The sequence below is a fragment of the Capra hircus genome, chromosome 5 (genome assembly GCF_001704415.2).
Source record: "Capra hircus breed San Clemente chromosome 5, ASM170441v1, whole genome shotgun sequence".
Classification (NCBI taxonomy): domain Eukaryota; kingdom Metazoa; phylum Chordata; class Mammalia; order Artiodactyla; family Bovidae; genus Capra; species Capra hircus.
Window position 1 is genome coordinate 1,222,788 of NC_030812.1, and position 121,896 is coordinate 1,344,683.

General features: G+C 38.4%; 1 protein-coding gene across 2 annotated transcripts; it reads left to right on the forward strand.

Annotated features, from left to right (window-relative positions):
• On the forward strand, positions 36,141-107,768 carry TBC1D15 (TBC1 domain family member 15). Of its 2 annotated transcripts, XM_005679720.3 has the most exons (18): positions 36,141-36,248; positions 53,918-54,016; positions 54,588-54,662; positions 58,962-59,100; positions 64,208-64,418; positions 71,562-71,664; positions 72,795-72,845; positions 73,155-73,352; positions 74,772-74,900; positions 75,882-75,985; positions 77,531-77,625; positions 90,978-91,094; positions 96,471-96,571; positions 100,707-100,806; positions 101,633-101,730; positions 103,646-103,762; positions 105,065-105,151; positions 106,448-107,768. In XM_005679720.3, exons 1-18 carry the CDS (start codon positions 36,219-36,221, stop codon positions 106,667-106,669), a joined length of 2,076 nt encoding a protein of 691 aa, XP_005679777.1. In that variant the 5' UTR covers positions 36,141-36,218; the 3' UTR covers positions 106,670-107,768. The 2 variants fall into 2 exon arrangements, with proteins under 2 accessions (XP_005679777.1, XP_005679778.1); XM_005679721.3 differs by lacking the exon at positions 72,795-72,845 and having other exon boundaries at positions 106,448-106,754.

Here is a 121,896-nt window from a genome sequence, read left to right on the forward strand (position 1 = left end):
GATCCCCTTGAGAAGGAAATGGCAACCCACTCCAGTATTCTTGCCTGGGAAATGCAATGGACAGAGGAGCCTAGCCTGCTGCAGTCCATGAGCTCACAAAGAGTTGGACACGACTTAGTGACTAAATAACTCAAGAATCTTAAGTGGTAGCAAGCTATTTTAAGGAAACCATCATATGAAGTACTTCCTAGAAGTATAAAAAGTTCCTCGTTTTGTGTTTAATTACATATGACTATATTCTAGGAAAATTAAAAAAACAGATACTGCAGAAGTGCCACTGGGGTACCCTCTCCAAAATGGTAACTGTTGCTCTAGAGTGTATACTCTTCAGTCACCTTTTCTTTATGCATTTATATACATAACATGTTTACCTGTAGAAATACATAATTTTATGCATTTAAAATTTTTACATATTGTGTCTTACTATGCATATGTTTTGAAACTTGCTCTTTTTCCTAACAAAATGTCTAGGAGATTTTATGTCAATATATACAGATTTTCATTTTCTTCCAAATCTCTTTGGGTGTGTTTTTCCTTTTTATATAACTCCTGACTCTCCATAAAACTTTCTGCAGGGACTTCCCTGGCAGTGCAATGAGTAGGATTCCTCACTCTCAATGCAGGGGGCACGTGTTAGGTCACTGGTGTAGTCAGGGAACTGGGATCCCACATGCCACATGGCCTAAAAGAAAACAAACAAATCTTCCCCAGAGGAATCTGGCCAATTAGGTGGATTTCATTAGAATCATAGAATTTAAATGCAAGGCAGGACTTAATGTAGAATCGGGGTCTCTTTTAAGCATGTGAATCAAGAAATTAGACATCTGCCTACAATTCATTTGAACTGTTTTACTTTTGGCCTACTTCTGACTGATTAATATATAGAATTCAGGAGTTAACTTTAGCAGGTTTTTTCTTTATTCAGAATAAGTTTTTATTTGAGGAAAGAAGGAAGAAAGGGAAGGTATAGTTGATAGGAAAAAGAGGACAAACTAAAACGAGTCTTTATAGAGCTTTGAGCATTACACAACACAAGACTTCATGCTACCAAAAACTGAAAACTTGGTTAATTTGTGCCATTAATACACAATGAAAAGTGAAAATTTTTCTTCAGGTCTCCCCATCCCCCACCATCCCTCTTTAGAGGTAACTGTTGTAAACAACTTGGTACGTGTCTGTATCTAATACATAAATGTTTTAGTTTATCTTTGGCCTTTATAAATGTTCAGTTCCCTGAAAGCAATTTCTTGCTGAGTTGCTAAGTCGTGTCTGACTTTATGACCCCATAAACTGCAGCACATCAGGCTTCCCTGCCCTTCACTGTCTCCCAGAGTTCACTGAAACTCCTGTCCATTGACTCAGTGATGCCATCCAACCATCTCATTCTCTGTCACCCCCTTCTCCTACAGTCCATGGGGTCCCAAAGAGTTGGACACGACTGAAAGTGTTAGTTGCTGAGTCGAAAGCAATTTCTACCCTATGTCAAATTCTGCCCTTAATCAATTGACCAACTTTGCAAGAACAAATCAGAATCATACCATTTAAAAGAAAGTTAAATCAGTGATGACAGTTCTTGAAATAGAAGTTAAGTACCTGACTCTTAAGATGTTGTATATTTCCTTTAGGAGTAACTAGCATTCTGGGAAGAAGGCAGTGGCAACCCACTCCAGTACTCTTGTCTGGAAAATCCCATGGACGGAGGAGCCTGGTAGGCTGCAATCCATGGGGTCGTGAAGAGTCGAACACGACTGAGCGACTTCGCTTTTCACTTTCATGCATTGGAGAAGGAAATGGCAACCCAGTCCAGTGTTCTTGCCTGGAGAATACCAGGGACCGCAGAGCCTGGTGGGCTGCCATCTATGGGGTCGCACAGAGTCAGACACAACTGAAGCGACTTAGCAGCAGTAGCAGCAGCAGCATTTTGGGGAAGTCCATAAAATTATTGGTTTTGCCCCTGATGGAAATAGGACTGGGAAAAAGGGGTGAGGGAGTCCAAAGTCCTTGATACCAGTGTAACTTTTGGCATATTTTCCTGCTTGGGAAGCATTGTAATATCCCCAGCAATTACTTCATGAGTATTTCTTTACACTGTCAAGGTTGTAGCTAAGCGTGTGTGCTGAGACATAAATATGTGTGCTCCAGAAGAACAGATTTATTCATATTTGACTTTTAGTGAAAGCAATTCAGACAGCAAGTTAAGCACAAGTTTACATGGTTTTGTTAATTGTTTCCATATGGTATTTTTAAAAATTTAAAACATGTTCTCTCTTCATCATGACTGTCAATTTCATTCATTCATTGAGTGCCCAGAGCATGCACAGGGGAACCAGACTGACTTTATAGTTAGAGCTTGGCGATGGGGAACTGATTACCATTGCCCACAGTTCAGTTCAGTTCAGTTGCTCAGTCATGTCCAACTCTTTGCGACCCCATGAATTGCAGCACGCCGGGCCTCCCTGTCCATCACCAACACTCGGAGTTCACTCAAATGCACGTCCATCTAGTTGGTGATGCCATCCAACCATCTCATCCTCTGTCGTCCCCTTCTCCTCCTGCCCCCAATCCCTCTCAGCATCAGAGACTTTCCCAACGAGTCAACTCTTCGCATGAGGTGGCCAAAGTACTGGAGTTTCAGCTTTAGCATCATTCCTTCCAAAGAACACTCAGGACTGATCCCCTTGGTCTAGGATATAAATGATTTATTTGTGGATATGAGGTCAACCAAGCACATGCTAACACTCTGTTTGATCACATAGATAGGTACTGGTCAAACTTGTGAGGTGCAGTAATTAGAGTGACAGTAGTTGGTAAGTGAATTTGCGGTAAAGCGGGACAGAATTTGGGGTCTTGCAAACTACATTTTCTAGCCAGATTAAAATAGAATAAGTTTTCTAGCCTTAAGTGGCAATTAAGTCCTCAAGTTCTTGTTACTTTTCCAGATTTTGTGGTCACACTGAAGAAACATGTCTTTTGCTTGTTTACACAGTTTTTTTTTAAATCTGGAAGAAAAATGTATTTAAAAAAGCAGTTGTTTTCTTTGCCTTTGACAGATGCTCCCTTGTCAGATAGTAATCCAGGACGCAGTCCATTCCCGAGTGATAGTAAACCCCTTTGGGGAGGGTAGCGTGCTACGACGTGTATTCTTCTGGCTGTGTTGGGTCTTCACTGATGCGCATGGTACTGTGGTTGTGCACAGGCTGCTCATCGCAGGGGCTTCTCTTGGTGTGGAGCACGGGCTCTAGGGGGCATGGAATGCAGCAGTTGTGGCTCAGGCTCTGAAGTGCTGGGTCAGTAGCTGTGGCACACAGGCTTAGTTCTGTGGCATGTGGGATCACCCTGGGCCAGGGATCAAACCTGTGTCCCCTAGGATGGCTGGCAGATTCTTGACCACCAGAGAACTCCATAACATCTATTTCTAAAGGCGCTTTCAAATTTAGGAGCATGGGTTGCCTTTTTCCTTCCCGAAATTGAAGGTACAGGCCAGAAAGACAGCTTAATGAATACCAGGATTTCCTAATACTCTTTCCAGTGCCTTTTAAGAATATTTTTGATATTGTGGTGTGTTATTAAAGTTATCTATGTCTCTTCTTGATCCTCTTGGGGAGAAAACAAAGTCAAATCATTGACATTTGTTTTTAAGAAAAACTATTCCATGAACCAGTTATCAAGAAGTAACTTCTTTTCATCTGCATTAATTCATCTACACTAGTTCACAAAACGCAAATACTTTTAATAATGTAGTGACAGCTCCTCAAAACGTAAGAAGCCTGTAAAGGAAAAACTGTAAGAACAAGAGGCTTTGAGACTTCTGGCTGTCTCCTGGGTAACAAAGTTATTCCTCTTATCCAAATACTATGCAGTAAAAGCTCCTTGCTCCCCATTTTGAGGATACCGTGTTGGTAATACCCATGTTTGGTATTACGAAACCTGAAAACGTATACTTAGCTGACAAAACGGCGTTTAGTATTTCCTCTCTGTCAAAGGTCAGCAGTAGTGGCACAAGAAATTTATTAAGGATATAACCCAGGATGAGCTTTATTGAAGATTGCCAGGTATAGCATTCTTCATTCACTGAGAGCTTAATCTCTAGTATGTTGCCTTGAGGTTGCCATGTGCTAGTTCTAGTTCCTCAGCATTTGATTCACTGCTTTGCCAGAACTACAGCTGTGCCGCTTCCAAAACAATTTTTTTTAATTATTAACTGCATATAGAATTATTTACAAAATAATCAACATACATGAGCAGTTCTCATCTATGAAAGGTTTAACAAAATATGATTTTAATTTATGGGGGCGGAAAGGGGGAATTATCCTAAATACAGAACTAAAAGCTAAAGTTCAAGAGTTGTGTTGATCAAGAGCTTCATTCAATCTGGTAAGTGACTTGTCTTTTTCTGTGAACAGTCAATCTAGGAATATAGGTGAGTTTCATTAGAGAAATAAAATTTGGCAAGATTTGTGATTCAGAGTATTAAAAGCCAAGAATGCAGAAATAGCCACTTGAAAACATACCATCAAAGAATCAGAATGTTTGTGGCAGTGCTGGAAAAGGAAGTAAGGGAAGGAGCTCTAAGTTAAGCTCTGCTTTTCTTCTTTTTAAAGAAAAAAAAGCTTGCGTTTAATAATGATAGAGACATTTGAGTATGTCCCTTACCTAATAATAACTTCTACTAATAACATTTAAAGTCAATTTTAATATTGTTAGGGACGACTGAGATAAGTTCTGTGACCTTTAGTTACTAAGATTAACTAATACCTTAGTCAGCTCTTCCCCACCCCCCAATTACAGTCTTTCCCCATGATAATTAAATTACACAGAAGCTTCCAGCTACTTGGCATTTCTGCAGTGAATTCTCAATTTTTCATATGCCTCAAGTTCTGCTAATGCTGTCCTTGAATTTCCTGACCATCTTTGCTCTCTGTTCTTTTGGTGGTGGTGGTGGTGATGGCAGGGTCTTTTTGAAGCTGATTATGGCACTGCCTGTTATCTTTGGAAACACTTGAACTAGAGAACTTTAACCATGTCTCACCATTTTTGCCCTAATATTAAAAACTGGGTGGAAGTTAGTATCCCCAAATTCTTAATTTCTAATAGAAAAAGATTTTTTTAAATGTTTTTAGCTGCTTCAGTATTTCAAGGTGATTTAGCTGTTGTTGTTTCCTGGTTACTTTGCAGTTAAAAATGTACATGTCAGTTACTTATAATTAATTCAGTACATTTTAATGGTATATTCAAAGCAGATCACTACACTTACTATATTAACTGAATTTTTATGCTATTTTATTGTACACACCAAGAAATACTAAAAGGAAAGCTTGCATGTACCTGATAGCACCCCCCCACACACACACCCCAACTGAGAATTAAACAGTGAATGGACAGGAAAAGAGGCAGAAGGTAAAATAAACGAGTCATAATCACAGGTTGTCATTTACACTGATTAGCCTTGTAGATGGACATTTATCTACAGGCATACCTTGTTTTAATGAGCTTTTGCTTTATTGCACAAAGAAGTTTTTTGTTTTCTCACAAATTGGAGGTTCCTGGTGACCCTGTATTGAGGAAGTCTATCAGCATCATTTTTCTAAGAGCATTTGCTTCCTTTGTGTCTCTCACATTTTGGTAATTCATATTTCAACTTTTTTCAGTAATAGTATATTTGTTACAATGATTTGAGATCAGTGATTTATGTTACTATTGGCAATTTTTGGTGTATTTTTAAATTGTTATGTACTTTTATTTTTTAGACATAATGCTATTGCTCACTTAATAGACTGCAGTATGGAGTAAAAAGTTTTATATGCACTGGGAAACCAAAAAATTTGTATGACTCACTTTATTGCCATATTTGCTTTATTTTGATGGTCTGGAATGGGACCTGCAGTATCTCTGAGGTATGCCTGTATTTATCTAAATAAGAAATAATGAAAACTAGTTGCACTTATATTATTTGAATGTTGTGGTCGGGATTCATATCTTGATCTTATGAATGCATTGGTTAGATCTCCAAATTTCAGTTGCCTGCCTTTAATGGTCTTTGATAGTAATCTTAGAATACTAGCACATTTGAAAATTTATGCCTCATTTTTTAGGAGTTGGGAGTGTGAAATATATACAGTCAGTATAAGATCTAAAGGATATTAGTCTACTATAAAATACAAGGAAGAATCAATTATTGAAGAAGTGAAAGAACCTCATCATGAGGTTTGAGAAGAGCCTTAGAGTTAAGCTGAGGGATGGTATCTTATGACCCTGTGAGGAATATCTACAAATATTTATTCATTTTGGCTGGGCAGTGTTTTTTTGGTTTATTTCTTTTATTTTTAAAGTTTATTTATTGAAGTATAGTTGATTTACAATGTAGTGTTAGTTTCAGGTGTATAGTAAAGTGATTCAGTTATATATATACACACTCATATTTAATCTTTTTTTTTTCGTATTTAATCTTAATCTTATCTTTCTTTCCTGGATGTGTATGTTTATCTATAGGTATGAAAACAGGCATTTGAGCTACTTAAAATATTAAACATACAGAAACTGCTTTATGTATTTTTTGGTTGGGCAGTTTTCAGAGCTGCTTTTTGGGGAGTTGGGGAGCTCCCTAGTGCCTAGTGGTTAGGATTCTGGGCTTTCACTGCTGTGCCCAGGTTCAGTCCCCGGTGGAGGAACTGAGATCCCACAAGTCAATGTGGCGTGCCCTCCCACCGCCCCCCCCCCAAAAAAAGCTGCTTTTTGTCTATACTTTCTTGAATTTTCATCTTATTTCACTGTATCACAAAATTATTGCTACTTTATTTCACCTAATGAAAATTTTAATTTGGAAGTTAGAATTTTTAACCACATTTGAAAATGGTCTGGGGAAGGAACATTTGCTTTATCATGTGAAATTCTGATTTTGTGTAGTATTTTTAAGAAGGACACATGACTGATTTATTATTCTGATATCCAGGTAACTGGTGTACTTTGGAAATATTTTAATAAGATCTCTAACTATAAAGTAAGAAGACTGATTTTCTTGTATATAGAATTTAATCTTCTGTTTTGTGCATGTAAACATCTTTGGTTTAGATCTATGTGATGTTAAGCTTTAATGGCCATTTCCCCCATCATGTTATACCTAATGTGTATAGTTGTTACATGAAATCGTATATACCTTTAGGAAAACTATTATGGACAATGAATGAATATTATCAAGGATGTTTAAGCAAAACTGAGACTAAAATTTTTACTTTTTGCCTGCAATTTCATATGTAAATCCAAGAAAAAAATCTTATAAGCTGAAAGGCCTACTTTATTACAAAATATTTATGTGACACTTTATTTAAAAAGTTATTGTGGTAGGAGAAAGGAATTAGATGCCATGAATGGGTAGAACTGATAAATTTCTTTTTAGGAGGAAATCAGTTTTGGTTTCATTTGTGAGTGAGACCTGGGAAAAGAGATATGAGTGAATCACTGAGACAGATTCAGAATTTAGCAGGCACTTCATGTTTTTGCTTTCATAATAAAGAGTCAGCCATAAACCGTTCTATGCAGAGAATTTAACTGTGCTCTGAAAGGTGTACAAAATGCAGTACTATAGTTCATGTCCTCAAGGAACTTAAAAATCTAGGGCAAAATTATGTGACAGATGTGAGGGCATTCAGAGATATTAAAAATGGAGGAGGAGGTAAATTTATAGAAGATAGTAAAAGGCTTCAGAGAGTCAACTAAAAGGAGTATCCTAAAACTAATAAAGTCACTGGGTATAAAATTAGTCACAGAAAGTAAAAGCTTTCATTTAAACAAATAATAGGCAGTTCAAAGATACGATTGAAGAAAAGTCCCCTTTTAAATGCCTAGGAATAAACAGTCTGCAAGACTACAAAAAGAAAACCATTTTTTCTGAAAAGAAAGTTTGAGCACATGAAAAAGCTTATCGTATTCTTGGATAGGAAGACTTAACATCATTCATGCCAGTTCTTCGTTAATTATTGTATAATCTTAATGCAACCCCCAAGAAAACTGTCAGAATTTTCTAAAACTAGAAAGCTGATTCCAGACTTCCCATGAAAAAGAAGCAAGACTAGCCAAGAAGACTCTGAGAAAGCAATGAGGTCAGACTAGTCTTACAGAATTTTAAACTAGAGAGCACTAGTAATTAGAAGAATTTGGCACTAGCATATGGCTACTCAGATGTTTAGAACAGAATAGAAGGGTAAGAAACAGACCCAGATACGGTAATTTAGCACAAGGCAAAGATGACATTTCATTTCAGTGGGGGAGAATATGGTTTAACTCATTAAAGATATTAGGACATCTGATAGCTGTTTGGAGGATAAATAGTTGGATTCATATCTCATATTATACTAAAATAAAACCAGTTTTAAATGTAAAACTGAAATGTTTAAAGTACCTGAAGAAATCATGGGGAAAATGTTAAAAGATTTTAGTGTGGTAAAGGCTTTTCTAAATTTGATATAAAATCCAGAAACAATAAAAAAGATAGATTTTCACTATAAATTTATAACGATGATAAACCATACACTATATAAAATAATGGCAGAACCCACTGTAAAGAAAAATGACAAATATACAAAAAAATCTGCAAATCATGTCATGCTTTGCTCAATATATAAAGAACTCCTGTAACTCAATAAGAAAACGTTCACCATTCCAAAAGAAAAAAGATCCAAACTGTAAACAGTTTTCACAGGGATATGAACAACTTAAACTGGAAAAAAAAAAAAAAAAAGATCAGCTTCACTATTAAGAGAAAAACAAAATAAAACTATATCAAGAAATATTTTTTAATCTATTTGAACAAGAAAGACTTTTTAATGTTTATGAAACACTTATATCCTAGATATCGTTGGTCAGAATTGAGGAACAAGTATTATTTCTGGTAGAGGTATAAACTGAAACAACCACTGAGGATGCTGTGCTGTGCCTTCTTGGATATACTCACTCAACTACCAGTTTGCCCACCTAGTCAGAGAAGTTGAGAGATAAATACATTTCCTAGATTTTTTTTCTGTTGTGTAGCTAGGGTTCTGGAAGCTAATTAGGTTTTCTCAGTTAAATGTTCTCTGTATGATTTGAAAAGAGAAATGAGGCAAAGGCCATCTTCTGGAGGTCTTTGAATGTTGCAAAATTATGTATGATCGCAGAGATTGTAGCTCACCTGGTGAATTTGTTTTGTATCAAGGTGGGATTAATCCTGGGAAACTCAACATAGATTCCCAGACCTTGCTCCTTCAGCCCTTCCACTGAATTTGTAAGCACCAAATTCCCTGTAAAAGTATCTAGAGTGGTTTCTGTTTGCTGCATTGAAAACTGACTGATCAATTTAGTAGTATCAGTCAGAATTGTAAGGGCATTTCCTTTTGACTTAGCCTAGGAATATATCCTGGAGAAGACAATGGCACCCCACTCCAGTGCTCTTGCCTGGAAAATCCCATGGATGGAGGAGCCTGGTAGGCTGCAGTCCGTGGGGTCGCTAAGAGTCGGACACGACTGAGCGACTTCCCTTTGACTTTTCACTTTCATGCACTGGAGAAGGAAATGGCAACCCACTCCAGTATTCTTGCCTGGAGAGTCCCAGGGATGGGGGAGCCTGGTGAGCTGCCATCTATGGGGTTGCACAGAGTTGGACATGACTGAAGCGACTTAGCAGCAGCAGCAGGAATATATCCTATAGATATGCTTGTATATGAAGGAAATGAGTTTGTTCAAGGTTTTCCAATGCATTATTTATAAATCGTCATCAATGGGGGAATTGTAAAAATTATAGTTCTTGTATATATAGAGTTATGGGTAGCTAGCTATAAAAAAGAATTACAAAGCTTTGTGTGTTTAAAAGAAGCAATCAACAGGGCATCAGTTCAGTTCAGTCACTCAGCCATGTCCGACTTTTGCAACCCCATGGACTGCAGCACGCCAGGCCTCCCTGTCCATCACCAACTCCTCCTGGACCATGTCCATTGAGTTGGTGATGCCATCCAACTATCTCATCCTCTGTCCTCCCCTTCTCCCACCTTCAATCTTTCCCAGCATCAGGGTCTTTTCAAATGAGTTAGCTCTTCACATCAGGTGGCCAAAGTATCAGAGCTTCAGCTTCTGCATCAGTCCTTCCAATGAATATTCAGGACTGATTTCCTTTAGGATGGACTGGTTGGATCTCCTTGCAGTCCAAGGGACTCTCAAAAGTCTTCCCCAACACCACAGGTCAAAAGCATCAATTCTTCAGTGCTCAGCTTTCTTTATAGTCCAATTCTCACATCCATACATGACTACTGGAAAAACCATAGCTTTGACTAGACGGTGCTTTGTTGGCAAAGTAATGTCTGCTTTTTAATAAGCTGTCTAGGTTGGTCATACGCGTCTTTTAATTTCATGGCTGCAGTCACCATCTGCAGTGATTTTGGAGCCCCCAAAAATAAAGTCTGTCACTGTTTCCACTGTGTCCCCATCTATTCCCCATGAAGTGATGGGACCAGATGCCATGATCTTCGCTTTCTGAATCTTGAGTTTTAAGCCAACTTTTTCACTCTCCTCTTTCACTTCCATCAAGAGGCTCTTTAGATCCTCTTCACTTTCTGCCATAAGGGTGGTGTCATCTGCATATCTGAGCTTATTGCTGTTTCTCCCAGCAGTCTTGATTCCAGCTTGTGCTTCTTCCAGCCTAGCGTTTCTCATGATGTACTCTACATATAAGTTAAATAAGCAGGGTGACAATATACAGCCTTGATGTACTCCTTTTCCTATTTGGAACCAGTCTGTTGTTCCAGGTCCAGTTCTAACTGTTGCTTCCTGACCTGCATATAGGTTTCTCAAGAGGCAGGTCAGGTGGTTTGGTATTCCCATCTCTTGAAGAATTTTCCACAGTTTGTTGTGATCCACACAGTTGAAAATTTTGGCATAAAGCAGAAGTAGGCATTTGTCTGGAACACTTTTGCTTTTTTGATGAGCCAATGGATGTTGGCAATTTGATCTCTGGATCCTCTGCCTTTACTAAATCCAGCTTGAACATCTAGAAGTTCATGTACTATTTAAGCCTGGCTTGGAGAATTTTGAGCATTACTTTACTAGAGTGTGAGATGAGTGCAGTTGTGCGGTAGTTTGAGCATTCTTTGGCATTGCCTTTCTTTGGGATTGGAATGAAAACTGATGATTTTCAGTCCTGTGGCCACTGTTGAGTTTTCCAAGTTTGCTGGCATATTGAGTGCAGCACTTTCACAGCATCATCTTTCAGGATTTGAAATAGCTCAACTGAAATTCCATCACCTCCACTAGCTTTGTTCATAGTGATGCTTCCTAAGGCCCACTTGGCTTCGCATTCCAGGATGTCTGGCTCTAGGTGAGTGATCACGCCATCATGATTATCTGGGTCATGAAGATCTTTTCTGTGTATTCTTGCCACCTCTTCTTAATATCATCTGCTTCTGTTTAGGTCCATAACATGCCCATCTTTGCATGAAATGTTCCCTTGTTATCTCTAATTTTCTTGAAGAGATCAACAGGGTATATTATTTGAAAAAAAAAAAAAGCCAGGGGGCAGAATTATGTAAACTGTTTTTAAAAATTAGCTTTGTTGAAGTGTAATTGACACAAAATACATATTTAAAGTGTGCAATTTGACACATTTGACCTAGAAACCATGATCACATAGATAATGAATATACCCATCACCCCCACCAAAGTTCCCGTATGCATCTTTGTAATCCTTTCCCTCACATGCTTGCTGTGCAACAGATTAGTTTGAATTTTCTAGAATTTTATATAAATTGAATCAAACAGTGTGTATATACTTTTGACTGTGGCTTCTTTCACTCTGCATAATTATTTTAAGACTCATCCATGTTGTTGCGTTTATTCCCTTTTTTTTTTTCGTTAAGTAATATCCCTTTGTATGGACGTACTACGTTTTGTTTATTCATTCATTTGTGGATGGACATTTGGATTGTTCTCCATTTGTAGTTATTAAAGCTTCTATAAACATTAGTGTACAAATCTTTGTAAACATAGATGCTTTTATTACTCTTGGGAAATTACCTTGGGGTAAAATGGCTAGGTTATTTGGTAGGTGTATATTTAACTTTTCAAGAAACTGTCAAAGTGTTTTCCAAAGTAATTTTACATTCCTACCACCAGTATGAGAATTTCAGTTCCTCCACATCCTTGCCACCACTTGATATATGGTCAATTTTTAAAATATACCTTTGAATAGGTAATGACAAATGCTGTTGAATGTTTTTCATATGCTTATTTGACTTCTGTATATCTTCTTGGTTATATGTCTGTTCAAATCTTTTGCCCATATTTTATTTAGTTAGTTCTGAGAGTTCTTTATGTATTCTGGATACAAGTCATTTATCAGACACATGATTTGCAAACTCTTCCTCCTGGCTTGACTTGTCTTTTCATTATCCTTCAAAGAACAGAAGTTTTAAACTCTTCTCTGGATCGTGCTTTGGTGTAGTTCCTAAGAACTCTTTGCTTAGTTATGGTCACAAAGATTTTTCTCCAATATATTCTTCAAAAGTTTTATAATTTTAGGTTTTACATTTAGGTCTGTGATTCCTTTGGAGTTATTTTTTGAATATGGTTCAAGGTAAATATTAAAGTGTTTCGTTGGTTCACTGCATTACCATTTGTTGACAAGACTGTTATTATTTGTACCTTTGTTGAAAATCAGTTGTCCACCTAATGGGTGGTTCTACTTCTGAACATTGATTTGTCTGTCTTAATGCCAATACCACACTGGACTGATTATTGTAGTTTTAGAGTTGGTCTTAACATCAAGTAGTATTAGTCTCCAACTTTCTTCTTTTACAAAATTGTTTTTGTCCATTGTAGGTTCATTCCCTTTTTATCTTTTTTAAAAATTCTTCTTTATTTTTTTTTGAGGGGGGTCATTCAGTTTCATATGAATTTTAGAATCAGCTTATTAATTTTTATAAACTATTTTTTTTTTAATCTTGCTAGAATTCTGATTAGGATTGCAATCAATCCATAGATTGGTTTGGGAAGAGTTGCCATCCAGTAATGTTTGAGTCTTTGAATCCATAAAGGTAGTATAGCTCTCTATTTAGGTGTTCTTTTTTCCGTAAGCAACATTTTGTAATGTTTACTGTACAGGTCTTTTACCAGAGGTATTCCTAAGTATTTCATGTTTTTGATGGTATTATAAATAATGTTTTAAATTTAATTCTAATTTTTCATTGTTAACATAGAAACAAGGCCTCCCAGGTGGCTCAGTGGTAGAGAATCTCCCTGCCAAGCAGGAAATGAAGATTCAATACCTGGGTCAAAAAGGTCCCCTGGAGGAGGAAATGGCAACCCACCCCAGTATTCTTGCCTGGGAAATCGCATGGACAGAGGAGCCTGGCAGGCTACAGTCCCTGGGGGGTCGCAAATAATTGGACATGACTTAGCGACTAAACAACAACAGCTGCAATATATAGAAATATTTGGTATTTCTATATTGAACTTGCATCCTACAACTTTGCTGAGCCCACTTATTAGTTGTAATAACTTCTTTGTAGATTACATAGGATTTTTTTATATAGGTATCATATCTTCAGTGAATGAAGACAATGAGATTTCTTTCTTTCTGATTTGGATGTTTTTACTTCTTTTTCTTGTCTTCTTGCACTGCCTATGTTGAATAGAAATGGTCAGAAATGATATATTTGTCTTGTTCCTGATCCTTTTGTTGTTGAAAAAGAAAAAAAGGGTAACTGTACATATTTGCCTATATAAACCTAGAATATCTCCAAAAAGTTACATTAAAAATTGATAATATTGGTTGCTTCTGAGGAGAAAAGCTGAATTGGATGGGGAAAGAGATGAGAAGCAAACTTCTTTTATAGTTTTTTGTTTTGTTTTGTTCTTTTCTTTTTTTTTGAGAAACAAACTTCTGACTGGACACTTTTTGGTATATTTTAATGTAGGAGCCATTAGATACAAATCTTAATTTATGATGGAGTTATGATAAACCCTTCAAGAGTTGATAATATCATAAGTCAAAAACATGCATTTAAAATTCCTCACCCACTATCATAGCTTAGCCTAGCTGATCTTAAATATGTTTGGAACACTTACATTAGCCTACAGTTGGGCAAAATCCTCTAACATAAAGCCTATTTTATAGTAGTGCTGAGTAGCTCATGTGATTTATTGAATACTGTACTGAAAGTGAAAAACAGAATGATTGGGTACAGAATGGTGGTTGTAAGCTTATCAGTTATTTCCCCTTGTGAGTGTGTGCTGACTGGTAGCTGTGGCTCATCCACTGCCCAAAAGAGAATCACATATGGCTAGTCTGGGAAAAGATCACAGTGCACAATTAGTATGGTTTCCACTGAACGTGTATTGCTTTTGCACTATCATAAGGTCAAAAAATCATAAGTTGAACCATCCTAAGTTGGGGACTGTGTGTATATTGCCTATTCCAGAAAATAAGAAAACTTAGGTGTATAAACAGAGCATTTGCTAAAATATTGAATATTTTTGTAAAGAAGCATCAAGAATGGGACACAAGAGAACACAAAAATTAGCAAAAGTTTGCTGAAATATTTAAGAATCTTTAAAGAATACTTGGAAGTAGGTAGTACTTTGCACTAAACTTTGAAAGAGGAGAGACATGAATTGAGAATGAAGTAGATATTCTGAGAGGAAGATATGCATAAAGGCATGAAAATGGTAAATGGCAAACTTTAGCAAGCAAATTAATTTGATGGGGGCATTGGGCCTGGGAAGGGAAATGAGAAGAAAAAGTTAGATAAAGGAGGGCTTTGCAGAAGAATTAAGACTAACATAAATGCAGTTTCATGTGGTTCACTCCAATACCCACCCAATCCAAGGCATATATTTGCCTTCAGTTATCTCAACTGGTTGACAGATACCTTGAGTGAGTGCCTGCTCTTCACTAGATCCAGTGCGAGGTGTTGCATGTGTATTTAGCTGTGAACCAAATGGACATGTTGACTTTTCTGGTAGAGGTTTTAGTCTAGTGGGCACCTCTGGGCTTCAACAAAATGAGCAACCCCATGTTCCCCTTTGTTTCAAAGTTCTGGCTACAGATTCAGTCTGACACTCTTAAAAACCCTAACCCTTTGCCCACTGTTAAATATAACCATTTTGATAAAGATTCAAACCATTACTCAAACCCCTTGACCTTCAGTCTTCCTCCCCTTTCACACTTATCAGTACAGGATAGGAATGGAAACCAAAGACTCTGAAGCCAAATGTCTGAGTTTGAAATTTCACTTTGCATTTCCCTTTGTGATTTGAGCAGTTAACCTTCTGTTCCCCAGCTTCCTCAATTATAAAATAATGATAGTAACAGTATGTTCCTTGTAAGGTTGCTGAGAATATTAAATGAATTATTATATATAAAGTGCTTAGAATATCTATATACATTTAAGTTTTAAATATTGTAAATTATACTGTTATTAGTAGAAGATCTTGCTTGTATCATTTCACCCAAGCCTAATACTTCTCACAAACTGTGTCCCACCTTCATAGATGGTTTCATTTTTCCCATAGCATATTGAACATTCTGGCCCTTTTCCTAGAATTATAAACATGCGCAAGAGCTGCCCACCTAAAATCCATCCATAATTGTGAGCATCTCTTCTCTCCTGTTTTGTAATCAAATTTACTGAAAGTTCACATTGGCACCTCTTTTCTATTCCTTAACCTATTGCAATCTTGTACCTGACCCCATCACTCCACAAAATTGCTTTTACCAAGATCAAGCACAACTATTTTATCTACCTGCCAGTACAGGAGATGTGCACTCAATCCCCAGGTTGGGAAGATCCCCTGAAGAAGGAAATGACAATCCACTCCAGTATTCTTGCCTGGGAAATTCCATGGACAGAGGAGCCTGGTGGGCTACAGTCTGTGGGATCACAAAAGAGTTGGACACAATTGAGCAATTAAAACAACAATTCCCTCTAACATAGTATGATTTTTACTCATTCTGTTTTTATCTGTTTTCCTTGGTTAGACTGTAAAATCAGGAAGGACAGGGATTTTGCCTGTTTTGTTTACTGCTACATATCCAGCACCTAGAATAAGGCCAGAACGTCATAGGTGTTCACTAAATATGTTTTGAATGAATGAGCACTGAATTGTGGTGATCTATTAATGTCTTCTACATTAGATCAGGAGCTACTTTGAATACTGGAACTGTTTTTTTTTTTTTTTAATCTTTATTTAGCCCTATTGGCTTAGCAACTGACCCATAGGTAACAGTGAGTATAACGAATGTACTGGAGTCATCATGGTACCAATACTTTTGGTAAATGCTTCTGGATGATACTCCAGGGCCTAAAGAAGTAATTTTAAATTCTGCGACCCTAGAGCTCCAATGAGCTAATACTAGGATTTTGTAAACAATGGAGATTTAAGTTGCCTAAAGAAACTATTTAACTTACATGCAGAGTACATCATGCAAAATGCCAGGCTGGATGAATCACAAGCTGGAATCGAGACTGCAGGGAGAAACCTCAGATATACATACATGATACCACTTTAATGGCAGAAAGTGAAGAGAAACTAAAGAGCCTCTTGATGAGGGTGAAAGAGAAGAGTGAAAAATCTGGCTTAAAACTCAATATTCAGAAAACTAAGATCATGACATCCAGTTCCATCACTTCATGGCAAATAGATGGGGAAAAAGTGAAGCAGTGACAGATTTTATTTTTTTAAGTTCCAGTATCTCTGCAGATGGTGACTGCAGTCATGAAATTTAAAAATGTTTGCTCATTGGAAGGAAAGCAATGACAAACCTAGACAGGGTATTAAAAAGCAGAGACATCACTTTGCTGACAAAGGTCCACATTGTGAAAGTTATGCTTTTTCCAGCAGTCATGTACGGATGGGAGAGTTGGTCCATAAAGAAGGCTGAGTGCTGAAGAACTGATGCTTTCAAGTTGTGGTGTTGGAAAAGACTCTTGAGAGTCCCTTGGAATGCAAGGAGATCAAACCACTCAATCCTAAAGGGAATCAACCTGACTATTCATTGGCAGGACTGATGCTGAAGCTCCAGTACTTTGACCACCTGATACAAAGAGCTGACTCATTGGAAAAGACCATGATGCTGGGAAAGATTGAAGGCAGGAGGAGAAGGGTGAGACAGAGGATGAGATAGTTAGATAACAATGACTCAATGGACATGAATTTGAGAAAACTCTCTGGAGGACAGAGAAACCTGGCGTGCTACAGTCCATGGGGTTGCAAAGAGTGAACACAGCTTAGCGACTGAACAACAAAAACAAAGAAACTACGTTCTTCAGCAGCCTCCAGAGAAACAGGACATATGGGAGAGTATCTATTTATCTGTGTTCATCTATTTATTTTGAGGCCTCGTGATTACAGAGGCCAACAAGATCCACAGTCTGCCATCTGCAAGCTGGAGACCCAGGAAAGCCAGCGATGTAATTCAGTATGAGTCTGAAGGTCTGAGAACCAGGAGAGCTGATTAAATACCAGATTCAGGACAGAGGAGGAGATGAGAAGTTAAAGGACTAAGACTGGAGAAAAGAGGAATTCTTCCTTCCTCCACCATTTGGTCTATCCAGGCCACTAATGGCTTGGATGCCCAACTGCAGTGGGGGAGCGCCATCTATTAGTAGTTTACTGAGTCCATCAAAGCAAATGCTAATCTTATCCAGAAACACTCACAGACACACTCGGAAACTGTGTTTTATCCAGGCAACTGACACAGAAAATTAACCATCATGCTCTTTATCCCTTTAATTTGTGTTATTTATTAAGATTCCTGAACTTCCCTGGTGGCACAGTAGATAGAAATCTGCCTGCCAATACAGGGGCCAGGCATTGCTGCAAAGCAACAAAGCTTGCAAGCCATAACTACTGAAGCCCATGCACTTAGAGCGTGTGCTCCACAATAAAATAAGCCACTGCAACGAGAAGCCCTTGCTCCACAATAATGAGGAGCCCCTCTCGCCATAACTAGAGAGTCCTTGGTTGGCAACGAAGACCCAACGCCACCAAAAATAAATTAAAAAAAAATTTTTTTAAGCTTTTTGAAAATTCCTTGAAAATTGTTCTGTTGCTAAGGAAGTTTGAAAATGGTAGCTTTCAACCAAAGATAGAGGAGGGAAAGAAGTATGAGGAAAGGACAGAGGACGTGATTTTCAAGCCTAAATCCACATTCAGATCACTTGGGGGATTTCTATATTGATTTGGACCCTACTCCCAGAAATGCTGATCAGGGCAAGAGACTGAGCATAGACCTAGTTTTTAATTCTTCAGATGCTTTTAATGTACAGTCAGGGTTGAGAACCGCTGAAATAGGTAATCTATAAGAAATGGGGCGAGGCTGCCAGGGAAGAAGAATTATCTATTGAGAGAAGCAAAATACCCCCGATGGTTGCTTAGGTTTCTCTCCAGTAACACTGGGCCAGAGGCAGTCCCCGTCACTGATTTTCTGTGCTTATGACCAGTAATTGTATCCAGACACTGGAGGGGACATAAGAGCAAGACCAAGTACTAAACAGTTTCTTTATGGGCCACTAACAGCAACTAAAAATTAGGAAAAAATCCTTCTTCCTTGAAGTTTTCTAAAAGGTTAATTATACACCAGCTCTTTCAACCTTTAAATTATTTTCAGAGGGTAAATTAGAAAGAGGAGCATGATCCATGAGGTCATAAAGAGTCAGATACAATTTAGCGACTGAGCGCATGTATGCACACGCACACACACACACACACACACACACACACGAATTCCATTAGCAGATTGTGGCACTTTAGATTAATTTTTCTTATTAAATGGTATCTTGTTGTTCATTTTCCCCACAAACAGGCCAACTTAATCTTTGTTTTGAGCTTGCATATTGAGCAATTCCGGATAATTGTATGTAGACTGATAACCTTTATAACAGGCACAATTCAATGCATAGGAAAATTTGTTCTTGGAATCCAATTTCAATTTCATAAAGTGAAACTTAGTATCTTAAAAAGGGAGTATATGAGTTTCTTGGTGTCGTATTATTCCCAAGGGAAATTTCCAATTATTTTGTGACTCAGTGTAGACTCAGGATAAATATATGCTATAGGCACCACCTGAGGCATACTCACAAATTAACCACATTTGATTTATTAGTGGGTAAGTATGCTTAATCAAAAATGATATAATTTTGGCCATGAGTATCTTGTTTTTCTTGGTATTCTCTTTATGAAAATACATCTCAATGACAGTAAAGCTCTCTCTGTAAAGAAGGATAAGTTATAATCCAGTCCTTTGTGAAGAGTAAGCTATTTTCATAAAATACAGTAGAAATTTTTTCCCTTCAGATTAACTGGTTCTAATGAGTAAATTTGATGAAATAGTTTACCACAAGGATTGCCTTTTACATTCCAAAACAAAAGCATTAAACGAAAGTTGACTTTAACAGAAATGGATATTGCACTAATTCTTCCTCAAGTGCCTGTATTTTTTATTTTGTAATGATTTGTATTCCCTGATGTGCTTTATCTCATGCAAGTGTGAAGCGGGGTTAAATGTATTTGCTGTTGGCAATTTAGCATTAATTGTAATACGCTGTAATCCAAATTACAATCTGTCATTTCCAGTCAAATTGTGAAGCACTGTAATTGTATTTTAGAATTCCACTGCCATTGATTATAGCCACCTCATTTGTGTTTTAATATACCATGACGAATTTGTGAATGGAAATACAATCTTGTAACAAGGCAGGAAACAAGCATTGTTCTTCCTATTATAGCAGCAAGAAAATGATTTCTTAACAAATGAAAAGAGAAGGAGATGTTAAGAAGTAGAGGATTCAATTAAGGATGAAAAAGACAAAAATGACTTTAATTTTCTAGCAGTGCATAAAAATAAGTGAGCCATGGATTTTTAGAAAACACTTTTATACCAAACAGTTCAAAAATATTCTTTAAATTAACATTATTTGTAGAATCTACTCATACTAATACGGATGCTCTAGTTTTTTCATATGAATTGCCATGCAGCATTCCACAGACATTCTCTCCCTGATGATCATTCAGGTGTTTGGAGGATTTTACCACTATAAATAGTGCTGCAGGAAACATTCTTGTATATGACTCTTCATATACTTGGAGGGTTCGCCAGGAAACATACTTAGAAGTGGGGTTTCTGGGCTGCAGAGTATGCGAAGCCTCTATTTTACTTTGTGTGTATGTATGTGTGTGTGTGTATGTGTGTGTGTGTATGTGTGTGTGTGTATGTGTGTGTGTATGTGTGTGTGTGTGTGTGTGTGGTAACAACACAACATGAGATCAACCCTCTTGATAAATTTTGAAGTACATATTATTGTTGATTGTAAGTACAGTGTTGTATAACCACATCTCTAGAGTTTATTTCTCTTACTTGACCGAAAATTTTATGCCCATTGATTAATAATTCCCTGTTTATCCCCACCCCACTAGTCCTTGAAAACCATCATTCCACTCTTTGTTTCTATGCATTTGAATATTTCTGATACTCATATAAGTGGAATTGTGCAGGATTTGTTTTTCTGTGATGGCTTATTTCACTTAGAATAATGTTTTCAAGGTTCATCCATGCTGTCACATATTTCAGATTTACTTCTTTTTTAAGGTTGAATTGTATTCACTGTATGTATATGCAACATTTTCTTTATTGGCTTATCAATGGACATTTACGTTGTTTCCATATCTTCAGTTCAGTTCAGTCGCTCAGTTCTGTCCAACTCTGCGACCCCATGAATCGCAGCATGCTAGGCCTCCCTATCCATCACCAACTCCCTGAGTTCACTCAAACTCACATCCATCAAGTTGATGATGCTATCCAGCCATCTCATCCTCTGTCGTCCTCTTCTCCTCCTGCCCCCAATCCCTCCCAGCATCAGGGTCATTTCCAGTGAGTTAACTCTTCGCATGAGGTGGCCAAAGTACTGGAGTTTCAGCTTTAGCATCACTCCTTCCAAAGAACACCCAGGACTGATCTCCTTTAGAATGGACTGGTTGGATCTCCTTGCAGTCCAAGGGACTCTCAAGAGTCTTCTCCAACACCACAGTTCAAAAGCATCAATTCTTTGGCCCTCAGCTTTCTTTATAGTCCAACTCTCACATCCATACATGACCACAGGAAAAACCATAGCCTTGACTAGATGGACTTTTGTTGGCAAAGCAATGTCTCTGCTTTTGAATATGCTGTCTAGGTTGGTCATAACTTTTCTTCCAAGGAGTAAGCGTCTTTTAATTTCATGGTTGCAATCACCATCTGCAGTGATTTTGGAGCCCAGAAAAATAAAGTCTGATACTGTTTCCACTGTTTCCCCATCTATTTCCCATGAGACACCTATAAATTCAATGCACTCCCTTTCAAAATCCCAATAGCATTTTTCACAGAAATAGAAAAAAAAATCCTAAAATTTTTATGTAACCACAAGAGAACCCAAATAGAGAAATTCTGAGAAAGCAGAACAAAGCTAGAACCTTTACACTTCCTGATTACAACCTATAGTCTATGGCCATACCATCCTGAATATTCCTGATCTCATCTGATTGCAAACTATAATACAAAACTATAGACAGAAAGACAGTGTAGAATTGGCATAAAAACTGACATGTAGACAAATGGAATAGAATCAGAGAGCCCAGAAATAAACCCACACATACACAGTCAACTAGTATTTGACAAGTGAGCCAGGAACACTCAATGGGAAAATGATAGTCTATTTAATAAATGATATTGGGAAAACAGGGTAATTATATGCAAAAGCATGAAACTGAGCCCCTACTTTATACCACTCACAGAAATTAGCTTGACATGGATTAAATGTGTAAAGACAAGACCTGAAACTATAAAACTAGTAGAAGAAGACAGGGAAAATTCTCCTTGTTATTGGTCTTGGCAAGAATTTTTTTGGTATGGTTCCAAGAACACAAGCAACAAAAGCAAGAATAAACAAGTGGAATGACATCAAACTAAAAAGCTTCTGCATAGCAAAGGAAACAATGAACACAATTCCCAACCTATGGCATAGGATAAAATATTTGTAAGTTATTTATTTCATATTTCATATCTGAAACTCCAGTACTTTGGCCACCTCATGCAAAGAGTTGACTCATTGGAAAAGACTCTGATGCTGGGAGGGATTGGGGGCAGGAGGAGAAGAGGACAACAGAGGATGAGATGGCTGGATGGCATCACTGACTCAATGGACTTGAATCTGAGTGAACTCTGAGAGTTGGTGATGGACAGCGAGGCCTGGGGTGCTGTGATTCATGGGGTCGCAAAGAGTCGGATGCGACTGAACTGAACTGAGTACCTAATATAGCAATACGTGAACTGTGAATTTCCAGATGTTCAGGCTGGTTTTAGAAAAGGCAGAGGAACCAAAGATCAAATTGCCAGCATCCACTGAATCATGGAAAAAGCAAGAGAGTTCCAGAAAAACATCTATTTCTGCTTTATTGACTATGCCAAAGCCTTTGACTGTGGATCACAATAAACTGTGGAAAATTCTTCAAGAGATGGGAACACCAAACTACCTGACCTGCCTCTTGAGAAACCTATATGCAGGTCAGGAAGCAACAGTTAGAACTGGACATGGAACAACAGACTGGTTCCAAATAGGAAAAGGAGTACATCAAGGCTGTATATTGTCACCCTGCTTATTTAACTTATACGCAGAGTACATCAAGAGAAACGCTGGGCTGGAAGAAGCACAAGCTGGAATCAAGATTTCTGGGAGAAATATCAATAACCTCAGATATGCAGATGACACCACCCTTATGGCAGAAAGTGAAGAGGAATTAAAGAGCCTCTTGATGAAAGTGAAAGAGGAGAGTGAAAGAGTTGGCTTAAAGCTCAACATTCAGAAAACGAAGATCATGGCATCTGGTCCCATCACTTCATGGCAAATAGATGGGGAAACAGTGGAAACAGTGTCAGACTTTATTTTTGGGGGCTCCAAAATCACTGCAGATGGTGACTGCAGCCATGAAATTAAAAGACGCTGACTCCTTGGAAGGAAAGTTATGACCAACCTAGACAGCATATTCAAAAGCAGAGACATTACTTTGCCAACAAAGGTTGTCTAGTCAAAGCTATTGTTTTTCCAGTAGTCATGTTTGGGTGTGAGAGTTGGACACAACTTTCAGTGAAGAAAGCTGAGCACCGAAGAACTGATGCTTTTGAACTGTGGTGTTGGAGAAGACTCTTGAGAGCCCCTTGGATCCAACCAGTCCATCCTAGAGGAAATCAGTCTTGAATATTCATTGGAAGCACTGATGCTGAAGCTGAAGCTACAATACTTTGGCTACCTGGGGGAAGAACTGATTCATTTGAAAAGATCCTGATGCTGGGAAAGATTGAAGGCGGGAGGAGAAGGGGATGACAGAGGATGAGATGGTTGAATGACATTGCTGACTCAATGGACATGAGTTTGAGTAAACTCCAGGAGTTGGCGATGGACAGGGAAGCCTGGCATGCTGCAGTCCATGGCGTCGCAAAGAGTTGGACATGACTGAGCGACTGAACTGAATTGACAACAAGGAATCCATTTTCAATACAGAACAAGAACTTTCTAACAATGAGGGGGAAAAAATAAACTGGTTTTTAAAATTTTAGACAATACAAATTGCTCAAAGTAGAAAGTAATATTCCTCTGATGCTCTCAGGAGTTTGGTGTTTGGTTTAGAATCTGCACAGCAGACACTTAGGGCCTTTTGTCTGTTCTCGTCCATGCCTTAACAGGTAAGGAAACCAAATAGTTCACTTAAGTAGTGGGCTCTGAAGCATTCTTAAATTCCAGTAACAGGATTAGTGGGCAGGACTCCTGAATCTATCAGCTAATGAAATCATGTGCCATGTATACTGTATGTCTTTTCTTCATGTTAATATGGACTCAGTTACGCTTGCACATGCTATTTGTAGGGAACGTTTGTAATAATGCCTTTCCAGCTTTTGTAGAGAAATGCATCCCCCAAACTGTGGATGGAGTAGTAGACTGTAGCAACTGTTATTTTCAAGAGTTCAGTTTATGCAAATATCTGAATGTGCTAGTTTTGTTTTCCATTAGCTTCATCAGAGTACAAAAGATAAATGCTGTAGATTCATACCAATATAATTTAAATGATGATTATATTGATATTCCTTTTTCTCCCCAAATAGCTTATAAATTTTCTGTTTTCCTCCTCGAATTATAGTTTTTTTTTTTAAAAAATAACATTTAAAAACATAAATCTCCATGACACATTAAAGGAGAGAACAATGTAAGTGGGTAAGCAATGAAGCTGAGAGGGAAACATTTAATATTGGGAAATACGGGCCCTGATAGGAGAAAACAAGAATACCTCCTCAGGCTTCAACAATAACTCCATTTCTCAGTAGTTAGCAATGTTATTCTTCTGAAATAAATGGAAACATTTTATGAATAATCAGCAGTTTGGGATGCTATTTTTTATTATTTGCCTAACAGGGGTCTTTCATTTCTAAGCATCATAACATCAGAGAAAAAAATATTGTATGTACAGGCTGCCACTGAGAAACAATTGACACTCAAAAACTCCTTATATATAGCCATGCCTCAGGTTTGAAGTTTTTGTTTATTAGTTTTTCAGTTGTTCTTTATTGCTTTTCTAGCTTACTTTTACAATTCTATTAGTAGAGGTTCTTTTGTCTATTAGCACTCTGATGAAGAATTGTGGAGAAGCCTTCCAGGAGAAAGATTGAAACCCTGGTTGATTCTTAAAGAATAAGGAGCCATTTCCTATTGGAAATGTATAGGTTTGGGAATGGAAAGCAAGGGCATGCCTGACTGAAGAGGGCACATTCCTTCCAGCAAAGGAAGAAATAGCATAGGGTTCAGAGAACCTAAATAGTTGGGGTCATTCGAGTATCAGGTTCTGCAGGGGATGATGGAAAATAGGCTGAAGGGTCAAGGAGGGGTCCTGAATTTCATTCCATCAATGTTGATGAAAAATTGGTGGATGATTTATGGGATTAATGACATTGTGACTTAAGAGGGGGGGGAGGAAAGATTAAGAAGATTACTGAGCCTCATTGTAGGAAAAGGATTAGAAGGGAAAATATTTTAGGCAGGGAGTAGTTGCTGTACTTATTCATGGGGGTGATGACCGTGTCCTCAGGTAATGATAGAGCTATTACTTTTCAATTGTGTCAAGGGTTAAACAAAACTTTAAATCCCAACTGTACATATGGTGTGACAGACATACAGGCTGTCTACCCAATACCCGGTTTCCCTTTTTCTTTGCTGCTTCCTAGTATTGAGAACTGTATGCTCAGGACCATACTACATTTCCAGAGCCATACTAATTTAGGAATAAGATGCAATTCTGGCCAATGATTTTACAGAAAACCTCCTGAGGTCTTTTCGTTAGCCTTAAAAAAGGAACCCAGGAAAGAAACGTTCTCCTGGTCTTTGCATGTTTTTATAGAAGGATGTGATTAATGGGGCTGCTGTAGTCATTTTGAGACTCAGTGGACAGTTTTAGGACCAAGTACCAACATTCTGGAAATGAAGAGGGAGAAATACAGCACGAGGCTGGGTCTTTGATGACCTAGTCGAAGTGATGAATTAATCAACCCTGACTATCTTTTGAATTTTTGCTTTGGGAGACAAAACAAAATCCACTTATAATACATTTTTATGACAATTAAAAAAATTTTTATTGGAGTATAGTTGATTTACAATGTTGTGTTAGTTTCAGGTACACCATGGATAGATCTACTCAATTTTAGATTCTTTTCCTGTACAGGCCATTAGAGAGTATTGAATAGACACACCACTATGTGTAAAATAGGGGCTTCCCAGGTGGCTCTAGTGGTAAAGAACCCGCCTGCCATGCAGGAGATGCAAGAGGCAGGGTTCGATCCCTGGGTCAGGAAGACCCCCTGGAGGAGCAAATGGCAACCCACTGCAGTTCTTACCTGGAGGATCCTCATGGCCAGAGGAGCCTGGCGGCTTCAGCCCGTAGGGTCGTAGAGTCGGACACGACTGAGTGACTTAGCACAGTGCACAACTAACAAGGCCCTTACTGTGTAGCACAGGAATTGTCACAATTTTGACACAAGGTAGCATAAAGTAATATGATACAGCATAATTTTTCAACGTGACTTTCAAACATTTTGCTCTGGAATCTTACGCTTTTGCCCTCACCTACCGACTCTCAGCTTCACCAGCCCTACACCCCACGTGCCTCTGGAGCTGCAGCCTCTGCCCTCAGCTTCCTGCTGGCATAGGTGGTGGGGCACCTGCCCTGGTGCAGCGTCACCCCTTTCACCTCCGGGCCCGTTACCTCTCCTCCCAAAGTACTCTGCCTCTGCAGTTACCCTGTCTGCTCCCAGCATGAGGTTCTCCCAGGCGGTGGTCCTTCTTTTCGGCAGACAGGCCTGCTCAGGAGTCTCCCATCCTGGCTCCATGGGCCTCTGACCTTCCAGCCCCTTCTCAGAGTTCCTTCTCCACACACCGTCTCATGACCTTTGTCTGCCCTTGGTGTCTCCAACTACTCACCAGGTGCTTTCTGTCTGACCCATCCTGATCTACCCTCCCCCCGCCTTTTTTATATATATTTGGATTGTTTGCTACTTGGGGCCAAACTTGGCTATCCTAATACACATTTTAAAATATATAACTGAATTTCAAATATCTAATATACATAAAAACTTAGGAAATTTGCCAAAAAAGAAAAAGTATGGGCAATTTCCATATACTTTTCACCCACTTTTTCCCAAGGATAATATTTCGTATAACTGTAGTACAATACCAAAACCAGGCAATTGACTTTGATACAATCCACAGAATTTGCTCAGATTTCACCAGTTTTACATGCACTTATTTGTCTACGTATGTGAACACTGAGTATAGTATGCAATTTTATCATGTCGATTCATGTAACTTCACTCTGATCAAGACATAGATCTGTTCCATCACCACAAAGCTTCCTTCCCTTTATAGCTACTCCCATCCTCTCTCCCTTCCTCCCTAGTCCCTAACCCCTGGAAATAATAATCTGTTTTTTAATATCCATAATTTTGCTATCTCAAGAACATTATCTAAATGAAGCCATGTAGCATTAACCATTGTGGAACTGATATTTTTTTTCATTCAGCATAATTCTCTTCATCCATTCAAACTGTTGCATGTATCAGTTTTGTTCTTCTTCAGTAACTGAGTCCTGTCCAACTCCAACACCATAGACAGCAGCATGCCAGGCTCTCTCATCCTTCACTGTCTCCCAGAGATAGTTCGCTCAAATTCTTGTTCATTGAGTTGGTGATGCTATCTCACCATCTCAGCCTCTGCTGGCCCCTTATCCTTTTGCCTTCAGTCTTTGCCAGCATCGGGGTCTTTTCCAGTGAGTCAGCTCTTCGTATCAAGTAGTCAAAGTATTGCAGCTTCAGCATCAGTTTTCCCAACGAATGTTCAGGGTAGATTTCTTTTGGGGTTGACTGGTGTGATCACCTTGGAGTCCATAGTCCATAGTCCACAGGGACTTGTGCATAGTTTTCATTTCCCTGGGATAAATGACCAAGAAACAATTGCTGGGTCATATGGTAAGTGCATTTTATAAGAAATAGACAAGTATTTTCCAAAGTGATTGTCTCACTTTATATTCTCACAAGCAATGTATTAGTGATCCAGTTTCTCCATATCCTTAAAAGGTTTGGTGTTACCCATATTTTTTATTTTAGCCATCCTAATAAGTAGGTAGTGATACTTCATTATGGCTTTACTTTGCGTTTCCCTAATGACTAATGCAGTTGAACATCTTTTAGGTGCTCATTTTGCCATCTTTATGTCTTCAGTGAAATGTGTGTTGATGTGTGTGATAGGAAGAACAATTTCCTCCCAAGCACACTATGCCACTATCCCCAGAACCTCAAGAAAATGTTACTTTGCATAGCAAAGTTACTTTGCTGATGTGATTAAAGGCAGGGACTTTGAGATGGGGAGAGTGTCAGGAATTATCTAGGTGGACTTAATTTAGTCTCATGAGTCCTTACATGGAGAACCTTTTGGGTGGAAACGTGAATAAGACAAAATAATTGACTCTGTGGTCCTACACCTTCCCATGCTTTTACTAGCAAGTTCTAATATATATTTATTCTTGTCCTTTTCATGCAACATAGTTTTCCCTAACTGCGCAAGCTTTTACAATCTTCTTTTGATTCTCATTGTTCTGAAATGTTACAATTATGTCCCTTGCTGTTAGTCTTTCTGTTACACTATGCTGGGTGCTTAGTGTGCTGATTCAGTTTGAAAATATACATCTGACATTTCTGAGAAATTTTTTGATGTTGTTTAGTAATTTCCTTTCCTCCATATTTTCTGCTTGCTGTCATTTATTTGTATTTAAGATTTCCTGTCTACTCCACTAATTTTCTTAACTTTTTCCTCTTCATAGCTTTCTCTTTTTGTTCTATTTTTCTGGGACATTTCTTCAGATTATCTTTCAATCCATTTATGGGCTTTTGAATTTATGTTAGCATATTTTTAATTTCTAAAAACTTATTTTGGTTCCTTAAATATTCCTTTACATGGCTTTTTATTCTTGTTTCATGGAAACAAAGTCTTCTCTCATCTCTTAAGGGAATGTATTACAATTAAAACATTTTCTTCTGAGCATTGCCTATTTGTCTTGAATTGCTTGTTTGTTGGTTTGTTCATTTTGGTCTCTGCCTTTCTGCTTAAAGATCTTCAAATGTGGAGTGATCCATAGTTACCTGTTCATATTTAAGAGACTGGAACCAAAAGCTGATTGGAAGTTTCAGGTATAAAGGTGGGGCCTGTTGATTTTTGTTTTTCATGGTAGAATGATGTGGTTGGGTCATTTCAGTGGAGATTCCCAACTGTCAGTACTTACAGGTCTGATTTCTTCAGCTGGCCAATTTATCCCAAGCGAACCGCAGAAATCTCTTGCCAGTCACTGAAGTCTACGCTTTCTTCATGGCACCGCCCTGTGTGCACGTGTGCATACGACTGTGTGTGTGCGCTCAGTTACTCAGGCGTGTCTGACTCTTTCTGATCTGTGGTCTGTAGCCTGCCAGGGTCCTCTGTCCATGGGATTTTCAAGGCAAGCATACTGGAATGGGGCTGCCATTTCCTCACCCAAAGGATCTTCCTGACCCAGGGATCTAACCCACTTCTCCTGTATCGGCAGGCAGATTCTTTACCCCTAAGCCACCTGGGAAGCCCACTACCTTGTGTAGTTAAGCACTAAAACAAAGTTTTTAGTCTGACTGTTATAAGAATTCAGGCAAGGTAGGGATAAATGAATGGTGACAACATTTGGGAGATCGTAATACATGATGTGTGACATGGACTAACCCATGAAAGACAAACAGGTCAGTCAAACTTAGGTGTGTGAAAATCAAACTGAACAGTTAATTAAATTCTGTAGTTTAGAGGAGAGTGATCACTTTCAGATGATAAGTGTAGCACAGCCGACTAAGACACATATCTTTAAGGAAGTTTCTAGATAGCCATAAAGTAGCTCATGACTTTGGCAAAACATTAATCTCTAAGAGCCTCAATTTCTTCAACTGAAAAACCTGGGAGATTCTCTCTAAAGTTCCACCCAGGTCCAAAGATTCTTTAAGATACTTCTTAAGATTCTTTTGCATTATATGATTATTTTGAGTGATAAGTTATAATTAGTGAATGGCTATGTAGTTTATGAGAGTGAACTTAGAAACTATAAAATTGCTCAATTCCACAAAGACAGTAATTATTTTAAGTCATAGGAAACACTGACTTTATTTACATTAAATTTATGAATGCTACTTTTTAAAAAGCTGTACACTTGTTATACATAAATTTACTATGTTTTTTTCCTTCTACTGTAGTAAACTACAAATGAAACAAATTACATTGAAATTCTGACATTCTTTCTTCCTCTTTGCATACAGACAGAGGATATCATTGAAAATGGTCTCTTTCCTCTTGAATGTGAAGTTTCAATTCAGTTCAGTCCCTCAGTTGTGTCTGACTCTTTGTGACCCCATGGACTACAAGATGCCAGGCTTCCCTGTCCATCACCAACCTCCGGAGTTTACTTAACTCATATCCATCTAGTCGGTGATGCCATCCAACCATCTCATCCTCTGTCGTCCCCTTCTCCTTCCACCTTCAATCTTTCCCAGCAGCAGGGTCTTTTCAAAAGAGTCACCTTTTCGCATCAGGTAGTTAAAGTATGGGAGTATCAGCTTCAGCATCAGTCCTTCCAATGAATATTCAGGACTGATTTCTTTAGGATGGACTGGTTGGATATCCTTGCTGTTCAAGGGACTCTCAAGAGTATTCTCCAACACCACAGTTCAAAAGCATCAATTCTTTGGCACTCAGCTTTCTTTATAGTCCAACTCTCACATCCAAACATGACTATTGGAAACATCATAGCTTTGACTACACAGACCTTTGTTGGCAAAGTAAGGTCTCTGCTTTTGAATATGCTATCTAGGTTGGTCATAACTTTTCTTCCAAGGAGCAAGCATCTTTTAATTTCATGGCTGCAGTCACCATCTGCAGTGCTTTTGGAGCCCCCCCAAATAAAGTTTGTCACTGTTTCCATTGTTTTCCCATCTATTTGCCATGAAGTGATGGGACCAGATGCCATGATCTTCGTTTTCTGAATCTTGAGCTTTAAGCCAACTTTTTCACTCTCCTTTCACTTTCATCAAGAGACTCTTTAGTTCCTCTTCACTTTCTGCCATAAGGGTGGTGTCATCTGCATATCTGAGGTTATTGATATTTCTCCCAGCAATCTTGATTCCAGCTTGTGCTTCTTCCAGTCCAGCGTTTCTCATGATGTACTCTGGATATAAGTTAAATAAGCAGGGTGACAATATGCAGCCTTGACGTACTCCTTTCCTTATTTGGAACCAGTCTGTTGTTCCATGTTGTTCTAACTGTTGCTTCCTGACCTGCATATAGATTTCTCAAGAGGCAGGTCAGGTAGTCTGGTGTTCCCATCTCTTAAAGAATTGTCCACAGTTTGTTGTGATCCACACAGTCAAAATCTTTGGCATAGTCAATAAGGCAGAAGTAAATGTTTTTCTGGAACTCTTTTGCCTTTTCAATGAGCCAATGGATGTTGGCAATTTGATCTCTGGATCCTCTGCCTTTACTAAATCCAGCTTGAACATCTGAGAGTTCACAGTTCACGTACTAAAGCACGGCTTGGAGAACTCTGAGCATTACTTTACTAGTGTGTGAGATGAGTGCAATTGTGCGGTAGTTTGAGCATTTTTTGGCATTGCCTTTCTTTAGGATTGGAATGAAAACTGACCTTTTCCAGTCTTGTGGCCACTGCTGAGTTTTCCAGATTTGCTGGCATATTGAGTGCAGCACTTTCACAGCATCACCTTTTAGGATTTGAAATAGCTCAACTGGAATTCCATCACCTCCACTAGATTTGTTTGTAGTGATGCTTCCTAAGGCCCACTTGACTTCATGTTCCTGAATGTCTGGCTCTAGGTTGGTGATCACACCATTGTGATTATCTGGGTTATGAAGATCTTTCTTGTATAGGTCTTTGTATTCTTGCCGCCTCTTCTTAGTATCTTCTGCTTCCATTAGGTCCATACAATTTCTGTCCTTTATTGTGCCCATGTTTGCATGAAATGTTCCCTTGGTATCTCTAATTTTCTTGAAGAGATCTCTAGACTTTCCCATTCTATTGTTTTCCTCTATTTCTTTGCATTGATCACTGAGGAAGGCTTTCTTTTCTCTCCTTGCTATTCTTTGGAACTCTGCATTCTAATGGGTGTATCTTTCATTTTCTCCTTTGCCTGTCACTTCTCTTTTCACAGCTATTTGTAAGACCTCCTCAGACTACCATTTTGCCTTTCTGGATTTCTTTTTCTTGGGGATGGTCTTGATCCCTGCCTCCTGTACAATGTCATGAACCTCCGTCTATAGTTCTTCACTCTGTCTATCAGATTTAATCCCTTGAATCTATTTCTCACTTTCACTGTTTAATCATAAGAGGTTTGATTTAGGATGTACCTGAATGGTAGTGGTTTTCCCTACTTTCTTCAATCTGAATTTGGCAACAAGGAGTTCACGATCTGAGCCACAGTCAGCTCCTGGTCTTGTTTTTGCTAACTGTATAGAGCTTCTCCATCTTTGACTGCAAAGAATATAATCAATCTGATTTCAGTATTGACCATCTGGTGATGTCCATGTGTAGAGTCTTCTCTTGTGTTTTTGGGAGAGGGTGTTTGCTATGACCAGTGCGTTCTCTTGCTAAAACTCTAGTACCCTTTGCTCTGCTTCATTCTGTACTCCAAGGCCAAATTTGCCTGATACTCCAGGTATTTCTTGATTTCCTATTTTTGCATTCCAGTCCCCTATAATGAAAAGGACATCTTTTGGGGTGTTAGAATGTAAAGTATAGCTGTGTCATTTCTAAATGGGGAATTAGTTGATATTAATTTGTTAAAACTTTATTTAATATCTTCCATGGGTCAGGCATTTGTGCCAGGTGCAGTGGTGACACATATAAAAAGCATTGTACCTGCTTTTCAGTAATTCATAGCCTAGTAAGGGAAGGAAGGTAGTTCATTAAACCACAAAGCATTTTCCAGCATGACACCATTAAAGTGCAGAAATGGAACCTCTTTAGTCGATCTCTGCTTGTGTGCTTAGCAGTCACTCATTTTTTTTTTTTTTTGGAAAGGTTCATGGATTTTTCTCTGAGAATTATTCTTCTGCTATTTACGTGTACTTTGACTGGATCTGTAGGTATGAATACAAATGATGAGATGGAGTAAGATGAAGACAAAAGCAAGAGAATGAATAAAGATGCCAGAATAGTTGTTTAAATGAGAGACCTGAACTGCAGGAGTGGTACTGGGAATAGGAAGGAGCGACATGATGGGGATGTTTCCCAGAAGACAAACCAAAAAGGCATACCATGATAGCAGTACTTTCCTGGAGAAACTGGATTCTGACTGCATCTCTACTTCAGCAAATGGTAGTAATCTTCAAACAAGAAAAGCAAAATTTAAGTTTTATTTAAGACCATGTTTCTCAAATTTTAGTATATACACAAATCACCTGCGGATGTGTTAAAATGCAGATTTTTATTTGGTATGTCTGGGGTGGGATGTAGGAGTCTGCATTTCTAACAAGCTCCCAGGATATGATGGTATTGCTTGTCTGCAGACTACACTTTGAGTAGTAAAGATTTAGGATTTTTTAAGGTGTGAGTGGGCCATTTAACTTAAAAGTTCCAGTAGGCAGTATATCTAGGCTCTAGATTTTAGAAAAGGGAGACTGGGACTTGAGATATTTGGGAATCATCAACATTTAGGAGGTGATATCAGAACATCAAGATAATAATACAGAATTAGCTTTTGGAAAAAAGGAAGGAAGTCCAAGGATAATCCAAGGAAGTCCAAGGTACATCGTAATTTAAGGGGCAGTCGGAGGATGAGGCTTAAGAACATGAAGTAGCAGATGAACCCAATTTTCAATGAAAAGCCTTTAATTCCCAAGTTTGTTATATAAATATCAATAATAGCTACCATTTATTGAGTACTGGATTCCGAGTACTGTACTAGGGCTTCAATTTTCTCCAAAACACAGGGCATAAGAGATATCATTAACATTTTTCTCTAACCACACCCAATTACTCCAAGCTGCTGCTGCTGCATCACTTCAGTCATGTCCAACTCTGTGCGACCCCATAGACGGCAGCCCATCGGGCTCCCTAGTCCCTGGGATTCTCCAGGCAAGAACACTGGAGTGGGTTGCCATTTCCTTCTCCAATGCATGAAGGTGAAAAGTTAAAGTGAAGTCGCTCAGTCGCATCCGACCCTTAGCAACTCCATGGACTGAAGCCGACCAGGCTCCTCCGTCCATGGGATTTTCCAGGCAAGAGTACTGGAGTTGGGTGCCATTGCCTTCTCCGCACTCCAAGCTGATGGAAAACTTAATCTGTGTCTTGATTAGGGCTCAACATCACACCTAGGATTGCATGAAGTTTCCAGCACTCTTAGAGAAGGCCCTCAAGTCTTGACTCAATGTTGGTTACTGCTAATATGCTCCTTTCCCCAGCTTGTTCATACTTTGTGGGTGAGCTATTTTGCCAACTGAATACCAAGCTTGGGCATGGGATCTTGGGCATGGGTGGTATCTCTGATGCAGTCCTCCTTGTAGTAGGACTGCATTCATTCCCATCGAAGGTCCTTCACCCATTAAGTTTACAATATTCAACTCCAGTATTCTTGCCTGGAGAATCCCAGGGACAGAGGAGCCTGGTAGGCTGCAGTCTATGGGGTCGTACAGAGTCGGACATGACTAATGCGACTTAGCAGCAGCAGCATTCCCAGAAGTAGGAACCCCCTCCTCTGTTATTACCATTGATTACCACTCACTCAACCAAACTCGAAAGCCTCTAACCTCTCTCCACTGCGGGAAGAGAGAAGTACCTCAATGCGCACAGGTGTTTTGCAAACAAAGGGAACTTTTATTCAGTCCAGGGGCAAGGGAAGTGCCGCATTGTGTGCCAGAGCGATTAGGAGTAGAATCCTACCATTCTCTGACATTTTTCTCCAACACTGAGAACAAAACAAATTATTATCCTAATATCTCAACAAATCATCTCACCACATATGCACTGTCCTGTGAGATCTTTACAGCCACTCCATAAGTAATTCTCATTTTCCATCCTGAAGCTTCAGTTCAGTTCAGTTCAGTCACTCAGGCGTGTCCGACTCTTTGCGACCCCATGAACCGCAGCACGCCAGGCCTCCCTGTCCATCACCAACTCCTGGAGTTCACTCAAACTCACGTCCATGGAGTCAGTGATGCCATCCAGCCATCTCATCCTCTGCCGTCCCCTTCTCCTCCTGCTTCCAATCCCTCCCAGCATCAGGGTCTTTTCCAATGAGTCAACTCTTTGCATGAGGTGGCCAAAGTACTGGAGTTTCAGTTTTAGCATCATTCCTTCCAAAGAACACCCAGGGCTGATCTCCTATAGAATGGTCTGGTTGGATCTTCTTGCAGTCCAAGGAACTCTCAAGAGTCTTCTCCAACACCACACTTCAAAAGCATCAATTCTTTGGCCCTCAGCTTTCTTCACAGTCCAACTCTCACATCCGTACATGACCACTGGAAAAACCATAGCCTAGATGGACCTTTGTTGGCAAAGTAATGTCTCTGCTTTTTAATATGCTATCTAGGTGGTCATAACTTTCCTTCCAAGCAGTAAGCGTCTTTTAATTTCATGGCTACAACCACCATCTGCAGTGATTTTGGAGCCCCCAAAAATAAACTCTGACACTGTTTCCACTGTTTCCCCATCTATTTGCCACGAAGTGATGGGACCAGATGCCATGATCTTCGTTTTCTGAATCTTGAGCTTTGAGCCATTTTTTTCACTCTCCTCTCTCACTTTCAAGAGGCTTTTTAGTTCCTCTTCACTTTCTCCCGTAAAGGGGGGTGTCATCTGCATATCTGAGGTTATTGATATTTCTCCCAGCAATCTTGATTCCAGCTTGTGCTTCTTCCAGTCCAGCGTTTCTCATGATGTCCTCTGCATATATGTTAAATAATGAGTTTAAAAACTTGTTTCCAGTCAACTGTGTAGGAGTTAGGAGATACTGTGCGCTGGACTCTGGAGCAACGAAGGCGTGGTATTATCGCAGTTCCTATCAAAATACCTTGTTCTTGGCCATATGTCAGTGGCAGTCACCAGACTCAACGTCAGAAACTACACGAAGGCGAAAAGTCTCTGTGTGTGCGCCTCGGATAGAGGGCTGGATTCCGTTAACTTCACTACAACCCTATTTCAATTTTACAATGATACTTTGAGGCTGAAGGTGGAAGTGACTTGCCTATGGCCACAAAGCCATAGGTTTGTTGGGTCCCAGTATGGTGTACTTTCCGTCATACGAAGCTGAAGAGGCCTGCGAACAGCTCACAGCCTCCCTCCCAGACAAACTCCAAAATATGACGATTTCAACTTCTATACTCGCCAAGGAAAATTAAACCGGTACTTGTACCAGAGACTCCACCCAAGTAGCCGCCGAGCCTCCTACTCAGCGCGCCTGCGTCAGGCTGCTCCTCCCGCCCCCGCGCTTCACTCCTCCGCCTTCCCGCCTCTCCCCGCCCCTTTCCCGCCCGGATGTCAGTCTAGCTTTGCCGGATGTTGTTGTGAGTCCGGGAGACACGTGAGGCACTGCTACGTCATCACAGGCACGCGCAGGAAACATGGCGGCGGCGGGTGTTGTGAGCGGGAAGGTAGGTAACGGCCTTGGAGGGACTCTCCAGTTTTTCTCCGGGTAGGGCTGCTTTTGCTGCTAGGAGGCCGGCTGAGGAGGGAGGCGAGGGCCTTTCTGTATCGGGAACAGCGTGTAGAGGATATAGGAGAAGATGTCTAGTTGTCAGCTGTTTTCTTGAGAATGCCGGTTCAGCCCGGGAATTAAGAGACCCGGCTCCTACTCCAAGACTAGCTAGGCCGTGGCGCTGTTTGGTCCGCTCTGCCCCAGGGCGAGAGGCTTTTACCTGTCTTGCCTTTTCTAAGAGACAGGTTGTTGCCCTATTGCGTTCTTTTTCTGGCTCGATTTTCTCTGAGTGTCGTTCTTTCTGTCACTTTTCGGACTCCAGGGATTTTTCTGTCTTCCTTTGAGGCGTCACCCTGACTCGCCTCCGCTTTCCTCTGCTTCACTCTGGTAAGGCATCTTTGTCCTCTTCGGGAGGAACTAAAAACAGGTGCTTTGCAGCTGTGCACTTAGAAGAGCGCATTGGATCCATTTTACCAGATTTCGAGTTGATTGGTGATGGTGAGCAGTAGGGATGTTTCCTCTCAGGGAGCTGGAGATTTACAGCATCCCACGCTTGTCTAGGAAGGCGTTAGTTACGGTATTTATTTCGGAAGCAAAGCTGTGATGTTCCCGTGGGAGACTCTGTGGTGCTGTTTTACGGAGTTGGTCATTGACCGCCTCGTTTTTCGTTAGGAGTTGGGATGAAGTGCGGAGGATATTTCATTGCATTCTGCCTATTCGTGTTCCAAGGCAACGTCATAATGCCTGTTAGTACTACCGTGGCATACTACGGCAACATTTCCAGTTGCGGGAGTATTTCGTAAACAGTTGGGTGGGGTAATGACTCATCTCATACCAAGGACTATTTACTTTCCGCGGAGAGCTTCGTCTGCTGTTCCTTGATGTCACTCATTTTCTTTACGCTGCCCTCTGCATACCATTTTGAATTGCGTGACAGCGTTTGTGTTTTAGTGTTGAACTACTAGCCAGAATAACACACTACTTTTACCCTGAATTGTGACCTTGCGAAACTGAGCAAGCATGACTTCTTTGTCCTTCAAGGTCTTTATCTCCAGAGTGGATGTGGTGCTAGTCATTATTTCTTGCATTGGAGTTAGGATTGTATGAAATGATATAAGCATTAATAAAGTACGTCCTTCTGCATACTGAATATTTTAAATGATGGGTAGATCATCGTTTTCGAGTTTTCTCGGTCTTTGGTTGTCTTGTCTGTTTCTGTCTTTAGGATGGGTGCTGATCTTCTCTTTGACTCATTACATACAGTAAGATTTTCTATCTGGACTGATCCAATCTAGGACTTTCCAAGAAGGGATCCTTTTTATTTGAACTACACTTCGCTCTTTCAGGTGTGGATTGATTTTGATAGAACCTTTGCGATGATGAAGCGGAGTTGTGAAATAGGACTTTTTTCACCCTTTCCTTCCAGGCACTCAGTACATTTCATAATTTGACTGCGTCTTTTACTTGACGCTACTTTATCACCGCATTTATTCTCACACGTTGCAAACTTACACCCATTCTCATCACTGCACCTAAAATTTTTTTTTTTTATGCCAAAGGCTGCCCATCTTTCAAATAATTCTGTTGTAACCAGTGAAACCTGCTTATTCCTCCCTCTTCAAGTTCAGATCCAGTTAATGGCGTCATCATTTACTTGGTTGCATGTAAAACAAACTTGGAGATGTCCATTTCTGTAACAGCATTTAATCAGTAAGATGGTAGGACTAATCAGATCCTACCAGGTTTACCTTAAAGAGATTTCTTAAATTTGCTGCATCCTCTTCATTCAGACATTTAGCCTTGAGTTCTCTGCAGGTTTTTTTTTCTTTTCTACAGTCTCTTTGCCCAAAGTCTCCTCTCTACACAAGCACTAGAGTTATTTTCTAGTGCCCGAGGCTGATTGTCTCTTGTTTAAAAAACAAACAAACAAAAGTCTTCATTATGCTATTGTCACCATTAAAATAATACTCAAGGCTGGTTAACATGGCATTAAAAATCTGTGTTTTCTGGCTTTATCTTATACTTTTCTACTTCTCAGTCTTGTTTCTTTGGGAAAAGGGGGATAGGAAAGAAAACACACACATATATTTGTGAAAGAGTGTGTATATGTGTGTCTCTGTATTGATTTATTCCCTGCCCCCACCCCAAAGGTTCAGCTAAGACCTGTCTAATTAGAAACCTAGGGCAGTGAATGTTAACCAAGACTTTTAGGAATCACGTGTGGTACTTTTAAAACTATGGATGCTGGGTCGGTCACAGCCCAATTCTATTCAGTAGAACCTTGTGGTGTTTAGATCTAGGATGTAGAGTAACTTTCCTACTGAGTCTACTTGCTTGAAAGTTTGATTCTAGGAAGTCACATGGTGAGGAAGTTAATCTCTGTCATATGGAGAAGCAGTGTAAGATAACAGCTAAGAGCATGGACTCTGGAGAGCCAAGCCAGTTTCGAAAACTAACTTCACACTTACTAGTGATGTCAGTCAAATTGCTTAATGTCTCTTTGTTTCAGTTTCCTTATCTGTAATACAGGGAGGATAATAGTGTGTGCTTCATGGGATTTTTAGGACAGATAAGGAAATGTATTAGAACAAAGCCTGGCATGTGGTGTTTAGATCCTGTGTAGGTGTTACTCATCGTCTTGATTTCCCTGCAAGTCAGTGGTTGAGTGTGGTAGAGTTTTGAAGGTTTAGAATATGGTTTTTGGTATGAGTGTGAAATTCATTTTTGAATTTCAGTTCAGTCGCTCAGTTGTGTCCGACTCTGTGACCCCATGGACTGCGCACACCTGGCTTCCCTGTCCATCACCAACTCTTGGGGCTTGCTCAAACTCATGTCCATCAAGTCCATGATGCCATCCAACCATCTCATCCTCTGTCATCCCTGTCTCCTCCTGCCTTCAATCTTGCCCAGCATCAGGGTCTTTCAGATGAGTCAGTTCTTTGCGTCAGGTGGCCAGAATATTGGAGTTTCAGCTTCAACATCAGTCCTTCCAATGCATATTCAGGACTGATCTCCTTTAGGATGGACTGGTTGGATCTCCTTGCAGTCCAAGGGACTGTGAAGAGTCTTCTCCAACACCACAGGTCAAAAGCATCAATTCTTCAGTGCCCAGCTTTCTTTATAGTCCAACTCTCACATCCATACATGACTACTGGAAAAACCATGGATTTGACTAGACAGACTTTTGTTTGCAAAGTAATGTCTCTGATTTTCAATATGCTGTCTAGATTGGTCATAACTTTTCTTCCAAGGAGCAAGCATCTTAATTTCATGGCTGCAGTCCTCATCTGCAGTGATTTTGGAGCCCAGAGAAATAAAATCAGCCACTGTTTCCCCATCTGTTTCCCATGAAGTGATGGGACCGGATGCCATGATCTAAGTTTTTTGAATGTTGAGTGTTAAGTTATAATTCTCAGTGTTTTTTTCAGAATTTGAAAAATACCTTGTTTTAGAAGTCACAGGGTGTTCTCTGGGGGTCGAATGGTTAGAACTCTGTGCTTCCTCTGCTGGGGAACTAGGATGCTGCATGGTGTGGCCAACCCCCTCCAAAGTCATGTGGTTGTGATGAATGAGAAACCATCACGGTAGGGCAGTGGTGAAGGAGACGGAGCCTGACTGCTGGAGTCCAGAACTGGGCTCCACTGCTGTGTAGCTGTGTTACTTCGGGCAAATGTCTGAACGTTCTGTGCACCAGTTTTCTCATTTGAGAAATGGGAGCTAATGATTTAAGGGGAGCTAATAATGTAGGATGGGAGCTAATGATTATTTTCCATCATGAGATTTTGGAGAGGATTAAGTGAGTTAATATTTACAAGGCATTTAGAATAGTACCTGGTATCAGATAAGTGCTTAATAAATGTTAACTGCTGTTATTGTTAAGAAAGATCTTTCAGACTGTCTTAAAGTTGTAAGGTTATTGTTTGGAAATAGTTGAATATTTGTTATTTGCTGCCATTTTATGCAAAGAGATTAAAGCTGCCCCCCAATACTAAAACACTATAGTTATGTAAAATAAATTGGAGGGAGAAAAGGCAAAAAGAAAGTAAAGAATTGACATATCACTATATAAGCTTAAGGTGCACAGCCTGATGGTTTGATTTGTATGTGTTGTGAGATGATTACCGCAGTAGGTTCAGCTAACTCTTCTTCTCATATAGATCCTTCTATATGAGGATAGATCATCTCATGTAGATTGTGTTGTGATTTTTTAGGGGAGAAATAGGGCCATTACCTGCAAAAGCTGTCCTGCTTTAGGATAATTAGTGGAATAAGTTGACTTATCATGAAGGAGGCAGGAGAAGAGAGATCATTAGAAGTATGTTTTGGCGTTTATACCCAGTGCCTATGAGGGTTGCAGTTTTCCTTTTATTCATTTATAGAATATTTATTAAACACCTGATTTTTTCCAGGGACTAGTCTAGGCATTTGGGATACATTAGATAGTCCTTACCTTGGAAATTACAGATTTTAGTTCTTCAGAAGGAAAATATTGACTAAAATCCATCCCGTTATCTTGTTTAAATAAATTCAGTGAGTTTCAGGTTTTTGAACTGGTGCTGTTAATAGTGATGTTTGTTTTCTTGAGGCTTGTAGACTAGACTCATCCTCATGAGGGCAAGGTCTGAAATATTTCATCTGTATCTGGCCATAGATGCTGTCACATAGTACGTATTCACTGAGGAGGAAAGAGCAAGAAATTAGGGGGGAAAAAATGAAGAGGGATTAGAGGAAGAGTGATGGATGGGTTCATTGAAAGTGCTCTTGTTTTGGAGTTGAAAAGTCCTGTGTTAGTATATTTGCTTTTCTCTCTAGGCCTGTGGTTTTTTACTGTGATTGTGTCAGAATTTGACTCTGTTGAAAATAGCTCGAAACAGTTGGGAAATCACCTGTTTTTTTTTTTTTTCTGAGTTCTTTTTTAAAATGGTTTTCTTAGGAAGAATTTATTTTGTAGCTTAAATTTGGCCCTTTCCAGTTCCTTTTAGATACGTTTATAGTCCTGTGAAATCCTTTGCTTAAGAAAGATTGATGTTCTTATTATCTGGTAGGTTTTCCTGGAGAATTTTCTTAGAGTGTATGTGTGTTAGTTGCTCAGTCATGTCTGACTCTTTGTGAGCCCACAAACTAGCCCGCCAAGCTTCTCTGTCCATGGCATTCCCCAGGCAAGAATATTGGAGTGGATTGCCATTTCCTTCTCCAGAGAACTTCCCAACCCAGGGATCAAACCCTGGTCTCCTGCATTGCAGGCAGATTCTTTACCGTTTGAGCAACAGGCAAGTCCTTTTCTTAGACTAGATCTTACTAAATGGTAGTGTCTTGCTGGTGTAGGATACAATGAATATGTCTTCCTTATTTTTCTGGCATTCTTTAACAAACATTTGAGTACCTTCTGTGTGCTGAGTTCTTTATTCTTGACACAGCACAGTAGGTTGCCATTTTAAGAAGTCATTTCAATTTGTGGTTTAATAAAAACATGACTTGGGGAAAGAATTTAAATATTGTTTGCTTTGATGGGTTTTAGTTGCTGAGACTAAATGAAAGGAAGGAAATCCTTTTGGAATTTGTTCACTGTTTCTTGCACAGTCTGTGGTGTGTCTGTAGTCATTGGCATGAGAGAAGCCCTTCGTTTAGTCCCCGTTATGCCTCCTGGACTGCCTTCCTCTCTGACATGGTTTGGCACACTGATGCTCTTAAGAAGCATTAGCAGTTCTGCCTGCCCTTTGTTGAGAGTTGTACCATCCTCAGTGTCTCTCTGTCTTCACTCTCAGAAAGTTGTGTGGTTTGTTACTCTTAAAACCACCTGTGTTCTACATTTCTTTGAGTTACAGTCATTACTAACATGCCCCAAATAAAACTCATTGTTTACATTCTTTCTTCTGTATTCTCTCTCTCGGTGAATAGCCACATACACTCAGTTTTGTCCTCGAGTCTTCTCCCTTCCCCTCCCGCATCTGATCAGTCATGGAGTCCTGTCATTTTGACCTTGTAATTACCATTCTAAGCCATCTGCCTTCCTCATCCCACTGCCACTGCCTTGGTGGAAGCCACCATGAAGTGCTTCCTCTGTGCATTATTGCAGCTGTTCTTTTGGCTCTGCAGCTGGTGTGTTGGTTTTGAAAAGGCAGGTCTGCCATGCATTCCATGTCATGGCATTCCATTCCATGGCATTCTGCTAGAACTTTCTAATGACTTTTAGTGGTAAATAATTGTCTTCAGGGTAAACTCCAAACTCCCAAATTCCTGAGCATGGTTTAAAAACATTGTCGTCACTGGGGGCTTTCCAGATGGCTCAGATGGTAAACAATCTGCCGGCAATGTGGGAGACCTGGGTTCGATCCCTGGGTTGGGAAGATCCCCTGGAGAAGGGAGTGGCAACCCACTCCAGTATTCTTGTCTGGAGAATTCCATGGACAGAGGATCCTGGTGGGCCACAGTCTATAGGGTTGCAAAGAGTTGGACACGACTGAGCAACTGACACACATCATCTGATCTGGTTCCTGCTCTTGTGTCGAAACTGTTAGTCACTGCTTGCTGATCCGGGTTGCAGCCATTAATGAAACTACTCTCTGCATAGAACACATATCCTCTGACAAGAACATACACCCTCTTTGAGGTATGATTGCCATTCTTCAGGTCTTGGGCTGTATGTCACGCTAGTTACAGTCTTTCTGATTTCTCGTCCTGCCTGACCCCTTTCATATAGGGTGAAAGTGTTGGTTGCTCAGTCATGTGCGACTCTCTGCCACCCCATGTACTGTAGCCCGCCAGGCTGCTCTGTCTATGGAATTCTCCAGGCGAGAATACTAGAGTGGGTAGCCATCCCCTTTAGGGTCTGCTTTGGCAACTGTTTACATATTTATTAAATCATACATTGCTTTTATCTGTTTCCCTGTCCTACCCCCAGTTAGATTGCTATGAAGGCAGTGACTGAATCTCACTTATTTTTACCCGGAAGCTTGCCCTGTGCCTGGCACAGTGCAGGCATTCACTATATAACTATTGAAGAAATGGCTGTGATTGGCATCTCATACGAGGTCCTGTGTGCACTTCGGTCACATTTTTCTGTGATCGTTGACTTACATGACATTACTTATCATGTATGTTTTTCCACCAGCACTTTTTATCTCCAAATCTAGTTGGTGCTGAGTAAATGTGAATGAGTAAAGAAGCTTAAATCAGGTTAGGGGAAATGCAGAAGATTGGATGTGTTTGAATAGGCTCTACTTGTGTCCTTTGGAAGGACTTAGTAGATGTTGTTTGCAGAGAGAAGGTATGAAAGGGTGTTCTGGGTAGAAGGAACGGAATGCACACAGCATGCAAAGGCACAAGGCTTTGAGGAACAGGGAAGTTCAGAGGGGCCCAAGCACGAAGTATTGCGGGGTGACAGATGCTGCACAGTTGTAGAAGTAAAGGGTAGAGTCAGAAGAATTTGAAGCTCAGGCGTGGTGTGGTGAGACGTACATTTTATAAAGGTCATTTTTGTTAGTTGTTATACACTATACAGTTTACAGATTATTGGAAGGTGACTAGATGGGGGAGGAGTGATCAGAATATTATTTTAGTAACCCAGGCTAAAAATGATGAAGGGTCAGTGTCAGAGGGGAAGGTTTGAGGGGTTTTAGGAGGTAGCATGGGGATGGTGAAAGAGGCATTTAGGTACTGGGTGGAGGGGTTGTCTTACAGTTGGGAATATCAGAGGAGCAGATTTAGGATAAAACATACTGAGTGTAAGATGTCTGTGGGTTGTTCAAGTGGAGACATCAAGTGGGTGCTTAAATATTGCTCATTAGAGTTTCTGGGCTTATTCTGGCATTTCCTGCAGATAACATCTCTAATCAAAACATTAAATTACTTATATGCTGAATAGTTTTAAACTGAATTTTGTAACTTTCTTGTTGTTAAATTTAGCTTAAAAATTCACAGTTGCTAAAGTTTAGAATGTATGTTGTGTTTAGTAGGTGTTGAATTTCCAGTTTTGGACTGAGATTTAGGGCAAGGATTTTATCCTTAAAGCCTAAGAGTAAATTTCAAATATTAGTTGAATGTTTTATCTTTAGTTTTTGAAAATAAAGATTAGAGTAATACAGATAAAAATCCAATTGCAGTAAGGAACAAAATGAACAATTATCTGCCATTGTATTGTGCAACTTTCTTCTAATTTCTGCTAAATTAAGAGGTCAGTAAGTTTATTCTAAATAATTTGCTGTGGTTCCCAGAGTACTTTTAATGAGTTGTGTGGGACATGGTTTCTTTGGTAAAGAAAAAAAAAAAAATCTGCAGTTTCTGTCGCAGGCTGTCATTGGAAGTTTTATAAATATAATTACCTAGTTAGGCATCTTAGCAAAAATTTAAGACCATTTCATTCCAAATAGAGAATTTTTCTCCTTTTTTAGTACCTTTACACATTCTTTTTTTTTTCCCCCTCCCAAGAGGGTGGGAAGCAGTTAGAATGCTCTAGCTTGTGTAAAGATTTTACCCTTTTTATAAAATTACCAGGTACATACAGGCAAGGAGCTTTTGTCTTGTTTATTTTTTCTGCTCTCGATGGTGTCTGGCACATAATAAGTGCCCGATAAAAGTTTGTTGAATTAAGTTTAGATAATTGATTTATTACCACCAAGTGGCAAGTCTTTGAATGTGCTTGATACTTTTTGCTCCCTATGGACACTTAATCCCCAAAGGAAAATAGATAGGGTGTGATTTTTTAAAAAATTTTTGCAGCAGGATCAACAACTTCTTTTTTTCCAGTAGGATACTTCTGCCATGTGTTCACTTTTATATAGGGTTTTGCAGTGTAAAATAGACTTTCCTGTAAGTTGTTTTTTATACAGCTTTATTGAGGTATTAATTGACAAACAATAAGTAGCACATAGTGTGTATAATTTGATAACTTTTAATACACTATAGACCCATCAATAAAATCAAAATAATGACATATCTACCACTCAGAAGTTTCCTCTCGACATATTATAATCTGTCACTACCATCATCCTGTCCACAGTCAACCACTGAGCTGTTTTTTGTGACTAGATAAGTTTGCATTTTCTGCAGTTTTATATAAATGGAATTATATGGCATGTACTCTATTTTTGGCCTTTCTTTATTCAGCATAATTATTTTGAGGTTCATTCATGTTGTTGCATGTATCATTAGTTAGTAATTCCTTTTTATTGCCAAGTAGTATCCTGTCATATGGGTATATGGGTATATGTATGTTTACTCATTGATCTGTTCATGGACTTTTTATTTTTTTCTTCACTTTTGGCTTTACAAATAAAGTTTCTGTGAACATTGATGTATAAGTCTTTGTATGACTATATGCTTTGTATTTTGTCAGGCAGATACCTAGGTGTAGAATAGCTGGATCATGTTAGTTGCGGGCTTCCCCGATAGCTCAGCAGGCAAAGAATTCACCTGCAGTGCAGGAGGCACGGGAGTTGCAAGTTTGATCCTTAGTTCAGTAAGATTCCCTGGAGGAGTAAATGGTGACCCACTCCAGTATTCTTGCCTGGAGAATCCCATGGACAGAGGAGCCTTGTGGGCTACAGTCCATGTGGTCACAGAGAGTCAGGCTAAGCACATGGCACAATGTAAATGGGATATTTAGGATTTTAAGAAACTGGCAAACTATTTTCCAAACCATTTTACATTCCCACTGGTGATGTATAAAGGTTCTAGTTGCTCCACATCCTTGTTAACATTTGACATGTTAGTTTTAAAAATTATAGTCATTTTAATAGATGGTTTCAGTTTGCAGTTCCCTAATGGCTTAGCGACTAAAACCAGCAACAAGAATGACTTATGATGTTGAGCATTTTTTTATGTGATTTTATGTCATCCCTATATTTTGTTTGGTGAAGTGTCTGTTTAAACCTTTTGCCCTTTTTCTAATTTAAAAATTTTTTCTTCATTTTCTTGTTACTGAATTTTGAGAGTTATTTTTATGTTCTGGATATAAGTCCTTTATTGCACATACAACATGACTTGCATGTATTTTCTCCACCTGAGCTGTGATTTTTCATTTGCTTAATGTCTTCTGAAGAGAAGTTTTCAATTTGATGATTTACCAGTCTTTTATGCTTTTGGCATCATTTCTAAAGTTTTTGTTGTTGTTGAACTGAGGGCCACATAAATTTTCTCCTTAAAGCTTTGTAGTTTTAAGTTTTACATCTAAGCCTTGTCCTGTTTGATTTGGGTATGTGGTGTGATATATGGGTTGAAGTTTTATTTTTTTGTACGCGGGTATCCATTTGAGCACTGTTAAAAAGACTATAAATTTAATTTACTTAATTTGTACGGTACTACTCGGCAGATTATCTTTTTCATCTTGTGAGTATTGGTGGCTGTCTCTTAGATTTGTTTTAAGTTGTCAGATTCATTAGTATAAATTGTTCATAAATATTCTTAGTATCTTTTTTACTTGTGTACATCTGTGCTGCTGCTAAGTCGCTTCAGTCGTGTCCGACTCTCTGCGACCCCAGATGGCAGCCCACCAGGCTTGCCCGTCCCTGGGATTCTCCAGGCAAGAACTCTGGAGTGGGTTGCCATTTCCTTCTCCAATGCATGGAAGTGAAAAGTGAAAGTGAAGTCGCTCAGTCGTGTCCCACCCTCAGCGACCCCATGGACTGCAGCCCACCAGGCTCCTCCGTCCATGGGATTTTCCAGGCAAGAGCACTGGAGTGGGTGGCCACTGCCTTCTCCATGTGTACATCTGTAGTGATGTTAAGTTCTAATTCCTAATATTGGTAGTTTATGTTGTTTGTTTTTTCCTCAGTTTGGCTAGAGTTTTAACCAGTTTTATTTAAAACTTGTATTTTATTGATTTCTACTCTGATCTTTATTTCTTCCTGCCTTCTTTGGGTTTAATTGGCATTTCTTTTTCTAGTTTCTTAAAGTAGATGCTGAGGTCATTAATTTGAGGCCTTCTTTCCTCTCTGATAAAGGCATGTAACCTTATGTGTTTCCCACTAAGCACTGTTTTACTGGCATTGCACAGACCACACACAGGTTTTAAAATGATAAGCTTGCATTTTGGTTCAGTTTAAATACTTTCTAATTCACCTTTGATTTCTTCTTGACCCTTGGGTATTTAGAAATATTAATTTCCAGATATGTGAGAATGTGGCAAAGATATTTTTATTACTGATTCATAATTTAATTCCATTGTGGTCACAGAATGTACTTGAATTCTTTTATGTTTATTGATATTTGTTTTGTGGCTCAATTTTTGGTCTGTCTTGGCAAATGTTTTGTGTATATTTGAAAGAATGAGTATTCTTTCAAATATTCAAGTGAATGCTCATTCGAATGAGTATTCAAATGAGTATTGATGGGTGGAATGTTTTGTAAGCATAAATTAGGTCCAGTTGGTTGATGGTGTTATCAAGTCTTCTATATTATTACTGATTTTCTTTCTATCATTTAATCAGTTATTGAGAAGGGTTTGAAATTTTGCAGTAATTGTGGACTTGTTTATTTCTTCTTGCAGTCCTGTCACTTTATGCTTCATGTTTTTTGAAAGTCTTATTAGGTGCATAAACATTTAGGATTGTTAGATCATCTTGAACCGTTGACCACTTTATTGTTAGGAAATTATCTTTCTAACCAGTAATATTTCTTTTGCCCTGAAGTTTATTTTTATCTGATATTAATATAGCCATTCTAGTTTTTTTCTAATAGTGTTAGTATATCTTTTTACCTTTTTCTTTTTAACCTATTTGTGTCTTTATATTTAAAATGCTTTTTTGCAGATACCATAAATGTGGGCTTACTTTTCAGTCTGATACTCTTTTTAGTTGGGGTCTTTAGGTAATTTGTATTTAATGAGGTATGGTTAAATTTGTCTTATCATCTTGCTAGTTTTTATTGTGCCATCTCTTCTTTGTTCCATTTTCTTTTTCTGCCTTTTTTGTGACTAGTCAAGTAGTTTTCATTATTCCAAGTTTTATTTCCTTTGTTGACAATTAACTATTAACTTTTACGTTAGTGATTGCTCTAAGGCTTATAGTATGCGTCTTTAGCTTATGACATTTACCTTCAGGAGTTATACTGCTTCACATAAGGTATAAGAACCTAGAACAATATACTTTCATTTTTCTTCTCCCGACTTTCGTGCTATTTTTCTTATTTTACTTTTGCATATAGTGCAGAGTCCACAAAAACATATATTCATTTCTTTTTAAACAATTGTATTTGTTTTCAGCTGTGCTGGGTCTTTGTTGCTGACCATGGACTTCTCTAGTGGTGATGCCTGGACCTGTCCTTGCGGTGGCATTTCTTGTTGCGGAGCACGGGCTCGGGGCTACATGGGCTTCAGCAGCTGGGGCTTGTGGGCTCTAGAGCGCAGGCTCAGTAGTTGCAGTGCACAGGGTTAGTTGCCCCACAGTTTATAGAATCTTCTCAGACCAGGGATCAAACCTCTGTTCCCTGCATCGGCAGATGGATTCTTAACCACTGGACTATCAGGGAAGTCCACGTGTATATGAAACGGAAGTGAAAGTGGCTCAGTAGTGTCCGACTCTTAGTGATCCTGTGGACTGACTATACAGTCCATGGAATTCTCCAGGCCAGGATACTGGAGTGGGTAGCCTTTCCCTTCCCCAGGGGATCTTCCCAACCCAGGTCAAACCCAGGTCTCCCAAATTGCAGGAGGATTCTTGACCAGCTGAGCCCCTGGGGAAGCCCCCACATGTATTGATTTCTTTATTTATTTCGGCTTTAAACAAAATGAAATTGAAGTTGCTCAGTCGTGTCCAACTCTTTGCGACCCGGTGGACTGTAGCCTACCAGGCTCCTCCATCCATGGGATTCTGCAGGCAAGAATACTGGATTGGGTTGCCATTTCCTTCTCCAGAGGATCTTCCAGACTCAGGGATCGAACACAGGTCTCCCACCTTGCAGGCAGGCGCTTTAACCTCTGAGCCACCAGGGAAGCCTTGGAACAAAGGGATTTGATTAACATACATATATATAATATTATATATATATGTATTTGTTTGCATAGTTACCATTTTTGGTGGTTGTCGTTTCTGTATGGATCCAGATTTCCTTCTAGTGTAATCTCTTCTTCCTGAAAAACTTATTTAAACATTTGTAATGTAGGTCTGTTAGTGATGAAGTTTTTAAGCTTTTATATGTCTGAAAAAGTCTTTAAACTGTGTTTTTTTTTTCTTTTTTTAAATTTAGTTATGGCTGTGCTGGGTCTTTGTTGCACTGGATCTTCCTCCAAGGAGGAAGGAGGAAACTTTGGGAGGTGATGGATATGTTTGTGGCTTGATGGTGATAGTCTCATGGGTATATACTTATACGTAACTTAGCAAGATGTATGTGTTAAATATGTATAGCTTCTTATATGTCAAGTATTCCTCAATAAAGTGATTTTTAAAAGAGCATTGCTTCATTGTTTTCGATCTCCGTTGTTTCTTTTTTTTTTCCCATTGTTTCTTAAAAGGAATTATAATCATTATGCTTAATTTTTTTTCCCTCTGGCTGACTAAGATTTTCTGTGTGTTAGTGATTTTGCATAATTTGATTGGTGGTGGTTTAGTCCCTCAGTCGTTTCGACTGTTGCAATCCTGTGGACTGTAGCCTGTCAGGCTCCTCTGTCCATGGGATTCTCCAGGCAGGAATACTGGAGGGGGTTGCCATTTCCTTCTCCAGAGGATCTTCCCAACCCAGGAATCGAACCCAGGTCTCCTGCATTGCAGGCAGATGATTTACCAACTGAGCTATGAGGGAAGCTCATAATACATTGTAATTTGATTAATATACTGTAATTTGATTGCAGTGTGCCTTTAAATGATTTTCTTTGATTCTTGCTTTCATTTTGGAGTTCATTGGTATTTATATCTATGGGTTTACAGTCTTAGTCAAATTTGAATAAACATTTGCAATTATTTTATCAAAAGAGTTTTTTTTTTTGTTTCTTTTCTCATTCAACTCTTTCAGGTACATGAGATACATATACTAGATCAGCTAAAATTTCCCTCCAGCTCATTGATGCTTTGTTCACTTTTTTTCTCAGCCCCCTCCCCTTTTGTGTTTTATTTTATATAGTTATCGCTGTAACTTCAAGTTCATTATTCTTCTAAAGTATTTAATCTGCCATTATCCCATTAAGTGTATTTTTTATCTCAGACATTGTATTTTTCATCTCTAGAAGTTCAGTTTGGATCTCTTATATTTTTGATATCTTAGCAAGTTGTAACTTGTTTCTAGTGTCCTGAACAATAGACAACAATAGAGGATTCAGTTATAATAATGTTTTAATGTCTTTCCCTGTTTTATTAATCGTGTCATATTTAATTGGTTGATTTTCCCCCTTGTTGTGAGTCATATCATTCTGATTGTTTTTTGGTACCAGATGCCAAAGTCTATCCGGTAGTTTTTTTTTTTTTTTTAAGCCAAATGTCAATAGTGATATATATATATATATTCTGTAAAATATTCTTGAGTTTTATCCTAGAAGACAGTTAGTTGTGTGGAAACAATTTGATACCTTTGGACTTGCTTTTAAACCTTGTTAGATGTGATGGGCACAGTTTTTGTTTTTGTTGAAGTATAGTTGATTTACAGTGTTGTGTTAGTTTGCAGTGTATAGCAGAGGGATTCATCCATCTATACACTTCCACATGGTGTTTTCCATTATGGTTTACTGAAGGATGTTGACCCTGTCCCCCTGTGCTGTAAGTAGGGCCTTGTTTTTGTCAGCACAGCGTTTCATGTAGGGCCAACAGTGCCCACTGCTGAGGCAGGACTGTTCTGAGCATCTGCCTGTGCCCTGTGATTTGTTAGGTTTCCTGCACTGATGAGGGGCTTCCCGGGGGTCTCAGACGGTAAAGAATCTGGCTGCAATGCAGAAGACCTGGGTTCAATGCCTGGGTTGGGAAGATCCCCTGGAGAAGGAAATGGCAACCTGCTCCAGTATTCATGCATGGAGAATTTCATGGACAGAGGAGCTGGTGGGCTACAGTCCATGGGCCACAAAGAGTTAATGCCAGAACAGGGTTCACACAGGCTAAGCCTTAAATTGATTGTCTTTTCCATTGTGTACCTTTGGACAAATAAAACTTGTCCGGGCAGACCAGAGTCTCAATCCCAGAATAATGGAGTTTGTTGTTTTTGTTCAGTTGCCAGGTTATGTCTGACTGTTTGTGACCCATGGATGCCAGGTTTCTCTGTCCTTCAGTATCTCTTGGAGTTTGCTCTAATTCATGTCCATTGATTGCATCAGTGATGCTACCTAACCATCTCATCCTCTGCCAGCCTCTTCTCCTTTTGCCTTCTATGTTTCCCAGCATCAGGGTCCTTTCCAATGAGTCAGCTCTTCTCATCAGGCGGCCAAAGTAGAGTAATAGCAGAACTTTGATCAGATCACTTCTGGGACTTGCCTGGTGGCCCAGTGTTCGGTCTCTGTGCTTCCACTGTGGGGGCCACATGGGTGTGGTCCCTGGTCACGGAACTGGGATCCTGCATGCTGCATGACCAAAAAAAAAAATAATTATACTTCCTTGCATTTTTTTTCCCTCAGTGGCAAAGTGGGAGTGATAACATGTATCTAACAGAATTGTGAGGAAAGTAATGAATGGTAAAAATATTACATGGCCAATAATAGCATTTGAACCTTTCTTTTTATTTTATATTAGAATTTATTAATAAAACCAGAGTAAGGAAATTGGAAGCATGTTTTACTAAAAGTATTGAATATTACCTTAGATGAAAATCATAATTGTTCCCGGTTACAAAATAATTTTTCATATCAAACAAGCTTAGAGATAGCTTTTCAAGTATTAATCATTACCATTGGTAAATGGAGGAAGCAGAATGTCCTGTGGCAGTCTCATCCTCCTCAGGAATCAATTCACTGTGAGTTTAATGAAGAAATATCATCTTCATGCTATTGTCAGAGGATCAGGTTCTTTTTTTGGCCTCACTACACAACTTGCAGATCTCAGTTCCCCAAACAGAATCACTGCGACAGTGACTGCAGCCATGAAATCTGAAGATGATTGCTTCTTGGCAGGAAAACTGACAAACCTAGACAATGTATTGAAAAGCAGAGATATTACTCTGCTGACAAAGGTCCGTATAATCATGACTGTGGTCTTCCCAGTGGTCATGTATGGTTATAAGAGCTGGACTGTAAAGGCAGGACCCCAAAGAATTGACGCCTTCGGACTGTGGGGTTGGAAATGACCCCTGAAAGTCCCTTGGATAGCAAGGAGATCAAACCAGTCAATCTTAAGGGAAATCAGTTCTGAAAACTTGGTGGAAGGACCAATGCTGAAGCTGGAATTTCAGGATTTTGATCATCTGATGCGAATAGCCGGCTCATTGGAAAAGTCCCTGAGACTGGGAAAGATTGAGGACAGAAGAAGAGGGTGTCAGAGGATGAGATGGCTGGATGGCATCGCCAATGCAATGGACATAAACTCGTTAGATGGTGAGGGACAGGGAGTCCTGGTGTGCTGCAGTCCGTGGGTTTGCAAAGAATCCGATACAACTGGGTGGCTGAACAACAACAACAAATGCTATTTTGAATAGTGTGATTGTATTGATAAAAGGTCTACATAAATAGAAAGTAGACTGTATTCCAAACTTATGTCAAAATTACTTAGGTCTGGGAGTGACTATTTTATTTTCTTTTTACTTATTTTCATAATGAAAAGTAACTTTTGACGGTTTGAAATGGGTCCCAGAAATAGAATCTTACTATATCAGATAATGCTTTTAGCAAATAAGATTTCACTTTATAAACATTTCAGTTTACCTAGGAATTAACTTATCCCCTATGTTCCTGTAGGACATTGTACTGGGACCGTGTCTTGTGTGCTTCGTCACTCAGTCGTGTCCAACTCTTTGCGACCCCATGGACTGTAGCCAACCAGTCTCCTCTGTCCATGGGGCTTCTCCAGGCAAGAATATTGGAGTGGGTTGCCCTGCCCTCCTCCAGGGGTTCTTCCCAACCCAGGGATCAGACCCAGGTCTCCTGCCTTGTAGGTGGATTCTTCACCATCTGAGGCACCAGGGAAGCCTGTCATAGTCTTATACTTACCTTTTTATACGCTTTTACATATAGAGGCACTCAGAAAGTGTTTATGAGCTTAAACTAGTTCTGATCATCCCAAGAAGGCCTCATTATTACTTTTTAATAGTCCCATGCTATTCCATGAATTTCTAGGCCATCGTGCTACAAAAGCACACCAAAATAAACTTAACAGCAAAAACATACGCTGTTATAGAAATAGTTAGAAATCATTAGTTTCCCATTATATTTCATGTTCTTATTTTTAATATTTTCGGGTTGAACCCAATACTTTGCTTATTGTTTGTTAAAAATGTATATGTTATGTGAAATTCAATTAGCTTGACATCTTTGTCTAAGGAGAAGATCAAGATAGTGATTACATATCACCAGACTTGCATGTGTAACAAAGCAAATTCCTTTCTAGTTTATGTTTGAAGTGTTTTTAAGTCTCAGTAGTATTTTTAAGATAATATACTTTTATTATGAAATAACAAAAAATTTGGTTCAGGCATTATAGAAAAAACATCTCAAATATTTTAAGACAAATGTTGAAATAGTACTGCATAAAAATGGTATGATTAATCTTATTTTTGCTGTTTCAGATTATATATGAACAGGAAGGGGTCTATATTCACTCATCTTTGGGAAAGACCAATGACCAGGACAGCTTGATTTCAGGAATATTACGTGTTTTAGAAAAGGTATGTTTCTAGTAAATGACTTTATTTAACAATTGTTTAAATAAATTTTTAAAAACAATTGTTTGAATTAATAATAATTGAGACATTATCAGCAAGTTTGAATTTCATGTATAAAATTATATAACTGAACAGTGGTTGTAAATTTAACATGAAAGTGATGTTAGAAATAAAATTCTTCAGATAAGTCAGTAAAATGGCATGGAATATTTTAAAATTTACTATGTAAAAGTTACGGTAATATAAATTTTTATAATGAAAATTGGAATTTAGAAATCTGCATATTTGTTGTCAAATAGTGATTGTTTACATATGATATGCATATTAAGGTGCTAATAAATTTAAGAGGTTAAAAATTCATTTTGGGGGCTTCCCTGGTAGTCCAGTAGTTAAGAATCTGAGCTTCTACTGCAAAGGGCACAGGTTCAGTGCCTGGTCAGGGAACTAAGGTCCTGCATGCCTTGTGGTACAGCCCCCCAAAAAATTTCACTTTTGGTTCAGGGAATTAACTGTAGGTGACTGAAAAATAAGATATTGCCGAAGAGTAAATGTGGTTAATAATTTCTTTTTCTAGGATGCTGAAGTAATAGTGGACTGGAGACCATTGGATGATGCATTAGATTCTTCTAGTATTCTCTATGCTGGAAAGGTATTTAAGGAAGAAATAAATGACTAAAGGAATGACATTTTAAAATAAAGCTTTATTAAGATATAATTCATATACCATAAAGTTCACTCTTTTAAAGGACATAATTCAGTTTCGTTAGTATATTTACAGAATTGTATAACCATCACCAATAACCAACTTAAAAACATTTTTATGCCAAAAAAGCAGTCACCTGTCATTCCTCTTCATTCATTAATTTACTGTCTGTCTCTGAGGATTTGCTTATTGTGGACATTTTATCTGAATGGAATCATATAATACGTAGTTTTTTGTGACTGGCTGCTTTCATGTAGCATAATGTTTTCAAGGTTCATCCATGTTCTAGCACTTATCTGTTCTTTCCTTTTTTTTCTTTTTGCTGAATAATGCTGTATTTATGGATATGTGCCATATTTTGTCTATTCATTCATCAGTTGATGAACATTTGGGTTGTTTCCATCTTGAGGCTAATATAAATAATGCTACTGTGCATGATCAGGTTCAGATTTCTGTGTGGACATATTTTCCTTGAAAACCTAGGAATGGGATAGTTGGATTAATTTATATTTTCCGTGTCTAACGTGTTGAGTTCTCGCTATGGAAGGTAGGGGTTTAGCTCTGTCTTATCTCTTAACTCACCTTGAATCTATGGCTCAGTTGTCCACATTTCTTCTAAAAGTATTAATCATACAGACGATCTAATTTTACCTTCTTAGAGACATTTCTTGCAGAATTTTCTTCCCCGTTCCTTCTGAGCTGGCTGGTCTTTGGCTTGCTGTGCAGCAGTTGTCCCGGGGGTTCCTTTTGCCTCTCTCCCATATTTTAGTCCCTGTTTCCTGTCTCCTGTCTCCTGTGCTGTCTTCTCTTTTGGTTTACTCTCTAGTTTTGGTGCACCTCCAGTGCTTCCTGAGAAAAAGCATGTATGAGACCAAAAACATCTCTGTTTTCAGACTTTTTTTTATTCCTCTATGAACATTTGGGTTGAGCTGTCCTGAATTAATGACTGGCTGGTGTAGAATTATAATTTGAAAATTACCCCCATATTTTTGGAAGTTACTATCTTTACATTTCACTTATTTTCTTTATTGATGTTAAGTCTAATGTATTTGAATCCTGATCCTTGCTATATTTGTTCCTCTTTAGAAGTTTTTAGAATTAGTTTTTTGTTTCTAGTATTGTAGATGTCATGGAAGTGTGCCCTTGTGGTCCTTTTTAATCCTCTGTGTGGGTGCTTGATAGGCCTTTTTAATGTGAAAACTTGTATCTTTTAGTTTTTAGCAAATGTTCTTGCATTGTTTTAGTGGTGGTTTCTTCTTCCTGCTCATTTTCTACTCCCATTCTTTCTGGAACCCTCTATATGCTTTGTACCGGTCCTGTAGCATTTCAGTGCTTTACTGTTTTATAAGTCTTTGTAATGTGTATGTTCTAGGAAATTTCTTTAGTCTTATGTTTCAGTTTGTCTGGAACCATTTTCATCTTTGCTGTTTTTTAAATTTTGAATGCATCTTGTTCAGTTCAGTTTAGTCGCTCAGTCATGTCCGACTCTTTGTGACCCCATGAATCGCAGCACGCCAGGCCTCCCTGTCCATCACCAACTCCCGGAGTTTACCCAAACTCATGTCCATCACGTTGGTGATGCCATCCAGCCATCTCATCCTCTGTCGTCCCCTTCTCCTCCTGCCCCCAATCCCTCCCAGCATCAGGGTCTTTTTCAATGAGTCAACTCTTCACATAAGGTGGCCAAAGTATTGGAGTTTCAGCTTCAGCATCAGTCCTTCCAATGAACACCCTGGACTGATCTCCTTTAGGATGGACTTGTTGGATCTCCTTGCAGTCCAAGGGACTCTCAAGAGTCTTCTCCAACAACACAGTTCAAAAGTGTCAATTCTTCGGTGCTCAGCTTTCTTTGTCCCCTTTCCCCCCTTTAAAGAAAAACTGTATCTTGTTCTTCATGGATGTTATTCATCCATGATTCCCTTGTTTCTGAGGAATTTAAGGATAATTTTTTAGATGTTTTCATTTCTGTATATAGTCCACTTTCTCTAATTCACTATCTTTCCCCCTGTTTGATTTAGACTTTTATCATTTATGTAGACACTTGCCTTTGTTTGGTGATCTTTGTATTGTGGTGCTAATAAACAGCACATACGAAAAACTGATCATACTCTCAGTGTATGGATAGGTTTGTTGATAGTTGGGACTCAGGGTGACCTGGCTAGGCTGTTTCTTTGGGGAATTCCTAATGTTGAAACCTGGGTCTTTTTTCTTGGGCTGGTCATTTGTCAGAGAAGAGTCTACAGGTTTCTGCCTGAAGAGGGAAAACTGGGTTTTACTGTTCTGGAACTGAGTGGAGGAAGAGAGCTGGGAGTCTTGCCACTCATTTGATGAACTTCTGATTCATTGTCCTGTTTTCAGTGTTATTATCTCTTTGCTTATCTGTTTTACCTTTTCCAATGAATAAACCTCCAGCCTCTGGACTTTTGTTAGTAGTCCTTTTTTCAGTTTGACCTTTATCCTAGTTTCCAGAAGTACTGATTCACCAGGTCCAAGCCTTTGGGTGGGGTTGGATTCTGTAAGTGCTGCTTAGCTTTCCTCTTTATTAGTAGTGATGGTGGTAAAGGTTGCATTTTTTAAATGGGGCAAACAAGGAGGACGCCCTGAGAAGTGACATTTGTGGAAGGACTCTGAGGAAACAGCACTCCACTTTATAATTTCATTCATTCAATTTTTTTCCACCCTATTCTTCAGTCTGTTTCTATTTTTTATAATATATTCCTGTTCCTATAAAATCTTTTTTCCATTTTTGAAAAGAGTTACACATTGTAAAAATCCACATTGTAAAAATTCAAATAACAGAAAGTTGAAGCCCTCCTTGACTAGAACCCCATCCCTCATCTGTCCCTGTTTACTGTGTATCTTTCCAGGCTTTTATCAGTACACATTTCCCACCTTATCTATGTAGCTGTCTGTGTCCATTCATTCCTCCTTCTTCCCTGGTTTTCTCTAGTGTGTTTCTCATTATGTGTGTTCCATGTGGTTGTTACACTGCATACATTGCTTCAGGATTTCCTTTTATTTACTTTTACATATTGAACATAAATACACATGAACAGATATCAGTCTTTAAACTTCTGCATAGCATTTTATTGGCTACCGCTAGTTTATTTACTTACTCTTTCATTGATGGATAATAAGATATTTTCAGCTTTTCACTTTAACAAGCAATGTTATGATGAGAATTCTTATTCTGCCTCTTTGTATACATGTGTATTTCTTAATGTAGATAAAGTTATTGTGAAATATGCATGTTTTAAATTTTAATAAATATGACTCAATTTTCATTTCAGTCAGCACTTACTATCCCTGTTATCAACAGCGTGAGATAGCATTTCCTCACACTGTCTTCTGTGTTTTTATTTTTTAATTGAAGGGAGCATAAAAGCTGAAATTCATCTTGCTTCTCTTTGTTTCTGAAGTTGTTTCTTTGTCTGTTCATGTTTCTTCTTTGATTTGCTTGTTCATGCCATTTCCTTTTCTCTTTTGATATTTGTTGATTTCTAAGTACATTGGTAGGGGTTATTTTTATATTCTGGCTGTTTTCCTGTCATCTTCTATGTATTTTAGAAAGATTTCACAAGTTTTGCTTATCGTTAACTTGTGTGTGGTATCCTTTGTTGACTAGAAGTTAAATTTTTTGATTTAGTCAAATTATTAATGTTGCATTTTAGACTTTTTTTTTAGGTTTTTGGTTGTTTTTCTGTTTTAGTCTTTTTTAAAACAAAGTTCTTTAGGACTAAACATGTAGATATGTTGTTTGTAGCTTTTAGGTAATTTTGATAAGAGGAATATAGCAACCAGTGATGATGACTTCAATAAGTGGCTGCTGTTGGCTGTTTTCCTCAAATAACCAGAATTCTGAAGGTTTGGAGTTCTTTGCAATGTTTTTCTTGCTTTTTCTCTATGGTTGTAAGGTGGCTGTTACATTTTTACCTACATAGCTGCATTGAAAGCAGAAAGTAGGGGCAAAGGGATAAGGCTTTTGTTAGGAAAATCAAAGCATTCCCAAGGCCTACTGTTGACTTAGCTTATATTTCACTGATAACTCTATTTGCAGGAGAGTCTGGACACGCTTTTCTTTTTTTGTTAACTTGAACAAGGGAGAAAGGATAGGAAATACTGTTCAGTTTTCCCACCAGTGATGTCTGCCATAACCTACAAACTTAATTTATATAGAAAAAAGACATTATTGATTGAAATTCTAGTCTTAGTCCCTAAATATTTTATATGTTATAATTATTTTAGGACTCCAGCTCAGTTGTAGAATGGACCCAGGCCCCAAAAGAAAGAGCTCATCGAGTAGCAGAACATCTGAACAGTTACGAAGCAGAGTGGGACATGGTTAATACAGTGTCATTTAAAAAGAAACCACATACTAATGGAGGTATGACTTCAGTCTTTTGAAATCTTAAACTGATTTGCTACAGTATAAACAAAAGTGCAAAGAAAATGGTTTCATGCTTCTTAGAGGAAGGATGATTTGGTGCTTTGATTAATATGTATATTATGTTTTTATTCCTTTATGTTTATTCTTTATATTATGTTTTTATTTCTTTATCATCTTTTTGTTGCCTTGGTTATGACTTCATAAACTTGTTCTGTTTAAGTTATTAATGGCATAAAATAGAAACACTTTAAAAATTGCTTTGGTTGTCTCTCATGTACATTTTTCATAATCCTGTAGAATTTTTAAAAAGTCATGTTATTTCATCCTAAAGCACCAGGGGGAGATGGAGGATACCACTACACCATATCGTTCTAATTTCAGTGTTTACTGGGATCATCACAGCTCATTGCAATCTCCCCTTTATATATATGTTCAGTGACTATTCTCCTTTATATATAAATTTATGTTTGCTGTGTGATGACTGTCTACATGTAGATAAAAAGAAAGAGCCAAGCCAGCAGTCCGGTAGAACACATACATATACTATCCCAGATGCAAGCTCGCCAGCCTGTCTATGATGTGGCCAGCTTACTGGAGGTCTCTAAAAAATACTAAACACTCTAAATTAAAGTTACATTTTTTTTTTGTTTTGATTTTTTTGTATTTTATAACTAATAGGATATTTGATCTTTTAATGATTTTGGTCTGAATGTAGGATTTATCGGCATTTTACCATAGTCAAAAAGGCTAGCCAAGGTTTACAAGAATATTATTGCTATGTTTAATATATGTATTGCTATGTTAATATAAGTAAAATTGATTTTCATGTATGGCCTGGGGAATCATTCTCACATACAGTAGTTACACTTTGTATTGTATCATTTCTTGGAAACAGTAGCAATTAAGAAATAAATAGTAAATCACAGCTTTTTTTTAACAATCAGCTCATGCATGTATTAGGCAAACAAAAAATAGCAATTCACATAAACCAACCCTGAAGGTTTAATCTAGAGAAGTTAAAAATCCCTCACATGCTAAATATACTAAAATCCTGTGGTTTTTCTGTCATAACATTTTTACATTGTTCTGATAAGAACCTTCCCTGTAGAATAGGGATGCCAAAAAAAAAAAAAAATGCATATGTGCATGGTGGTTTAGTCACTAAGGCAGGTCCTCCTCTCGTGACCCCATGGACTGTAGCCTGCCAGGCTCCTCTGTCCATGGGATTCTTCAGACAAGAATACTAGAGTGGGTTGCCATTTTCTTCTCCAGGGGATCCTCCCAACCTAGGGATCGAACCCGCTTCTCTTACATCTCCTGCATTGGCAGGCGGGTTCTTTACCACTAACGCCACCTGGGAAACCTATGGGCTAGGGCTAGCTTTCTCATATAGAAATACAGTAGTCCTAATGAGTGGGTTGAAACCTCAAGAAAGAGCCTAGTTATGAAAAGAAAACCACAGAATTTTAGTATATTTAGCATTTGAGAGATCTTTATAACTTCTCTAGATCAGACCTTCAGAATTGGTTTATGTGAATTGCTATTTTTTGCTGCCTAATATTATTGCGAAGTCCTTGAAAATGAAAAAGTTACAGAAATGGGCAAAATGAGTGAATTTTCAGAATTTCATAAAGGAAGCATTGCGTGTTTGAGAAAAATATCTGACAGTAAACATCTTTTTAGATTAATGGTTTTTAACTTTGACTGTGCATTGAAATCACATGGGGAAGTTAAGCTTTTAAAAAAACTACCAGTTGGCACTTCCCTGGTGGTTCAGTGGTTGGAAGACTCTGTGCTCCCACTGCAGGGCACAGGTTTGATCCCTGGTTGGGGAACTAAGGTCCTGGATCCTGCTGCTGCGCTGCATGGCAAAAAACCAAAAATCAAAAAAGTGCCAGTGCCTGGGTTTCATCTAGCAAATTAAATCATCCTCTGGAGATGGAGCCCAGGTATCTGTATTTTTCAGAAGTTCTCCTGGTGATTTTAGTGTTCAGAGTTGAGAATGTCTGTGTAACAGCGTACTGCATAGCTTAGCAAGAAACAGACATAAATACTGCTTGTATATCTTGGCACTGTATGATGGCTTGTAAAGAGCCTTTTTTTAGTAATTATTAAAAGTTAAGGACACGTTTTCTTTTTCTCTGTTCTCTCCACTACTTGAAAAATTTTATGATAGCAGTAAGAAATGTATCGCACAGTATGGCCCAGTGTGCAAACACATGTACATATTTAACAGAACAAGGAGTTAATGAAGTACATGTAGTCCATTTCTTCCCATTCCATCTCATCTCATCCTCGACTTAACCTCATCCAGTCATGTTTCATAAAAACTGCTTAAGACATTTTCTAATCTTAATGTTTCAGAATTAAAAATTAGGCCATTAAATTTTTGTTCGTTTTTGAAAAACAGTTTTTCAAATAAAATTTTTAATTTTATTATTATAACCTTCATATTTTTAAACTTTTTTTGTGTAATTTACAGAGGAAAAGTTGGGGCAAACCTTAAAAAAATTGACTATTGGAAACTTTTTTAAAGTTTATATTTCTTAGGAAATATATTGCTAAGTCTTTGTTTTTATATTTTAGATCAAATATTTTGAAAGTACATCTTTCCAGAACAACAGACTGTCATGATGTTCTGGAAACCTATTCAAGTAAAATGTCATGACCTTCATGTTAATTCTGTTCAAGACAAACAGAAACTTAATATTTTGTTCACTTTTCTGCTGTTATAGCCAGTTTTCCCATGTCAGTGTGTTGGAGGTATTTTTTACATGTATTTGGTAACATGGTAGGTTCATCAGTACTAATTAGTTTTATTTACCATTCTCTAAGGAGAAAGGAAATTTTGGGTCAACTCTTGGGTTCTGTTAGTTTTCTTCTGTTACAGTTTCTAGTTCTGGCTAGCTTGCGTTGGTAGACCAGATTGCACATTACTTTTCTGTTGACTTGGTACTAAGTTGTTATTCTATTTAACACACCTTTGAATACCTACTATGTGCTAGTCACTTTTCTAAGCACTGGGCATATAGCTGTGAACAGAATTAAGTTCTTGTTTTCAGGAAACTTGCACTCTAGTAAAGGGACTTCTAGAATTAACTTGTAATGTTTCTTTCATCGTTTATCAGAACTTCAAGTGAGAAAATGTGTGAGGCATTTTCTGTTGTATTTAGTATGTAATGTGTTTCTCTTCCATTAACAAGAGAAAATCTGTATAAAATTTTTACTTTGGGAGTGTGCGCAAACTTCTGATAGTTCGTATAGTCTGCATATATTATTTAATATTCTTCATATGATATTCTTGCATTACTTTGGATTAAATATTTTGTGTAATTTAAGAACTTAATTTAAAAATTGTATCTAGTTTCTCACTGTTGTTTTGCTTTGAAAATATCTTTGTCTTTGTAGATGATCTAGTAGTATGAATCCTTTATAGGTAGTCCAGATACATTCATATGTAGGTGACACATGTTGGAATTCTAGAATTGTTCTCACTTTGCTGTTCTTCTGTAATGATGTTATGAGCCCTGTAATATAAATTCCAGTGAAACATGATGTGTAGTAAAGTGGGCACATAGTACTAAATCTGTTACCAGCCTTGGATATGAGTTCACCATCTGAACAGGAGGTCAGCAGGTCACTGCACAGATAAGTTACTTTAGCCTTTCTGGACTTTCTTTCACTGATACTTGTTAAAGGTATCACTTGATCACATGTCCGTGAAAGAGTGATGGTGTCTGCATTCCCTGCAAGTAGAGGTTTCTGTAAGGTGTAGATTCCTCTGTGTCAGTTTAGGAGATCTTGTTGGAGGTAACGGAGCTGTAATGTTCCTGACTGTAAAAGAAGGCGACATACATTCAGGTCAGTACCGGACTGATCTACCCTTTGATTAATTTAAGTTCTGTAAGCAGATATTATCTATGTGGTTTATCTTTGTGGAATTGATAGTGTTGGGACAGAATTAGTGACAATTTTCAATAACAGGATGGTATGACACTTCTTATGAAATTACATTCAAGAAAGGGTTTTTTAAGATTTCAGAAGCGTTCCTGCTTAAGATCTGAGTTAAAATGTTAAAATGACATTTTTAGATAAATTAATTATAAGTATTGGATAGCATTTTTTTCTTTTGTTCTTTACATTTTTATATAAATAGATAATCTTTAAATCGCTTGTTATTGATTATGATAATTATTCACAAACCTAGGATTTTAAGACTCTCTAAAGAGCCCAAATACTAGCAAATGCTTTATTTTACATAGCTATAGTTTGATTTGAACTGAGGTCTTAATTTAGTAAAAGGTTGATTTTAGCAGTGATATTGAATGTATTCATTCTTTTTGAAGCATTCACAACTTGATTACCTTTTCATCTTCAATTTCCCACTGTTTTGTGGGTTTTTGCAAATGTTAGTCTGTGTATTCACTCCAGTGTTACTTTTTATATTGGCATACTTTTACCTTCACTCAGTGTAGTCTGCTAAAAATAATTGCAAAAGGATGTGAGGAATAAAGGTTGGTTTTTGTTTTAAATGCACTGTTGAAGTGCATCATTTGATTTGTTTTTGAGGGAAGTGGGGAGGATGAATATTTATTATTTACTATATGCTTGACACCATAGTAGTTAGTTGACAAGTATTATCTTTTTAATTCTTAGAATAAGACTCGGAGGTAAGTATAATTATCTCCATTATACAGATGAAGAAACTAAGGCTCAGAGAAAAAAAAAAAAAGAAAAAAAAAAAAAAAGGCTCAGAGAGATTCAATTATTTGCCCCAAATCATTCAGTTAGTAAGATGGTGGTGTTGCAGTTTGAATCCAGCCTACCTGCTTCTAAAGCCACTGTCATTTGGGGCAAAGCTGATATTTTAAATAAGGATAGCATTTTTTTCAGATTTGTATGCAGTAAGATAACTATTTTAAAGGCTGTTCTTTAAAGACAATGTTTGTTGCCATTTCTGATACAGGTGGAAGCCGTGGTAATAGGGATGCTGCAGTTGTTCCCTAGGTTCAGCAGATTTCTGTTAGGCAGTTGTGAAGAGTGCTGTCAGTACCTTTTAAAAAGGTGAACAAAAATATTTTGCCCCACTTTTCTTGTTTTTAAGATGCTCCAAGTCATAGAAATGGGAAAAGCAAATGGTCATTCCTGTTCAGTTTGACAGACCTGAAATCAATCAAGCAAAACAAAGAGGGTATGGGCTGGTCATACTTGGTATTCTGTCTAAAGGATGACGTCATTCTCCCCGCTTTGCACTTTCATCAAGGAGACAGCAAGCTACTGATTGACTCCCTTGAAAAATATGTGGCATTATGTGAGTAAGTATCAAATTATTTTCTGCTTACTGAAACTGGATTGTTGTGTTGGTCCCAAGGCAAACTATTTTCACTTGTTGGATATCAATGACCCATGTGCATATTAGGGGACAAGCAGCTTTGTTCTTTCTGGAATGCTGACTATTTTGGATGAATGAATAACATTTTGCCAGTTTAGTAATTTGGGTCTGCAGTGTATCACCTTATTACTGCTTTAAAGAAAAAAATGGTCCAGTAGTTTTAATACACATTTAAATGAATGACGATATGTCAATAGTTAATGGGTTATATATTTACCAATTTTACCTTTTATGTAGTTTCTCTTTAGTAGTTTCGTTTGTAATGTTACAGATTTAAGTCAGGCTAATTTAAGGCCTTTATAAAATTATTCTAAATGTGGAAGTTAGGGTGTTCTTACTTTCCAAAAATCTTGTGTCTTAAATTTATTTATGTAGGTGTGTTTGTGCGCACATAGTTTTTCACGCTTTCACTCTCCACAAATACATTTTTGATATCTACTATGTTCTGAGCACTGCTGGTTGTGTGATATTTAGAAGTGAACAAAACAGGCATGTTCTGGATATCTGTGAGTTTATGGTCTGTAGAAGGTGGCTGATCAGTAAATAGCAGTAAAACTCAAGAACTAAGATGGAGGAAGTACAAGGAAGGGAGGAACGGTACTTCAGATGGGGAGTTGGGTAGGTATCAGGGAAGGCTTTGTGGAGGAGGTAATGTTCAGGTTGAAACCTGACCAGTGAGTGGACACTAGCACGAAAGGGAAGGAGACATTCACAGCAGAGGGAAGAGCAGACAGCATGCTGTGACCACGGGGCAGGGCAGGCCAGCACCACAGGCCTGCGCAGGGGGAGAAGGGAGGACACCAGATTGGAAGGCGAGGCCAGAGAGCTGAGTGGAGGGTGCTGTCAGTCACGGTGGCAGGTGGTTCCGCCATCTGGACGAGTTAATGGTGGCGTGAACTAGGAGAGCAACGGGAGAGAAGCGTTGGAGGAGTATTTAGTGCTAGAGTTTGCTATTGATTGGATATGTGGAGGTGAAAGAAGGGAGAAGTTGATATTTTTAGTTTGGGAAGCTGTTAAGGATGATTGTTAACTTTATTAATATTAATGCCCTCACTTTAATAGAGAAACGTCATGCCTAAATGCAGATTATATAAAGCTAGGAGTGATCCAGAAGCTGAGAGATACTGTTTTTGGCATGGAGTTCTCCCTTGCATGTTGACCACCTCTGGCTGACACTGGGCATGCTGATGAGTACCTGTAACCAGGAGAAAGTCAAATCTGGTTGGTGGAATGTGGCCTTGGATCTTGGAACTGAGAAACTGAATAGGCTGCCACGCATGAGGTTAAGTGGATTTCAGAAGGAGCATGGTCATAACTAGGGCAGAAGGCTTGGCTCTTTGGGGGTTTTACCATCATAGCAAGCTCGTTTTGCTCACTCTCGGGATGTAACTGTTAAGAGTGAGGTGAGCTGAGACTGTTGGTTGATGCATACTCCCTACAGTGAAGTGGTTAGTCCCTCCCTATCTTAGTAAGATCGTATTTTGGAGAACTAGGCTTAGTTTTAAACACTGCATTTAAATATATTAGACTATACTACATGGAAAAGATGACTAGTATAATGAGAGGGATCAAAATGATATCATGAAAAACACTAGAAGTATGTGGGGATTTAACTTAAAGAAGAAGAGTTTAATGCTGTACCATTAAATAAAACCTAAGCTTCTTACTATGCTCAGTGACCTGCCCTATCTTCGCTTTGTTTATTTCTTAAACCTCATTTCATGCTATTCTCTTCTATATTCTAGTCACATGGTTTTCTCTCAGTTCCTGAAATGCCTTAAACTCCTTCTTGTCGTAAGTCCTGTATTTATGTGCTTCTTTCGCTTAGATTCTTCTTCTCCTCTCTTTCTTATCTCTGAGGTCTCAGTTTAATGTCACTTCTTCAGAGGAGCTTTTTTGGATCTTAGTCTCCTGTTTAATGTAGGTTCCCACTCCCATGCCTTTTTGCTTTCTCATTCCTTTGTTTGCTTCCTTCGTGGCCCTTAACAGAATAATTTTGTCTGATTACTTCTGTTATATTCTACTCTAGATATAAGCCCTTTAAGGGAGGGATTATATCTATCTTGTTTACATTTTTTCCTGAGTTCCTAACCAGAGTGTCTGGCATGTAGTATTTGTGCAGTAAATCTTAGTTGCATGAATAAATGGCATGGTACTTACCAGTTCTATGAATAATTTTGAAAGCATTGTTAAATAAACTGGACTCCAAAGATAAATAGATAAATTAGAAGGGAGCAGCTCCAGAAATAGAAATTAGAAGAAAATAGCTCAAGAGATTGAGTTTTCTGTCCTGGATGAGTTCAAGGATAGACTCAACAATCACTTAGGTGCTTAAAAGAGAATGCTGCTGCTAAGTCACTTCAGTAGTGTCCAACTCTTCGCAACCTCATGGACTGCAGCCTACCAGGCTCCTCTGTCCATGGGATTTTCCAGGCAAGAGTACTGGAGCAGGGTGCCATCGCTTTCTCCGTAAAAGAGAATATCTACCTTAAATATGTGTTCTTGATGTTTTAATGAAGGTGGTAAGTGAAACTATGTTTCCTTCTCTGTATTTGTAAACAAGAGAGAAGTAAATACAAGAATCAGACAGACGGTGATAAAAATATCGTCATTGGTGAGGCTTGGATATGTAGCCTCATAATAATTCAGCCCAAATCATTGTAGAATTCATCCAGCTACCACTTTTGGGCAATCACAATTCTCCCTAGTGAGGGCAGACCACTTACGACATGAATGAGAGCAGGCTAGAAGCCACCTTCTCCCTTGGCAGGTGGATCCAAGAAGGAAAGAGAGCCTGGAAGGGGCTGTGCCACACGTGTGCCTTCCTCTTTTCTGGCCTCAGCAGTCAGATATGTCTGGGATGTGTGTGCATCCACCTGGAAACAAGAAGCCATGGGAATGGTGTTCCCCTCTTTTTTTCATTCAAGAGGTTTTGTTTTGTTGCTTTTTTTTTTACTGAGGGCCCACCATGTCCTAGACATCATACTAAGTGGCGGAAAGGAGCACTTAGTCAAAAGAGATATGGTCTATGTCTTCATGAGTTTGTACTATTTGCAAGAAAGACAAACATTGCTTATACAAATAAATGTAAAGTTTCAGCTGTTAAAGTGCTATGAATTAGAAATTTAGCACAATGAAATATAGCGTATAATAGGATAATATGTAAGTTTGTGTGTGTGTGTGTGTGTGTGTGTGTGTGTTACTAGTAATCAAAGCTCTGAGAGAGAATGAGATTAACTAAGGAGAGGATAAAGTGGGACAGCATGTGAGCTTAAGTGATTAATTATAGCCTTTAATGAGCTGGTCAAAGGGAAGACCCTAGCAGAGGAGTCTGACTCCCTATGCTTTGTTTTCTCTCTTCCCACCAGGGTTTATCACATTTGTGGTCAACCAGGGATGTGACTGTTTCTAGGGGAGGAGCTAGCAGTGTAAAGCGAGTCCTTTAAAAGCTACATCCCTAATACCAGCCACTTCTTTATTGTGTATTCTCCTGTGACACTGGAGGCCAGTTTATTCTTTGCCCCTGAACAGCCTGAAATGTACATCAAAAATTTTATCCCCAAGGGCCCTCTGTACCCCAGGCAGAAAATAAGCACCCCCTAATCTCTTTCCCATCATAAATTGTGTCCAATTACATTGTGTCATGTAGGTTACCAGAGATTGTATGCCGAGTCTAGGTGGTAGGACATTAGAAATTCCAGGTAAACAGTCACCAGTATAAAAATAAGTCACAAATTTGTATAAGCTATCTCCTATTGTCAGACTCTTAGGGAGATACTAAAGGTTCTTGTTTTTTATGTTCATAACTTAGGATCCAAATAAATGGAATTTCCAGCTAAGTCCAAAGAAATGAAAATTCCCAACTATCCCCCATTTTTTGCTTTATTAGGTTTCATTTCCTATCTCTGGAGCAGTTATCCTAAGCAAAATGGTGTTTTCAGAGTCATGTTCCTATGGTCACAAGCTGTTGTAGAGACCAGAAGAAGGAGAGTAGGTCAGGAAAAGCTTGGTTTCAGCAGCTTTACTGAGATCCTGGCCGCTGTGTTCCCAGGTCATTCTTGTTGTCTTCTGAGTTCAAAGCATCAGTAGAGGTAGACTCAGACTACGTTATCTTTTCTCTCTGATTAACCTCAGTTAAGGAATGTGGCCCATATCTTTGGCCGTGATGTCTTCCTTATACTCCCTGTAGTGAACTAACGGCCCTAACCGTACAGGTGAAAGGACATTGCACATTCGCTAGTGAGGTAAAGGCTGGGGCAGCTGTGCGCATTTCCTTCTTCCAGCTTTATCAAGAGGATCAGTCAGCGCAAAATAGGCCAGCTTCTTGAGACTTGACTAGCTTCTCAACTAGTTTTCTTAACTACTGGGCTAAACAAATTGTCTTATTCGTTGACGTTTTTTACTGTTTGGCTTATCAGCATTTAAAACATCGTATTTAGTGGGATCAAAGAATGAGCCACAGAAACATTTTTGTTATTTTTCTGGAACCAAGTTGGTTGCTAGGATGTCAGTGAAGGTTATTGGTTCTGTTAAAATTATTTTATATATTGGGCCATTTAAAAATTAATACGTAAATATCCAAGCAGTGAAATATTTCCTTAAAAAGCCAAATTGGTTGTATCATAACACCAGCCATTTACGAGGTTAGGTTCTTGACCCTTATATATTCTCTTTGTGAGATACATTTATGTGTGTGTGTGTGTATTCATACATACATATGTACACATTTGTTTAGTTGCTGTTGTGTCTGACTCTTTTGTGACTCCGTGGACTGTAGCCCACCAGTCTCCTCTGTCCATGGGATTTCTCAGGGAAGAATACTGGAGTGGGTTGCCGTTTCCTTCTCCAGGGGATCTTCCTCACCCAAGGATTGAACTGCGCCTTCTGCATTAGCAGGCATATTCTTTACCACTGAGCCCTCAGAGAAGCTTATGTATAAATTATATAAATAGGACTAAACTATACTGTTTTGCTGTGAATATTCTGTACCTTTTTATTAACCTCTTCTGTTTTGTATCTTTTGCAATATTATTATTTATTTAGCTTTCCATATTGATCTCAGTAGCAATATAAAATAGTTACTGTTTCATCTCAGTGTGCAAACATTCTTCAGCTATTGTAATTTCTGAATTCTGAAGTCTTTGAGAGAGGCTCAGTCCAAAATACTTCTGAATTTTCAGTAATTATACATCTATAGTTATGATGTTAGACAGTGGTTTTCTTTAAGCCCTTTAGTAGGATCTTACAGAATTGCTGATGTTAGCATCATTAAAAGTTCTATCTTACTGCTGCAGTGAGGTTTTGAAAGTCTTGAATAACGTTATGAGTGAGCAACTTGCAAGAATCTATAATACCCCAGAATTTGTAAATGTAATAATTACCCCCCCCAGGTCCAATCAGTATGGTAATCTGGCAGGTGGAAATGTGACAGTATTTTGGAATGCCAGGCCCCCTTCTGGTGAGCTCTGCAGTTGCTCAACAGCATACCACCTGTCCTCTTACTGATGTGCTTGAAAAAAATGCTTTGTTGATTTCCTTAGGGGCAAACAAGTATAATGGGACTTCCTCTAGCCCCTCACCACAGAGCATTAGTTATTAAAAAAATAAAAGAAATTCTTCCTTTTATAAAAGTATCTGTGGTTGTTGGTTGAGCAGTCATTTCTTCTTCGCATCTCCGGTCTTGTGACCATAGTTTTATATCTGGAGCCAAATAGTTGGCTGGGCACAGATAACTGAAGGTTGTGTATGTATTCCCCTTCAACATGCATAAGCCAGTGTTTTGACTTTCATGATCACTTATTTGTAGTTAAAGAAAAAAGTTGATTTAAACTATTTTTAGAGACAGATAACCATAGCGCCAGCACCACTGTGTTAGGAAAAAATACGTTCCTGTATTATTTTCTTTTTCTGATGCTACATTTACAAGTTGACCTATCACTTAGAAATGCCTTGTGAGAATCCGTAGGTCTTCATGTTAAGCATAAACCACCTCTCAGGAGATATTCAGAAAAGTGATTAATGACAATCGAACATTTAAAAGTGATTTTTTCCCCTACTTCAAATAACTCAACCTTAACTCTTTTAAAAAGCCAAGGGGCTTATTAAGCTGTTATTGTCTCTGAGGAGTGAGTTCTGACTAAGAATAAAATCTGTTTTGGATTTCATGTCCCCCCATCATTGCTGTTGCATCCTCTTATGTAAGAATTGAGAAGAGATAACTGATACTGAAGTTCTCATCTCAAGGTTTATAATAGACTAGAAGTAGATAGCGGCAAAACAGTGCATTTAATTGTGGTTTAAACACGCAAGTTGTGGATTTATTGCAGCTGGCTTACTAACTTATGAAACTTTTGAATAGAAAAAAGACTGGCTAATTCATTTGCTTACTTCAAATTAGGTCTCTTTTTGGAAAGCATTTTGTTTATTCTGTAGTTACTAGGAAATGTGAAGAAAAACTTGTGTCCAGAGGTTAATGAGCAAGAACTAAAAATATACTGTTATGTGAACTGTACATTAATCCATGTGTGTTATGATAATGATTTGCATAATTAATGATCTTTAATAGATAATCTTTTGTATCTTGTATTTTTAACATCTTATATTGACATACTCCCAAGCTGTGAAGTGTCCATGTCAAAATACGACGTTTTCCTATAGTGTGCATATTACGTATACCAATGAATCCTGAAGTGCGCTTCAGCTTTCTTTATAAGAGAAAATATATTCTTATAATAAGGGAAGATATATTTGTAAGGATTTTCTACTATATTCTAAACAAGAGCTTGGGTTTGGGTTTATTATAATTTAGTTCTCTTGGAATAAAATAGAAATACACTTCATCCTTTTTTATTTGTTAATTTAGTAGTTTCATGTAGTTTTGGAACTCACTTAAGATAGTTACTAAATATTTGCTAATATTGTATTGATGGGGAACTGTCCTGGAACTGGACATTTAAGGTTTTGTTGTTGTTGTTAAGGAAAAATAACTTTGCATTAGTAATTATTCAGGTATCACTGATACAGTGTGATACTGTTTTCTACAAAGCTCTTTATTTTTTTATTATAGATCTCCACAGGACAAAAGAATACTTCTTGTGAATTGTCAGAATAAGAGTCTTTCACAGTCTTTTGAAAATCTTCTTGATGAACCAGCATATGGTATAATACAGGTATGTTTCTTAAGTCTCAGTTCAGTTCACTCGCTCAGACGTGTCCGACTCTTTGCGACCCCATGAATCGTAGCACGCCAGACCTCCCTGTCCATCACCCAACTCCCGGAGTTTACCCAAACTCATATCTACCGAGTCGGTGATGGCATCCAGCCATCTCATCCTCTGTCTATTTTGTATTAATCTGTTAGTCTGACCCCATTATTTTATATACATGATACCTCTTACTTTCTTAAAGATTATACAGAATGAGGCACATGTCTGTCTGTGTGTAAACTTTATGGAACTATTCTCTGTAATTTATAGAAATAGTATGATACTATAGAGATAGTATGTATCATACTATAGAGATAGTATGTATCATACTATAGAGATAGTATGTATCATACTATAGAGATAGTATGTATCATACTATAGAGATAGTATGTATCATACTATAGAGATAGTATGTATCATACTGTAGAGATAGTATATATCATACTGTAGAGATAGTATGTATCATCTGGTTTGAGTTTTTATTTTCCATTTAAGTAGGTTCATTTGAGGTCAGCTTAGTCTAATTCCTCTTCAAGTATTTGAGTATATCCTTGAATTTGGCTAAAAAGCACAGGCAGAACTAAAGATAATTTTTCACTCAGATTTCTATGTAAACTTAATGGCATTTTTGTTGACTCATTTGTTTATTCACTCATTCATTCAGCAAATGTTTAAGTGCTTACTTTGTCCTAGATGTTCTGTTCTTGGTTCTGACGGTAAAGTGGGGATTTTTTAGGAAGGAGGACAGGAGAGCTCTTGAATGCTGATTAAAATAAACACTGAGGGAACAGTTTTTCTTATTATGAAAAATAATCATTTTGAAGATAGACCTTAAAGAAGTAGCTGTTTTTGCTAAATATGAATAAGCAGCAGTTTGGGATTTAGAAATAACTTTAGCAGTAGAAAAACGTTTTTTTTTACTGTTTTCTAGGACAGCACTGTCTAGAACAAATTACTGTTACTGGCATGAGTTAGCCATATATAAATTATGTCAGCTGATTAAATATTGTGAGCGTTTAAACTTAGCTGTCAGATATTTTGTATTACATTAGTGTGGAAATGCGCACTTTAAGAAGTTTTTTTTTTTTGTGAAGGCAGGACTGATAGACAGAAGAAAGCTGTTGTGGGCCATTCATCAGTGGAAAGTAAGCACTGCATATATTTCTGGTGTATGCAGATTGAATGAAGCCTGCAAATCATTTGTTTATCTGCAATTCAATCAGTAGCGTTAGCTTGTCATTTAATACACTACTTTAACCAAATGAAAACATTGGCTTAGAAAATTTAAATTTTTCTTCCCAGAAAGAAATAAAATTTTAAAATAATCTTAGAATACTCTTTTAGTTCTGATTTCCCTCCCTCTTTTAAAAAACTTTGCCCTTATGCTAATCTTATCATGAGGTATTTTTATTATTTGAATTAATTGTGCCAATATTTTTCTTCTTACTACATAGAAAATTAAAAAGGATCCTTATACAGCAACTATGGTAGGATTTTCCAAAGTCACAAACTACATTTTTGATAGTTTAAGAGGCAGTGATCCTTCCGTACATCAGCGACCACCTTCAGAGATGGCAGATTTTCTTAGTGATGCTATTCCAGGTTTAAAGATAAATCAACAAGAAGAACCAGGATTTGAAGTCATCACAAAGGTGAGTGGAGTTTATGTTAATATAGCTCTCGTATTTTAGCAGGAGAAATGCTTTTTAACGGTACAGAAATGCATTTCTATAGAAATATAGAAATTGAATGATCAATAGAAACTCAGTTTTGGTCATACCTGGCTTCTCTCACAGTCCTTTCTTATAACTTTTTGCTAACAGATAAAAATTCAGGCTTGTCCTGCCACCAGATTCTTGGTTGTTTCTTCACCAGCTATACTGCTTTCCTTTTCTATTCATCAGTGTTGGGTCTCTTTTCTTTGATTACTTTTTGATAATAATGAATAGGTCGTTCTTTTCATTGAGTGCATAGTGAAGTCGCTCAGTTGTGTCTGACTCTCTGTGACCCCGTGGACTGTAGCCTACCGGCTCCTTCATCCATGGGATTTTCCAAGCAGGAATACTGGAGTGGGTTGCCATTTCCTTCTCTAGGAGATCTTCCCAACGTAGGGATTGAACCCAGGTCTCCTGTGTTGTAGGCAGACGCTGTACCGTCTGAGCCACCAGGGAAGTCCACTGAGTGCATAGGAGTGAGTAAATAGTAAGCCTTGCGTGTTGCCCATAGTTCTGTTCCAGAGTTTTGTTTCCCAGGTACTCTACACAGGCAGCTAATCAGGACACTGCTCTTGGGCTTTCATTCTTACGTGAATATTTTCGTTTTAAGTAAGGTGAGTTTTGGCTTTGAGTTATGTCAGATCTTTACGTTTGCTCAACAAGACTTCTGAATTTGTTACAATTCTAGGCTCCACACAGAACATTATGAAATATCGAAATTATAGTACTTAATGAAGAAGGAAATGGCAACCCACTCCAGTACTCTTGTGTGGAGAATCTCATGGACAGAGGAGCCTGGTGGGCTACAGTCTATGCGGTTGCAAAGTCTTGGATACAACTGAGCAACTAACACACCCACACTCTTAAAGAACTTATCTTACAAATGGCATTTAAAAATTACCAACATTGATTGAATAAGAAACTGTATAAAATGCAACGTGAAGCTAATGAATCATGAATCAATTCTGAGAGCTACCAATTTTAGTTTGGAGGAAACTTTAATTTTAGAATATGAATGGAATAGTATGCTCTTTTTTAAATAATATAGCATACCATTTAGTTTGAAGGGTTTGTTTTAGAATTTATATGTTGAATGTTCTATACTTAGGTAATTGAAACCCAAAGTAGCAAATGTTTTCCTGTTTCTGAATTTATCACTCAGTTATTTGTGTGTTTAGTAGGAGGGAAATATGTATGTAGTGTTATTGCAATTTCTAAACTAAAGATTGGAAACTAAGGGAAAATATTAGAAATGTTAGAACTTATGTGTGAGTAATAGTACTTTAGTTTTAGTTGCTATATACTTTGATTTCATTTCACTTGTTAAAGGTGTACTTCTTGCTTATCTTATTTTAGATTGATTTGGGTGAAAGACCTGTTGTTCAAAGGAGAGAGCCAGTATCATTGGAAGAATGGACTAAGAACGTTGATTCTGAAGGAAGAATTTTAAATGTAGATAATATGAAGCAGATGATATTTAGAGGGGTAATTACTTTGGCATTTTAAATTGTTGGCATTTGAGTTTTCTTTTTTCTTTGAAATGTTGGAGAGATGAACTCCATTTTGATGAATGATATCTTCAAATCCCTATAGGACAGAGTGAGGTGCTTGTGATGTCCTTGGGGGCTGGGTTGGAGGGATATACTGTTAAGCCTGTGGAAAGGCACTCTTTCTTACTTGGAAGCTCTGTGGTGGTATGAAGGAGGTGGTGTGTTTCTCTGTGGTAGCTGCCTTTTCCAGTAAGGTTTGGGTTTAGGAAGTGTAATCAGTTCCGCTGTCAGCTATATAGTCTTCTGTATACTCTTCATTGTTTATGTTTTCTGGCAGCTGCTTTACATCTTCAGAATCTCAAAGTCAAAAACAAGGTAGTATTCACTGAATCGGGCTATTTTCATGCATATACGCACCTTGGAGATGATGTGGGTTTGGTTCTAGACTGCTGCAGGAAAGTGAATACTGTAGATGAGCAGGCCGCTCGAAGTTTTTGATTTCTCAATGCATATAAAAATTACACTTGTGCTGTGTACTGTATTTAGTTGATTAATTGTTCAGCAGTGTCATGTCTAAGGAAAAATGTACATATTTTAATTAAAAAATACAAAACAAAAAGATTTAATAACAGTAACATCAGAGATCACTGATCACAAATCACCATAACAAATAATAATGAAACAGCTTGAAATATTGCAAGAACTACCAAATTGCAACTCAGGACATGAAATGACAAACGCTGTTAAAAAATTATTGCAAAGATAGATTTGTTTGACACAGGCTTGTCACAGATGTTTAATTGAATTTAAAAATGCAATATTTGAGAAATGCAGTAAAACAAAGTGCAGTAAAATGAGATATGCCTGAATAAAACTGTCTCTTAATCATTAGTTTTTCTGTTTATATGAAAGTTTTGTAAGATAAGATATTGCATTCATTTTTCACAAGTGTGTTTAATATGCATATTTTCTTCAGGGACTTAGTCATGCATTGAGAAAACAAGCATGGAAATTTCTTCTGGGTTATTTTCCTTGGGACAGTACCAAAGAGGAAAGAACTCAGTTACAAAAACAAAAGACGTAAGTAATGGTCTTTTGTATGCTTACTAAAGAAACCCATGTAACTTAACCATATAAAGTGTAATATACTAGGATATGGGAGTATGTTCTTATTTTCATTTTTTAAATTTAAACATTATGAGTGCAGTGCTGCTGCTGCTGCTAAGTCGCTTCAGTCCTGTCCAATCTGGGCAACCCCGTAGACAGCAGCCCATCAGGCTCCCCTGTCCCTGGGATTCTCCAGGCAAGAACATTGGAATGGTTGCCATTTCCTTCTCCAGTGCATGAAAGTGAAAGTGAAGTCTCAGAGTCGTGTATGACTCTTAGTGACCCCATGTACTGGAGTGGGTTGCCATTGCCTTCTCTGTTATGAGTGCAGTAGTTAATTTCAAACCAGAAATGCTTATCAAAGAGATTTTATTGCAGTTACATTGGTGAATATATTGAAAGATGGTTAAAAAAATTCTAGTTCCTTTGTATCTACATTTAAAAAATACTTACAGATTTTTAAATATATCTTATTTATCTTGATTCATTTTTATAGTTACTATGAAATTATAAAATGGTTCATAAGAGTATTTGCTGTTTAGGTTAATTACCTTTAAATTATTTTCCTGGTGCTCTTATAAACTGGTCTTTGATTCTTTTTTTTGGGAAAGTGTGTTTCTGTTTTTAAGCAATTAGTTAGACTTAAAAAGAAACACAGACCAACTGTCCAGTTTTACTTATTCCCAGTTTGTCAGTCTAACCTTTAATTTAAAGCTCATTTTCAGTCATGTATATATTCAAACTCACAGTCCTTTCTCATCTCAATATGTTTGCCAGAACTTCTTAGACATTTTCACATCAACAAGTTTCTGCAGTAAACTGGTTGGAAAATGGCACTCTTATGTTACATTAAAGAAAAAAGAAATTTTTTTTTCCTTAGGTTTATATTGGGTTGGCCAAAAAGTTATATTGGGTTGGCCAAACAAACTTTTTGGCCAACTGAATATTTGTCATTATTCAGAAACTCTAGTGGTTATAAAGTATTTAATGACAGGAATAAGTTTAGGTCTGATTTAAGGATTTAAATAATGTTTCCTTAAAATCTCATGTAAATTATTCACGTAGTTTAAACAAAGCTTATGACCTAAGGTTATTTTATTTTTCCTTTGTTTTTACTAATTTATCGTAACTTTAAACATTTCACTGTCATTTGTAAATTTATATCTCACTAGCATGGCACCCCACTCCAGTACTCTTGCCTGGAAAATCCCATGGATGGAGGAGCCTGGTAGGCTGCAGTCCATGGGGTCACTAGGAGTTGGACATGACTGAGTGACTTCACTTTCACTTTTCACTTTCATTCATTGGAGAAGGAAATGGCAACCCATTCCAGTGTTCTTGCCTGGACAATCCCAGGGACGGGGGAGCCTGGTGGGCTGCCGTCTATGGGGTTGCACAGAGTCGGACACTACTGAAGCAACTTAGCAGCAGCAGCATCATAAATGCTTTAATACATTAAAATTTTTTTTTAGGTGTTCAAGTAACTTCTTTTTTTTGGTGTAAAATTGTTTTTTGTAGTGATGAATACTTCAGAATGAAACTGCAGTGGAAATCTGTCAGCGAGGAACAAGAGAAAAGAAATTCGAGGTTAAGAGATTATAGAAGTCTTATCGGTAATTTTTTCTTAATTTTGGAAATGTTTGAAAGAGTTGCATGGAAGTATTGATGAGATTTAAGAAATGAAAGTATATAGTAAGAGTTAGGGCCCAAATAAAAAGTCAGAGGCTTGTGGCAAAGACTCTTGCCTTGAAAATACCTCAAACCTCCTAGGACAGCCTTCAGAGTATGATTTCGGTGCTCTTTCTAGCTGCAAGCCTCTTTCTGGCTCTGTAGCCCTCTGAGGAAACTAACATTGTTGTGAATTTGGGCCAGATAATAAGGTCATAAAGCTGTGTCTCAGAGAGACAGGATGGAGTAGAGGATACAAAACTTACCTTTCCCCCAAACACATCAAAAATCTACACGTGGAACAATTTTCACTGAAAAGTACCTGGAGACTGGCGAAGAGACCCCTACACAGTCAAAGCTGAGAGAAAGATATACATGATATTGATTAGGAAAGGAAGACAGGTGACGAGGTTGGGACTTGTGTCACTGGGAGAGGACTCGGGAAATTGCATGGGTAGAGGTCCTCCTTGGGGAATGAGTGGGTTGAGCCACATACTGGGTACCACAGTCATGGGGTCCAGAACATGAAATGAGCCCCCTTGACTGGTTGGAGGGCGAGTGGGCCTAACAGGAGGCCTGTAGGAAGCCTGAACTCTGCTCTTGAGGAGAGTGCACATACTTACCTGAGGCAGAGTGGAGAGGGTGGATCGAAAGCTGCGGGAGTAGCTGGTGGGCTTCCCATAACCATCCTTGCACGTCCTGGCCTGAGCTAAACAGACACTCTATAGCCCTGCTTGGGTGACAGGCTGTGAGATATAGAAGCAACTCAGGCCTGAAGCAGCATATGAGCAGGGTGGGGGCACCCATTACAGGCAGAATATGAGAAGCAGTCTGGATCAGTGACCTTTGCAGGACCCATAGCCCATGCCCCAACACTTGGAGTACCCACACTAGCCCCTCTTGTTCTAGCAATGTTCCCACTGGGAGAGGTGTATAGGGTACACACTTCGAGGGAAGAGGACCTGCTCAGACTGACCCCTGGGACACATGAGAAGATGCTCCAGAAATCTGAGTCCTGAACCTGTCCCAGAAAGGGAGATGACAGCAGAGGGTCAGACAGCCAGCTCATACCCAGCTCTGGCCCTAGCCCCTCCATCTTGAGCCACATCTCCTACCAAGGTGATAGCTACCATCATGCTCTCAGGGAAAACGTGAGCTGTGTTCAGGATGAATCCAGCTTTCCCTCCAAAGCCATGGGCACATGCTGACTGTATAGGGATTTCCCCACATAATGACACCCATAAGCTGTTCCTCTATGAAATTAGGTAAAAGTTAAACAAAACAAGAAGACAGAGGAATTTGTTTCAATTGAAAGAGTAGGAGAAAACCCCTGAAAAAACAGCTAATGAAACAGAAATAAGCAGTTTACCAGATAAAGAAGTCAAAGCGTTTTTATGAGTAATAACACAGAAAATAGAAAAAAGAACTGAAAAATACAGACTGAAATGAAAAACACACTATAAGGAATTAATAGTAGACTGTATGATACAGAGCACATAAATGGTCTGGAAGATAGAATAATGGAAATCATCTAACCAGAACAGCAAAAAGAAAAAAAAAAAGAACAGTGTAAGGGACCACTGGGACAACATGAACTATACTAACATTTGCATTATGGGAATCCCAGAAGGCGGTGGGGGGGGGGGGGGTTGAAAAATGTATGACATTTTCCACAAAACTAGAATAGATAATCCTAAAATTAATAATGTAACTGCAGAAGACCCCCAAAATGCAAAAGTAATCTTGAGACAAAAAAAAGCTGGAGGTATTATGCTTTCTTGACTTCAGACTATACTACAGTTACGGAAACAGCACGGTACTGAAACAAAAACATACATAGGTCCCAATGGGACAGAATAGAGAGTCCAGAGACAAACTCACATACTTATGGTGTTTAATCTACAACAAAGGAAAGAATATATAATGCAGAAAAAATAGCCTCTTCATGAAATGATGCTGGGAAAACTGAAGAGCTGTGTATAAAACAGATTTGAACATTTCCTCACACCGAATATAAAAGTGTAAACTAAAAATGGATTGAATACCTAAATGTGAGGTGTGAAACCATAAAATTTCTAGAAGAGAACATAGGCAGAGTACTCTTTGATGTAAATCATAGCGTTGTTTTTTTTTGGATTTGTCTCCTAAGGCAAAGGAAACTAAAGCAAAAGTAACCAATGGAACTAATAAAAACTTAAAAGCTATTTCATGGCAAAAGAAACCATTGACAAAATGAAAGAGCCTGCTTGCTGGATTGGAGAAAATATTTGTAAATGATAGGACCTTTAAGTGGTTAGCACCCAAAAATACATAAGTGGCTCAAAAAATAAATTAAAAAATGGACAGAAGACCTGAATAGATACTTTCCAATGAAGACATCCAGATGGCCAACAGCCACATGAGAAGATGCTCAACAGTGCTAACCAGTAGAGAAATGCAAATCAAAACCACAGATACTGCCTCATGCCTGACAGAAGGCTATCATTTAAAAAGATGACAGATAACTAATGTTGGTGATATGATTAAAAAGGAATCCTTGTACACTCTTGATGGGAAATGTAAGTTGGTGCAGCCACTATAGAAAACAGTATGGAGGGTCTTCAAAATAGTAAAAATAGTACTACAGTTCAGTTGCTCAGTTGTGTCCGACTCTTTGCGACCCCATGAATTGCAGCACGCCAGGCCTCCCTGTCCATCACCAACTCCCGGAGTTCACCCAAACTCATGTCCATCGAGTCGGTGATGCCATCCAGCCATCTCATCCTCTGTCGTCCCCTTCTCCTGCCCCCAATCCCTCCCAGCATCAGAGTCTTTTCGAATGAGTCAACCTTTCGCATGAGGTGGCCAAAGTATTGGAGTTTCAGCTTCAACATCAGTCCTTCCAATGAACACCCAAGACTGATCTCCTTTAGAATGGACTTGTTGGATCTCCTTGCAGTCCAAGGGACTCTCAAGAGTCTTCTCCAAACCACAGTTCAAATGCATCAATTCTTCAGCACTCAGCTTTCTTCACAGTCCAACTCTCACATCCATACATGATCACTGGAAAAACCATAGCCTTGACTAGACAGACCTTTGTTGGCAAAATAATGTCTCTGCTTTTCAATATGCCATCTAGGTTGGTCATAACTTTCCGTCCAAGGAGTAAGCGTCTTTTAATTTCATGGCTGCAGTCACCATCTGCAGTGACTTTGGAGCCCAAAAAGATAAAGTCAGCCACTGTTTCCACTTTTTGTCCATCTATTTGCCATGAAGTGATGGGACCAGATGCCATGATCTTTGTTTTCTGAATGTTGAGCTTTAAGCCAACTTTTTCACTCTCTTTCACTTTCATCACGAGGCTCTTTAGTTCCTCTTCACTTTCTGCCATAAGGGGGGTGAAATCTGCATATCTGAGGTTATTGATATTTCTCCGGGCAATCTTGATTCCAGCTTGTGCTTCTTCCAGCCCAGCGTTTCTCATGATGTATTCTGCAAAGAAGTTAAATAAGCAGGGTGACAATATACAGCCTTGATGTACTCCTTTTCCTATTTGGAACCAGTCTGTTGTTCCATGTCCAGTTCTAACTGTTGCTTCCTGACCTGCATATAGGTTTCTCAAGAGCAGGTCAGGTGGTTTGGTATTCCCATCTCTCAGAATTTTCCACAGTTTATTGTGATCCACACAGTCAAAGACTTTGGCATAGTCAATAAAGCAGAAATAGATGTTTTTCTGGAACTCTCTTGCTTTTTCCATGATCCAGCAGATGTTGACAATCTTATCTCTGGTTCCTCTGCTTTTTCTAAAACCAGCTTGAACATCTGGAAGTTCACGGTTCATGTATTGCTGAAGCCTGGCTTGGAGAATTTTGAGCATTACTTTACTAGCGTGTGAGATGAGTGCAATTGTGTGATAGTTTGAGCATTCTTTGGCATTGCCTTTCTTTGGGATTGGGATGAAAACTGACCTTACTCAGCCATAAAAAAAAAATGAAATTCTCTCATTTGCAACAGTGTGGCTGGACCTAGAGAGTATTAGGTATGGTGAAATAAGAGAAGGATGAAAGGTGAATAATCTATTATCAGTTATATATGAAATATTTTAAAATACAGTGAACCAAATACATGTGACAAAACAGAAACAGAATAATAGATGTAGAAAACAAACTCGTGGTTATCAGTGGGAAGAGGGAAGAGGGATGGGCCAAGATAAGGGGTAGGGTGTTAAGAGATACACACTACTATGTATAAGATAGTTACGCAAAGGGATATATTGTACAGTACAGAGAAATGTAGCTGTTATTCTGTAGTAACTTTAAATGGAGTATAATATATAAAAATAATATCACTATGTTACATACCTGAAACTAATATAATACTGTAAGTCAATTATAGTTTAAAAAGAAATCAGAATGGAAAATATATTAAAATGTGTGTTTAATATTCTTTTTTGTCTCTTCCAATAGGAATATGAGTGCAGCCAGTAAAAGTACTAATATATTTTGAGTTCTAAAACATGAATTAAAGAAATGTTTAACTTTATTTGCTTGTTAATTTCATTAAAAAATAATCGTATTCCTCCTTACAGAAATACCTTGTTTATTGTAGAAAAATTAGAAACTATAGATGAGCCTAAGAGAATGAAATAAAAATCTTTGTTTCTGTCATTCAAAGAAAACAGCAATGGTTAAGAGGCTTTGGCTTATATCCTTCAAGACCTTCTTTAAATATACATATATTTTATTTTTTATTCAAATAAATGACTCCAGATAGTAAATCTTTATCAGTATTTAAGAACTGAATAACTTCATCTGGGACTATTTATTCTCTGAAGAAGAGATACTTGATAGAATTTTACATTAAAAGAATTAACCTTTACCAAATAGTTACCGGATTGTCTGGCTCTTATGATGAAGGCCGGGTTGGTATATGTTACTGAAGGTGTGCATAGTTACTGCTATACATGTTTACCTGACAAGTTCCATTCATAACTTCCATTTTACAGATAAGAAAACTGAAGCACTGGGAGCATAAATGGCTTGTCCAAAGTCATATAGTTAATAAGAGCAGTACCCAGTTTTAATGTTTACTGTTTCTTGCATGGCCTGTATATAATTTTAGGATAGTTTTTGTTAGTAGTGAAACTTACTTGTAAAATTCTTGCATTTGGTTTTGTGTACCTGTAGCTTTATAAATAAAGATTTGAGGGATGCTTTTGACCACCATGATCATCACTATCATCCCATGAAAGAAAAATTTCTCTAAATCATAGTTAGGAATCCCAGCATAACAGACTGATTTGGCAGCTTTTGTAGACATAAAGACATATGCTGAGATCTTTATTTGATTGAAAAAAATCTTTATTTTCCTGAAAAATAAATTAGACCTGAGGAAACCACATCATTCCTCCGGTTAAGGCAAAAGTTTGGAAATCTTGAGGAATGGGGTTATCTGAAGTTTCCGCCTGAAGCCTCCTACTATTTTCTGTTTCAGTAGGGAAAATGATAATGTACTGTTCCTTCCTGCTTAGAAACATTGGGAGTGAAAGGGATCTTAGAGAAAAACGAACCCAGTGTTTTAAGCCCTTTCCTTCCGCATGCCGTCCTTTCTTCCCTTTATCAAGCAGTAGCAGTGATGACTGATCTTGTCACTCTTTCCTGTGTCCTGTTTTCAGTTTCCATGAAATTGAAAGAAAAATTTAGATGTTTTAAATGCCTGTTATGTAATTTGAATTGAGGCAAACAAAGTTTAGTGTAATTTTCTCATTTTTAGCAGATAATGAAATTGAAGTTCAGAAAAGGTTAGTAAATTATCTTAAGTCCATCTATCTGGATCATTCTATAGCATAGACACTTTCATAATCAGATCTTTCAGCTATACTGTGCTTTTTACAATTACACGTATATAATGCATTCGTTTAAAAGCATTTTTTTTCCTGTTATACTTTTTCCCAAAAATATTCCTCGGGACTTTAGAAAAAATTACCAAAAGCTCTTTGTTGTTGTTTGGTATAAATTTTCTGTAGTTATTATTTTTAAAATTTATTTATTTTTGTCACACTGGGTCTTCGGTGCTGCGTGTGGGCTGTCTAGCTGTGCAGAGTGGGGGCTGTTCTCTGTTGCGGCGTGCGGGCTTCTCACTGGTGGCTTGTCTGGTCGCTGAGTACAGGCTCTAGTTGGACAGGCTTCAGTAGTTGGAGCTCTTGGGCTTCAGAGCGTGAACTCGGTAGACGTGGCACAGGGCTCAGCTGCTCTGCGGCATGTGGGATCCTTCTGGACCACAGATCGAAGCTGTATTCCTGCGAACCTGTGTTCCTGAATCGGAAAGCGGATTCATTACCTCTTGACCACCAGGGAAGCCGTGAATTCTCTGTATTTAAAAAAAAAAAAAATGCAGATAAGCTGAGGGCTTGTGGATCATGCCAAGAAGGTGACTTATTTTAAATACGAAGAGGAACTGTTGAAGTATTTGAAGTAAAATCCTATATTTTAAAGTCATTTTTTTCTGTTGTATGTAAATTGGATTGAATCAAGATAAGAGTAGGAACAAGGAGACCACTTAGTAGGAATGACTCCAAAACAAGAGACGGTGGCAGTGGAGATGTAGAGAGGGAGATTGATACAAGTTATATTTTGTGATAGAATTGGTAAGACTTTGTGAGAAATTAGGGATGGGACTATGTTTCTTGGCTTGAGAAATTGATCATTTGGTGGTGCTACTTACTGAGATGCATGGCGTATCAGTTCAGTTCAGTCGCTCAGTCGTGTCTGACTCTGTGATCCCATGGACTGCAGCACGCCAGGCTTCCCTGTCCATCACCAACTCCCAGAGCTTACTCAAACACATGTCCATTGAGTCAGTGATGCCATCCAACCGTCTCATCCTCTGTGGTTCCCTTCTCCTCCCACCTTCAATCTTTCCCAGCATCAGGATCTTTTCAAATGAGTCACCTCTTCACATCAGGTGGCCAAAGTATTGGAGTTTCAGCTTCAACATCAGTCCTTCCAATGAACACCTAGGACTGATCTCCTTTAGGATGGACTGGTTGGATCTCCCTGCAGTCCAAGGGACTCTCAAGAATCTTCTCCAAAACCACAGTTCTTTGGCATGCAGCTTTCTTTATAGTCCAACCCTCACATCCATACATGACTACTGGAAAAACCATAGCTTTGACTAGATGGACCTTTGTTGGCAAAGTATAGTGTTGTTGGCGTGGAGTTGTTGGCATGGGGTATAGTGAAATTGAATTAGATGTTACGTATATATCTTAAGGTAGGACATACAAATAGAATGTCAAGTGGCAGTAATCTGCAGTAGTCTGGGTAGGTTGTATAAATTTGGTTATTAATGTAAATATCCATGGTAATAGATGCTATCACCTAGGGAAAAAAGAGAGGCAGGAATGCGAGTCTTTAGAGCATTGTTTCCTAACTTTGACTGCATGTTAGAATTACCAGGGGTCTTTTTAGAAGTCATATTATTTTAGACAATCATACATTCATTTAACAAATATCTACTTAGTGCCTATTACTAGCGTGTGAGATGAGTGCAATTATGGGGCAGTTTGAGCATTCTTTGGCATTGCCTTTATTTGGGATTAGAATGAAAACTGACCATTTCTAGTCCTATGGCCACTACTGAGTTTTCCAAATTTGCTGGCATATTGAGTGCAGCACTTTTACAGCAGCATCTTTTATGATTTGAAATGCTCAACTGGAATTCCATCACTTCCACTAGCTTTGTTCGTAGTGATGCTTCCTAAGGCCCACTTGACTTCACATTCCAGGATGTCTGGCTGTAGGTGAGTGATCACACCATCGTGATTATCTGGGTTGTGAAGATCTTTTTTGTACAGCACCTCTTCTTAATATCTTCTGCTTCTGTTAGGTCCTACCATTCCTGTCCTTTATTGAACTCCTCTTTGCATGAAATGTTCCCTTGGTATCTCTAATTTTCTTGAGATCTCTAGTCTTTCCCATTCTGTTGTTTTCCTTTATTTCTTTACATTGATGCTGACGAAGGCTTTCTTATCTCTCCTTGCTATTCTTTGGAACTCTGCATTCATATGGGTATATCTTTCCTTTTCTCCTTTGCTTTTTGCTTCTCTTCTCTTCACAGCTATTTGTACGGCCTCCTCAGACAGCCATTTTGCCTTTTTACATTTATTTTCCTTGGGGATGGTTTTGATCCCTGTCTCCTGTATAGTGCCACGAACCTCTGTCCATAGTTCATCAGGCACACTGTCTATAAGATCTAGTCCCTTAAATCTATTTCTCACTCCCACTATATAGTCATAAGGGATTTGATTTAGGTCATACCTGACCTAAATCACTTTTCTCCGCTTTCTTCAATTTCACTCTGAATTTGGCAATAAGGAGTTAATGATCTGAGCCACAGTCAGCTCCCGGTCTTGTTTTTGCTGATTGTATAGAGCTTCTCCATCTTTGACTGCAAAGAATGTAATCAATCCGATTTCGGTGTTGGCCATCTGGTGATGTCCATGTGTAGAGTTATGGCAGAAAGTGAAGAAGAACTAAAGAGCCTCTTGATGAAAGTGAAAGAGGAGAGTGAAAAAGTTGGCTTAAAGCTCAACATTCAGAAAATGAAGATCATGGCATCTGGTCCTATCACTTCATGGCAAATAGATGGGGAAACAGTGGAAACAGTGGCTGAGTTTATGTTTTTGAGCTTCAGAATCACTGCAGATGGTGATTGCAGCCATGAAATTAAAAGATGCTTACTCCTTTGGAAGGAAAGTTAACGACCAACTTAGAATATTAAAAAGCAGAGACATTACTTTGCCAACAAAGGTCTATCTAGTGGAGGCTGTGGTTTTTTCAGTGGTCATGTATGGATGTGAGAGTTGGACTGTGAAGAAAGCTGAGCGTCGAAGAATTGATGCTTTTGAAGTGTGGTGTTGGAGAAGACTCTTGAGAGTCCCTTGGACTGCAAGGAGATCCAACCAATCCATCCTAAAGGAGATCAGTCTTGCGTGTTCGTTGGAAGGACTGATGTTGAAGCTGAAACGCCAATACTTTGGCCACCTCATGTGAAGAGCTGACTCATGATGCTGGGAGGGATTGGGGGCAGGAAGAGAAGTGGACGACAGAGGATGAGATGGTTGGATGGCATCACTGATTCAATGGACATGTGTTTGGGTGGACTCCAAGAGTTGGTGATGGACAGGGAGGCCTGGTGTGTTGCAGTTCATGGGGTCGCAGAGTCAGACACAACTGAACTGAACTGAGTGCCTGTTACATATATGAGGCTTTCCTCTGGGCTCTGGGAATTCACCAATGAAAAAACAGGCAAAATTCCTATGGGAAAGAGCAGATAGTAAACAAGTAAGAAAGATATGTTGTTATTAGTGATAAGTGTTGAATAGAAAAACAAGTCAGGGAAGATGAAATTCAAGGTGTGATGTCACCCAAGTTAAACCAGGAAGGGTTTTACTGAGGATGTTCTATTTGAATAGAAACTTGAAAGCGGGCATGAGTAAGCCATGCACATATCTAGGTAATGGGCATTCCAAGCGGAAAGGAGTGACTGTGTTAGACTTGTTTATATCCAGGATCTCTGCATGTGTGAAGTACAGCTGGGAGATGTGGTCAGAATGAGTTGAGGTTTAGAAATTGATGAGGTCACAGTAGAAATGGTGGAGGTGTTGGTACAGATCACTTAGAGCCTCATAGTGCTTTGTAAAGACTTGAAGTTTTGCTATGAGGGAAATGGAAAGGCAGTGGAAGATTTTGAGCCAAAGAGTAACGTGATTTGGCTTGTTTTAACAAATCACTCTGGCTCCTGTCTGGTGAATAGCTTTGAGGGATAGGGTGCAAGTAGAAAGGCCATTTGAGGCTGTTGCTGTGATTTGGATGAGGGAGAATGGTGCCCAGTGTTTGGGTGTGGCTGGAGTAGAGACTGAAGGAAGCCGAGGGCCTGTGCCGTGCAGCTGTCACAGTGGATGGCGTCCTGCACAGAGGGTAGCGGCGTGACCTAGACTTGTTTCTGCCACGTGAGCTCCTCGTGTTTGGAGAAGGGCAAGGAGAGCAGTGTGGCTCCAGGGGAGGGCGTTAGGTGAGGGGTGGAGGGAGCGGGTGGGCGGTCTCAGTGTTGATTTTTACATGTATTTTGGAGGTTTCCCAGATACACCAGTGTCAGACAAGAAGAGCACAGACTTAAGAATGACAATAGGTTTTTAAGGTGAATGACTGGAAGTATAGAGTTGCTGTTTTTTTTTTATTATTATTATTATTAAAACAGGGATAACTGTGGGAGACTCAAGTTTGAAGGGGAATATTTAGAATTTAGTGTTGGACATGTTAAGTTTGAGAGTGCCTATTGGATTTCCTTAAGAGTAGGGAGTGGATATATTATGTGTGGAGTTCAGAGGAGAGCTAGGGGCTGGGATAGAAATGTAGAGATCATCAACATACCGATCAGAGAAGGCAGTGGCACCCACTCCAGTGCTCTCGCCTGGAAAATCCCGTGGACGGAAGAGCCGGGTGGGCTGCAGTCCATGGGGCTGCGAAGAGTCAGACACGACTGAGCGATTTCACTTTCACTTTTCACTTTCATGCACTGGAGAAGGACATGGCAACCGACTCCAGTGTTCTTGCCTAGAGAATCCCAGGGACGTGGGGTTGCACAGAGTCGGACACGACTGAAGCGACTTAGCAGCAGCAGCAGCAGCAGCAACATACTGATGGTGGGCGACAGATGAAATTACCAAGGGTATGGCTGCATTTAGCGAAGGGGCTGATAACAGCCCGGAGGCGCTTTAGCTTGTAGAGAAGGTCGCTCCGTCGTGTCTGTCTGCGGCCCCATGGACTGCACAGTTACGCAGAGTCTTACCAAGACTGCCTCTTGTTAAGTGTGTGATTGAAGAAAAGCGAGAGAGTTAGTTGCTCAGTTGTGTCTGACTCTCTGCCATCCCGTGGACTGTAGACCCCCAGGCTCCTCTCTCCATGAAATTCTCCAGCCCCGAGTACCGGAGTGGGTAGCCATTCCCTTCTCCAGGGGACCTTCTCAATCCAGGGATCGAACCCAGTTCTGCCACATTGCAGGCAGGTTCTTTACCAGCGGGGCCACCAGGGAACAGTTAGGAGAAATCAGCAGAAGAGGGTGAGAACACAACCAGAGAAAAAGGAGAGAAGACTGAGAATTTGTCCTGACGTTAGCTGAAAGCGTATCAAGGAGTGACTGGGATGTTAAGTAAGATGAAAACTTGGATTGACTGTTGAGCAGAGTGATGAAGAGATCACTAAAAATTTTGATGGAAAAGGAGTTTTGGTGGAGTGGTGGATGTGACAACCTGATTGGACTGAGTTCGAGAGGAAATGGGAAGAGAGGACATGGAGACAATATATACAGTTCTTTCAGGAAGTTTTGCTGTAACCAGAAAAAATGGGGCCGCAATTAGAGGGAAGAGTGAGGTTAAGAAAGATTTTTATGATGATAGAAGCAGTTGTATGGTTGAATGCTGGATGAAACTAGAGAACGAGGCAAGAATTAACTGGGACCCTATCTTTGAGTAGCCGATAGGGCATGGCTTTTATGCACAAGAGGAGGCATTTGGTTGTAGTTACAATCACGGAAGCTTTGTAGCAATATGATAGAGGAGGAAGACGAGGGGTACAGAGGCTGCTGTGTGGTTAAAGTAGTAGGAATCTGTGGAGTTCTCTTCAGATAACATTCATTTTCTCAGAGATAGGAAGCAAGATCCTCAGAGGTAAGGTGTGGGGGGAGGATAAAGTACTGGAGGCGTGGGAGAGGAGAAGATGTAAAATAATAACGAAAAGAACGGGAACGCATGAGAGAAATAGAGCGTGATTGCCAGGCAGGACCCCCTGGACGTTAGGAATGGTGAAGGTGAAACGGAGCAGGCTGCGCAGCTGTGCTTTTCGTCAGTCTTCGCTGCATCAAGTTAGAGAGCTGGATTTAATGAGGACTTAAAAAAAAATTCAGTGCTCATTTTCTTTCTAGAAACACTGTCCTTGTATCATTTTTGATACCTTTTTGTTTTCTGCCTGGCATGTCTACTAAATACACAAGAGGAAAGAAATACAGATAGTTCTTGAGGGCACAAATAATTTTTTACTGTGTTTAAAAACCTGTAAGGGAAGAATTTCTATGTTGGCATTATGACTAGGTAATGCACTTGAGTTAATAAAAATTACTTACCATGTACCTCTTTATCAACCATGATATGAGAATGAAAGCTGTTTTTAAATGAAATTTGACATTTATAGCATGATTTGTTTGCTGTTGCTTTTCCTTGTTTGAACATGTATTCACAGTGCTCTATAGATAGGTGCTTATATTTATTGAATCAAGTGTAGTATCTTTTAGCAGAAAGCTAGACTGTTGTCCTTATGATTTTTTAAACACTCTTACAGAATCTAAATTCATGCTACGTTAGATTCTGCTTTGTTGTAAAATACCTTCTCATTTCTTCACAACAGTTAATTGAGAATGTTTTCGGATTATTCCATTTACTGGGGCAGGGATGGGGAAGAGAACAGTTATAACTTTTAAACAAAACTAATTATAGAGTAGGTTAATCACTTTAAATTTCTTTACATTATTTTTTCTTAATTTACTGAGGGATTCAAGTTTGAGGAATGCCTTTTTAATTGTAAGGTGTTTCACAGCAGTAAGCATCTAGTAGGTACCAGTTGAGATACACTCCTGATGATGTTTCCAGATCTTTTTTTAGTGTCTTAAAATCATTTCCAGAAAAATGTGGATTTTCTTTTTTTCAGAATTAAAATAGATTGCTTATATAAACTGAATAATGTATATATGAGAATATGGAAGTAATTTGTCCTAAAGATGATTATGGAACATGACAAGGAAATTGATAGTACTTCTTACAATGAATGAAACAATTATGAAAACAAATCTCTTTGATTACACTTGGCTGCATACTAACTTTTTTCATTACTGTTTTCAGATACTACTGCCTATCACATATATTCATGATTGGCATTTTTATTGCTAACTAATGTGAGCTGTTATTACTTGGTGTTGGTTATAATTAATTAAAAATATTTCCTACTATTCAATTGAAAGGTTTCTGTTTAGATAAAAATTGAAAAATATTTTAAAATATACCCAAGAGGAAGTGGACTGACTTTGGAAAAAAATTTCAAAATGTTAGCTTTATTGCTTATCTGAAATGGAATTTGATGAACTTTTTCATTAAGTAAAAGCTTAGTAAGAGAGTAAAATTAATAAGAAAAATAACTACTTGTATGATACGAGCTTCATAAAAATCTGTTATTCTAAAAGTTTTCAAATATGTGATTTTCTTTCTCAGAAAAAGATGTTAACAGAACAGATCGAACCAACAAGTTTTATGAAGGCCAAGATAATCCAGGGTTGATTTTGCTTCATGACATTTTGATGACCTACTGTATGTATGATTTTGATTTAGGTAAGTTCTCTGATACCCTCATTTAAAGATGTGTGTTTAATTTAGAATTTAAATTTAGCTGCTAGACGTATGTAAAAAGCTCTGTGACCTAGTTTTTATAGGGGTGGTTCTACTGGGTGCTGGAAACTTAAAAGGCTGTGGTTCCCAGACCGTGCAGCAGAGAGCAGCAGAGAGCACCAGGTTGCTGCAGCAAACTGACGGGGCCAGTGTCGGGTATTGCACACGATTGAGGGAGACAGGGGCATCTGTAGGACACTGCCCTAACTCCTAGCTGGAGTTGTTCAGGGTTTCAGCGCTAGATCGCCACATTCCTTCCTTCTGATGAAGTTGTGTTCACAAAGGAGAGTTTTTGACTTTGCTGTGATAAGCAAGTACTGTGAGAAAATAGATGAGGATGGTGGCATCCCATTGGATTCCAAAGTTTGGGATGTAGTGTGGTGCCCAACAGGTCCTAAAGTTCATAGGATATAAGTATTTATTTAGTTGTTTGGACATGTTTAATAAATGGAAATGTTATTAATATTTTTGAACCTGGGATGCCTTGGAAAAAAATTCCTGAGGCGTACTGTGACCTGAGAAAGTTTGGAAACCTTTTTTTGATAGGCTTCTCCCTTATGAAGAAGAATGCTGATTTGATAGCATAGATAAGAGGTGCAGATAATTACCTAGGGCATGTGAAACTTTACTCTTTCTTTCTTGGTTAGTCTGCTTTCTACCAGGAATGGGTTGGAAAGACTGGGGCTGGAGGTTGGATTGGGGCATTGCATGGGGAAAGTGATGCTAAGGGCTAGAAAACCTGAGGAAACAGTATTTGAGACGACTTGAGCTGTTTCTTTAAGGGACCAACACACTCCCTAAGCATCCACCTTTAAGTGAGTATTAAGAGTGGACAAGTTTCTCAGTTACCTACTGATATTAGTGACTCCCAAGTAGAGGATACCGAGGGTAGATGTTTCCAGATTACCTTAATAGAACTTAAAACTTTGTTTTGGAGAAGGCAATTGGGTATTTGTCGTGTTAAACCCAAATGAATCTTGAACTGCGAGTATATTTTCTTCACTGTTTGTATCTATGAACCAAGAGTTCTTCTTGGCTTCTTATATGTGAGTTAGGGAAAGATGTAAACTCTTGAGGATCTTGCAACATCAGCCTCTATGACAGTAAGTGAATATCACAGATTTCTCAGTGCCCAGTCCTGTCGGGTCATACCTATAATGAACCCCAGATTGGATCACTGAAAATACTAGGGACTGGAATGCTTCTCAGGTGACCGAGTGTTGTCCTGCTCAATTTTGATTGTATTAGCAGCCTCTTTTAAGAAGTGGATTAATAATCCCAGTTGTATGAATAAAGTTATATTGATTTAGAGAGTGACTCAGGGCTGCATAAGTAGTAGATACTGGACTGGGGGTGGAGGCCCAGCTCTTTATTTCAGGCTGGCATTTAAAAAAAATTTTTTTTAATTTATTTATTTGGCTGTTGTGGCATATGGGATCTAGTTAGCTGACCATGGATTGAACCCAGGCCCCCCCCTGCTTTGGGAGCACAGAGTCTTAGCCACTGGGCCACCAGGGCGTTTTCTAGGCCAGCATTCTTACCTCCACACGTTCAGCACCCCAACCCATTGCCATTTCAGTTTCTATTAACCACTGTTGGAAATAGGGCTTTTATAGCAGAGAACAAGAGGCATCCTCTCTGAAGGTAATTGTGAGGTGGGGATTAACGTATAGTCTCAGAGGTCGTTCCTAATGCTCAATCTTTCCAGGTATTGAGTCCCAGACAAGCTATTTGGATAAATTGCTGTTTCCATTTGTCTGTATTAACCCCACATTCTTAGGTTATCTGAAACATACCCAGGGATTTTATTAAGAACTCTGGCATTGAAAGAAGCCAGGGTAGTTTCTGTAAAGCCCTGGACCAAATTGCTTGCTGTTTGACATGGATTTGAAGTAGCAGACAGTCACGTCTGACTCTGCAGCTCCGTGGATTGTAGCCTGCCATATTCCTCTGTCCATGGAATTTTCTAGGCAGGAAAGGCAACTAGAGAAGGTTGCCATTTCCTCATCGAGGGGTCTTCCTGACCCAGGGATTTAACTTGCATCTCTTGCGTCTCATGCATTGGGCAGGTAGATTCTTTACCAGCTCCCCCACCTTCTTGCTGTTTACTCGTAGTAAAGTAACCTGGGCTGTAAATTTACTCTTGTAGTTGATTTTGTCCTATTGAGTTGTTTGGCTTCTTAGCCCACAGATGAGGTATTGGTGTGTTTGCATTTAATACAGTCTCATTAGTAGTGAGGAGGAAGGCAAAAACCATCAAAAGCAGACAGAAGACAAACATTACCAAAAGCAGATAGAAGAACTCAAGGAAGAGTAACTTTTACTTAGTGTAGACTGTACACCTAAGGTGTTTCTGTGGGAGGTACCTATTTTTTTCCTACAATGTATGTTTATAATCATGATCCTGAATAAACAACAGAAGGTTAAATTATACTCAGAATATACTTATTCTGTATATAAGGCAGGAGTGTGTCCAGTAGAAAAAAAATGATTCCCAACACTTAAGATTTTTTTTTTTTTTAATTTTATTCTCTAATAACTGAATAAGCTTCAGTTAACCTGGAAAATTGACCTATGTAAAGATGAAATCTTTCTTTTCTCTTTAAGAATGTGTACATTAGGATGATGATTTCATTTCTAACACCTCTCAACTAAAACAACTTTGTTACGAAAGTAATTTAGGGGAACTTCTTCAGACTTCGTAGTAGTACTGATTAAGATGTATATCAGTCAGCACTAGTGCAGAATCTGAACATCATTGAATGCTAATTTAAACAGCTTTAATCTTTCTTTAATTAAAAGGAATTTGTACGTTAATTCCACTCCCACAACTCATGACATACCCCAAAAACATCATGTATACAATAAAATAGATTTAAAGCAACAAGAGTATGAAGAATAATTTGACTAGTTGATTTAACTAAAACTTACAGAAGAAATACAGTACTGATCTGGTATGAAAGCTGAAGACTTAAAGGATTAAATTAGATTCTTAGAAGTTTTTATTCATTATAACTGTATAATAAAATTCGTTTTCCCCCAGAAGAAAGGTGCTTTGTAAATCTTTTGAATAGCACACTTTGAAATAGTTCTGTTAAAGACTGTAGGTAGTCTGACCCAGTAAAGTGGTACTCTTTTGCACTTTGTTGAATTCAGATAAATTTCCTTCATGCTTTGATTGGTTTAGCCTTTATGTTTGTCATTGCTTTCATTGTGTCATTGCCATGTGGGAAAGTTTTGGTGATAACAGTCTAGTCTTCATTCTAACCTACTTCTTTTCTTAAGAAAAATGTTGTATTAGCCAGGGGAAAAAAAGAAAGATTGCTTATAAGATATTGGCTTATGTAATTATGAAGACTGAAAGGCCCGCAGTCGGCCATCTATAAGCTGGGACCCAGGAAAGCTGGTGGTGTAGTTTAAAGCCTTCTGAGAGCAGGAGAGCCATGGTCTAGGTCTCATTCCTGAGTGAAGGTATGAGAGCCAGGAGCACTGAGGGCAGATAGATGTCTCAGGCCAGGCAACCAGGCAGGGAGCAAATTCAGTCTTCCTCCATTTTTTTGTTCTATTCAGGCCCTCAGTGAATTGGATGATGCCCACTCACATTTCTGAAAGCCATCTGCTTTAATCAGTTCACCAATTCAAGTGCTAATCTCTTCTGGAAAAACCTTTGCAGATACTCCTAGAAATAATGTTTAACCAGACATCTGGGCATCCTGTGGCTCACTCAAGTTGACACACAAGCTTCATCATCACAAGTGTGTCTTATTTTTTTAAAAAGCATCTGCAATACATTTGTATAAATGCTTACATTTAGGTATCACGTCATATGCTGTTTTTTTCTAGCTCTTTTCTCTAAATGTCTTGGCTACTCCATTGTTTGGCACTGTAATAAGGGACCCCAAGTTTGTGTGTGTGTGCGTGTGCACTAATGTGCATGGAGCCGTACTTTCCCACGGGGTGAAGTGCAGACATAGTGAGGTTGATGGGGATTAGGCGTAGCAGCAGGTGACAGGGAGAGGCTAATAGCAGATAGAACTAGACTTCGGTTCGTAAGGAGATCCTGAAGTGAACGGGTGTCTTTATTACACTGTTAACCCAAGTTTTCTTAAGAGACTTCGGTTTACCTGCTTCCTGTGGTCATTTTTAAAGCTTTCTTCCAAAATAGGAAGAATGATGTAAAATTATGTATAATTTCTTCAGAAATATCCCCTCTCCTTTAAAAATATGCATACTGTTTTAAATGACTTCAGTGCACATAGATTTTGGGGAATGATAAGAATGTAAGTTTTGGTTCTGCAAATGAAAGCCTGTTTTCCTCAGACTGTCATTGGAGGAAAAACTTCTCTGTGTAACTTTAACAAATATACAAGTTACCAAAGTTGAATGATAATATGTATGTGAAAAGGCTTTGTAAGAGCTCTTATCCCTTGGTTCATTCAGGTCTCTATATTTTAAGTTTGAAATCTAATTGTAAAATAGTTAAGAAAGTTGAGGATTTTTAAGACTTTTGACATGGTCTGATGAAAAGCAAAACGAAGACTTTCTGTTTTTTTTAAGGGAGGGGCCTGATTCTTTAACTTTCCAATTTTTCTTTTAATCAAGGGCTTTAAATTAGTGTCATGATTGAGAAATTGTAAGAGCATCAAGAGAAAGATGGTTGAAATGGTAGTTTTAGATACAAAATATTGATTGGATTTAAGTCCATTTGCTAGCATTGATTGGGTTAGAGTAACAGCAAAAGGAAAAAAAAGAGAAATTAAAAGAGGTAATTTTGTTGTGGTTATTTTTGTGTGGATTACCAGTGTCTGGTTGCTAAATCAGTTGGACCCTTTTTAGGTCTTATTTCACTTGGCTTATTCATGACAGTTTGGTGGTGTTGTCTACTCTGACCTTGCAGCTTCCTTCCCCTTGACTTTTCCAACAGTCTTCTCCGTTGCTTTCCCCACCTTTCCTCTTAACTATTCTTTCACAAATCTTCTTTGACTATGTTCTTTTCAGTTTGATGTTTCTCTGGGTTTCCCATCATCCCTCTTTATCATAATGCTTTTGCACATAATTTTTTAGTATTATCCTCTCTCCTGATAGTGATACCTACACTGAGACACACAGCAGTTACATATCTGCTTTGACCTCTCAAGCACCTCCCATTTCTCACCTGGTTGCTAGATTTCCTCCTCATTGTTTAAGAACATCAGTATACACAAGTTTGTGAAACCCGAAAAAGATGTAATTTTAAGTGAGTTGGCGGAGATATGCATAGATGGATACAGAAAGTTCAGGTTTTTAGAGGTATGATTAGTTTTTCTTGTTTATTTTAAGGCTACGTGCAAGGAATGAGTGACTTACTTTCACCTCTGTTATATGTGATGGAAAATGAAGTGGATGCCTTTTGGTGCTTTGCCTCCTACATGGACCAAATGGTAAGAAGAGAGATTCCTTCTTTTAATCAAACTAATCTTGAATATTTTAGTTATGTAATCTTATTATATAAAATGGATGTTTATATTCAGCCAGTCATGGAGAGCTTTAAAAGAGCTGCTCAGTTGTCTGTTACTTTTCAAAAGGCTCGGAAATGCTGGTGATATTTTTAATATGAAAAGTAGATAGTAAGTGCCTATAGAAGAGGGATAATCAGGATTTAATATTGGTAAATGCTTATGATCTGCAGAAGGGTAATGAGTCATAGAATATTGATGAAGTAGATGATTCAGTTCTTGTGAGGTAGTTTCATTTCATCTATTTCAGAGATAAAGCTTAGTCATGCCGAGTAATATCCTTACCTTTTGTGAACATTTTAGATTTTATCATTATAGTGACTGATTTTTCTCCAGATGTTTTTGAACTATTTGTAACATTGACACTTTCTTAGTTTTTTCATAAGCATGTGATTATTAGAGTTGAACTGTCTATATACATATTATTGCAAAGAACATTTTATCTATTATCATTGATGTATCTTAGAGACAGAGTTCTAGGACAATAGTACAGAGAGTATTAACAGGAAAATAAAATAGAACGGTCTTCTCAAGTAATCTTTAGAAAGTGGAAGGGGGAAAAAAAGCAAAGGGGCTAAGAGGAGATAAAAGCATATGAAATCCAAAGACCTGACTACATAGGTCTCTGTACTTCTTTCAAAATAAAATTAATACACTTAATGCTGGCCCTTGATGGTTGGATATTGAAATGGCTTGCTTGTAAGTGGATAAAGATTTCAAATATGTAATCATAGCAGTGATTCCTTGTAATATTGAGTCTGGGATACAGATGTGAAACTTTTTGGTTGCTTCTGTTTTTTGATGACTTCTGTTCTTCCTCTCTTGCTTGCCTGTTTTTATTTCCCCTTCGAATTTGTCTCAGTTTTATCTGTTTCCTCAAGTCTCTCCTCCATGGTTCCAGCTCATCGTTACTTCGCCTAGTTCTTTTCCATACTTAATAAGATTTGATAGTTTTAAAGTATTTTTTTACTATTAAAGTAATAAATAGTCAAATTATATAGTCCTTTACCATGAATTAATATTTTTGGATTATTTAGAAAGATTATTAATTGCAGTAATCTGGTAATAACCTTTTTGATTGGTTGATTTTTACCTGCCTTCTTAGTTCCATATACTTAGTTCCATAAGTGCTCTAGAAACCTGAGGCATTTGTTATAAAGGTCTGTACCACTGATAATAATTGTATAAAAACTGTTGTTTGTTTTCCTTGTGTTTTTGTTGTTTATCCTCTTTTCACTAGAGCTGGTATGATAAAGAGGTCATGTCTTTGTTTAACTTGTTCTGTGATATGCTTCCAGAATTTTCCTGATGCTTGACATGAGGTGTGTGTTCAACAGAGTTTTGTAAAATAAATACATGAGTATTTCCCCAGTGCTTAGTTTAGATGTCAGCTTATAGTAGGTTTTCTAAGTATTAGTACAAATGTATGGCATTTACTTTTTCTGTCCTTGTTCAGTCGCTAAGTCGTGTCTGACTCCGTGACCCCATGGACTGTAGCACTCCAGATTCCTGGAGTTTGCTCACATTCATGTCCATTGAGTCAGTGATGCTACCTAACCATCTCATTACAATAGTGGTTTTCATAAGAGCTAATACTGGCATGTTCAAATATATATTATCTTGTGTGCTAGATATGTATATACATGCATATGTGTGCATGTACTTAGGCCTCAGATGTAAAGACCACTTTCTGAACATCTTTAATACACATTTCACAGTCTATTTGTCATTTTTGTGTATGGAGGTTCAAGTTCTTTGTTCTGTCTTTTTCAACAGTAGCTGTTCTCTGCCTTTTCCATTGACAGCGGTCTGGGGATATTTCTAGTCTTTATTCTAAAAAGATTTCTTAATGTCTGCTAACATCTTTTGTGTCATAATATGAAACATAACATGAAGCATTTCATGATGTGAAAGGGCAGTAAGTTACAATCAAAATAGTCTGCACAGGTATTCCCACTGCATTGTTACTGTTTTCGTGTCCTTGAATCTGTTCTGCTGTTTGATTCCTTCTTTTTGTTTTACAGCTTTATTTCATGTAAGTTTTTACTACTTTATGGAGGCTGAATCCAATGTCTGTGGATTCACTTTTGTTGGTATTTACTCGCATCTAGTGTTGGTCTAGGCATAGACTTCTGTCTGTTACCACCATATTATAGAAACAACTGCAAAATGATCTAATGAACTTCCTTATAGCCAGCATTCATTTTGCCATATAGTTTTAACTTGCCCTTCCTTCTTACCCCCTTCGATATACATGTGTTTGTGTGTATATACACATACCCATACCTGTGTATATGTACACATACATATATGTATATATGCACACATGTGCATACATAGGTAATGTACATACGCATTTATTTATAGTTAGACTTGAAGCCCTCTGTGTATCCATTGTCGACCTCCTTTTCCTTTCTGCAGGAATAGCTACTTCTCTGTCATTTTGGGAGTACTACTTTTTATAGCAGAGTGGATAGCAGTGGCCATGCCACGTTGTTACTTCCAAAACAATGGAAGCTTTTGGCCATGTCACAGCAAAAATTATACTGTTAATCAAAGAGTTAGTCCTGCCTTTCCCTTTTATTTTCCTGTGGGAAATGTGAAGAAACCATATCCCCAAAACTTGCGTTTGTCTATTATAGCATTTCATTCACTAAACTATTCATATCACTAAAGAGAAACCAGTTTATTGAGAATCAGTAGCCCTAATTTCTTTTTAACCAACTAATTTAATTGATACTTCTAATAAAGCACTATTATTGTCTCAAAAACTAAAAGAAATGTGAGGGGGAAAGGATGTTATTCTTAGGCTTTTCACAAAGATTAGGGCAGTAGTTCACCATAAAGGGGTTAGAACATGAGGGTTAAAGGGATCATAATCATAAGAAACCTTTCATTTATTTTGGTGCCCTCCCCATCCCCAAACCTGGACTGAACTTTTGGTAGCGAATCTACTCACTTTCAGAGATTAAAACATTTAAACCACAGTAGTTCTCAAACTTTATGATCTCAGGACCTCGTCACACTCTTAAATATTATTGCAGATTCTAAGAGCTTTTGTTTATGTGGGTTATATCTGTTGGTGTTTGTTATGAGAAGTTCTAGGAAATTTATAAATATCTTGTTGTTTAGTTGCTAAGTTGTATCCAACTCTTGCAACCTCATGGACTATAGCCTACCAGGCTCATCTGTCCATGGCATTTCCCAGGCAAGAATACTGGAGTGGGTTGCCATTTCCTTCACCAGAAGATCTTTCCAACCCAGGGCTGGAACCTGTATCTTCTATATTGATTGGCAGGTGGATTCTTTACCACTGAGCTACCTGGGAAGCCCAGATATTTATTTATTTATTCATTTAAAGATAACAGTAAACCTTCTGAAGTTTTACATACATTTTTAAAAAATGAAAAATAATTTTTCCAAAACAGAATTTACTGAAAAGAGGGATTATCTTCCAGTTTTAATTTTCTTTTAATGTGTAGTATTTAGTTTAATAGGAGATAGCTGACTTTCACATCTGTTCCTGTATGCAGTCTATTGCAATATATGGCCTTCTTATAGCCTTTACAATTATGGGAGAATTTAAAGTGCAAAATGCATAGATTGTTTTAGTATTGCTGTTGTCATGAAAATGGTTTTGACCTCATAGATTCCTTAATGCTATCAAATCATAAGAAATAATTAGCTAATTCTTTAACACTGGACACATATTAAAGCTAAAATTAATTTTATTTCCTATGTTAATTTAAAGAAATATTTAGCAGTAAAGTGATTTGATAAAAGTCTGTATCCCAAATGTATGTCCCTTTCACCCAGGTTTCTTATTTGATATAAGAATAGTATATCAGTCAGTCTACAGCTGCTGTTGTCTGCATTATTCTTTATCTTAAAAAATTGAATAGTGGGAAAAAATAATCTTTTAGCATTTTAATTAGTTGTGATTTTAAAATATAACCAATATGGTGTAGTCCAACATTTGTCCTTATTTTAATGGCACAGTTATCAGTGGTTATGTACTGTAAAATATTTATTAAGTATTACTTAATATATTTTTTTAAAGCATCAAAATTTCGAAGAGCAGATGCAAGGCATGAAGACCCAGCTTATTCAGCTAAGTACCTTACTTCGGTTGTTGGACAGTGGATTTTGCAGTTACTTAGGTGAGTTGAGTGAAACAAAGCTATACTCAGCAAATTGTAGGGTAATATGCAGAGAGAAAAAATGTAGACTGTATAATCCACCAGTGTTGCCTGGGTTCCTCTGAGGAATAAAACTGTGGGACCAAACTGTCCCCCTTGTACAGTTCGGCCTTAAAACAGTTTATTCATACTATGAAATACGAGTCATCTCTCATTTGTGAAGACTGCCCCTGGGTTGGGAAGATCTTTTGGAGGAAGAAATGGCAACCACTACACAACCCACTTACCTGAAAAATTCCATAGACAGGAGCCTGACGGGCTACGGTCTAGAGTTGAAAAGAGTTGGACATGACTGAGTAACTGAACACACATACTCTCTCACCCCCATATCAAAATCCGTGGAGACTCAAGTCTTTTACATAAAGTGGCATATTATTTGCGTATAACCTATGCACATCCTCCTGTATACGTTAGATCATCTCTAGATTATTTATTATACCTAACAAATAGTTGTAAATACAATGTAAATCCTTTTTAAATAGTTGCCAAGTGCAGCAAATTCAAGCTTTGCTTTTTGGAACTTCCTGGAATTTTTTTTTCCCCCAAATATTTTCCATTCACAATTGGTTGAATCCACAGACAGAGAGTCAGCTGTTATTTGGTGGTTTGCTTTTAAAGAATATAGCCTACAATTCTGAATCGTTTCCTTGAATTAGTAGAAGACAATTAAACTTATAGGACTTTTAAGCCTAAGATGAACAGAAAAATTTGAGTTTGAAATAGGTACCCTATTCTGAGATAATTAGTGTAAGAGGAAGTAAGGTGTTTTTTTTTTCTTTTTTTGTAGAATCCCAGGACTCTGGATACCTTTATTTTTGCTTCAGATGGCTTTTAATCAGATTTAAAAGGGAATTTAGTTTTCTAGATATTCTTCGATTATGGGAGGTAAGTTCTTAAATTATTGTAAAAATGTAACACTTTTTATGGAAATAACCATTTTGTTTCTATAAAGGGATTATAGTATCCTGGCTGAAATTTCTAAAGCAGTTCTGAAATTCTGATGTTTTGGTCTCTCCTTAAAAACTATGTTGAACTGAATATGTGGTCTTGGGAGCTTTTTTCTGTAGATCACATCCTTTTGAGACTGGGGGCCAGGAGGTTTCCCAGAACCAGTTGTGTAGACCATTTGACTTTGGGATACTTTATGAGACTGCTGAATTTGGGTGTAGATTTAAATATAGTTAAGGAAGTTTTGGCAGGCCAATCAGTTGAGATAGTACTTTATTTGTAGTCTGGAGTATTGGGAGGGAACCAACTTTTGTTCTGCTTTTTAAAGAAATTTAAGTTAGAGCAAAATACTAAGAATAATGTAACAAATATGCTACTATCTGCATTCAACGTATGTAATAATTTTGCCTTATTTACTTCTATCGAGTTGGCCAAAAAGTTTGTTCGAACGAACTTTTTGGCCAATCCAAGAGTCTTTTCTGTTTCTTTCCAAGGCAAAAAATATTGAAAGATACAGCTTAGATCTTTAATCACCACCCCAAGCCCCATTACCCTTTTTCTCACTCTGGAGAGTATTCATGATCATGTTTTTGGTTTATATCTTTTTATTCCATCTTGTACCCAGGGCACTTCATGATGAAAAGCAAGGTATATTTTCTTCTCATATGTCTCTTAATTGTTAACAGATGGCAGTACTTTCGAAATAGACTATTGGTATGATGACCGTCCACTACCTTATCTTTATAAAAGTAAAGGTGACAGAAACTTTGCCAAGGAAAGAATGGGGGAAATACTCTATTTGAATAATAAGTAAACTTAATATGCAGTGAGTATCCTGAGGCTTTTACACCTGGAGGTTGATTCCTATACTTTTGGAGGCTATGCTCCCATTAGAGAAGGTGATCCACTAACTGAAGGATCCCCACTTTCTGGAGGAGCACTTCTTTGTTTGAAATTAGAAGGAACACTTACATGTTCTTGACCTAGAATTGTACTTTAAAGTTTATCAATTTCATTAAATTAGTATCTCAGCTTCTTTTTAAAAGTTTTCAATAATTGTAATAACTCCTTAATCTGTATTTACCAAATAAATTAGGACTTTTAATGAAATCTTTGAGGTTAATTGCATTATAATTAAACTTTCAAAAATGGATTTAGTCTTAAAATGATTCTACTTGGTTTATTTTTAGTAAAAGAAGTAAAAACATTTCTGGTATGCTTTAATAATATTGTTTACATGAGTCTTTGATCTTTCTAAAAAGATATTAAGTACATTAACCAGAGGAAATTAAGACTTTAAGTTTTAGGACATTGATTAGGAAGAAATGATCAAATGTTGTACACATTTGGGTATAAATTTTGAGTGGTTGATTCAGTTTTTGTCACAATTAGAGATATTCTGATTTATTATATAATTTGTTGTTTAGAATGTAGAGCTACCTCTGGGTGTTTTTGATTCCATGCAGTGTATAACTGCATTTTTATTCCTATGATGTAGCTTTTTCCCCCACCCCAAGAAACTGAAGGTGATTTAAAAATGAAAAACTGAAGGTTCAGAAAAATATTGAAAATACCTCTAACCCTTACACCTTACCCATATAGTATTGATTAGGCTCAGAGCTAACTGTAGTCACCTAAAGAGACATGTTTGGAATTCATCATAATTCATTTATTGTTTGTGGGTAAAGGTAGGACTTTTATTCCCCACACCTCATTTCTTAACTAGAAAAAGAATGGACTACTCTATCTAGGCAAGTTCTGCTTTGCATAGAAATTCAGAATTGAGCATCGTTATCTATGAAGGAAATATTTTAGAATTGATAGAGTTTACTATGTGTTCTGTTTTCTATAGGTAATGTGGACTGAACTACCATGTAAAAATTTTCATCTTCTTCTCTGTTGTGCTATTCTGGAGTCAGAAAAACAACAAATAATGGAAAAACATTATGGCTTTAATGAAATACTGAAGGTAGTTATTCTTTTAATTTAGATTTTAATATTTTGACTCTTTCCTCTTTTTGTTGGAAAACAAACATTTCCTTGGAGTGTTATTGAATCTCTTGAGTGACTTAAAATTTTATCAATGGTAGTCAATACTAGGACCAGTTTTCTGAGAAGGACAGTTCAGCAGGTTGAACATGTTGGCCGATTATTTCTTTCCTTGCTAATTAGAAAGAGAAACAAATGCAACAAATGCTCTTTTATGCTGTTTGCTTTTCTAAACAAAGTAATACTTTTGCTTGTAACTTTGAGAAAGTAGACTTGGGACAGCTGCTGGGTTTATGTTCCATAAGCTTATTATTAACAGCTGTTCCTTAGCTTTAAAACTTTGAAATGCTCTAATGAGGGATATATTAAATTTCCCATTTACTTGTAGTCTGAGGGTATTTTGTTTTGAGGATTTTGTCTACAGTGTAATATAACTAGTATGACACCACCCTTATGGAAGAAAGCTAAGAAGAACTAAAGAGCCTCTTGATGAAAGTAAAAGAGAGTGAAAAAGTTGGCTAAAATTCAACATTCAGAAAATTAAGATCATGGCATCTGGTCCTATCACTTCATAGCAAATAGATGGGGAAACAGTGGCTGACTTTGTTTTTGGGGGCTCGAAAATCACTGCAAATGGTGACTGCAGCCATGACATTAAAAGACGCTTGCTCCTTGGAAGAAAAGTTATGACCAACCTAGACAGCTTATTAAAAAGCAGAGACATTACTTTGCTAACAAAGGTCCATCTAGTCAAAGCTATGGTTTTTCCAGTGGTCATGTATGGATGTGAGAGTTGGACTATAAAGAAAGCTGAGCACTGAAAAATGGATGCTTTTGAACTGTGTGGTATTGGAGAAGACTCTTGAGAGTCCCTTGGACAGCAAGGAGATCCAACCAGTCCATTCTAAAAGAGATCAGTCCTGAATATTCATTGGAAGGACTGATGTTGAAGTTGAAACTCCGATACTTTGGCCACCTGATTCAAAGTACTGACTCGTTAGAAAAGACCCTGATGCTGGGAAGGATTGAAGGCGGGAGGAGAAGGGGACGACAGAGGATGAGATGGTTGGATGGCATCACCGACTCAATGGAAATGAGTTGAGTAAACTCCAGGAGGAGTTGGTGATGGACAGGGAGGCCTGGCATGCTGTAGTCCATGGGGTCACAAAGAGTCGGACATGACTGAGTGACTGAACTGAACTGACTGAATATAACTAGTAATAAATTGTGTAATAGAGTATAATAGTGTTTCAGTTTCAATGATTTTATTGATTTATTCTAGCATATCAATGAATTGTCCATGAAAATTGATGTGGAAGATGTACTATGCAAGGCAGAAGCAATTTCACTACAGATGGTAAAATGCAAGGTATACAGTATTTTAAGTAATCAAAAGATTTTTTGTCTGTATGATTTTGGTGGATTGAGGTCACAAAATTTTTCTTTTTAGAAGTTAAATTAGTAAGTTGATGGCAGACACAAAGCGTTGGCTAACATTTGTTTACCATTATAGATTTACAGCACTTAATTGAAAACAATTGAATAATTATGCTAGGAGACAAACAGTAATAAGACAGAATGATAAAAGTGATGAAAACACTTTGGCAACAACAAGAGAGGCTGTAGAAGCATTGATATATTATCAAATTAGTGAACACAGAATAGGACCTCATATTAAATATAGAGTGTCTTCAAGTAAAGACAGATGCTAATCAGAAATAATTAAATGAATATTATTTGGTCAGTGTCATTACATTTATATCAGTCAAGCTCTTAATTGTCTCTAAAAATAAGGCAAGTTTGAGGTGTTATGTCCTGAATTTAAACCAAACTATTATACTCCTGGTGTATTTTGGTTTTCAGATTTTTAAGAGAGTTCTTATTTAGTCTTTGTGTCATTTGTTCATGGTTCCAAATATTTATTTTGGCTCAGTTTTTTTCTTTACAATTGTACATATTTATATACTGACGGCTGCACCAGGACTTCATTGCTGCCTGGGCTTTTCTGGTTGAGGACAGTGGGGACTGCTCTTCCTTGTGGCTCGCATGCTCCTCCCTGCAGGGGCTCCCCTGCTTGGGGAGCTCAGGCTTGCGGACTTCTGTGGCTGCAGCACACGCGCTCGCTAATTGAGGCTCCCAGGCTCAGTACTCGAGGCACACAGGCTTAGTTGCTTCACAGCATCCGGATCAGAGATCGAATCCGTGTCTTCTACATTGGCAGGTGGATTATTTACCACTGAACCAGCAGGGAAGCCCTGTTTTAGTTCACTTTTACAAATATTTATTTGATAGCTGTTCTGTTCAAAATTTGTCAGTGATACTTTTCAAGTTTAAGGAACATTTGTGTATTGAGGGAAAAGAATGAAACAGAATGAAATAAATGCAAAATGTTAGAATGCAAAATGTTAGAAAACAGTGTGTTTGTGGGAGTGGTGGGGTGGGGTAGGGTGGGGAGTGGCTAATTCAGAATAGAAGATCAGAAAACCACTTATTAAAAAGAGTGGTTTGGATTTCATTTCGAGTGGAGAAGGAAGGTCTGAGAAGGTGCATAACAATTGCACTGTTGGAACAAATGTTCGATGTTATCTTAAGTAGCAAGTGTTAATTTGTGATTACTTTTCCTCTGTGGTGAATGATGATTTTATATTTGGCTCTTCTTATTCAGGAGTTGCCGCAAGCAGTTTGTGAGATCCTGGGGCTTCAGGATAGTGAAGTTACAACACCAGATTCAGACAATGGGGAAGACGAAAACGTTGGCATGACTATTTGTCCTGCATCTGCATTTCAGAGTAACTCGTTGCCTGTCCTTACTGCCAGTGGAGGCAGAGATGACAACCCAACAGAAATACCCATGTCCCCCAATGTCAGCAGATTAACACCTGCATGATCATTCTTTGAAGAGACACTTTGTTACAACTTTTTTTCAAGTACTTGAAAGGTGGAAATTTGAAATCTTGGTATTGATCGTGCTTTAAGGTTTATGGAAAGAATGTGTAGTGATGTTCTTGCATTAAAGCTTTACAAAGATTTAAACTAATTATTTTTGTAGTTACTTCTACCAAGTAGCCTTTCCTTTTCAATAACATTCCTTAGTATTTTTTATAGCTAAGTACATTTTATTTTCTTGCTGATGAACTGGAATTGGAAAAATAGTACAAGTGGATGAGTTGGAAATTATGCACTTTTGAAAACATTCACTTTGTTTACTCCAGGTTTAGCAGGTTTGGATTTGATTAAATGCTGAGCCTTTCTATAGCTTTCTAAGCTGAGAAGTACGTTGTGGCCCAGTGATGAAATGAAAGAATTTATTTTTCTCTCTTGTTTACAAAAATACTTAGCTTAAATATTTACACTGGTTGAATGTGATTTAAATTGGACATTTTCATCAATGCAATTTAATGTGTAGATAAAGAGCTATTTCAACCATAATAAGTGGATTGGCAGTATATTTTTTACATTGAACTTTTCTTCACTTGTATATAAAGACTGTATAAGTACTTATTTATGAGTATAAGAAAGGATAGGCATATTTTCTTTAATTGAATAAACTTGACTATTGATTTATATAACCTGATTTCACAAAGTAAATACATAGCTTCAGTATGAGATCTTTTTCAAAGCTATTTTCTTAACCAAACATTTATTTCAGGAGACTACATTCAACCCCATATCTGGTGTAATTTTCAGGTTAATTGCTTATAGTCTCATTTTACTAATAATGTTTACTATCTTTCCTAATAATGCATTAACTGATTAATCAGGTCTTTAAATTTTTATGAAATACTCTTTACCAAAAGCTTACGTCAAAATTTCATTATACTATCATGAGTCTCAAAATAATGCTCTTTTGTATATGAATGAAGCTGTTGTTTTTACCATGCAGTGTTGCATGATTTTAAGTTATGTGTAATGAACATAACTGATTCCATTTTAATTGTAATTTGTTTACTTCTGTACATATCATTAAAATAAATTTGAAGTTGAAATGGTGTTTTCAGTTAAATTGCACTTGGAAATAATCTGCTAGTTCTTCATCAGAAGAAGAAAACCCTGAGATAGACCCTAGTGCATCTTGTATCTTTATATGATTGAAACAGTCGTTTGAATGAGTTGTGGAAAGAAGTGAGAAACATGACTCTTTTATAAAGAAACTTTCTATTAGCATGAAATTGAGTATAGTATTACCTTGGAGGATATAATTATCTGAATCAGTAAAGCAACTTCCTACAAGTGAAGTTAATAATGTAAAATAAAAGTTACATAGTTCTAAAATGGTCCACTAGATAGATTCCCAGCACCCTGCCTCCCCGCGGGCCCCCCTCTCCCCGCCCCCCCCAGAGAACTAGGGAACCAAATGAACTTTTTCTTACTTGAGCTTTAACTGACAATCATGACAGTAGAACCATTAGATTGTAGTTTTTAATATTATATGTGTGTTATCTTTCATCAGTTAATAATGAGTAAGTCTATTCAGAAAAAAAAGTAAACTGATCAAAGCTCGGTATCTCCAGCCTTTCATTTCCTGCTGTTCAGGAAATTGCTGAAAACATCTTGATGTCCTTGTTCTTCCTGGACAGGGACTTTTGGGGAGATTTCCCCCCCCCCCCGCCCCAACTATGTAATATAATGTCTACTTCAGAGTTTTAAAAAATCTTAAGACATTTAGTAAGTTTAACTTTTGTGAAGTTTTATTTTTAAAACTACTTGTTAAAAACATTTTTACTAAACATGTAATATTTCTCTTTGGTCCATTTTTTATATGTAAATAATACAGTGCTAAGTAAAGTCTGATTTAATGCTACTCCTCAGAACCAGCTAGCAAATAACCATGTAAACTCGAACTGTTGATATTGCTAAGATAGATACAGTTCAGGTAAGGGTCTTAGTCTGACTTTTAAAAGAATTGTTTGTTTTAATTTTCACCAGGGGCTCTGTCCTTGCCAATAACACATAAAATATTGAAAGTGAAAATGCAACTCGCTCAGTCGTGTCCGACTCTTTGCAACCCCATGGACATTCCATGGAATTCTCCAGGCCATAATACTGGAGTGGGTAGCCTTTCACTTCAGGGGATTTTCTCAATCCCGGAATTGAATGCAGGTCTATCCTGGTTGCAAGCGGATTCTTTACCAGCTGAGCCACGAGGGGAGCCCAAGAATAATGGAGTGGGTAGCCTATCCCTTCTCCAGCAGGTCTTCCCGACTCAGGAATCAAATCAGGGTTTCCTGCATTGCAGGTGGATTCTTTACCAGCTGAGCTATATTATGTGCTGTGAAAAATGTTTTCAATTCTGATAGGAGTCTATGGGCAATCTTTTTGTATTGAAGATTAGAGGATTGCCATTGTATATTGTATTGCTTGGCTTAAATTTTGACTTACACGTCCTTAAGTTTTTTTTTTTTCAAGTAGTTCCTTGGTTTCCTAAGGTGGATTTGCCCTAGTTCTGATCACTTTTAGTAAAAAGTGATGACAGTCAACTTTGACTATTTTGTGTAGGTTCTTCCTCTGTTCTTACATTTTGAAGAGAAACTTTCAGTGTCATTTTATTTATTAACATGAAACAGGGTTAAATTTGAGATGAATCTGAAAGTTGTTTTAATCAGTATCTAATGTCATTATCCGACAGTAAACGTCTGTACTTACTATACTGAGTTGGCCAAAACGTTCGTTAGGGTTTTCTGGTAAAGAAACCATCTTAGGGAAAAACCTGAAAGAACTTTTTGGTCAACTCAATACTTTTAAGATGAATACTGCCATTTAAATAACAGTGTATTTGGCCTGTCCTCCCTTTGGGTCCTTATAATATGGGAGTTTTTTAAGTTGTTGGATTTTTTAAGTTAAGTTGAGGATTTCTCTGGTTACAAACATTTTTATCTTTAGGTCTTATAAGTATACTATTTTTCAGGCTGTCTTGACTTAGGGAAAAAGTGTGTCATCGTTAGATGCAGAGGAGATGGGGGTGGGGCAGTGTGATTGGACATACTTCTGTAAGTTCTGGGGTATTCAAAGCATTCTTGGCCCATGGGAAATTACATTGTTAAAAAACTCACTGTAAAGAAAAACAGATCGTAATCCAAATCTCTTTCTAAGAACCGTCAGGGATCAGAAATGCTGTATTTACCTAATGTAGTTCAATCCCTAGAGTTAGAATTGGAATACTTGAATAATGGAGTGAATGCTTCCTCAGTCATGTCTGACTCCGGGATTCCATGGACTTTAGCCCACCAGGCTCCTCTGGGATTTTCCAGGCAAGAATACTGGAGTAGGTTGCCATTTTTCTAGAGAATCTTCCCCAGAGGGATCAAATTTGTGTCCGCTGTCTCCTGCATTGGCAGGCGGTTTCTTTACCACTGAGCCACCTGGGAAACGCTAGAATAAATAGGTGAGCTGTTAAATACACTTTTCCTCAGATATCTGTCTGGTATATTGCTCTTCACATCTCTATGTACTAAAGTAGAATGAAAAGAACAAATTCCAGTAAGCTTCACTGTGATCAATGAACAGTTCCTTTCAGGTTTTTTTAATTAAGAAGATGTATTAACTTCAGAAATAGGCTTTTGCTGTGACAGTCAATAATGCATAGTTTTGATACCACGCTAGTCTGGAGGCACCAGACCCCATGAGTTAGCCGACTGCTTTAAAAACACACCAAGAGCTGTTTTTAAGGTTGCTTTAGATGTTTCATGGCCCGATTGTACCCCGCGTTTTTTCATGACTGTCGAAGGATCCCTTTGTAAGGCAAATTCTCCAGCGGAGAAGCCATCAAGGTACTTCTTGACGCTTAGTATAAGTACTTCTTGAAGCTTAGTACTAACACTGCATGACACTGCGCCTGGCAAGCATGGAATGCAAGATACATCCAGAGAAAATCTGAGTCACGTCCTTTTTGTTCTCGGAATCAAATGTTAAATAGGCCAAAAGGAGTATTTGCTGACCAGGGAGTCATTAGCAATGAATGGCGTCTAACGGAAATAGATAATAGAAAGACTTACATTGTTTTCTGAGTGAAACTTTTTTTTTTTTAATACTCTTAATAGAGGTAATGCTATTATAAACACACATGCTCCTATTTCTGCCTTCCAAAAGTTACTCACAATAACTTCTTTCACACACGTCAGGGTGTAAAAACATTAACCCACAAGACAGTTTTGTTAAATTCAATTTAAATGCAATTTCTAAATAAATTTGGGACAAATATTTTATTCTCTTCTGGTTTACAGAGCTTTTAAGGATTCTGTATGTAGGCTAATGAGGGGAAACCCAGTCTGATGTTTCTAGCTTCCTTCAGCCTTTTAACTTTTTGTTTAATACGACTTATCCTAAAATTTTATTGATTGGTGAAGATCGGGGTGGGGGGGAAGAATCAGTTTCATTGATACTTCATACAAACAAAAAAACCCTTGTTGCTTAAACTACAACTTACAGAATGGATGGGGTTATTCTTTTTTTTAATATATCTTTAAATTTTTTGGTCTGTATTGGGGTATAGCCGATTAACACTGTTACGACAATTTCAGGTGAACAGCAAAGGGACTCAGCCACACATATGCAGGTAATGGATGGGTTAGTCTTGACAGAGGTACATCTTAGGGAAGGAATGTAAGGAATAGGAATGTTTCAACTGTAGTCCGGTGAGTTGAATTCAAGTGGCAGAATCCTGGAGCCATCTGCCTTAGCAGAATCATTGTTTCCTAACCTATTCCCTTGTTCCTGATGGGACTATAAGTGAATCATTCCAGCCATGAGAATCCATACCCCACCCCACTCCTTTTTTTTTTTTTCTGAATACTTGTGGAAAGGAAATCCTTTACCACAGAAATTCCCATGGTTTTTTTTTTTTTTTTTTTGGTCACTCTAAATTTGATTTGTGGTGCTTCTCACATGCCTGGGCTGCTGAATTTTCTGTATTTTCAACTCTTCAGAATTAGATATGTTTAGAAGAGTGGCTCAGTGGTAAAGAATCCACCTGCCAATGTAGGAGACTCAGGAAACAGATTCCATCCCTGGGCTGGGCACGCTCCCCAGAGGAGGAAATGGCAACCTCCTCCAGGATCCCTGCGGGGAAAATCCTATGCACAGAAGCCTGGGGGGCTATAGCCTGTGGGGTTGCAAAGAGTTGGACGTGACTGAGCAGCTGAGCACTGCCCCCCCACCCCAAGTTTATTCTGCAAGAAGAGTTGAATAGTTGTGAGCATTTTATTTGTTAGCTTTACAGTGTGGAGTAAGTCCATGAGAGTCCTGGCCTCAGTCCAGGGGGTCCCTCTTTAATCTCGTTCCATAGTTTCCGAAGTTGTTATTAAAGACTCACATTGTCTGAGAGCTTCACTATGGCTTTTTTTTTTTTTTTTTAAATACAGGAGCTTCTTTGTTAAACTTGCTTTTAAAAACCTTGAAGTTTTGTATACCTTAATTTTCTTCTTGTTTTATTTATTTGCTATCACTGACAATTTCTTGGCCACAGTTTAGAATAGCATAACTGTATCAACACAAATATGAGTTCTTTTGATTGGTGGTGCTAATGGACAAATAATACAACTAGCTTGAGGTGTTCGTTTTCTCAGTTCTAGGTGGCTTAGGGTGGGGTGTAGATGCTTGGATCATAAAGTGCTTTGTGTTCTTGCCACAGGCATGGAGTTTATCCTGTAACGTTCTGGGAGTCAGGTGTCAGAAAAAAATTTATTCACACTGAATTGTTCGTACTAGAAAATGCAAAACATTTTCGTAACGAATGCAAAACAGAAGGGTTAAACTATTTGCGTAGGAGGACACGTTTTAGAGTCAGGTAGTCATGGATTTGAGACCTGGCTCCGTCGCTTCTTAATATTGTGACCATAGTGGTTCCCAGTAAATGGAGTATATATAAAACGTTTAGTACAGTGCCTGGCATGATAAATAAATGCTATTGTTATTTGATGTCAACCAAACAGATACCTCGACTGGCCATTGTTTTTTATTCTTAAAGCTACGTGGTCTGCTTTTCCTGCCAAAACATAGTATCTAACAGGTACGGCCTGGGGGCACCATTTGATTTGTTTTCATTGAGGTCATTTTGATTTTAAATCTGAACTGTGTTCTGGTTTCATCTGAGCCATTGCCTCACTGACCCCAGAATAAATCACTATTCCTTTTTGGCGTTAGTTTTATCCTTTTCAAATTGGTTTAAATGTGCTTGCCTTTTAAGAGTCTTCCTTTATGAAAGTTGTCATAAAAATATGATAATGAGAACACAAATGTAAGATAGATTTCATATTTTGCTTATTAATAGAGAAGTCTCTAGTCAACCATCTTGGTCAATATAGAAAATTATAAAAAAAAAATCACCAGGCTTGTCTGCACTAAGTATTTTAGTGGTATGGGAAATTATAGTGTCTACTTGATAGTCAAAGGTCCGTCTAGTCAAAGCTATGGTTTTTCCAGTAGTCGTATATGGATATGAGAGTTGGACTATAAAGAAAGCTGAGCGCCAAAGATTTGATGCTTTTAGTGGTGTTGGAGAAGACTCTTGAGAGTCCCTTGGACTGCAAGGAGATCCATTCAGTCCATCCTAAAGGAAATTAGTCCTGAATATTCACTGGAAGGACTGATGTTGAAGCTGAAACTCCAATACTGTGGCCACTTGATGGGAAGAACTGACTCATTGGAAAAGACTCTGATGCTGGGAAAGATTGAAGGCAGGAGGAGAAGGGGATGACAGAGGATGAGGTGGTTGGACAGCATCACCGACTCCATGGACATGAGTCTGAGCAAGCTTTGGGAGTTGTTGATGGATAGGGAAGCCTGGCATGCTGCAGTCCATGGGGTTGCAGAGTCGCAACTGAACTGATTGATGGTCATGTGAACATTTTATCAGGAAAAAAATGGATTCCTAAGGCTGTAGCAGCTGGTTTTGGTTATGATTCAACATTAGGTCAGCACTGTCAGACTCTTGATACCAAATCACCCTTATCCTTCATGACTTAATTCAAATTATATTGTCTGGATATCTGACTGGTTGATAGAACGTCCTTGCAAAATTTAAATCCATCTTTGCTGAAATGTTTTTCTCAAAATGATCGTTTCTCTAGTCTGGGTATGTTCCACAGGAGTAAATCATTTCCATTGTGTCTGCACACTTTCGTGTATTATAGTATGAGTGGACGTAGTGGAGGCCACTTGAGTTGGTATCGTTTGGGGATTTTCTTCCTGTGAGCACAAGTGAATACCTCATACTGACTATGAGTATGTGTTCAGTCATGTCCAACTCTGTGGCCCCATAACCTGTAGCCCTCCAGGCTCCTCAGTCCATGGAATTTTCCAGGCAAGAAATACTGGAGCAGGTCACCATTTCCTACTCCAGGCAACCTTCCCAACCCAGGGATCGAACCTGCATCTCTTGTGTCTCCTGCATTGGCAGGCGGATTCTTTACCACTAGCACCACCTGGGAAGCCCCATACTGACGATCACGGCAAATCAGCTTTATGAAGACTTCTCATTCAAAGAGTAGGATCTCCTAAGATCTCATGTGAGCCTAAGACTTTTTTCCCCATACTGCTGCTTTAAAAAAAAAAAAAATCCTCTTGTAGACACTTAAAGTACCAGGATATGGTTCTAGTGGTAAAGAATCTGCCTGCTAATGCAGGAGATCAAGGGACGCAGGTTTGATTCCTGGGTCGGGAAGATGCCCTGGAGGAGGACGTGATAACCCACTCCAATACTCTTGTCTGGAGAATCCTATGGACAGGGGAGCCTGGCAGGGTCTTGTCCATAGGGTCACACAGAATCAGATATGACTGATGCAACTTAGCATACATGCAGAGTACTAGAATAGATGACAAGTTCATTAACTATGTATATGACAGTTGGTTTGTGAATACGTTGAAAAGAAAATAGTGTTATGTAAATACCTGCTTGAGTTTCTTAAATGTTAGTCATGGCAGGCGTATTTCATTTCTTTCCTGATAAATTACTGTACTACTAAGTTAAGGAAATACTTTAGCTATGGCATAAGTTTATTTTGGTATGGTATTCATGTGGTTAGGTTGAAGGAATTGAGAATCGATGATATAATAATGAACAATTCCTGTCACAGAACCGAAAATGTACCCTGTAAGCCCTAGGAGTCAGATGTCAATGGGAAAAAAAAAAAATCCAACCAAAGTGATCATTAGGTTGGTTGATTTTGTGCTATGAGGTTGAACCCTTTCTCTTGCCTTATTCAATGTGGTTTAAGCACAGAAGGCATACATATATTTTCTTATGACACAGACTGGATAGGCTGGAACAATGGCTTACAACCAGAAAGACTTACTTAAGGGAAAGAGACCAGACTTTCTATTGATTCCCAATCTCAAAATAACCACTCTTGATTATTTTTCAGGTAACTCCGTACTCTGACAACCCATGTCTGTCCTTTAATAACTGCACTTGCCTTCTCCATTCATCTCGGGGAGGGACCAGGAAAATTTTTTGTTATCATCAGCATATTTCCTTTTATCCTTCCCCTGAACATATTTCTTTACATCTCTGAAAATTCACCTTGATGACATTGTAATCTCAGTTGGATTTTTTTTTTTTTTTTTTGGCCATGCCATGTGGCTTGTGGGGTCTTAGTTCTCCAACTAGGAATTGTTTATTCCCTCTCCCCTCAGTTCCCACTGTATACATGCACCCTTCTTTATTGCTCCATCTTCCAATATAGTTGATATAATATCAATTTGTTCTTGTTTAGTTGCTAAGTTGTGTCCGACTGTCTTGTGACCCCTGTGGACTGCAACCCACTGGACTTCTTTATCCATGGGATTTCCCAGGCAACAAATGCTGAAATGGGTTGCCATTTCCTTCTCCATGAGATCTTCCTGACCCAGGGATCAAACCTGTGTCTCCTGAATCTCCTGTATTGGCAGGGAGATTCTTTACTACTGAGGCACCAGGGAAACTCATTATATTGGTTAGGGCAATGCAGTTCTTAGCTGAGACATGTCTTTCTTTGACCCTTTAATTTTTCTTTGGGAGACAATTCTTATTAAGGGTGTTTTTTTGTGTTTGTTTTTTACATAATTATCACTAATCCAATCTACCATATGTTTAAATCGGAGCTTGCCAATGATGGAGACTTTACCATAGGGTAATCTGATTACTCTGTTTTGTTCAGAGCTCTCAATGTCTTTTCAGGTTTTTCTTTCTTTCCTGGTCAGTCTTCAACCATTTCCCCATGCCCTGGCTGCACGGTAAATGCCCGGCTCTCAGCCTCCTGTGGTCTGAGTCTCAGTATTTGGTGCACACATTTCTTTAATCACGTTACTTTCAGGGTAATACTGTTCTCAAGCATGTCTAGTGCCCTTCTGTCCAGAGGTCCTCTGTTTTACAGTTTCCAGAAAATAAGCTCCATTCATCCCCCTGGGGGCAGGAAGGGAAGTGGCTTGGCTACGTAGAATAGAAGAGGGGAATATATAGTTTTAACTGCCTTTAAAAAAATAAGTTTTATTAGGATATAGTTCATGTGCCATAAAATGCACTCTCTTAAAGTCTGCAGGTCACTGATTTTTAATATATTCACAGAGCTGTGTGAGTACTCTAATATTTAATCTCAGAGTGTTTTCATATCTGTCAGAAGAAACCCGGCACTCAGCAGCGGTCATTCCTGCCTCTCCACTCCCCCCAGCGCCCGACAGCCGTGAATCTACTTTCTGTCTGTCCATCTCTCTCCTCTCCCCAGTCCCTTTTCTTGTTTGTTTTCACCTCTTCACCACATTTCCTATAAATGGAATCATGCACTGTGTGATCTTTTGTGACTGGCTTCTTTCACTCAGTATGATGTTTTCAAGGTTACTTTCTTCCTTTATGTTACTGTTTATGGACACACCATATTTTGTTTTGTCTTTTCATTAGTTGATATCTGCGTTGTTATGAATTTGGGTTTTTTTTTTGTTGTTGTTGTTATGACTAAGGCTGCTATAAACATTCATGTACAAGTTTTTATGTGGCATACGTTTGCATTTTTCTTAGGTGTATACCAAAGAGTGGAACTGCTGTGTTATATGGTAACTCTAGGGTTAACTTTTTGAGGAACTGCCAAACATTGTTCCAAAATGACTACTGCATTGTAACATATACCTAGAGGTGAAATTGTTGGGTCACATGGTAACTTTGTAGTTAATATTTTGAAAGACTACCAAACTTTTCCAAAGTGACTCATCATCTTTCAATCCTATCAACAATGTATGAGACTTGCTATTTTTCCACTTTCTTCCAATATCTGTCTTTTTTATTTTAGCTTTTCTGCTAAGTCACTTCAGTCCTGTCCTACTCTGTGTGACCCCATAGATGGCAGTCCACCAGGCTCCCCCATCCCTGGGATTCTCCAGGCGAGAATACTGGAGTGGGTTGCCATTTCCTTCTCCAATGCATGAAAGTGAAAAGTGAAAGTGAAGTCGCTCAGTCGTGTCCAACTCTTAGTGACCCCATGGACTGCAGCCCACCAGGCTCTTCCATCCATGGGATTTTCCAGGCAAGAGTACTGGAGTGGGTTGCCATTTAGCTTTTCTAGTGGTTTATAAAGTAGTATCTTTTTGTGTGTTTTGATTTGTATTTCTCTAATGACTAACGTTGAGCATCTTTTCATATACTCATTGGTCACATATTCTTTGGACAAATGTCAGTTGAAATCCTTTGTCCATTTCAAAATTGGTTTACTTGTTTTTTCAATGTCAACTTGTAAAAGACCCTTATATATCCTGGTTACTGCCTTCTATGAGATACATGATTTATAAATACTTTCTCCCATACTGTGGGTTGTCTTTTCATTTTCTTGGTGATGTCCTTGGAGGCGCAAAGTTTTTAATTTTGATGAGATCATATTTATATTTTCTTTGATTGCTTATGGTTTTGTTATCACATCTAAGAAAAAATTGCCTAATCCAAGGTCATGAAGATTTAATCCTATGTTTTCTGCTGACTGTTATAGTTTTAGCTTTTAAGTCAGTGATTCATTTTTGAGTTAATTTTTGTGTCTGAAGTAAGGTAGGAGTCAGTGTTCATTGTTTTTCACGTGGATATCCAAAGTTATTCTTTGCTGTCGAACAGTTTTAGCACACTTGTTGAAAATCAGTTGACCATAAATGGTCAAAACTTGTTTTGAACTCTATTCCACTTGTTTTGAACTCTTTTCTACTTGTTTTGAATTCTATTCCATTTGTACGTCTGCTGTCTTATGGGCTTCCCAGGTGGCCCTAGTGGTAAAGGACCTGCCCGCCAACGGGAGATGAAAGGGACTTGCATGGGGAAGACACCCTGAGGGGAGGCTGTGGCAGCCCACTCTGGTGTTCTTGCCTGGAGAATCCCTGTGGACAGAGGAGCCTGGTGGGCTATAGTCCAGAGGGTTGCAAAGAGTCTGACACAACTGAAATGACTTAACACATCTGTCTTATAGTGCCACACTGGTTTGGTTACTTTGTTAAATTTGAAATTGTTTAACGACTTCTTAAACAGTCTTTGACCAATTCTTTTCCAGTCTCCTCCATTTACCCCCACTTCTAGAGGTATTTGAGCCTTTCAGTTCAGTTCAGTCGCTCAGTCGGGTCTGACTCTTTGTGACCCCATGAATCGCAGCACGCCAGGCATCGCTGTCCATCACCAACTCCCAGAGTTCACCCAAGCTCATGTCCATCAAGTGGGTGATGCCATCCAGCCATCTCATCTTCTGTCGTCCCCTTCTCCTCCTGCCCCCAATCCCTCCCAATATCAGAGTCTTTTTCCAATGAGTCAACTCTTCACATGAGGTGGCCAAAGTACTGGAGTTTCAGCTTTAGCATCATTCCTTTCAAAGAACACCCAGGACTGATCTCCTTTAGGATGGACTGGTTGGATCTCCTTGCAGTCCAAGGGACTCTCAAGAGTCTTCTCCAACACCATAGGTCAAAAGCATCAATTCTTCGACGCTCAGCTTTCTTCACAGTCCAACTTTCACATCCATACATGACCACAGGAAAAACCATAGCCTTGACTAGATGGACCTTAGTCGGCAAAGTAATGTCTCTGGTTTTGAATATGCTATCTAGGTTGGTCATAACTTTCCTTCCAAGGAGTAAGTGTCTTTTAATTTCATGGCTGCAGTCACCACCTGCAGTGATTGAGATTCAATAATGTTAACTGAGTTGCTTCTCAGTGTTCTTCATTGATAGCTTAGGATTCAGCTTTCTCACGTTTACAAAATCTTTGATCATTCTTTCATCTTCTTTTTAGCTTCCAATTTTTTTATTGCTGCTGTTTCTCCAATTAATGCTATTCTTTAGTGCCTTGGAAAGGAAAGGCAATCCTTTACTGTTGCTTTAGTAGGATTTCAGGAGGGAGCAAAAATAGTTAAATCTACACTCTTAATTAGAAAGAGTACTTTAAATTCTTATATAGATGATCTGGACTTACTGCCTACACTTTGGAACCCGCGTTATCTTTAACTCCTGTAATCTGGGTTTATTTCCTCTCTTGCTAAAACCGCACTCTCTAAAGTCACCAGTGACAGCTGTGATAGCCAAATCTGGCCGTCTTTCTCTAGTTCTCATTCCACTTCTCTGTAGTATTTGAAACCACTGACCATAAGTTTTATCTCCTTTCTATGTTTCACCTCCTTTAATCTTTTTCACTTGGATGACTTTGCTTTTTCATTCTACCTTTAATTATGAACATCTTTTGTGGTTTAGTTCCTGGGTTCTCTTGGTTATTTATTATTAAAAATTTTTTAATTTCTGATAAAATGCACATAACATGAAGTTTGTCTCTCACCATTCTTAAGCTCAATGATGTTAAAAGTACAGTCATGTCATTGTGCAACCAATCTCCAGAACTTTCTTTCTTATTAAATTGAAACTCTGTGCTCCATTTCCCCCTCTCCCCAGCCCCTGACAAACTCTGTTTTGCTTGTGAGTTCAGCTACGCTATATACCTCATGTAAATGGAATCACATGTATTTGTCTTTTTGTGACTGACATTTCAGTTAGCGTAAAGTCCTCGAAGTTCATCCATGTTATCGCATCTGTCAGGATTTCCTTTTTACGGCTGAATAGCATTCCATTGTTTGTATATACCATGTTTTGTTTACCACTTTGTTCATTGATAGACACTTGTGTTGCTTAGCCTTTTGGCTCTTGTGAATAACAATGCTATTAACATGGGTGCTGGGCTTCCCTGGTGGCTCGAATGGTAGAGAATCTGCCTGCAATGCAGGACACCTGGGTTTGATCCCTGGGTCAGGAAGATCCCCTGGAGAAGGAAATGGCACCCCACTCCAGTATTCTTGCCTGGAGAATCCCATGGACAGAGGAGCCTGGCGGGCTGCAGTCCACGGGGTGACAAGAGTCAGACAAGACTTAGTGACTAAATTCAACTCAACATGGGTGCAAAAATATCTCTTTGAGTCCCTGCTTTCAGTTCTTTTGGACACACACACACACACACACACACACACACACACACACACACACAGAGAGGCTTTCCTGTTGGCTCAGATGATAAAGAATCTGCCTGCAATGAAGGAGACCCAATTTCAGTCCCTGGGTGGGGAAGACTCCCTGGAGAAAGGAATGGCAACCCACTCCAGAATTCTTGCCTGGAGAATTCCATGGACAGAGGAACCTGGTGGACAGTTGGACATGACTGAGTGACTAATGTATATATATGTATATATATACACACACCCAGAAATAGGATTGCCAAGTCATACCATAATTATTTTACTTTTTTGAGGAATCCTTTTACTGTTTTCCCAGAGGCTGGCTGTACCATTTTGTATTTCCCTCAATAGTTCAAAAGGATTCCAGTCTCTGTAGATAGGATTTTTTTCTATATATTCTTTTATTTGGGTAGTCCGTGTCCTGCGCCAGCTAACATCACTGAATTACTCTCAGATTTCTATCCCTAGCTCTAATCTACTTCCCAAATTCCAGTCTAACATTTATAATTGCATGCTATTTAAAGTTCCTTGATAGTAACTGCAGTCAACTCAAATTCACTCTTCTTTTTCCAAAACTTTTTTTCCCCTCTTTTTTTCCCAAAACTTATTCCTTCTTTGGAAATAGCAAAAATACCACCATTTACAGCCATGGAAGCTTGAGAGTTTAGTCTTTTTCCTATTTTGGACTTCACCTTCTATTTCAGAAGCAATATTCAGGCCCTCATTCCGCCCCTGCTGGCCAGGAGACCCACCCATTGACTCTTGCCTCCCACCGCCCTCCCTTCTCCCCCCTCCCCCTTCCCTCCCCTCCCCCCTCTCCTCCCCCCTCCCCTGCCCTCTCCTCCCCGTCTCCCTTTCCCCCACCGCCGCTTTCTGCTGCAACCCGGAGCTGCATGATGGCTAGGCTGCTGCAGGACCCTTTTGAATCGTGCGCTGCTAGCAGGGTCCGGGACAGAGGCTGAAGCCCTTGACCACTTCCGGTGTCCTGTGTGCCTAGAAAGCCAGTTTAGGTGCCGAGTGGCCGCGTCCAATTTGGTTGGTATGCTCGGGTCAGGAATGTCTGGTCAACCTGACAGACTAGCTGGTGTGACGGATGTATCCATGCTCCTGCCACATGATGTTTACTACCCTCAACGCATAAACAGCCACAGAGACTTTTGGAGACATTTGCAGCGTGCTTAATTAGCCATAGGCAGCTTTTTCTTCCTATCCATGAGAGTCCAGTGGATTCGCGTGCCAGGCCTCCATAGTCTTGGCCCTAGTATATTGATCATGTATGTTGGAAATGGCAAAGGAATACAGTAGCTTTTGGCCTGTAGCAATACTAGCGAGCTAGTGGATTTTCTCTTGTAAAGATCACTGACTTTGTTATAAATCACTGTGTCCTTGCTATGAATGTAACTTATCCATATCGAAGACTAAAGGACATGTGGCCTGATGTGGCTGCAAATCTCCATGTTCCCTACCCTAGTAATGAATATAACTAACAATAGGAAAATAAGTATAACCTTTAAGCATATAGGAAATAAGTCATTCCTTTAGACTAATCATGTTAACCTTGGAGTAAAAAAGCCTTTCTTGTTGTCTCCTACCCTCACCCTATAGAATGTAACTTTATTTGAGTGGTGCTTGGTTAGAAAAACACCTTGGAAGAAATAATTTTGTATAGAAAAGAAAAATCATAAAATGT

Coding starts and splice junctions, on each gene's coding strand:
- TBC1D15 (XM_005679720.3), top strand. CDS start 36,219: ATGGCGGCGGCGGGTGTTGTGAGCGGGAAG. Junction 54,663..58,961: donor GTATTCTCTATGCTGGAAAG/GTATTTAAGGAA, acceptor TAATTATTTTAG/GACTCCAGCTCAGTTGTAGA. Junction 77,626..90,977: donor AGATTATAGAAGTCTTATCG/GTAATTTTTTCT, acceptor TTTCTTTCTCAG/AAAAAGATGTTAACAGAACA.